At 49.0% G+C, this 142,385-nt stretch overlaps 5 protein-coding genes and 1 pseudogene across 11 annotated transcripts in view; 3 read left to right on the forward strand and 3 right to left on the reverse strand.

Annotated features, from left to right (window-relative positions):
- Nucleotides 1-7,494: 7,494 nt before the first annotated feature.
- On the reverse strand, nt 7,495-53,782 carry TCEA3 (transcription elongation factor A3). Of its 5 annotated transcripts, XM_050792104.1 has the most exons (12): nt 53,562-53,782; nt 47,713-47,775; nt 46,530-46,635; nt 45,874-46,015; nt 38,298-38,360; nt 26,166-26,329; nt 25,914-25,975; nt 21,618-21,767; nt 13,518-13,664; nt 10,530-10,601; nt 7,880-7,916; nt 7,495-7,667 (listed from the first exon to the last, which is right to left on the reverse strand). In XM_050792104.1, the coding sequence occupies exons 1-11, from the start codon at nt 53,628-53,630 to the stop codon at nt 7,908-7,910; spliced, it is 1,047 nt and encodes a 348-aa protein (XP_050648061.1). In that variant the 5' UTR covers nt 53,631-53,782; the 3' UTR covers nt 7,495-7,667; nt 7,880-7,907. The 5 variants fall into 5 exon arrangements, with proteins under 5 accessions (XP_050648061.1, XP_050648052.1, XP_050648087.1 ...); XM_050792095.1 differs by having other exon boundaries at nt 7,495-7,916; XM_050792130.1 differs by lacking the exon at nt 53,562-53,782 and adding an exon at nt 53,391-53,511 and having other exon boundaries at nt 7,495-7,916.
- A 3,861-nt stretch (nt 53,783-57,643) lies between these two features.
- Nucleotides 57,644-112,557, reverse strand: ASAP3 (ArfGAP with SH3 domain, ankyrin repeat and PH domain 3). Of its 3 annotated transcripts, none has more exons than XM_050790626.1 (25): nt 112,300-112,557; nt 83,825-83,897; nt 83,584-83,729; nt 80,428-80,502; nt 79,213-79,262; nt 71,322-71,433; nt 71,008-71,093; nt 70,476-70,551; nt 70,208-70,294; nt 69,923-70,038; nt 68,305-68,374; nt 67,894-67,981; nt 66,563-66,611; nt 66,283-66,473; nt 66,064-66,197; nt 65,713-65,807; nt 64,984-65,161; nt 63,712-63,797; nt 63,433-63,548; nt 62,796-62,863; nt 62,595-62,702; nt 62,247-62,442; nt 60,861-61,083; nt 60,208-60,298; nt 57,644-58,998 (listed from the first exon to the last, which is right to left on the reverse strand). In XM_050790626.1, the coding sequence occupies exons 1-25, from the start codon at nt 112,426-112,428 to the stop codon at nt 58,924-58,926; spliced, it is 2,718 nt and encodes a 905-aa protein (XP_050646583.1). In that variant the 5' UTR covers nt 112,429-112,557; the 3' UTR covers nt 57,644-58,923. The 3 variants fall into 3 exon arrangements, with proteins under 3 accessions (XP_050646583.1, XP_050646591.1, XP_050646597.1); XM_050790634.1 differs by having other exon boundaries at nt 69,923-70,032; nt 112,300-112,538; XM_050790640.1 differs by having other exon boundaries at nt 58,931-58,998; nt 60,141-60,298; nt 112,300-112,538.
- A 5,403-nt stretch (nt 112,558-117,960) lies between these two features.
- Nucleotides 117,961-118,064, forward strand: LOC126944425 (uncharacterized; annotated as a pseudogene).
- A 16,097-nt stretch (nt 118,065-134,161) lies between these two features.
- RPL11 (ribosomal protein L11) overlaps nt 134,162-142,385 on the forward strand; it is a 197,138-nt gene continuing 188,914 nt past the window's right edge. The window contains exon 1 of the mRNA XM_050793190.1: nt 134,162-134,165. The gene's annotated coding sequence lies outside the window, so the exon portion shown is untranslated. The remainder of the gene's footprint in view (nt 134,166-142,385) is intronic.
- Nucleotides 134,190-142,385, reverse strand: part of E2F2 (E2F transcription factor 2) — a 26,414-nt gene continuing 18,218 nt past the window's right edge. The window contains exon 7 of the mRNA XM_050791735.1: nt 134,190-138,230. Within this exon, the coding sequence (XP_050647692.1) occupies nt 137,962-138,230 (269 nt within the window). The 3' untranslated portion in view covers nt 134,190-137,961. The remainder of the gene's footprint in view (nt 138,231-142,385) is intronic.
- LYPLA2 (lysophospholipase 2) overlaps nt 135,913-142,385 on the forward strand; it is a 293,162-nt gene continuing 286,689 nt past the window's right edge. Inside the window, exon 1 of the mRNA XM_050793007.1 lies at nt 135,913-135,916. The gene's annotated coding sequence lies outside the window, so the exon portion shown is untranslated. The remainder of the gene's footprint in view (nt 135,917-142,385) is intronic.

Consider the following 142,385-nt stretch of genomic DNA (forward strand, 5'->3'; position numbering starts at 1 on the left):
AGACTTAAAAGCCTCTAGGTCCCCCTGCCTTCCCCCAAAAAAGGCAGAGGGCAGACAGAGCTTTGAAAATCAAACCAGGCCGGGCGCGGTGGCTCAAGACTGTAATCCCAGCACTTTGGGAGGCCGAGGCGGGTGGATCACAAGGTCAGGAGATCGAGACTATCCTGGCTAACATGGTGAAACCCCGTCTCTACTAAAAATACAAAAAAAAAACTAGCCAGGCGTGGTGGCGGGCGCCTGTAGTCTCAGCTACTTGGGAGGCTGAGGCGGGAGAATGGCGTGAACCTGGGAGGCGGAGCTTGCAGTGAGCCGAGATCACGCCACTGCACTCCAGCCTGGGAGACACAGCAAGACTCCGTCTCAAAAAAAAAAAAAAAAAAAAAAAAAAAATCAAACCAAATAGTTGAGTTTTGATAGCTGGTGGAACCTGCTGAAGACAGGGAATGACACTCAGAGCCAGGTAGGGTAGATGCAGGGAAGATAGTGCTCTGAGTTGGGGGATCAGTAGAAGACCTTTGCACCAGTCCTAGAAAAAAGAAAACCTCCATCTTGACTAACACGGTGAAACCCCGTCTCTACTAAAAAAAAAAAAAAAAAAAAAAAAAAAAAAAAAAAAAAAATTAGCCAAGCGTGATGGCGGGCACCTGTAGTCCCAGCTACTCGGGAGGCTGAGGCAGGAGAATGGTATGAACCCGGGAGGCAGAGCTTGCAGTGAGTGGAGATCGCACCACTGCACTCCAGCCTGGGCGAGAGTGAGACTCCATCTCAAGAAAAAAAAGAAAACCTGAAAGGCTGTGATGACAGTGATGGGAATGGAGATAAGGGTTGGTGAAGGGAGAGACTCTAGAATTGGGAAATAAGTGAAGAGGACAAGGGGAAAGGGTCACAGATGGTTTTAAGGAATGAATTAGCTGATAAATAGGAAAGACAGAAGAGGGGACCAAAGAAAGAAAAGATGCATGGGGTGCAGTGGCTCGGTGGCTCAGTGGCTCAAACCTGTGATCTCAACACTTTGGGAGGCCCAGGTGGGAGGATCGCTTGAGGTCAGGAGTTGGAGACCAGGCTTGGTAACATAGGGAGACCCCCCCGCCGAGTGCCCATCTCTATAGATTTTTTTTTTTTTTTTGAGACAGTGTCTCACTCTGTCACCCAGGCTGGAGTGCAGTGGCACTTCACTGCAACCTCCACCTCCCAGGTTCAAGCGATTCTTGTGCCTCAGCCTTCTGAGTAGCTGGGATTACAGGCATGCGCCACTGTGACTGGGTAATTTTTGTATTTTTAGTAGATGTTTAGTACATGTTGGCAGGCTGGTCTCAAACTCCTGACCTCAGGTGATCTGCCCACCTCGGCCTCCCAAAGTGCTGGGATTACAGGCACGAGCCACCGTGCCTGACAAAAGAAAAAAAAATTAGCCAGATGTGGTAGCATGTGCCTGTAGTCCCAGCTACTCAGGAAGCTGAGGTGGGAGGATCACTTAAGCCTACGAGTTCAAGACTGCAGTGACCTATGATCACACCACTGCACTCTAGCCCAGGCAACAGAGTGAGACCCTGTCTCTCAAAAAACAAACAAACAAAATGGCGGGGTATGGTGGCTCACACCTGTAATCCCAGCACTTTGGGAGGCTGAGGTGGGAGGATCACTCAAGCACAGGAGTTCGAGACCAGCCTGGAAAACACAGCGAGATTTCATCTCTACAAATAAAAAAAAATTAGCCGGGGTGGTGGTGTATACCTGTGGTTCTAGCTACTTGGGAGGCAAAGGTGGGAGGATCACTTGATCCTCAAGGCTTCGGTGAGCTGTGATTGCACCACTGCATTCCAACCTGGGTGACGGGATGAGACCCTATCTCAAAAAAATTATTTTTAAATTAAAAAACAGAGATGTGAGTTCAGTTTCAGATTAACTGGATTATAGTATTGAGAGGGTCAGTGGGGTGCTTGCGAGGAGGTATCCAAAGAGGCATTTGGCAATGTAAGTCTTGAACTAAAGAAAAACCGGGGCTAATGAGAGATTTGGTAGTCTGGATGAAAATACTAAGAAAGACTTCTCATCCTGTACATATTTTAGGTTCCTGGAACCTTTTGAAGACACCCAAATTGGCCATAGGATCTTGAACCATCTTCCATTCTTCCATTTTCAGGTTTTTGTTTGTTTGTTTGTTTGTTTGAGGTGGAGTCTCGCTCTTGTCACCCAGGTTGGAGTGCAGTGGCAATCTCGGCTCACTGCAACCTCTGCCTCCTGGGTTCAAGTGATTCTCCTGCCTCAGCCTCCAGAGTAGCTGGGATTACAGGCATGCGCCACCTTGCCCAGCTATTTTTTTGTTTGTTTTTGTATTTTTAATAGGGATGGGGTTTCACCATGTTGCCCAGGCTGGTGTCGAACTCCTGACCTCAAGTGATCTGCCCACCTGGACTCCTAAAGTGCTGGGATTATAGGCATGAGCCACCGCACCCAGCCTATTTTCAAGTTCTTTTGGCCATAACATTCTGGTGAGCTCTTTCATTCCAAGCATGTTGCCTGTTTCGCCTCACTTGACCTTGTCTTTTTCCTCCCATACGGTAAGCACCTCCCCTCCCTTCGGAGGCCCTCCTGGGTGGCAGAAGTGAACGCTAACTCGCTTGTAGTTCGCACCTTCTTCATCTCTGGTTATGAAGGAGATGGGGTTAAACCACGTGTTCCAGCCAACAGCGTGTGGAAAGACTGTGACAAGGAGGAGCACAGCATGTCGTGAAGAACTGAGAGAAGGCCAGTGTGATTGCAGCACAAAGTGCGGGGGCGGGCGAGGCACAGGCCCGCCCTGCAGGGCCTTGTAGACCTTGCCAAGAGCAGTGGTGGGGGAAGTGGGGGAGGAGGGTTTTAAATGGGAGTGTAGAGTGGGAGACTCTAAGGATCAGTTTTACGATGTGGAAAAGCCAGTTCCGGTCAGTTGTCATGGAGAGCATGAATTGGAGTGGATCCAGAGTGGACACGGGAAGGCCTACAGGGAGGGTTTTGCCGCCTGCTGATGACAGTCTGTAGCCTGTTCATACTCTTTTGTGTCCTTTTGTGAATGTGAATGTATACTGTATAGATGTGTGGACTTGAGCTGACTTGTTCTTTTGCTGTTTAATCTGACTCATCTCCTTTGTAAACAGTAAGGTTATTGAGGGTGAAGATCAGTTTTCTTCTTTTTTTTTTTCTGTGCTCTAAATCCCTATGCGATGACACAGGAAACACAATGTATATTTAGATTGTGACTACTGAAAATCGCCCCAAGGTGCCGCGTTTAAAAAACTCACCCAAGGTTGGCTGGGCGCGGTGGCTCACACCTGTAATCCCAGCACTTTGGGAGGCCGAGGCGGGCGGATCATGAGGTCAGGAGTTCAAGACCAGCCTGACCAACATGGTGAAACCCCATTTCTACTAAAAATACAAAAAAAAAAAAAAAAAAAAATTAGCCAGGTGTGGTGGCAGGCGCCTGTAATCTCAGCTGCCTGGGAGGCTGAGGCAGGAAAATTGCTTGAACCCGGGAGGTGGAGGTTGCAGTGAGCCGATATAGCGCCCCTACACTCCAGCCTGGGCGACAGTGCAAGACTCTGTCTCCAAAAAAAAAAAAAAAAAGCCTCACTCAAGGCCAGGCATGGTGCTTCATGCCTCTAATCCCAGCACTTTGGGAGGCCGAGGCGGGCAGATCCCCTGAGGTCAGGAGTTTGAGACCAGCCTGGCCAACATGGTGAAACCCCATCTCTATTGAAAGTACAAAAATTAGCCGGGTGTGGTGGTTCCAGTACTGGGGTTCCAGTACTTGGGAGGCTGAGGCAGGAGAATCTCTTGAACCCGGGAGATGGAGGTTGCAGTGAGCCGAGATCACGCCAGCCTGGGTGACAGAGCACTCCAGCCCGGGCAACAGAGCAAGACTCTGTCTCGAAACAAAACAAAACAAAACTCACCCAAAAGTAACCTTTATTGGACTCATTAAATTGACAGTGGTTGCTTTTTGTTCTGCTTTTGGTTTCTAGACATTTGGATGGAGGATTAGATAATACAGAGAAAAATCTGGACATCTAAGGCCTTCCTACTCCAAGTGTGGTCTGTGGACCAGCTGCATTGGGTTAGAAATGAAAAATCAGGCCGGGCGCGGTGGCTCAAGCCTGTAATCCCAGCACTTTGGGAGGCCGAGGCGGGCGGATCACAAGGTCAGGAGATCGAGACCACAGTGAAACCCCGTCTCTACTAAAAATACAAAAAATTAGCCGGGCGCGGTGGCGGGCGCCTGTAGTCCCAGCTACTCAGGAGGCTGAGGCAGGAGAATGGCGGGAACCCGGGAGGCGGAGCTTGCAGTGAGCCGAGATCGCGCCTGGGCAACAGTGTGAGACTCCGTCTCAAAAAAAAAAAAAAAAAAGAAATGAAAAATCAGCTGGGTGCGCTGGCTCATGCCTGTAATCCCAGCACTTTGAGAGGCTGAGGCAGGAGGATTGCTTGAGCCCAGGAGTTTGAGACCAGCCTCGACTACATAGGGAGACCCCATCTCTATAAAAAATAAAAAATTAGCCAGGTGTGGTGGTGCACGCCTGTAGCCCCAGATACTCCAGAGGCTGAGGTGGAAGGATCGCCTGACCCTAGGAGGTCAAGTCCACAGTGAGCCATGATGGCGTTACTGCACTCCAGTCTGGAGTCTGGGCAACAGAGTGAAACCCTGTCTTAAAAAAAAAAAAAAAAGAGAGAAAGGAAAGAAAGAAATGAACAATCTCAAGGCCCACCCCAGACCCATTGAATTGGAATCTGCATTTCAGTACAATCCCCAGTGAATTCTCACCTGTATTAAAGTTTAAGAAACATCTGGGTTTCTTTTTTTTTTTTTTTTTTTTTTTTTTGAGACGGAGTCTCGCTCTGTAGCCCAGGCTGGAGTGCAGTGGCCGGATCTCAGCTCACTGCAAGCTCCGCCTCCCGGGTTCACGCCATTCTCCGGCCTCAGCCTCCCGAGTAGCTGGGACTACAGGCGCTGCCACCTCGCCCGGCTATTTTTTGTATTTCTTAGTAGAGACGGGGTTTCACCGTGTTAGCCAGGATGGTCTCGATCTCCTGACCTCGTGATCCGCCCATCTCGGCCTCCCAAAGTGCTGGGATTACAGGCTTGAGCCACCGCGCCCGGCCGAAACATCTGGGTTTCTAAGCAACATCCCCCTGCATGTCTGTGGATAATATAGGTCCCTCAGATGTATGTGGCATTTATCGCATCCCATCTGTTGTGGAAATCTGTGCCTATGGTTTCTTTCCCTGCCAGGTTGTGACTTCCTGGAAGGTAGGGGCTGATCGCTGTGTATAGCTCTGGATCTCTTTTTTTTTTTTTTTTTTGAGACGGAGTCTCGCTCTGTCGCCCAGTGGCGCGATCTCGGCTCACTGCAAGCTCCACCTCCTGGGTTTATGCCATTCTCCTGCCTCAGCCTCCCGAGTAGCTGGGACTACAGGCGCCCGCCACCATGCCCAGCTAGTTTTTTGCTATTTTATTTTAGTAGAGACGGGGTTTCACCGAGTTAGCCAGGATGGTCTCGATCTCCTGACCTCGTGATCCGCCCGTCTCGGCCTCCCAAAGTGCTGGGATTACAGGCTTGAGCCACCGCGCCTGGCCAGCTCTGGATGTCTTATAGCACAATGATAGCAAGCAGAAGACCTGGGTCTCTGTCCTGGCTCTGCCATTTATGAGCTCTTTGTCTTGTATCATCTGTGATTTTCGATCTTTCCAAGGAAGGGATTCATCCCAAATCTAACTTTAAAACTCAGAGACAGACCAGGTGCAGTGGCTCACGTCTGTAATCCCAGCACTTTGGGAGGCCAAGGTGGGTGGATCACCTGAGGTCAGGAGTTCGAGACCAGCCTGGCCAACATGGTAAAACCCCGTCTCTACTAAAAATACAAAAAAAAAAAAAAAAAAAAAAAAAATTAGCGAGGTGTGGTGGCGGGGGCCTGTAATCCCAGCTACTCAGGAGGCTGAGGCAGGAGAATTGCTTGAACCCAGGAGGCAGAGCGTACAGTGAGCCAAGATCGTGCCATTTCACCCCAACCTGGGCAACAAGAAACTCCGTCTCAAACAGAAACAAAAATGTCAAAGATGAAGCCGGGCACAGTGGCTAAATCCCAGAACTTTGGGAGGCCAAAGTGGGTGGATCATTTGAGGTCAGGAATTCAAGACTAGCCTGGCCAACATGGTGAAACCCTGTCTGTAATAAAAATACAAAAACTAACTGGTGGTAATGGTGCGCGCCTGTAATCCCAGCTACTCAGGAGACTGAGGCAGGAGAATCGCTTGAACCTGGGAGGCGGAGGTTGCGGTGAGCCAAGATTGTGCCACTGCACTCCAGTCTGGCGATAGAGAGACCCTATCTCAAAAATAAATAAATAAATAAATAGAAATAAATAAATAAAAGTCAAAGACGGTGGAAGACTCCTGTACCTAGTTTATTTCCCGGCTTCATCTACAGGAGAAGGCACTTATGGATGGAAGGAAGAAGACAGTAACCAATTCTAAAGTAAATGATGTCCAGGGTATATGAGGAACTTGGGTTGTAGTTGCCCCAACAGCTTCCCCAAGGCTTTTCTAGAAGTTTCTAGCTTTACCGAAAGTTCCTGTCAGCATCAAAAGCAAGCCAAGGCCAGGCATGGTGGCTCACACCTGTAATCCCACCACTTTGGGAGGTCGAGGAGGGTGGATCACTTGAGCCCAGGAATTCGAGACTAGCCTGGCCATCAGGGCAAAAACCTGTCTCTACTAAAAATATAAAAAATTAGCCAGGGTTGATGGCTCATGCCTATAGTCCCAGCTACTCAGGAGGCTAAGACAGGAGAATTGCTTGAACCTAGGAGGTGGAAATTGCAGTGAGCCGAGATCACACCACTGCATTCCAGCCTCTAAAAAAGAAAAACAAAAACAAAAAAAGCAAGCCAATAATTATCATGGGAGAAGCATGGCAAAGTCTCTGTGCTCTGCAGATGTCTTGTGAAGCTCAGGTCACAGATGGAGCTGTGAGGAACACATTGCTAGGGCCTGGGTGGGTTCTGAGGCTCAGGACTTTCAAGGGGCCATGGAAGTCAGAGTGCTGCTGTAATCTTCACTCAGAAAGCCCAGCTCAAGAGGATTTGTTCCCTGCCTAGAGGGATATGATCTGGAGTCCTCAAAAGCCCCCACAGCCAGCTGTGAACAGGGAATAGCAAAGAGTTTGGGAAGAGATGAGGAAAGAGTAGGGAAGAAATATTTCTATTAGGCTACTGCAAAAGTAATTGCAAAAACCGCAATTACTTTTGCTGCAACCTAGTACATAGTATGGAAGTAATATCTGCTGAAGCCAAACGGTGTATCAGCTGTTCTGCACGTGTGACTCTGAAGTCGGGGGGCGGGTGAGCTTTGTGTTGATCTGGCATTTTTCAATTCAGAAAAAGGCTGGGAGATCCCAATGGGAGAGAAGGAACTCAAAGCAAAGGTCTGCCAGCCTACCGTCAAAGATACGACACCTCAGGTCTAACGCGCTGCAGTTTTATTTTTTCTTTTTCTTTTATTTTTGTAGAGATGGGGTCTTGCTATGTTGCCCGGGCTGGACTCAAACTTCTGGGGTCAAGTGATTCTCCCACCTCAGTCTCCAGGAGTTTGCATATTACAGCCATGAGCCACTGTGCCTGGTCCTCTGCAGTTTCTACAAGAGGTTCATCAATAAGATTCTCAGCATCATACTCCAATTAGGCTCCCCACTTAACCAATTGTTTCTAATGACCAATTATTAATTTGCAAGAGAATTCTTCCTCCAACTCATACCACCCCACTCAGAGTTCAGTATCTTCCTTCACTTTAATTTTTATTGCTTCTCCAGTTTAGACAGTTCAGCGCTTCCTCTTTGTTCTTCCTCACCTTGTTCATGGCGGTCCTGGCTGTTCCATCAGCAGAACTACAAAACCAGAAAGGCAACAAAATTTGAAAGGTTTCTCAGTATCCTCCAAGGAGGCTGTGGGGGAATATGAAAAAGAAGGTGGTGTCTGGAGCCACACAGACCAGAGTCCAAAGCCCAGCTCTGCCATTATTAGCTGTGTGATCTTGAACATATCACTCACCTGTAAAATGAGCTGATAATGCTGGTGAATGTGAGAATGATATCAGGTAATAAATGAATGGCGATTCGGTGCCAGGAATGTGCTGAGCTCTCAATTTATGATCAAGAACATCACTGGGATGACTACTAACAGGTTAGACTGTTAGTAGCCTAACAGTCTACTACTAACTTGGTTAGACTTTCAGTCTCCCACGTGGTAACAGAGACCATCTGGAAGTGTGTTCAGAAGCCTGTAGTTGTAACCTCTAGTGGATCCTGTCCCTCCAACTAGGAGGAATCAAGGAGGAGGAGCTGGATTTAGAGCATTCAGAATGTCCTTTCTCTAACAGTAACAAAATCACAAGAGCTACATTTATTGAGCATTTACTCTGTGCTAGGCAGTATTAACATGTATTAACTCATTTCCCCCTTACAATCACTCTGTGAGGTAGGCACTAATATCACTCCCAATTTTTTTTTTTTCTGAGACGGAGTTTCACTTGTCACCCAGGTTGGAGTGCAATGGCAAGATCTTGGCTCACCATAACCTCTGCCTCCCGAGTTCAAGCGATTCTCCTGCCTCACTCTCCTGAGTAGCTGGGATTACAGGCATGTGTCACCACACTTGGCTAATTTTGTATTTTTAGTAGAGACAGAGTTTCTCCATGTTGGTTGGGCTGTCTCAAACTCCTGACCTCAGGTGATCCACTGGCCTCCCAAAGTGCTGGGATTACAGGTATGAGCCACTATGCCCGGCCTATCACTCCCATTTTACAGGTAAGGAAGCAGATCAGAGAGGTTAAGCGAGTTGCTCAAACTCCCATAATACTAATAGATGGCATACCCAAAACAGTAAGAATAGTGGTTTTATGTACCAGGTATGTCTGTGCTCAGGGCCTTTTTTTTTTTTTTTTTTTTTTTTTTTGTATGGTTGTATAATTTGTTGACTGCACAAAAGAGCCTGGCCAAAGGGGCAAGCTGAGGCTGAAACTTAGCCCGTGCTCTATTTGCTCTGTACCCTGGCATGAGGCTGTGTCACCTGGAGGAAGGGACACCTTTTCCTAATTTGACAAAGATGCCATATGAGCTCTCAAGGGCCTGTTAATGCTTTACATGTGTTACCTTCTCTAATCCTCAGAACAGCTCTGTGGGCTAGATATGAATACCCTCATTTTATAGATGAGGAAATCCAGGCTTAGTGAGCTCAAGTCACTGAGCTAAGTCACTTTGTAAGGGGTAAAGCTAGGATTCGAGCCTGATGCCAAATCCCATGCTCTAAACCAGTAGGCCACTATACTGACCCCATCCCTAAGTGCTCAATAAGTGAAAAAAGAAAAAATACATAATCATCTGGTTTTTACCTTTAAAAATATGGCAGTTCTAATGAGGCCCCAGTAAGGACTACTGAGGTCCTTAGTAAGAAAAAGAATTGATCAGGAAGTCGGAGCATCAGCTTTCAGTGCTCCAAACTGTGGCTTTATGCTTATTAACTATTTCTGTATTTCAATTTCCCTGTCTGAAAGTAAGAATAACATTATAAAGGAACCATTCTTGTAGTTGTTTGCAAAGTGTTTATGCATACGTAATAATCCTCATGTCAAAATGATCCTCACATCATCAACCCTGGGAGAAAGGCATTATTATTCCTCTTTCGCTCAAGGAGGTGAGTAACACGCTCAGGGTGAGAAGCGCAGAATGGCACCTGAAGCCAGGGATCCTGACTTGTCTTGTACTCCTTGCTAAGTACCTTAGAACTTCTGGAGCACCTGTAGCCTGCCTGGTGGCCCAGACATCACATGGTGCACATACACGTCGGATAGCAGTTGGAAACTGACATTAGTCACGTGACCACACTCTGTTCCTTCAGGAGACTTGGCAGGAAGGAGCACTCTGGGAGGAGTCTTTGCTTGGCTCCCATGCCTGAAAACAACACTTCTGCCTTTGCAGGAGCTGGGGCGGTCTGAGTTACAGACTTGGGTAATGTAAGACTTCCAGAGCTTCCTTAGGAGGGAAGGATGACCTGGTGGCATTTAGGGTCAACTCCTTTCTGACAGGGCTCAGCCTTCCTGTTTCCCATCCCCGGCTGTGGCCAGGTTCAAAGGAAATACCATCTGTGGAAGCACTTTCCAAAGAGGCATGGTCCAAGTGCAGAATGTTTTTCCTCTCCTCTGTGGATCTCAGGAAGCCAATTCCATCTGTGCTCGAATGACAGACTTGCTCATCCTGTGATAAAATGTGGGCTGCTGCCCCCACCCCAGCTTGGTGCCCTTCTAAAATGAAAACATGCCTGTGTGTTCTCTTCCCACCTCCCCAACAGCAATCCGCCACTATCTCTGGCTCTGCAGGCCTACTCTGTGCAGGCTGGCAAGCGCTGCCATGCACAAGGCCCCTTCTGGGATGTGGGTATGCTATGCCTTATGCGGGCAAGGTATGGGGATGACAGGGAAGGGGGAAATATATAAACAAACAGACCTTCCAGCGATTGCCACATTCATTGCATAAGACAAAGGTAGTCATGGGCTCATCAGCACTGCGTGTCTGCACCTGAGAGAGAGAAGAACCACTCATGAAGTCACTTCGCTGTTCTAGGACCTGCCATGGCTCCCACTGTCTTTGGGAGTAGGTCCAAATCCCAGAGGTTGGCACTGATATTCCCACCCCATGTTGGCAATTTCCTTATCACTGACAGCTCCATAATATTAGTATCATGCTTTCCTCTCCTCTGGCAGTCCATCAGCTCACTCCCAGTATCTTACTGGCTTAACCTGGCCTTTTGTACTTTCACTCTTTGTTTTTGTTGTTGTCGTTGTTTGTTTGTTTTTTGTTTTGTTTTGTTTTTGACACTGCAGTCTCGCTCTGTTGCCCAGGCTGGAGTGCCGTGGTGCCATCTCGGCTCACTGCAACCTTTGCCTCCTGGGTTCAAGTGATTCTCCTGCCTCAGCCTCCTGAATAGCTGGGATTACAGGCGCCCACCACCATGCCCAGCTAATTTGGACTTTCACTCTTGTTGATCACTCTTGTTGATCTTTCATAACAGATCTCTCTTCTCTTGCCTCAAGACTTATCTCCTACAGGAAGTATTCCCTGACTCACCCCTGAACACACCCTACTGGACACACTCACTGGAGTGAGCTGCAAGCAGGCTTAGTGGTCTAGTTCATCTTCCTTATTTTACTGGTGGAAGACCTGAGGCCCAGAGAGGAAAAGGGACCTAAATATCTTTGGGACTATTTAATATTATGTTTTCTCATCCTCTTAGCCTCATCATTCAGGTGCAGGAACTGGGTATCCCACAGTAAAGCCCTGGCATTTCCAGATTTAACAGCTCCTGTTCTGGTTTCCTAAGGCCAACCTTGGCTGGCCATGACATGTAGCAAGTCATTACTTTGCTGACAATCAGATATGAATGATGTCAGCTGGGAATCTGTGGTGTGGGACGAGTTATGCCCGCCACCCTCCTTGAGTGAGCCCCAGCAGCCCAGCAGTCTGCCAGGCATACACAGCTTAGCGCAGCCTGGTCACGGGATAGCAGTGACAAGCAGAAAGAAAACTTTGCTAGTGGGCAGTTTACTTCTAGAAAGAAGTGAGGCACAGGAAGTGCATCACTCCACATGGAAAGGTGCTTGGGAGAGAGCAGAAGCTTGCACAAACATCTCCGAATTCCAGACCTGGAATTCTCCAAGGGACTCCTCCAGAATGACAAGGCTGACTGCATTTCTGCCCTGGCCACAGAATGCCGCAGGCAAGGTGCCCTTGATAAATGGTGTGTGCCGAACAGACGGAGAACTCTGAATAGAGTTCTAGAATAACTAGACGCCAGTGAGAATCCAAGGATATTTGTGCTGTAAGGGCGTACCATGTGCAACCCAGAAAGAGGAGGCCATTCTCTGGTTTTAAGAGAAGGGGCCTCGGCTGGGCGCGGTGGCTCAAGCCTGTAATCCCAGCACTTTGGGAGGCCGAGACGGGTGGATCACGAGGTCAGGAGATCGAGACCATCCTGGCTAACCCGGTGAAACCCCGTCTCTACTAAAAAAATACAAAAAACTAGCCGGGCGAGGTGGCGGGCGCCTGTAGTCCCAGCTACTCGGGAGGCTGAGGCAGGAGAATGGCGTAAACCCGGGAGGCGGAGCTTGCAGTGAGCTGAGATCCGGCCACTGCACTCCAGCCTGGGTGACAGAGCGAGACTCCGTCTCAAAAAAAAAAAAAAAAAAAAAAAAAAAAGAAGGGGCCTCCACAGCCTTCCCAAGTTCCCCATGCCAAGACAATTGTCTTCAACTGTAGGAATCAGAGCTAAAGCCCTTAGGCTTTATTGACCAAGTTAGCTGGATTGCAGGCAGAAAGGTCTGGATCTGGTTTATTACTATCTCTGACACTAGCCTGCTCTGCCACCTTGGGCAAGGCTAAAAAGCCCATCTGTGGCTTGTGTGGGCCTCAGTTTCCCTGGGAGTGTAATGAGGGAGCTGGGTTTCACATTGCCAAGTTCCCTTTCAACTGTCTGGGACTCTTCAGCCGCCATGAGTCTGATTCTTCTTCTTGTCACTTCAGGGCAGATGACAACACACTGACCACGCCTCATAGACACATAGTGGGATGATTCTAAACTCAGAACATTGTCCAGAAGCCACAGATGCATCACGTTAGTGTACCAAGGCTCGCCCTTCTCTCTGCAGCCTGAAGATTTTTTAAGGTTTTCTTTGTTTTGTTGAGACAGGGTCTCGTTCTGTCACCCAGGCAGGAGTGCAGTGGTGCAATCACGGCTCACTGCAGCCTCAGTTCACTGGAGCCTCAACCTCCTGGGCTCCAGTGATTCTCATGCCTCATCACCACCCATTCCCCCTCGCATCCAGTAGCTGGGACTACAGGCATGCACCACCAAGCCTGGCTAATTTTTGTATTTTTAGTAAAGATGACGTTTCACCACGTTGCCCAGGCTGCACTCAAACTCCCAGGTTCAAGCTATCTGCCTGCCTCGGCCTCTCAAAAGTGCTGAGATTACAGGTGTAAGCCACTGAGCTGGCCCAGCCTAGAGAGGTTTTTTTGTTGTTGTTTGTTTGTTTTGAGACAGAGTCTCACTCTGTCGCCCAGGCTGGAGTACAGTAGTGCAATCTTGGCTCACTGTAGGCTCCGCCTCCCAGGTTCCAGTGATTCTCCTGCCTCAGCCTCCAGGGTAGCTGGGATTACAGGCATGTGCCACTATGCCTGGCTAATTTTTGTATTTTTAGTAGAGATGGGATTTCACCATGTTGGCCAGGCTGGTCTCGAACTCCTGACCTCAGGTGATCCACTCACCTTGGCCTCCCAAAGTGCTGGGATTACAGACGTAAGCCACTGCACCCGGCCAAGCTTAGAGAGTTTTAACCCTTTCTCCCCTCTGGCTCTTCCCTAAGCTTCTCTCTGATTTTCCATCTGTCTGCCCCTGCGGCCTCCTGCACCTCCAGCCCATCCCCTCACTGTCCATACCTGGTTATAGGTGCAGTTCTTCTTCTTGCATTTGCTGCACTGGAAGAGGTCAGTGGTGGTGCCGCCGGTCTTGGCCATCTGGTGCTCACGGATGGCCTCCTGAGTCATGGCATTCCTCAACTCCCTCAGTTCATCACTGGCCATTTCCTGGAGAAAAAAAGAGCTTGCCCTTCAGGGCTGAGGGGTCACAGGGGCCCTGCCCCACACCCAGTTTCTAGAGAGCCTGAACAGAAGAGGAGCTAACATGCTTTACTGACTGCAAGGAGCTGGAGGGAGGCCTGGATTCCAGGTCCTGCCCCAGCTGGGAGAAAGCTGTCCCCGCAGAGTCCCCTGCCACCCATGACTGGAAGGTCATAAAGCACATTTAGGAGAGCAGCAGGCAAACAGCCTCTGCCCGAGGACGAGCACTCTTGTGTACATTTCTTCAGATCTGGGGCTCATCCTGCCTGCCAGGACCTTGGCCTTGGCCTGAAGCCTCCTGCTTGAGCTGCTTGATCACTGCCACCTGGTCTATGATGTTCCCCTTAGCCTTCCTCTCTGGACTTGACCCAGTGCTCTTTTACGCTGTGATCACTGCCCTGCTGTTCTGCTTCATGGGAACCCTGGCACAACTACCCATGACTTGCTGCTGCTACCCCCGCCCTGAAGCTCCTGGGCTCACACAACTAACTGCTCATCTGTGAGCATGCATCACCCACGCCTTTGCCTTCTCTGTCCATCTCCCTGGCCACTTGTCTCCCCTTAAGCCTCTGCCAGATGAGAGCAGAGAGGGTGACAGTCAAACTGCAGAGAGCTCTAGTTAAGGGTTGGTGGAAGGGGAAGGAGGGTGGCTGACGCGAATGTCAAATGAGGATTTTAAACATTTTTTTTTGAGATGGAGTCTCGCTCTGTCACCAGGCTGGAGTGCAGTGGTGCTATCTCAGCTCACCGCAACCTCCACCTCCCGGGTTCAAGCGATTCTGCCTCAGCCTCCTGAGTAGCTGGGACTACAGGCGCCTGCCACCATGCCCAGCTAATTTTTATATTTTTTGTAGAGATGGAGTTTCATCATGTTGGTCAGGATGGTCTCGATCTCCTGACCTCGTGATCCACCCGCTTCGGCCTCCCAAAGTGCTGGGATTACAGGTGTGAACCACCACCCCTGTCCTAAACATTTTCATTGTTGCTATCTGTCAGGACTCCTTAAACCATGGAGACGAAAGCTGGCATAAAGGTCAAAGCATTTTAGTGTGCTCACCTTTCATGATAACCACTTAGGCTTCTTGATAAAATGCAGATTCCTATGAATCTGAATTGCTAAGGGCAGGCCCAGGAATATGCATTTTTAAAAGTTATTTATTTATTTATTTATTTATTTATTTATTTTTGGGACAGGGTCTTGCTGTCACCTAGGCTGGAGTGCAGTGGTGCGATGACTCACAGCAGCCTCAACCTCCCCAGGCTCAAGTGATTCTCCCACCTCAGTCTCCCAAGTAGCTGGGACTATAGGCATGCACCACCAAACCTGGTTTATTTTTTGGTAGAGATGGGGTTTTACCACATTGCCCAGGCTGGTCTCCTGAGCTCAAGCTATCTGCCTACTCTGTACTCCCGAAGTGCTGGGATTACAGGCGTGAGCCATTGTGGCTGGCCAGAATATGCATTTTCACTAGTGTCCTCAAGTTATTCTGGTACATATTAATTTTTAAATTCCTAGTGTGTTAAATTCAAAGGCTAGGCCCTAACCAATGGCAGGAAAATATAGAAAAACAAGTCAATGAAAGTCATTTACCCATATGAGTAAAAAGTAGCTGACTTTAATTTGGGGGGATTTTCCAGAGCACAAAGCATTTGCCCATTCAAAATTTACTGGATGTGGCCGGGTGCAGTGGCTTACGCCTGTAATCCCAGCACTTTGGGAGGCCGAGACGGGTGGATCACCTGAGGTCAGGAGTTCAGGACCAGCCAGGCCAACATGGTGAAACCCCATCTGTACTAAAAATACAAAAAAATTAGCTGGGCGTGGTGGCGGGCACCTGTAATCCCAGCTACTCCGGAGGCTGAGACAGGACAATTGCTTGAACCTGGGAAGTGTAGGTTGCAGTGAGCTGAGACTGCACCATTGCACTCCAGCCTGGGCAACAAGAGCAAGAGTCCATCTTAAAAAAAAAAAAAAAAAAAAAAAGCCAGGCGTGGTGGTGCATGCCTGTAATCTCAGCTATTCAGGAGGCTGAGGCAGGAGAACTGCTTGAACCTGGGAGGTGGAGAGTGCAGTGAGCCGAGATTGCGTCACTGCACTCCAGCCTGGGCGACAGAGAAAGACTCCATCTCAAAAAACAAAACCAAAATCTACTGGATGCCAATTTATTGAATGCCTTTAACTATATCAGTTAAATCAGTAAATCAGCTTTGGTTGTGGGGATGCCTCGATTTGTAGCGTTTGTCAGCTTCCAGGGGACAAAATGCTATGGTCAATGGGACAAAATTCCTGGCCAATTTCAAGCTGCTAATGTGATATAACTGAACGCAGAGTTGGGAAGAGCTACACATCACCAGCTCCCTTGAGCTGGTAGGAGCTAGCTCAAGCATGCTACTGCCTCTGAGTCCAACAGATTCAAAAAGGAAGATCTGGTTCCTCCTCCCAAGTAGTGCTAATCTGGTAGGGTAGCTAAGCATTTACATAGGATTGCAAGAGAGGGAAGGAAGTACTAAAGCCAAGGTATATAAAGTGCAGGGGAAAGCAGCAGGGTATGGTGGTTAACTGTTTGGGGTCTGGTGGGTCATGAAGAAGCTAGTACTTTAACCAGTCTTGAAAGATAGGAGTTCCCGGGGTGGGTGGTGGCACATTCCAGACAAATAAAACAGCAGGGCCAGGCACAGTGGCTCACACATGTAATCCCAGCACTCTGGGAAGCCGAGGCGGGCAGATCACCTGAGGTCAGGAGTTTGAGACCAACCTGACCAACATGGCGAAACTTCGTCTCTAGTAAAAATAGAAAAATTAGCCAGGCATGATTACATGGTTACATGGTTACAGGTGCATGCCTGTAGTCCCAACTACTTGGGAGGCTGAGGCAGGAGAATCTCTTGAACCTGGGAGGTGGAGGTTGCAGTGAGCTGAGATCATGCCATTGCACTCCAACCTGGGTGACAGCCAGACTCCATCTCAAAAGAAAAACAAAACAAAACAAAACAAACAAACAAACAAACAACAAAACCCAAAAAAACAGCAGACACAAAAGATCAGAGGACAAGAATAGCACGTTTGGGTAAAAGTATTTGGGGTAGGTTCAAGTCGAGTGCGGGAGATGTGGCTGGAGGTCAGATTGTGAAAGGAAGGTCTTGTGTGCCAGCTGAGAAATAGAGAACAGAAAAATCTATCCAGCCACACGCCAATCCATTTACTTCTCTGCCCTGCCTCATTAGAATGAGGCAGCATCAGAGACACGGAGAATAGGTACAATACTGTAGAAAATAAGGTAGAAAATGAGGGCAATGAGAGTCAGAGACCACAATTCGATCCCTATTTGTTGAGCCCTGTGATGTACCAGACACTGTTGTCAGTGCTGGGTGGACTGTGAATGTTGGTTCTCGGGGCACTGACAGGATGGTATGTCCACTCAGCAGTGCTCATGGGTGTCTCGGAACCTACTCCATTCTTTGCTATGTCTGGGTAGGGAAGAAAAGAGAAGAAGGAAGAATGAGGGAGTCAGATGAACAAGGAAAGAGGCATAAAAAGGGAGTCGGGGAAGGGAATGCTGAGAGAGACACCGTCCGCATGGGTCCTGATGGGAGCTTCCCAGCACAGCAGGCAGCCCAAGCCCAAGCTAAGATTTTTCTTTTTTTTTCTTTTCTTTTCTTTTTTTTTGAGACGGAGTCTCACTCTGTCGCCCAGGCTGGGAGTGCAGTGGCAGGATCTCAGCTTACTGCAACCTCTGCCTCCTGGGTTCAAACGATTCTCCTGCCTCAGCCTCCCGAGTAGCTGAGACTACAGGTGTGTGCCACCACACCCGGTTAATTTTTGTATTTTTAGTAGAGACAGGGTTTTGCCATCTTGATCTCCTGAACTCAGGAGTTCTGCCCAACTCGGCCTCCCAAAGTGCTGGGATTACAAGCATGAGCCACCTCACCCGGCCTGTTGAAATCCTAACCCCAAGGTAAGGGTTATTAGGGGGTCTTTGGGAGGTGATTAGCTCTCAAGGGCAGAGCCCTGGTGCAGGGGATTAGTGCCCCTCTAATAGGAGCCTGAGAAAGACCCCTCCACCATGTGAGGTTACAGTGAGAAGATGGCTGTCTATGAGGAAGCAGGCCCTCACTAGACACTGAGTCTGCTGGTGCCCTGATCTTGCACTGTCCAATCTCTAGAGATGTGAGAACTAGGCCAGGCACGATGGCTCACACCTATAATCTCAGCACTTTGGGAGGCTGAGGCGGGTGGATCACCTGAGGTCAGGAGTTCAAGACCAGCCTGGCCAACATGGTGAAACCCCGTCTCTACTAAGAATACAAAAATTAGCCGGCCGTGGTGGCACGCACCTGTAATCCCAGCTATCAGGGAGGTTGAGGCAGGAGAATCGCTTGAACCTGGGAGGCGGAGGCTGCAGTGAGCCCAGATTGTGCCACTACACTCCAACCTGGGCAAAAGAGTGAGACTCCATCTCAAAAAAAAAAACACACAAAAAAACAAGCAAACAAACAAACAACAGAAATGTGAGGAATAAATGCCTGTTGTTTATAAACCACCCAGGCGATGGTATTTCGTTATAGCAGTCTGAACTGACGAAAGACACACTGTAAAGCCAAGTTGCAATTTATAACTCCAGGCATATGCTGCTATCTACCCAAAAAGATCAGATCTTTAAATCAGGCAGAAAGATAACCCTGGTCTACCTGTGCCAAGTTCCCCATCTTATCCTAACGCCAAGGCTCTTCGCTGTTTGTTTTGGGTATTTGAGGAAAACAGTGAACCCTCTCCTCAGAAGAATGTACGTACACACACTACATAACACAGACACACACTTCCACATGCCACACATACACACACCACACATGCCACACATATGCTAATCACACACCACACACATACTTCACATGACACATCATACACACACACTCCACACATCATACACAAAACACACACACTCCACACATCATACACACACTTCACACATCATACACACACACTTCACACATCATACATACACACTCCACACATCATACACAATGCGCCACACATCATGCACACACACTCCACACATCATCACACACACACTTCACACATCATACACACACACTTCACATATCATACACACACACTTCACACACATCATACACAATGCGCCACACATCATGCACACACACTCCACACATCATACACACACACTTCACACATCATACATACACACTCCACACATCATACACAATGCGCCACACATCATGCACACACACTCCACACATCATACACAAAACACACACACTCCACACATCATACACACACATTCCACACATCATACACACCACACACACTCCACACATCATACACACACACACACTCCACACATCATACACACACACTTCACACACATACACACACACTTCACACACATACATCATACATACACACTCCACACATCATACACAATACATGCATACTCCACACATCATACCCACCACACACACTCCACACATCATACACACACACTCCACACATCATACACAAAACACACACACTCCACACATCATACACACACTTCACACATCATACACACACACTTCACATATCATACACACACACTTCACACATCATACACACACACTCCACACATCATACACACACTTTACACATCATACACACCACACACACTTCACACATCATACACACACACTCCACATCTCATACACACACTCCACACATCATACACACACTTCACACATCATACACACACACTCCACATCTCATACACACACTCCACACATCATACACACACTCCACACATCATACACACACACTCCACACATCATACACACACTTCACACATCATACACACCACACACACTCCACACATCATACACACACTCCACATATCATACACACACTCCACATATCATATACACACTCCACATATCATACACACACTCCACACATCATACACACACTTCACACATCATACACACCACACACACTCCACACATCATACACACACTCCACACATCATACACACACTCCACATATCATACACACACTCCACATATCATACACACACTCCACACATCATACACACACACTCCACATATACACACACTCCACACATCATACACACACACTCCACATATCATACACACACTCCACACATCATACACACACTCCACACATCATACACACACTCCACACATCATACACACACACTCCACATATCATACACACACTCCACATATCATACACACACTCCACACATCATACACACACTCCACACATCATACACACACTCCACACATCATACACACACTCCACACATCATACACACACACACCACACATCATACACACACACTCCACATATCATACACACACTCCACATATCATACACACACTCCACACATCATACACACACTTCACACATCATACACACACTTCACACATCATACACACCACACACACTCCACACATCATACACAATACATACATACTCCACACATCATGCACAATGCACACACTCCACACATCATACACACACTCCACACACATACACACACACTTCACACATCATGCACAATGCACACACTCCACACATCATACACACACTCCACACATCATACACACACACTTCACACATCATACACAATACACTCACACATCATACACACCACACACACTCCACACATCATACACAATACACTCACACATCATACACACCACACACACTCCATACATCATACATACCACACACATACTAAACACCAAACACACCTCACACATCATACACACCACACACACACACACTCCACACATACACAGCCCCCACACTCCACACATCATACACACCAGTGGTCCCCAACCTTTTTGGCACCAGGGACTGGTTTCCTGGAAGACAGTTTTTCCATAGACGGGGTGGGGGATGGTTTCAGGATGATTCAAGTACATTACATTTATTGTGCACTTTATTTCTATTATTATTACATTGTGATATAGATAATGAAATAACTATCCAACTCACCATAATGTAGAATCAGTGGGAGCCCTGAGATCCCTTGTTTTCCTGCAACTAGATGGTCCCCACTTGGGGTGCTGGGAGACAGTGACAGATCATCAGGCATTAGATTCTCATGAGGAGCGTGCAACATAGATCCCTCGTATGCACAGTTCACAATAGGGTTCGTGCTCCTATGAGAATCTAATGCCGCCACTGATCTGACAGGAGGCGGAGCTCAGGCAGAAATGCAAGTGATGGGGAGAGGCTGTAAACACAGATGAAGCTTCGCTAGCTTGCCCACTGCTTACCTCCTGTTGTGTGGCCTGGTTCCCAACAGGTACCAGCCGGTGGCCCGGGGGTTGGGGATCTCTAATATATACCATACGCACATGCTCCATACATACATACACATACATACCACACACACTCCACATATACACACAACACACGTACCCCACACATACACACCACACACGCACCCCACATATACCCCTACACACCTCACACATCATATGTACCACACGGACACGCACTCCACACGTACAGCCCCCACGCACTCTGCACAATCTAGCTCTGGGGCCAGACAGCTTGCCTCCTGGCCTCAGCTGTTTCTAGCTGTGTGCATGGGCAAATCCATTTACTCCTCTGAGCCTCAGGATCCTCATCTGTAGAATGGGGATAATACACCTTTCTATCTCAGTTGGTGTGAACAACTTGGCCAATTCGCTGAACATGCTTAGCACAGCACTTAGAACCTATTAGCTGTGTTCAGGATTCTGCTAGTCCAGAGCCCGGTGGGGAGGCTGAGATGAGGCTGGTTGGAAAAGCTCCCTGGCTCATCGCTGCTGAGTCATGAGCCACTGACCCTCTGCACTAGGCAGGGCTGGGGGGACCTGGCTTCCTGCCCCACCATGCAGACGCCCTGCTCTCACCTCTGCTGTCATCTTGGCTATGAGCCCTGCAGAGATGGCCCCACTGAGCACATTCCGCCGCAGGCCGGGGTTCCTGGGGTCCTTGAGGTTGCTAATGCGGCTGCGCACGCGGTTCCGGTACTTCATGTCTGTGCTCTTGAGCTCTTGGTAGATATGTGACACAGTCAAGGGCGGGCCAGCCACTCGTGGAGGGGCACGGAAGGGTGCAGGCCTGGCCCTGATGCCTGAGGAGCTCCAGGACCCTCTCTTCCTATCCCTGGATTTCTACAGGGGTTGGGCCCCTCTTTTGTGACCTCTGACTCCCCAAGTGGGAATCTCTCTTGGGCATTTGTGGTCAGCCAAATATCAGAGACAGAAAACAGTCTCTGGGGTAAGATCAGATCATAGCAAGCACTATAGTGTCAGGGACACCAGGACCCTGGGTTTGTCTGAGCCTCTTGTGTGACCTCAGGTGAGTCACACAACCTCTATACGCCTGAGTTTCCTTATTTATAAAATACAAGGATTCTGTGAACTAAGCCACACGATGCAGTAGTGTGGTGTCTGGGATATATCAAATGCTGAACATACATGGGCTGCTAAGATGATGACAAGGATGCAGAGAACTTCTAGTTGGGAAGGGCCCCTGGAGGTTGTGAGTCCTGCTGTCAGTGGAAAAGATTAAGAGCCACATGTTTAAGGTTCTAAGAAGCCTTATTGCAAAAAAGAAACCACTGAGCTTTGTTTAATCTGGTGTTCCCAATACATTTGATTATAGAGTCCCCTTCCCCTCCTTCCTTTCCGCTACAAGACCTGTTACCATCCCATGGAACCCACGCTGGGAATTGCTGGTCAGAGTTACTTCTCCCATTAATAGATGAGGCAGCTGAGGCTTAGAAAGGGTGCAGGCCCTTGTTCAAGGCCATGGGGCAAATTCCCGGCAGAGACAGGGCTGGAAGCCAGACCCCTCCTGACGGTAACACTCTCTCCACTCACCCGGCAGGAAGTCACCCCTGGCCACCAACCACAGTGAGTTTCTGTCCAAACACTGCATCCTAGGCAGGCTTCCGAGCCTCCCACTCCCTCCACCCTCTGGAGGAGCTCAGGGAACACAGCCTCATTTTCTTGGTCTCCTGAGCCAAGGAAGATCAGGAAGACAAAGCTGTTGCTGGGAATAACCATATACAAGAAAGCGACTGCGGGGAATGTGGAAAAATGAAAACAGATGACTTGCTAGAAGTGGTGGGAGGGGAGGTGGTATTCTTTCTTTATTCTGTTATTGTTTTAATGCTGTCTGTACAATAAAAGTGTGAAAAGCAAAGAATATGCCACAATGCATGTGAAAGCCAAAAAATGTGTTTTAAAATGTGCCACTTGGGATTCCTCGGGTGTACTGATATGTGGAGCCAGCAGGGCTGGCGATATTTCACCAGTCTCTGACTCCGTCTCCATGCCCCAAGGTCACAGGAGGGGACGAGGTGGAGAGCAGACCAGGGGGCACTGGCCCCTCAGAGGAACTTTTGGCTGCATTGTTAGCACAGGGCCACTCCAAAGAGCACAGATCTATTTTAGGACACAGAGCGGTCAAGCCCCCAAATGTACCCTCCCCCTGACCTCCAGCTAGCTAAGAACAAAGAGCTAAAGGGTTTGATGCAGCTTTGATTTCCTCTCCTTTAGAACAGGGACATTCAGGCCGGGTGCGGTGGCTCACACCTGTAATCCCAGCACTTTGTGAGGCTGAGGAGGGCGGATCACCTGAGGTCAGGAGTTCGAGACCAGCCTGGGCAACATGGTGAAACCCCATCTCTACTAAAAATACAACAAAATTAGCCAGGTGTGGTGGTGGGCACCTGTAATCCCAGCTACTTGGGAGGCTGAGGCAGGAGAACCACTTGAACCCAGAAGGCAGAGGTTGCAGTGAGCAGAGATCATGCCACTGCACTCCAGCCTGGGCAACAGAGCAAGACTCCATCTCAAAAAAAAAAAAAAAAAAAAAAAGTGGATGGAGGCCGGGCGCGGTGGCTCAAGCCTGTAATCCCAGCACTTTGGGAGGCCGAGACGGGTGGATCACGAGGTCAGGAGATCGAGACCATCCTGGCTAACACGGTGAAACTCCGTCTCTACTAAAAAATTTTTTTTTTTTTTTTGGTTTTGTTTTGAGACGGAGTCTCACTCTGTGGCCCAGGCTGGAGTGCAGTGGCCGGATCTCAGCTCACTGCAAGCTCTGCCTCCCGGGTTTACGCCATTCTCCTGCCTCAGCCTCCCAAGTAGCTGGGACTACAGGCGCCCGCCAACTCACCCGGCTAGTTTTTTGTATTTTTTAGTAGAGACGGGGTTTCACCGTGTTAGCCAGGATGGTCTCGATCTCCTGACCTCGTGATCCGCCCGTCTCGGCCTCCCAAAGTGCTGGGATTACAGGCTTGAGCCACCGCGCCCGGCCTAAAAAATATTTTTAAAAAAACTAGCTGGGCGAGGTGGCGGGCGCCCGTAGTCCCAGCTACTCGGGAGGCTGAGGCAGGAGAATGGCGTGAACCTGGGAGGCGGAGCTTGCAATGAGCTGAGATCCGGCCACTGCACTCCAGCCTGGGCAACAGAGCGAGACTCCGTCTCAAAAAAAAAAAAAAAAAAAAAAGTGGATGGACGAAAGGCTGGGAGTGGAACTTTGTACTGGACCATCTGCGGTTGTTTCAAACTGGGCTTAAAGGTGGAAAGGATCTGCTTGGAGGGATGACTGTTCAGGACAAAATGAAGATGAAACTTGTGATAGTTCTGATACCTTGGGTTCTGCCTTCCTGAATTAATGGGAAATGATGAAAATGTACTTTTTGAGGTGCTGAATGGCTCCAGACTTGTTGAGGTATTGCTGATTAATCATTAAATGAGAGTAGAGAGAAACCACCAGAAAATGAGTTGGAGGGAATTAGGGTAGGCCACAGGCAGGAGATGGAAACGCAAATTTGTCGTCTGCAGATCGGCCCCTGACCCTCCCCAACAGACCCTGCTGAACTCCGCAGGTAGAGCCCAGGAGCCCTCAAAAGGGTAGCTTGCATCTTGGTGTGACACTTAGACTTCCTGTCCCCTGATTGCCTCCCCGCTCCAACACCATGCAAACCTTTGTCTCTAGTAAAAGAAGCTCCATGTTTTCATTCAATGGGGGCCAAGTGAGGAGGGAATTTTTTTCTCCCAAGCCAAACATCTTTTGGTGCAAGAGATCTATTAATATATCCCAGTGGTGGTCACCTCTCCTGTCTACACAAGGCCCCTTTCAGGTGATAAGCTGGGGAGCAGGGGGCACATCGAAAGGGTTCAGTAGGTGGAATCCAAAGACAAAGTCTCCAGTCCCGCTTTGACACCGAGCAGTTCTGAGCCTCAGACTCCTCTTCCATAAAATGGGAACCATCCCTGCCTCACAGAGAATGCTGTGAGAGCTAACAGAGGTAGGAATTGTCAATTGGCCATTGCAGTGCTTGATATATATTTGGGAGTAAAAAAATGGGGCAGGGGGTGCTGGGCGTGGTGGCTCACGTCAGTAATCCCAGCACTTTGGGAGGCAAAGCAGGGGTGCATCACCTGAGGTCAGGAGTCCGAGACCAGCCTGACCAACATCATGAAACCCATCTCTACTAAAAATACAAAATTAGTCAGGTGTGATGGTGCATGCCTGTAATTCCAGCTACTTGAGAGGCTGAGGCAGGAGAATTGCTTGAACCCAGAAGTTGTAGGTTGCAGGGAGGCGAGATTGCGCCATTGCACTCCAGCCTGGGCAACAAGAGCGAAACTCCGTCTCAACAACAACAAAAAGGGGGAGCTGTTAACATCAGAGCATGGGAGAAGGGAAAAGGCTGGGCATGAGAAATGCTGACTTCTCAGTCTAGTCTGTTCTTGGAGGTAACGACTTGACCAACTGAGGCACGCTATGACACAGCCTAGCTGGCACAGCCGCTGAGCCTCCAGGTTCCAGGGTCATACTTTCTGGGTTCAGATCCCATCTCTGCTACTACTGTTAGCTATATGGGCTTTGGGAAATGATTCGACCTCTCTGAGTCTCGGTGACTTCACCCATGAAACTGGATAAATCAGGGAACCTACCCTGTGGGGTTGTTATCAACACTAAATGAGGTACTGCTCATTTTCAAGTTTTGCTGGCAGGTGTAAAATAATAATTAATGTTAGATAGAATTAAGAGCTCTGGTTCAGGGGCAGAGCAGGGGCTGTTCCTGGAGCCCTTCCTCTCCTTCCTCACTCTCCCAGCTCGCTTGCACCTTGGAGGGGTGCTGCTAGACGGTCCAGACACCCACAGCCCTGGCACAATTCAAGGATATGATCTTCGATTTCTGATGCCATCTTGTCACAGTTGACTCCATAGTCCTTGTAATCATCTAAAAGAGATTCGAGAAATACAGGTATCAGCCAGACACAACATAGGCAGTGAAGCCTGCTTGTGCCAGGAACTACAGTGTTCCTGTACCATCCCCAGGGGTGCTGAGAAAGACTGAATCTCATCTGCCCTTGGCGAGATTGGGAAAAGGAACCCCTTCCCTCCCTCATCCCTAGCCCAGGCTCTCTCACCGTCCGCTTTCAGGGCTGCTGACAGCATCTCCACACACTTGTCCCGGACAGAGTCCCCTGTGAGATAGCAGGGGGCCAGGAGACAGATGGAGGAGGCAAACGTGGGGGTCAAGGGGCTGCTAGGTGTTCTGGGGCTCTCCGCTTTTGATTTGCTGCTGTTTGATCTGAGGATGACAATCAGTAACAGACATTTGACATTAAGAGAGTAAAGCATTTATTGAGCAGCATTCTAGATGTCTTGATGGATGATCTCCTATAATCCTCACAACCCGATGAGATAGGTACTATTTTAGGCATTTGACATGGATCATCTCATTTAATCCTCATGACAACCCCATGAGGTTGATACTATTCTTATCCCCATTTGAGAGACGCATTTTAAAGTGCATGGTAGAGAAAGATGTATCTAAAGGTGCACTTGGCTCAGGTCACACTTCGACGAACCAGTAGAAACAGAATTCAAACCCAGGCAGTTGGCTCTTAACCAGCCACTGTGCTTTCCTCATTGTAGAACAGTGTAACGCCACCAATAATTATATGCAATTGATTATGCACTGTGCTAGCTGCTATCTATGCTCTCCTAAATGTATGAACTGTTTATTCACTCATTCACTAAATATTTATTAGACACCTGTTCTCCAGGTACTTGCCAAGAACAAGGGATAATGCAGATAAGTCAGCAAAGCTCCTTCCCTCAAGGGGCTTACAGTCTAGTGAATAGCGACTATCTACCACCATTTAAAAGGGCTGGCTTTACTGGATGCCAGAACTGTGCCAGGCACTTTACAAGTATTTTCCAATTTAATCTTCATACCCGTCCCAGGAGGTAGATACTCTCATCATCCCCATTTAAAGATGAGGAAATAAACCCAGAGAGGTACACCACTGAGATTTGCCTAAGGCTATACACCACCACGATTTGAACCTACATCTGTCTAATTCCAACACCTATGCTCTTTTTATTAATTTATTTTTTGAGATAGGATCTCTCTCTGTCACCCAGGCTGGAGTGCAGTGGTGCAATCATGGCTCACTATAACCTTGACCTCCTGGGCTCAGACAATCCTCCCACCTCAACCTCCAAGGAGCTGGGATCACAGAAGCATGCCATCATACCTGGCTAATTTTTACATTTTTTTGTGGAGATGGGATCTCACCATGTTGCTCAGGCTGATCTAAAACTCCTGGGCTCAAGCAATCCACCTGCCTTGGCCTTCCAAAGTGCTGGGATTACAGGTGTGAGCCACCACACCCAGTCAACACCTATGCTATAATCTATGATGTACTATCCAAGAATTATCTCATACTGGTTTTAAGTGTATATGTGTGTGTGTGTGTGTGTGTATGCATACACGCACAGACATTTAGAAGGCTAACTATGTGGCTCAAGCTGTCATAACAAAATATCAGACTGGGTGGCTTCGCTAACAGAATTTATTTCTCATGGTTCTGGAGGCTGGGAAGCCCAAGATCAAGTTGCTGGCCAATTTGCTTTCTGGTGAGGGCTCTCTCTTTGCTTGCGAATGGCAGTCTTCTCATTGTGTTTACATGGTGGCTCTTCTCATAGGGACAGTAATCCTATTGGATCAGGGCTCCACCCTTATGACCTGATTTAACCTTAACGAAGGCCCTATCCCCAAATACAATCACAATGGGGTTTGGGATTTCAACATATGAATTTTAGGGGGTCACAAACATTCAGCCCGTAACACCATGTTAATAGCAATTATCTCTCTGAGGTGGAACAAAGAAATAGATTTTCTTTGTTTGCTTATGCCTATTTGCTAAATCTTCTATAAAGAATATATCTACTTTTGTGATGTGAGAAACACTTTTTTTTTTTTTTTTTTTTTTTTTTTTTGAGAGGGAGTCTCGCTCTGTCATCCAGGCTGGAGTGCAGTGACACAATCTTGGCTCACTGTGACCTCCACTTTCTGGATTCGAGCGATTCTCCTGCCTCAGCCTCCCTAGTAGCTGGGATTACAGGTGTGCGCCACCACGCCCAGCTAATTTTTGTATTTTTAGTAGAGATGGGGTTTTGCCATGTTGGCCAGGCTGGTCTTGAACCCCTGACCTCAGGTGATCTACCCGCCTTGGCCTCCCAAAGTGCTGGGATTACAGGCATGAGCTATGGTGCCCAGCCAAAAAATGCATTCGTGCCAGAAATGCATGGAAGTGTGGAAGACCAAGGTTTGCATGGGCAATGTCAAAGGGCTCAGTGTAGCTGGAGCGTGAGGGCGAGGGAGCTTGCGAGAAGGAGAGGGAGTTGGAGAGAAAAGATCTAACCAGACTCTGGGGTTTGTTAAGGATGGTAAAACAAAAGCCACCATTTACCGCAGGTCTGCTCTTTATTCTTCTTGATAACCCTAAAAGTCACAAATTACTGGGCCCATTTTACAGATGATGGAACGGAGCCTTGAAGAAGTGAAGTGTGTCAATCATAGCTCACTGCAATCTCGAACTCCTGGGCTCAAATGATCCTCCCGCCTCAGCCTCCCAAGTAACTAGGACTGACTCCGGGCAGATGCTGCCACATCAGGCCATTTTTTTTTTTTTTTTTCTGTAGAAATGGGGTTCTCAATATGTTGCTCAGGCTGGACTCAAACTCCTGGCCTCAAATGATCCACTCGCCTTGGCCTCCCAATGTGCTGGGATTACAGGCATGAGCCACTGTGCCTGGCATGACTTTGTGATAGTTGCACAACTCCCTCCCTCCAGAGATGTTTTTGCACTATTCTTAGGGTAGGAGCCAGGAAGTTAGGAAGTCTCTGTCTTCATTCCTCTGCTCTTCTCACCTCCTTTTTCAATAACCCATCAGAATCTGCCAGCCAGCCCCTATATCTCTGCTCAGAAAAAAGTGGATTCATCAGAGTTGAAAAAATTAAGGTCCCCTCCTGGAGTGAAATTAAGACCCACTCGAGGGTCTTACCAAACTGAGCCCTTGTGGAAGTGCCCAGAGAGCTGCTGCATTTCCTCACTCCAGGAGGCACCATTCACATTATTAGCTTGATACCTCCTGTAATTGTACAGTGCACAGCCTGGGCAGCTGCACCAGGCAGCCTTGGGACCTGGATCCACAGCTGCTTCTCATGTTCACTTTCAGGCTGTAGACATGCTACTTCCTTTCAGGAAGAAGAGGATTCTGGACTTCTGCCAAAGTCTTTCAGGCCCAGGGAGTTGTGTCTGAGAGTGAGACTGACTGAGTAGCCCAGACTTCTCAGGATCAACAACCTGGAGTTACCAGAGAATCTCATCCAACATCCAGCTGGGCACAGCTCAGTGTGGACTCTGCTGGTGACCTCCCTGTCCCCCACCTCTTGCTGTTTGGCCTGACCTTGGATCCCCTCTTTCACTTCAGACCCCTGGACCTTTGGGATTTTTGCATTCTCTAGAGACTTGAGGTTCCTCAAAGGTGTCTCCGTGCATACCGGTGAGGTGGGCGGGGGATGCAAAGCTCTGTTCTTATAAGGTTTACATTTTGAATTTCTAAAAATTTTGTCCAAAGGGATTCATTTCCTACCTTTTATTTATTTATTTATTTTTAATGCAGTTTTGAAACTTGCTGTCCTAGATTAATCTAGCCTTGATTCTACCCGACCCTGCCTGACAACTGGGTTGCCTGGCAGCATGGTGGAGGGACAGGGAAGCTGAGATCCAAGCAGATTTTTCCTGGAGTCAGACTGCAGCAGGAGGTTTGGGTGAGGAAAGGCTGGACAGGGTGTGAACTAGTGGGGCTGTCGGCAACCCAAAATGGATGTGCCTGCCCCCAAGCCTGGTCCTGGTCACTGGGTTCCCGCCTGAACAGTCACAACAGCCCCCAAACTGGTTTCCCTGTGTCCTCTTCCCCCACTACAACCCATTTGCCAAAGGGCAGCCAGAGGGACTTTTCAAAAATCCACAACTGATCAAGTCACTCCCCTGCTTGTAACCCTCCAACACAGGGTTCTCACCCCCTGGGGCCACAGACCAGTACGGGTCTGTGGCCTGTTAGGAATCGGGTCACACAGCAAGAAGTGGGACTATTGTGAACTGTGCACGTGAGGGATCTAGGTTACACGCTCCTTATAAGAATCTAATGCCTGATGATCAGAGGTGGAACAGTTTCATCTTGAAACCATCCCCCACAAGCCCTGGTCCGTGGAAAAACTGTCTTCTATGAAACCAGTCCCTGGTGCCAAAAAGGTTGGGGATTGGTGGTGTAACAGCTTCCAATTATTTTTAGCATAAAGTAAAACTCCTGGCCAGGTGCAGTGGCTCATGCCTAAAGTTCCAGCACTTTGGGACATCGAGGTGGGAGAATCACTTGTGGTCAGGAGTTCGAGACCAGCCTGGCCAACATGGCCAAACCCTGTCTGTACTAAACATATAAAAATTAGCTGGGCACGGTGGCGCACGCCTGTAATCCCAGTTACTCAAAAGGCTGAGGCACAAGAATCGCTTGAACCCGGGAGGCGGAGGCTGTAGTGAGCCGAGATCACGCCACTGCGCATCAGTCTGAGCGACACAGCGAGACTGTGTCTCCAAAAAAACAAACAAAAAGAAAACAAAAAAAACTCACCACAGCCTCCCAGCCACTGCACTTCCTGCCCCTACCCGCTTTTTGATGTGATCTCATGCCATGCTCTTCTCATGGTTTATGGAAGGCCCCCACAGCACTGCTTCTTTCTGTTCCTTAAACATACCCATCCTCCCAGTGCCCGGCCTTTGCACAGGCTGGTCTTCCTTCCTGGAATGTTCTTCCTCCTCCAGGTCTCAGCTGGCATGAGGGAGACCTTCTGTCACCACCTCAGCCAAGGCTGATAGTCCCCGCACTGTAACTCCCTAACACATCACCTGATTTCTATCTTTTACAGCACTTATCCAAGTGTATGATTAACTTGTTCATGTGTTTATAAACATCGTCTGCCTCCATCTCCAGATTACAGGCTCCAGAGTATTGGGACCCCGTCACAGGTTCACTATTGCATTCCAGCTCCTGTAACAGTGCCCTAGGTGGACACTTGATACATCGTTGCTAAACGGATGGATGAATGAATAAATGGATGAATATATGACGAATTGAGGAACTGACCATAGAGAGACGAAAGGCACATCCAGAGGATCCCCCATGGCTGAAATGTGGAAAGAAGAAGGTCCTCTTTGGAAGGACAGTGGCTCCACTCTCTGGGCCTAGGAGAGGGATCAGGAGTACGAGAGGGATCTCTCTCGGAGCCAGCCTCCGTCAACTCCCAGGACCCAGGTAACGCCATCTCCTGCAGCTGGGATGGTGCCTCGCCGACCTGTGCGCGCCCTTGCACACTCTCAACAGCTACGACTCACCACAGGAAAACCATCAGGGGAGCCTGTAGCATGCTGCTTTGAGGGAGCCCAACGAGTGACAGTAATAATGGTGGCCATTTTTGAAATGACTGCACTGAGTTACTTTACTTATTAAGAACCTAGGCTCTGGAGTTTAACTCCCAGGTTCACAGCCTGATACCAACACTTTGTAGCTATGTGACCTTGGTTGGGTTCCTTAACCCCTAGGTGCCTCAGTTTTTTTCACACGTAAAATAGGTTAAACAACAGTACCCATCTTAAGGGGCAGATGAAAGCAACTAAGTGACAAAGTGTTACGCAGTTTACATAGATAACCAGGTTTCATGTGAGTATTATTACAAAGTATTATGTGTTCATTGAGCACTTACATGGTTTGGGAACAGTGCTGGGTATTTCATTACCTTATTTAATCCTCACAATGACCTTGAGAGGGGTTCATAATTGTCTCCATTTTACAGATCAATAGATTGAAGCTCAGAGAGCTGAAATGAATTATCTGTCCAAGTTACTGTCCCAAGTTACCCATCCAACTAGCAAAGGGTATAGTCAGACCACGAACCTGTCTGTCGCCCTTCCAAATTATTTTCAACACATCAACTGTGTCTCTAAAATGAGCAAGACTAGGCTGTTTGGAGCATTTCTTCCCACCTTCCTGGCAGGGCACACCCAGCCCTGGTCCTGCCTCCCCAGTTAGGAGCTGGCTGGCTGGCTGGAATTCGTGTCTGGGCAGCATTTCAGGCAGCCACACTCATTTTGCTTTCAGTGCACACGCCTGGGAACTGAGCCAAACTGCAGAGAGGGCATCACCGGCCGGGGTGGGATTGGGGATTGGATCTATCAACAGCTTCCTTCTGCTCCCTGGATGTGCCTGCACCGCACTAGCCCTTAAAAAACCCTCCTGCCACAGGTCTGAGTAGAGGCATCCGGAGGCCGGGCTCGCTGCTTCTGTGCGCCACCTCGAGGGCATTTCTGTTACTGCATCAGCGAGCATGCTCTGCAAGTAGCAAATCATTCTGACAGCCAGGTAAAAGGACAACTGATACATCTAGTTCCTGTATCAGTTGTCCTTTTACCTGGCTGTCAGAATGATTTGCTACTTGCAGAGCATGCTCGCTGATGCAGTAACAGAAATGCTATGTTCTCACTCATAGGTGGGAACTGAACAATGAGATCACTCGGACTCAGGAAGGGGAACATCACACACCGGGGCCTATCATGGGGAGGGGGGGGAGGGGGGAGGGATTGCATTGGGAGTTATACCTGATGTAAATGACGAGTTGATGGGTGCAGCACAGCAACATGGCACAAGTATACATATGTAACAAACCTGCACGTTATGCACATGTACCCTACAACTTAAAGTATAATAATAATAAATAAATTAAAAAAAAAAAAAAAAAAAGGACAACTGAGAACAGTTGTCCCCTGTCACCATGGTATCCTTCGTGGTCTTCTTCCTGGTACTCCAGCTACAGTTCTCAGAGCATCATGCTCACTCCCACTTCCACACCTTTGCGTGTGCCATTTCTTTCTGCTTGAAATGACTCTCCTGACTTGCCTCCAAAACTCCTCCTATTAGACTTTCCATTCTCAGCTCAAATACTTTCTCTTCCATGAAGCCTCCTTTGACTTTTATAGTCATATTGAGACATGATTCCTATGCTCCCATGGTGTTTTATACCTACCCCTTTCTAAAAACATGCATTTTGGTGTCTGCCTCTGCACTCATGGTTAGCCCTAAGAAGGGAGAAATGATGAGTTTTAACCTTTGCCTGGCCTTAGAGGTCGAAAACAGGTGGGCTACAAATATGTTTTGTCTCCCTACTGTGTCACAGAAAAATGTGAATATGTTGCTGATACTGATAATTGGGAGTTTTGGTCGGGCATGGTGGCTCACACCTGTAATCCCAGCACTTTGGGTGGTTGAGGCAGGAGGACTGCTTGAGCCCAGGAGTTCGAGACCAGCCTGGGCAACAAAGTGAGACTCTGTTTCTACAAAAAAATATATTTTTTAAGTTAGCCAGGTGTGGTGACATGCACCTGTGGTCCTAGCTACACGGGAGGCTAGGGCAGGAGGATCACTTGAACGGGAGGCTGAGGCTGCAGTGAGCCCTGTTTATACCACTGCATTCCAGCCTGGGCAAGATCCTATCTCAAAAAAGGTGGTTGGGGGGAGTCTCATATGAAAATCTAGGTGTCTGGTTTTTTTTTTTTTAAGTAATTGGAAGACATGGCACACTGGACCTGCATTTCCCCAAAGCAACAATCAGCTGGGGTGGGGTAGTGGCTGTCCCCTTCAGACAGACACGTACTTTCTAGTTTGCCATGATCTCCACTAGTCACCCAGTATATGCGTGTGCCCTTGATCCCTGGAGAATGTTGAATTTGCAAGGAAGTGCTCAATAGATGTGCTTACCAAATCAATGAATGGATGAATGAATGAAAGAGAAAAATGAAATAGAGAAATAAATCGTGCAGGAAACAGTCTGGGTAGGAGATAAATTAATGAGATTTGCAGCTGGGCATGGTGGCTCATGCCTGTAATCCCAGTACTTTGGGGTGGCCGAAGAAGGTGGATCACGAGGTCAAGAGATTGAGACCATACTGGCCAACATGGTGAAACCCTGTCTCTACTAAAAATACAAAAAGTTAGCTGGGCATGGTGGGCCGCATCTGTAGTCCCAGCTACTTGGGTGGCTGAGGCAAGAGAATCACTTGAACCCGGGAAATGGAGGTTGCATTGCATTCCTTCCAAAGAGGACCTTCTTCTTTCCACATTTCAGCCCTGGGGGACCCTCTGGGTGTGCCTTTCATCTCTCTGTGGTCAGTTCCTCAATTCATCATGTATTCATTCATTTATTCATTCATCCACTCCACTGCACTCCAGCCTGGTGACAGAGTGAGACTCCATCTCAAAAAAATAATGATAATGAGACTTGCTTGTGTCCCTTTTGGTTTCCTACCCTCACTAGTGAACCAGCAGGAAATGGCACAGCTTCTGGAAGGACAAACAGATTCTGTCTGACTGATCTTCAGAGAAAGAATGCATTATGGGAGGGAGCTAGGGGATTTCAAGACCATGAAGGCAAAGTCAGGAGGAGTCTGGAGGCTCAAATCCTTACATGAACGTTGAGTGTTTTTATTTTTATTTTTTTATTTTTTTATTTTTTGAGATGGAGTCTTGCTCTGTCGCCCAGGCTGGAGTGCAGTAGCGTGATCTCAGCTCACTGCAAGCTCTGCCTCCCAGGTTCACGCCACTCTCCTGCCTCAACCTTCCGAGTAGCTGGGACTACAGGAGCTCGCCACTACGCCCGGCTAATTTTTTATGTTTTTAGTAGAGACGAGGTTTCACCGTGTTAGCCAGGAATGGCCTCAATCTCCTGACCTCGTGATCTACCCCCCTTGGCCTCCCAAAGTGCTGGGATTACAGGCATGAGTCACCGCGCCCCACCCGAGTGTTTTTATTACAGTATCAAATCCAGAATGTCACAAGTGGCCAGTGTTTCATCTGGGAATAAGATGACCCTTCATTATCCAGGAAAGTCTTCACACGTGGCATCTCTGGTTCCTGCCAGGAAATGTCAGGAGTATCCCTCTCCTTCTCGCCCTACCCCTACTTTGGCCCAAGTCATAGTGACAACCCAAAATGCCTCCACACATTTCTAAATGACCCCTGCTGAGATCCACTGGTCTAGAACCATTTCTAGGAGCCACCATTTCTAGGCCTGACCCACATCAGACATTGCTAATTGACTGCAGAACTTTTTCTACAGCCTCTGATTCCCTCTCCAATCAGCACTCCAGATAGCTTCCACTCATCAGCTGGAGCGGCTGCCATGCTGGATGGAAGTGTGCAATGCAGCCTAGGCCTGTTTAATCTTTTTTTTTTTTTTTTTTTTTTTTGAGACGAAGTGTCACTCTGTCCCCCAGGCTGGAATGCAGTGGCCGGATCTCAGCTCACTGCAAGCTCCGCCTCCTGGGTTTACGCCATTCTCCTGCCTCAGCCTCCCGAGTACCTGGGACTACAGGCGCCCACCACCTCGCCCGGCTAGTTTTTTGTATTTTTTAGTAGGGACAGGGTTTCACCATGTTAGCCAGGATGGTCTCAATCTCCTGACCTCATGATCCGCCCGTCTCGGCCTCCCAAAGTGCTGGGATTACAGGCTTGAGCCACCGCGCCCGGCCCTGTTTAATCTTCATAAAACCTTAAACAACCTAATTTTTGTGTCTCTACTTTTCTTTCCAATGGCAATCTTACTGATACATTAGGCTTAAAATAATTCTGCAACTTCCCACCAGGGTGCCCCAAAACCCAACATGGCCCCATGGACCCTAATCGTTCTCATTGATCTGCTGCTTGGCTACTTCCTGGCCTGGCCTGCTCTCCTTGGCCCTGTTTCTCCTCCTGTGACCTCTGACCACTCTCTTAGACCACACTTCACACCCATTCCTTTACTCACAATCTCTCCTTGGTGCTCTCATCCAGGTTCTTCAGATGTCAGTTACACACTAATGACTACAATTTTTGTTTTGTTTTGAGATGGAGTCTCGTTCCGTCCCCCAGGCTGAGTGCAGTGGCGTGATCTCAGCTCACTGCAACCTCTGCCTCCCAGGTTCAAGTGATTCTCTTGTCTCAGCCTCCTGAGTAGCTGGGATTACAGGCACCTGCCACCACGCCGACTGACTTGTATTTTTAGCAGAGATGGGGTTTCTCCATGTTGGCCAGGCTGGTCTTGAACTCCCAGCTTCAAGCAATCTGCCCACCTCGGCTTCCTAAAGTGCTGGGATTACAGGCATGAGCCACCGCACCTGGCCTTGACTCTGCAATTTATATTTCCAGCTGAGACTTTCTTCCTGAATTGTAGCTTCATATAATCCAACTGCATATTCGACTTCTCCAACTGAATGACTAACACACGCCTCGAATCCAACACATCGAGACCTGAACTCTGAATTTTCCACCCCAAGCCTGATTTGCATAAGCACAGTCTTCCCCATGCCAATTCATGGCAACTCCATCCTTGCAGATGCTCAAGTGAAAAATCTTGGACTCATCCCCGACTCCTCTGTTTCTCTCATTCCCCACATTCAATCTGTCAGGAAGTTCTGTCAGCTTTCCTGTCAAGATATATCCTGAAACCACCCCTTCACCCTACTTCCACCATTACCTCCCTCATCCATGCCACTGTGATATCTTGCCTGAATTACCACAACAGCCTCCTGGCTGGTGTTGCTGCTCCTTCATTCCTGGCACAGCAGCCAGAGCCATCCTGATAAATTTGGTGACATCATTCCCGCCCTCGGTATCCTCCAATAGCTCCAGCTTTACTCATTCCTCCAACTCTCCCCCTTGCTTAAACTGCTCCAGCCCTTGGCCACCTCACTGCTCCTTGACTCTGCCAGGCACACCCCAACCTCAGGGTGCTTGGCTTGGAATGACCCCAATATCTGCTTGGCTAAAACCCTCTTTCAAGCTGTTGCCTAACGGTCACTTCCTCAATGAGGCCTTTTCTGACAACTCCATGAATATCCTTCCCCAATCCTCTTCCCTCTCCACTTCTGTTTTCCATAGGACTTGTCACCTTCTAAACTTTGCCTGTCGCCCCCTATTTAGACTAAAGGCCCCCCATCACTGCAGGAATTTTTGTCTCTTTTGTGAATTTCTGTATCCCTGGCACCTAGAATAGTTCTCGCCACATAGTAGGCCCTCAATAAATATTTGATGACTAAATGACTGGATGATTTTTTGGGTAGACATCCTAGCCAGTTCAGCCCAAATCCAGAGAGCCCACTCCAGGTATAGGCTTTTTTTTTTTTTTTTTTTTTTTTGACAGAGTCTCGCTCTGCAGCCAGGCTGGAGTGCAGTGGCGCGATCTCAGCTCACTGCAAGCTCCACCTCCCAGGTTCACACCATTCTCCTGCCTCAGCCTCCCAAGTAGCTAGGATTACAGGCGCCCACCACCACGCCCGGTAATTTTTTTGTATTTTTTTAGTAGAGGCGTGGTTTCACCGTGTTAGCCAGGATGGTCTCAATCTCCTGACCTCGTGATCCGCCCGCCTCAGCCTCCCAAAGTGCTGGGATTACAGGTGTGAGCCACTGTGCCTGGCCATTGTTTTGTTTTTGTTTTTGAGATGGAGTCTCACTCTGTTGCCCAGGCTGGAGTGCAGTGGCGTGACCTCGACTCACTGCAACATCTGCCTTCTGGGTTCAAGCGATTCTACTGCCTCAGCCTCCCGAGTAGCTGGGATTACAGGTGCCCACCACCATGCCTGGCTAATTTTTGTATTTTTAGTAGAGGCAGGGTTTTGCCATGTTGGCCAGGCTGGTCTCGAACTCCTGACCTCAAGTGATCTGCCTGCCTCGTCCTCCCAAAGTGCTGGGATTACAGGCACGAGCCACTGTGCCCAGCCTAGGTATCGGCTTTCAAGACCTCTGTCCTCACTGGGTTCAATCAGACCTTGAGACTGGTCGTCTGACAATGATGGGGCAACAGCAACCAGTCAGCCGTCCCAGGTAAGGAGCCACACGCCTGATTCAGGGGCCCACTTGCTAAATGGATGGATGAATAAATACATGAATGAATACATGATGAATTGAGCAATTGACCACAGAGAGATGAAAGGCACATCCAGAGGGTCCCCCAGGGCTGAAATGTGGAAAGACTGTGTGGGTCTTAGAATATGGGGGCAACATAACGTAGGACGTTTCTTCCTTCCCCTCTTTCCTCTGCCTTAAGCTTCCTCCATAAAAACAGAGAAGGGGACACAGGCTGAATAGGACATTGGGATGGAGAAGGCTGTGGCTTCCTTTACCTTTCCACTGATGGCCTTTTTGGAGAGGAGGTGGCAGAAGACTTGGAGTCCACAGAGTCTCTCCTGAAAGAAGAGAAATTGGCGATGAGACTGCTTTGTAGGCTAGCATCAGTGCTGACAGGAAGGTGGGGAGAAAGCATCCTGGGAAAAGGCCAGCTGGATTGAGGCTAAGGAAGCCCACCCGGACCACAGCTACGTGGGAGAGGGAGCTCCAGGCGGTGCCGGCTGGTCATGACCTTCACCTACCCTCCATCAAATGAACCAATACAAGGGAAGGAAGTCGATATCTGCCAAGGGCCTAACACATATCGCATGTATGTGACATGTGTTGTGTTGCTCATTATCAACAACTATTCTCAGCAGGCCCTTGTCCTCCTGGCTGTCAGGCAGGCCTTAGCTAACTGGAGTCCACAGAGACTGGATTCCTGGAGTTGTCTATACTCATCTGGAACCACAGAAACAGAGAGATCCGCTTCAGCCTCCCTGGCAGGCACTTTAGGAGGAGGAGAGGAGAAACACATGGGCCTTGGGGATAGAAGAGCTGGGTTAAAATAGCAATCAAAAAAGCAAGAGACAAAATTAGATGCGGACTGTGACTAAAGTCACGCAAGAAAACCAATGCACAGGAGGAAAAGCAGATCTAAAGAAAATATATTCAAATGCTGTTTACAGCTAGGGTGATGGGTTTAAAGGCGAATTTTTCGGCCAGGTGCGGTGGCTCAAGCCTGTAATCCCAGCACTTTGGGAGGCCGAGACGGGTGGATCACGAGGTCAGGAGATGGAGAACATCCTGGCTAACACGGTGAAACCCCGTCTCTACTAAAAAATACAAAAAACTAGCTGGACGAGGTGGCCGGCGCCTGTAGTCCCAGCTACTCGGGAGGCTGAGGCAGGAGAATGGCGTAAACACAGGAGGCGGAGCTTGCAGTGAGCCGAGATCCGGCCACTGCACTCCAGCCTGGGCGACAGAGCGTCTCAAAAAAAAAAAAAAAAGTGAATTTTTCCCCCAATTTTTCCAAAATGCATGCAGCTACATTCTTTTTATGATGTATAATGTAGTTCTTCTTTTTACTGGTTTTAAAAAATTAATCTGTTTGTTAATTGCAAACCCCACTCTCCATCTCACTTACCCTGCCCTCCTTTTAATTCCATAGTACATGTCACCTTCTAGCATACTTGACTAGCATAATTGACTTTTTTTTCTTTGAGACAGAGTCTCACTCTGTTGCCCAGGCTGGAGTGCAGTGGTGCTATCTTAGCGACTCACTGAGACCTCCGCCTCCTGGGTTCAAGTGATTCTCCTGCCTCAGCCTCCCGGGTAGCTGGGATGACAGGCACGTGCCACCACGCCTAGCTAATTTTTATATTCTTAGTAGAGAGGGGGTTTCACCATGTTGGCCAGGCTGGTCTCAAACTCCTGACATCAGGTGATCTGCCCACCTCGGCCTCCCAAAGTGCTGGGATTACAGGCGTGAGCCACCGCGCCCGGCCAATTTACTTATTTATATTTAATTATATTTATTGTCTGACACCCCATGTAAATTCCACAAGAGCAGCATTTGGCAGGTTTTGGTCACTGTGGTGAACACTATCTGTGCTCAGCCCACTTCCCCTTGGGTGGTCACTCTCTCAGTGGCCTCTGGACCCAAGAGCTGCCTCCTGCAAGCTCCCCAGGGCCTCTGTTTGAGGGAGTTCTCTCCCTCAGCTAGGCTGGCTGGAAGTGCTGGTCACTAACTAATGACCCCAGGAGCAGCCCTCCACCAGACACACGGGAGAGGGGAAGAGAGGTCCTCATTCACATGCCCCTGCACTCCCACAACAGGCCCTGGGAGTTCTTCTGTGGGGTTTCTCCTTAGTGCCCCTTGGGGATAGACAATGCAAGCAGGAACCATAAGCTGGAATTCCTACAGTGGGAGAGGGGAGAGAAGACACGAGACTCCACCCTGGAGAACCACTTTCTGACTCTTCCTCATTGCTTTTCTTTTTAGAACAAATCAGAAATGCTCTGCAGTTATTGCAAATGACTGTTATGAAAACTATTCAGGAACATGAAAAAATGCTTAGAATACGATAGCAAGATAAATAAAAAGGTGACATATTCGTTGATACAAGTCTGGGCTAGAGCATCAGGAAAAGTCTAAAGATTAGACTGTAAGAAAATAGAAAACAGCTGGGCGCGGTGGCTTACACCTGTAATCCCAGCACTTTGGGAGGCCAAAGCAGGCAGGTCACTTGAGTCAGGAGTTCGAAACCAGCCTGGTCAATATGGTGAAACCCCCGTCTCTACTAAAAATTCAAAAATTAGCCGGGCATGGTGGCGTGCTCTGTAATCCCAGCTACTCAGAGGCTGAGGCAGAAGAATCACTTGAACCTGGGAGATAGTGGTTCCAGTGAGCTGAGACCATGCCAGCCTAGGTGACAAAGAGAGACTCCGTTTCAAAAATAAAAAATAAAAAAAGAAAGAAAATAGAAACCATGTTTCGAAGACCTGTATTACAGGTACTTCATCAGTTTGTAAGGCATGAGTCCAAAACAGCTAGCAGTTTGCTTCTCGAAATGTCCCTGAATTGTGTGCAGTTACTCGGGCAAGTGGGTTAGGACCCTATCATGAGACAGATGGAAGGAAATACTCCAGCACAATATTTTCTCTAGCAGCAAATGAGATGTGGTGATCAGGGGACAGGGAAGTATGCCAAATGGGTGATGTCTGTCAAGATGACATGGCACAGAATATCAGCATTCTAGCCAGGCCTTGGAGATGTCGCACATCAGTGAAAAAGGAGTCTGGAATTTATTTTTATTTTTATTTATTTATTTTGAGATGGAGTCTCAATCTGTCACCCAGGCTGGAATAGAATGGCACCATCTCAGCTCACTGCAACCACCATCCCCTGGGTTCAAGGGATTCCCATGCCTCAGCCTCCCGAGTAGCTGGGATTACAGGTGCACGCCACCATTTCCAGCTAATTTTTGTATTTTTAGTAGAGATGGGGTTTTGTCATGTTGGCCAGGCTGGTCTCAAACTTCTGACCCCAAGTGATCCGCCCATCTTGGCCTCCCAAAGTGCTGGGATTACAGGCATGAGCCACTGCACCCAGCCAGGGGTCTTGAATTTATGCAGAAGAAAAAGTAGACTATGGTGAATACATGGATAAAAATAATGGGAGGTGACAAGCAACAACAATCATAGTGAGGCAGAAATTTAAAAATAAATATGCATTCATTCACTCTAAGAAAAGTAACAGGCAAGGCAAGGGTTAAAAGCAAAGAACAAATTTTCCTCTGCCTAGCAAGCTCACTTCAAGGACAGTTATAAGATAATGCTGTTTGAGAAGCGAAGGCCAAAGGAATGGGCTCTAGACCCCCCTCCTCTCCAGAGCAAGGTTGAAGGAAAAAAAGAAAGACAGACAAATTCCTTTACTATTACTCCTTTCCCTGGCTTCTTAAGCATGACTATGTTTTACAAATGTCTGTATTTAGCCAGTTCTTTTTTTTCTTTCAATACAGCTACAAGGCCACCAGCTATGCAAGGCCACAAGTTATGCTATGCTGTAGATTATGTGACCTATCATATAATTAACTGCTTTTGCTTTGCTTCTGTAAGACTGCTTATAAAAACCCTGCTCTGTCTTTGTTAAAATGCTCAGCTTTTTAGGGATGAATCCACTGGGCCGGTGCATACCTTAAATAAACAATCCTCCTGTTCTCCTATTGGTCTCTCTGGTCCTCAGTTTCCCACAACAATAGCTGATAGTAGGATATTTCTGAGTGACCAGACAAAGGAGAAGGCACAGAATGGATGACTCTTCTTTGGCCATTGTTTGCTACAGTCTCATTTCCAAATCATGTATAATCTTTCCTAAGGACAAAAATTCAAATACTGTTTTATATTTTAAAAAGCAATTTGCACCCACACTCCCAGCTACTCAGGAGGCTGAGGTTAGAGGATCACTTGAGCCTAGGTGTTGCAGGCTGCAGTGAACTGTGACCATGCCACTGCACTCCAGCCTGGGCAACACAGTGAGACGCTGTCTCAAAAAAAAAAAAAAAAAAAAAAGTCGGGCACAGTGGCTCACGCCTGTAATCCCAGAACTTTGGGAGGCCGAGGCGGGTGGATCACGAGGTCAGGAGATCAAGACCATCCTGGCCAACATGGTGAAACCCCGCCTCTACTAAAAATACAAAAAATTAGCCAGGCGTGGTGGCAAGCACCTGTAGTCCCAGCTACTCGGGAGGCTGAGGCAGGAGAATGGCGTGAATCTGGGAGGCAGAGCTTGCAGTGAGCCAAGATCGCGCCACTGCACTCCAGCCTGGGAGACAGAGCAAGACTCTGTCTGGAAAAAAAAAAAAATTGGCCGGGCACGGCGGCTCACGTCTGTAATCCCAGCACTTTGGGAGGCTGAGGTGGGTGGATTACCTGGGGTCAGGAGTTCAAGACCAGCCCGGTTAAACATGGTGAAACCCTGTCTCTACTAAAAATACAAAAAGGCTGGGCGCAGTGGCTCACGCCTGTAATTCCAGCATTTTGGGAAGCTGAGGCAGGCAGATCACCTGATGTCGGGAGTTCGAGACCAGCCCGAGCAATATGGAGAAACTCTGTCTCTACTAAAAAAAATACAAAAAATAGCCAGGCATGGTGGCACATGCCTGTAATCTCAGTTACTCGGGAGGCAGTAAAGAGGCTGGGCGCAGTGGTTCATGCCTGTAGAAGAATCACTTGAACCTGGTAGGCGGAGGTTGCAGTGAGCTGAGATCACGCCATTGCACTCCAGCCTGGGCAACAAGAGCGAAACTCCACCTCAAAAAAAAAAAAAAAAAAAAAAAAAAAAAATTAGCTGGGCATGGTGGCAGGTACCTGTAATCCCAGCTACTCGGGAGGCTGAGACAGGAGAATCGCTTGAACCCAGGAGGCAGAGGTTGCAGTGAGCCGAGGTTGCACCAGTGCACTCCAGCCTGAGCAAAAAGAGTGAAATTCCGCCTCAAAAAAAAAAAAAAAAAAAAAACACTCTGCCTAAAGGAATAGAAAAATTATGTATGTAGTTAGACCAGGCCTGGGAGAGGAGAGGAAGAAAAATAAAAGCTGCTTAATTTGTCTGATGTGCACAAATATTTCCCATGCTTATTCTAAGTTGCACTAATGTGGTTACAGTGTTTGTATAATGAATTATCATTAAGAAAACTAAAAAGAAAGGAAATTAATTAACTGAGCTGAAATAGGACCCCTGACAACTGGCTTCTCCCAGCAGAATGAGAAGAAACCTCTCCATTTTCTGCTCAGCCTCAGCAACAACTTCATTTCAGAGCTCCATGGCTGTGAAAAGTGACCGGGCATAACAATTTAGTGTCCCTGAAAATGTATAGTGCACTTCAAATTTTATTAACAAAATATAAATATCAATGTGCATATGAATTTTTTTTTTTTTTTTTTTTGAGACGGAGTCTCACTTCTCACCCAGGCCAGAGTGCAGTGGTGTGACCTCTGCTCACTGTAACATCCGCCTCCCAGGCTCAAGTGATCCTCCCACCTTACCCTCCCAAGTAGCTGGGAACACAGGTGCATGCCACCACGCCCAGCTAATTTTTCTTACTTTTAATAGAGATGGGGTTTCGCCGTTGGTCTCTAACTCCTGAGCTCAAGTGATCTACCTGCCTCCACCTCCCTAAGTGCTGGGATTACAAGCGTGAGCCACCTTGCTCGGCCCATATGTATGTTCCTTTTTTTTTTTTTTTAAAGACAGAATCTCGCTCTGTTGTCCAGGCTGGAGTGCAGTGGGGTGATCTTGGCTCACTGCAACCTCAGCCTCCCAAATTCAAGCAATCCTCCTGCCTCAGCCTCCCAAGTAGCTGGGATTACAGGCACCCACCACCATGCTCAGCTAATACTTGTATTTTTAGTAGAGACAGGGTTTCACCATGTTGGCCAGGCTGGTCTCGAACTCCTGACCTCAAGTGATCTGCCTGCCGTGGCCTCCCAAAGTACTGGGATTATAGACGTGAGCCACCACGCCCGACCATCTTTGCTATTATGAATAGTACTGTGATGAACACACAAGTGCATGTGTCTCTTTGGTAGAATAATTTTTAGATGCCAGTTAGGGTTTTTCCAAGTAGGATACACTTGCAAAATAAGCAATGGAAAGGAACGGAACATAGAAAATGTGACAAAACCATCTCACAGGCATTACCTTTTAAAAAGCAGGCTATTAAAGTTGGGGATGACTATAGAAAACAAGTCAAAGAGAGAACAGAAAGAAAAGCCATACACCAGCACATCAAGAGTGGTGATTGTCTTTAGGTGGTGAGAATGTGGGTGATTTTTTTTTTCTACTTTTCTAAATTTTTCTTTTTTTTTTTTTTGACGGAGTTTCACTCTTGTTGCCCAGGCTGGAGTGCAATGGCGCAATCTCGGCTCACTGCAACCTCCAACTTCCGGGTTCAAGTGATTCTCCTGCCTCAGCCTCCTGAGTAGTTGCGATTACAGGCATGTGCCACCATGCCCAGTTAATTTTGTATTTTTAGTAGAGATGGGGTTTCTTCATGTTGGTCAGGCTGGTCTCGAACTCCCGACCTCAGGTGATCCACCCACCTTGGCCTCCCAAAGTGCTGGGATTACAGGGGTGAGATACCGTGCCCGGCCTTCCATCATGTTCTACAACAGATTTTTATCACTCTTATTTGTTTAGTTTTTAAAAGCACTACTATTATTTTTTTGTTTCAAAAGCAGTACAGGATCATTGCGAAAAATCCCAATAATTCAGATTTAAAATTTTTATTGTATAATACAGAAAGTAGAGATCCTTTTAATTTATAATATATGTCTTGGTTTTTGTTTGTTTTTGAGATAGCGTCTTGCTCTGTTGCTCAGGCTGGAGTGTAGTGGCGCAATCTCAACTCACTGCAATCTCCATCTCCCGGGCACAAGTGAGTCTCCCACCTCAGCCTCCAGAGTAGCTAGGATTACAGGTGCGCACCACCACACCTGGCTAATTGTTGTATTTTTTGTAGAGGCGGAGTTTTGCCATGTTGCCCAGGCTTGTCTCAAACTCATGGGCTCAAGTGATCCTCCTGCCTCAGCCTCCCAAAGTGCTGGGATTACAGGTGTGAGCCACCACACCAGGTGCAGTGAATCTCATAAGTGACTATTGCCTTTGCTAGCATCTTGGAAACTTTGTCTTTGGGACTGTTACAAGATTTGGATGTGAGGTATACGCCCACCGTGGTCTTGTTTCCCTGCACCCCGTCTGTTGCCTGGGTGGGCCAGAGAAGAGCTCTAGACTGCTGTGTGGTCTCCTATGGGAACTCTCTGTAGAGGAATGCTGGAGGCCCTCCTGCAGACGCACTCTTTCCTGTCCCTGCATCCTTCTAGGCAAAGCCAGTACTATTTATGGCCTATTTGGGTCTTGCGAGTCTAACGTCTGGTTGAGCCAAAGAAGACCCCCAGAGGGGGCACTGCATGAGATAATACCAATATCTTCCTCCCCAGGATGCGAGGTTTAAATGAGATAATATACACAGAGCTGCTGGCAGAGGACATGACAAGTGTCAGCTCCCTTGTCTCCATCCCAGAAAAGGATACCTGGTTTTGGGGTCTTCTCGTTTTTTCCTTGGTGGAGAAAGGCCTGCTTCTGGCTTCCAGTCTGAACAGTCAAGCCCTTTCTCCTTCTTCTTTGCTTTTTCTCTTTCCTTTCCTTTTTCTCCTTTTGGGGGTCCAGGGGAGTCTGAAAGCAAAAGGGTGGCATTGTCCCTCAGCTAAGCTCTGTCTCAGCAGAACCCAGCATGACTTTAGTGGGCAGGGAGCAAAGGGCAGGGACGAGGACAGCTGCACACACACTCCCAACACACACGCAAACACATTTACACACAAATGCACATACAACAGAACCATGTGTACAAATATGCATTCTCACATGGGGACATAAATACATTGGCAAACACATCTCTGCACATATTCACATAAATGCATGTATGTAGACATGTATTATATAGACAAATGCGTGAGAGCACAAACACATAAGGGTTGCATGTACACAAAACTCACAAGTCTACAAATCTTGTACTTATGTACACAAACATTGGCAGTCCCCCACTAGCTACCTCCCAGATCCAGAGGCCATCTGTCACTGATTAAGTCACTCAACAGACATACACTGAGTGCCGGCTATGAGTCAGGCCCAGTCCTGTCCCAAGTGCTAGAAGAAAAACAGGACTCAAGTCAACCTTGTCCTGTCTCACCTAGCAGCCGCTTCCAGTTTTTGATGAGGACTTTGGCCAAGGACACCACCTCCTTGTCTGAGCAGTGCTTGCGGACCCCATTAACAGCAACTCCAATCCTGGTTGTCTGCAAAGGGACAGGGTTAAGGCATGATCGGGGAATGGATACACAGGAATGGCTGCCCTCATTGGCAGGTCCTGCCCCAGCTCTACCACCACCTCCCCTTCCAACCTGTATCCCCAGAGTCCTAGCCCTGACTCCTGGCTGAGGTCAGAACCCCACTACTATAACTGAGGCCCTGCTCTGCACGAGGTCGAGGGCCCAGGGCTAAGCCTGACATGGAGGATACCTATGGCTTTGGTGAAAGGCTGCACCTAGGGTTGGGAGCGGCACTTGGCTGACTGTCAGGACCCCTCCCATTCCCAGCCCTCTAGTATCTATTTTTTTGAGATGGAGTCTAGCTGTGTTGCCCAGGCTGGAGTGCAGTGGTGCAATCTCAGTTCACTGCACTCAGTTCACTGCACCTCCCAGGTTCAAGTGATTCTCGTGTCTCAGCCTCCCGAGTAGCTGGGGTTATAGGTGTCCATCACCGTGCCCAGCTACTTTTTGTATCTTTAGTATAAACGGGGTTTCACCATGCTGGCCAGGCTGGTCTTGAACTCCTGACCTTAGGTGATCTGCCCTCCTCGGCCTCCCAAAGTGCTGGGATTACAGGCGAGAGCCACCGTGGCCAGCTCCCTCTAGTGTCTTTGAGCTCCAGTTTCAACTGAGACAGCAGCTCCAGCTATGCGACCTTGCATCTGTCTGTGCTCATTTTTCACCGCCAGGAGCTTTTGGTAAATTTGGGGACTTTAAGGGCCACACAGGGATTTTAAATGGGGGACTTTTCCCTCTCCCTGGATCATTGGCCTCCTGGATCCCACAGGCCCAGGGCCTTGGGAATTGGACTATTCAGGAAAAGCAAACCAGTCTTGCTCCAAGGCCCAGAGGTCCCTGACACCTAGAAGGTACCCTCTCTGCCCCCAGGATGCCCCTGTGTCCCCCTCAGTCCCCCCTGGGAGGTCTGCACCTCAGGATTCCCACCCCCCCCGGCCTCCCCTCAGAAATTCCTCCCAGACTCCACCTTCCTCCATTGGGGGTCTTTCCCTAACCCACCAGCTCTCCTCCCAGGCACTGCCCCAAGGCTTCCCGCCCCCACCCCACCTGTAGTAGCTGGATGGACATCTGGCAGCTGTGCAGCTTCTTCAGAAGGTCCAGGGCCCCTTCCTGTGGGAGACCACAAGGTGAGGACTGGGGCCCGGGTCCTGCCCGGGCTTCTCTGACTACTGTGTGGTCTTGGTACACAGAGGAGGAGAATACAGACACGTGGCCGAAGGACAGGCAAGGGGCAGAAGGAAGGAGAGAGACGAGAAACATTCTGTCCTAGACGATGCTCTAACTTCATCCCCCGCCACCTGCTGGGTTCAAACCCTCTGAGCCAGGCTCCTGACCTCCAGCCTTTGGTTCTGCTGTGCCTCTTCCCAGGAATGTCCTCCCCTTTCCCCATCTTTCCTCCAAAATGAATTCCTTCCTGGCTTATTGTTGCTCGTGTGCCTGGAGCGTCCTCCCCTTACCTCCCCACTGTGAACTTCACAGGCTGAGGACCGGGGCCTTTTTAAAAAACAAAACAAAACAGCTTGGCCTGCACAGTGGCTCACACCTATAATTCCAGCACTTTGGCAGGCTGAGGTGGGTGGATCACTTGAGGCCAGGAGTTCAAGACCAGCCTGGCCAACATGGTGAAGCCCCATCTCTACTAAAATACAAAAATTAGCCAGGCGTGGTGGCGCATGCCCGTAACCCCAGTTACTCAGGAGGCTGAGGCAGGAAAATCGCTTGAGCCCGGGAGATGGAGGTTACAGTGAGCCAAGACGGCGCCACTGCACTCCAGCCTGGGTGACAGAGCGAGACTCCAACTCGAACAAAACAAAACAAAACAAAAAAACAGCTTTATTGAGGTATAATTGACATACAATAACTGCATATTTTACAGCGTAAAATTTGATGAGTTTCAACATACCTGTACACCCATGGAATCCTCACCATAATCAAGATAAAAGCACAGCCACCAGCCCCAAAAGCTTCTTCCCGTCCTCTTTCTAATCCATCCCTCCCCATCCCCAATCCTAAACAACCACAATTCTGCCTTCTGTTACTATGGGTGACCCTGTATCTTTAAGGATTTTATATAGAGTATGTAGGGCAAAACCCCTTTTTTATCTGGCTTATTTGGGCATAATTATTTCTGAGACTCATCCATGTTGTCTCGTGGATCAGTAGTTCATTTTTATTGCTGAGTGGTTTTCCACTGTATGTATTGTACCACAGTTTGTTTGTTTGTTTGTTTGTTTGTTTTTGAGACAAGATCTCACCCTGTTGCCCAGGCTGGAGCGCAGTCGCACAATCACTGCAGCTTTGACTTTCCAGGCTCGGGTGATCCTCCCACCTCAGCCTCCCGAATAACTGGGACCACAGGTATGAACCACCACATCTGGCTAATTTTTTGTATTGTTTTGTAGAGATGGGGTTTTGCCATGTCACCCAAGCTGGTCTCAAACTTCTGGTCTCAAGTGACCCTCCTGCCTTGGCCTCCCCAAGTGCTGGGATTACAGGCGTGAGCCACCACGCTCAGTCTACCACAATGTTTTAAATTCATTCACTGGTTGATGGGACTTATGGATAGGTTCCAGTTTGGGGCTGCTAAAAATAAAGCTTCTAGGTACATTCATTTCAAGTCTTTGTGTGGACAGATACTTTGACTTCTCTCAGGTAAAGAGAACCGTTCTAATCTCTGAGACCTTAGGGCTCAGCAGAGGGCCCAGTGCTTCCTGAGTGGATGAACTTGTGCAGGATTAAAGCAGAAAGAAGGCGGGCGGGAGAAAAATAAGGTTTAGGTTTGAAAATCTGTGAGCTGCCAGGCCCTGGACACCCTCTGACCCATTTCAGCCTTCTCCTTTCCCCCTACCCCTTCCTAGAAGCCATACCTGCCTGCTGTCCTGAGATCAGTTCCCTGGGGAGCACCAGCTGACTGTGTCCTGTATGTTCCTATCCTTGGCCCACACTTCATGGTTCCAGCTGCCAATCCCTACCCTGCCAGGACCTGGACCATGTCCTAAGAGCTGCCCTCTGTCAGTCCTTAGCCTCCCTGAGAACTTGGGTTCGCAGTATGTTTTCAGAGGCGTGACCTGCAGATGTGTGTGCATGTGAACTTGGGGGTGCACAACTCCAAGTGTAACATTAATTAAAGGCTTGCTATGTACTGGGTACTCTTCTAAGTATTTTACCTGCATTATCTCATTTAAGTTTCACAATGACCCTATCGGGTGGGTCCTGCGTATTAGTCCCATTTTTACAGAATTATTATCCCATGTTCACCAAGGAGCAATCCAAGAAACAGAGAGGTTAAGTAATTTTCTCAAGGTCACATGCTTTATAAGGAGCCAAGCAGGGATTCAAACTCAGGCCTTTTGGGCTCTAACTACTATACAAATTGTGTTAGCGTAGGCATAGATCTGTCTACACATACACAATCATGGAATATCAACATGGGTAAGTGCAGTGGTGTGCTGGCCAACGTTTAACAACCAGTTCTCAAGGGGGAAAAAAAAAAAAAACAACTGACCTATAGTGTTTGCCAATTTCTGTGGTGTAAACACTCATCCCATGGCCAATTTCAAGCTACCGACATGCTGTCACTGAACTGAAGGAAGTTTTGGGAGGAGATGTACAGTACTATAGATGTACATTCTACAGCATTTCCACCGTACAGATAACAATAGAAGTAAATTACCTCTGACCATACATGACAGTAAAATGTAGTAAAATAATCAGGAAGTGATTATTTTGGAGGATTCATTACCTTTGTTTTTATTTTTTATTTATTTATTTATTTATTTATTTATTTATTTTTTTTTTTTTTTATTTTTTGCGGAGTCTCGCTCTGTCGCCCAGGCTGGAGTGCAGTGGCCGGATCTCGGCTCACTGCAAGCTCCGCCTCCCGGATTTACGCCATTCTCCTGCCTCAGCCTCCTGAGTAGCTGGGACTACAGGCGCCCGCCACCTCGCCCGGCTAGTTTTTTGTATTTTTTAGTAGAGACGGGGTTTCACTGTGTTAGCCAGGATGGTCTCGATCTCCTGACCTCGTGATCCGCCCGTCTCGGCCTCCCAAAGTGCTGGGATTACAGGCTTGAGCCACCGCGCCCGGCCCATTACCTTTGTTTTTAATATAATTTATTTAATTGTAAGCAGATAATGTAATTTTTAAAAACAATTGCTGTGTTTAACCACCAGGTTGCAAAATTCCTGAAAATGCAACAATCAGCGTTAAGCCAGTTCCAGCTCCCCACTGGGTATATGCCTCGTGTGTCACGGTTGTATAACTGGGTCATATTGGAGGAGAACAGCCATGAGCCTGGATTGTAGCTGGGTTCACAAAGCCTTGTGCAAATGTTGCTGGGTGTATCTCTCTGAATACACATATGGGTTCTGCAGCCAGCAGTATCTCTGGTCTAAGTGTGGAGCTGTGAATATGCAGCTCCAGGCACATCTGTGTCTATTTGTCTTTGTGGGATGATGCCTGTGTTATAACATCTGAATGTATAAATGTGGCTGTTTGCTAAGTCTATAGCATTGCATGTCTGGGTGTAGCTGTGCTGCGTGCGCACGTGTGTGGCTGTCTTTGTGTATCATTCTGTAACTCTAATGGTCAATGTGGGTCATATGGATCAGGATGCTTGTCATGTTGGTGTCAGTAGCCGTGTCTCTCATGCAGTTAGGTTCAGTTGCTTGTTTAACTGCTGTGTTGTAGCCGCACATTATAGCTATGTGTGTGTGTGTGTGTGTAGCTGTGACCGTAGGCACTTTGTTGTATGTTTGAAGTTGCTTCTGTTAGTGCATGCTCAGAGGATGTGACAAAGCCCTAAGTGGCTGAGACTTCAGCAATTGGCAGTAAACCCCAGGCCTGAGCTGCAACGTGGAGGATCCGTCTTATTACAGGAAGTATGTCCTCCTCTGCCTAACCACCGCTGGGCGGGTCCACTTTCACTCCCAGAGCAGGCCCCACCTTTCTCGGCCAGACGCCCAGAGCTCCGTGCCCACCCAGATGCTGCCAAGTGTCCAGGCGCAGACGTGGCTGTAAACTGGCTCCACGCTGCAGGGACCCTGCGGCCAGACTTGTATATTTTCTGGGGACAGCTCTGGGCACTTCCACAGGAATCCATCTCCAAAAGACACCATTTCCTTTTCCCACTTCACAGAAGGGGAAACTTGAGGCCCAGAGAGGGAAGGTTGAGTGGCTTTTGCCTAGGGTCATAAAAGGAGTGAGGGGGAGCCCATGGCAGGTTCCTTCATCTTCAGCCAGAGCTCTACCCCAAGCAGGCTGCTTGTCCCTGGGTCTCTAGGCGTCCCCACCCTACCCCTCTTACCCAGAGGCCCAGAATTTCTTTCCTGGCCCAAACTTGGGGGTCAGCAAGGAGCTGGGCTGGGATAACCTGTCTATTTGAACTAGAATTTGGCTCAGAATCCCTGGCTGGGCTCCGCCAACCCCAGCTGAGAAAATGCCCCCCATGACTTGAGGTTCAGTTGCACTGAACCTCCTCCACAACGGAGGAGTCTGGAATAGGGAGCGCGTAGAGGTTGGGAGTGTTGGGTGAGAAGCTCCCAGCACTCTGCAGGTTTGTGCTGTACCTTTTTGTGTTGTACCTGGCTGCCTAGAAGCAGATCTTGTTCGCCAGCTCTTACCAAGCACCGGTCTGAGTCCTACTAAGGGGTTTACATCTCTGTCTTATCTCTCCAATCCTCATCGCTGCAAGCAGAGACAAGAATCCAGTGACATCCCTTCTCTAGAGGCAGATAATCTCATCTCTTTCTTACAGATGGAGAAACTGAGGCTCTGGCCTTTATATAGACATCACCTCATGACTGCCTAGTGTCCATCCTGCCACTCCATGGTTCCAGCGACCCTTCCCTGGGCCTTGGCTACTCTTCCTGGCTCTAAAACTTCCCTTAGGGTCTCTTCCTTTCCCAGGCTCCTAGGTCCTGGCAGTGCAGGTGGCTGCAGCACATGGCTACCGATGGTGGGAGGAAGAGGACCCAGGGACAGGGCGGGGAGGTGGGATGGTCATGCTCACCAAGCTCCCTTTCTTCCCTCCCAGGGCGAGCCCAGGTCCTCCAGGACCCAAGGCCAAATTTGCTCTGGCCAGGCGACCAGTCGGCCGCCAACCCCAGGCAAAGATCACGGGGAAGATCAAACATTAACTTCCAGTTGGATCTGCGCTCTGGCCAGGACCCTTCGGTAGGGCTGTCAGCCCTGCTCCCAACCTCCCGCCGAGCCCGCTCCTCCCTCCGCCCTCGCCCTTGCTGCACAGGCCTCCAGCCCGGCCCCCTTCCCCCGCCCCGCGGGCCCCCGCACCTGTTCGGCCCCCGCCCGTCCGGGCCGCACCCCAAGGCCAAGGAAAGGGAAAGTTGCCAAAAGAACCGCTCCTGACGCCCCAAGCTGTGGGGTCGCACGATCCACGGCCTCTTACTTCTCTCCCGCAGACCCACTCCGGGGTGCAGGGATGCAGCTCAGTACCCCCGTCAGTCCAAGTTTCTCTGCCACTTCTCGGGCCACCAGGATTTGCCCCCAGCCCCGCCCCCGCCATCGCCGCCACTCCCCGGGCTTTGCACACGCCAAGTCCTGGGACTCCCAAAGTCCTTTCCCACGTCCAGCTCTCTTCGCCCGCTTTCCTGGGCCCCGCATTAGCTGCCCAGGGTGAACCCTACACGTCCAAAGGGACGTGCACAAGTCGCGCCTCTGGGACCCGCAAGATCCCCCTGGCGTCCTGGGCCACGCACACACCCACCTCGAGGTGCTCAGCAAGGGTCCCTAAGGGGCCTTGGGCCCTGCACCAGCCGCTCCTCCCTCGGGTCCTGGAGTCCCGTACGCGCCCCGCCAGTACGTCCCCACCCCGGAATCCGGGGCTCGCCCGCGCCTCCCGGGGGCGGGGGCCGTGGCCCAAACTCTGCAGCCTCACCGTGTTCTTCCTGGCCACCATCTTCTCCAGCTTTTTGGCGATCCTCAGCAGCTCCTCTTCCTGGCCCATGTTGGCCCGCGACGCCTGGCGGGGCGAGGGGCGCAGGGGCAGCAGTCGGGCCTCGGGGGCAGGAGGCGCGAAGGCGGAGGGCGCGCAACCCGAGAGGGCCCCAAACACACACGACACACACGCCCGGCGGGGGCGGGGCTCTCCCCACCCCCACCCCCCACCGCCCGCCTTCCAACTGTGCGGGGGAGGGGTGGCGGGCACTAAATATAGACTTCAAGGACTTGCCAGGGCACTGATTGCCCGCGCCGGCCGGTCGGGCTTCAGGGGAGGAACGAGGCTGAGAGGGGGAACCCTCCACCTCCGGCGCTTCCAAGGGCGCCGGGGGACCGAAGGGAGATTTGGGAAGGAGGGTTCTCTGGCAAGTTGGGAGGCTGTGACCTGGCCACAGGCGGCGGTCGCGGGGGCGCCCGAGGGTGTCCCAGGGGCCCCGGGAAGCGTTCTGGGCTCCCGGGTCTCTGCACCGTTGCATCTCAAAACGGGAGGACTCAGTTCCGCGCCTATGCCCAAGTGGAGGCAACTGGGTGCGCTCGAATCCCGTGTGTGTGTGTGTGTGTGTGTGTGTGTGTGTGTGTAGATCACTAAATCCAGCTCTGCTTTAACCTGCACTCACTCCATCCTGCACACGGCCTGTGCATGCCACGTGTATCCAGGCTCCTGTTTGCCTCTGTCTACCTAAAACTTAGTTTGCTGGCTATTTTGTTAGTAAGGCTTTGCATTTTGAACAAGCTCCTAGGTGCTGGGGTTGCTGCTGGTCCCAGAACTACACTCTTGAGTAGTGAGAGCTTGTGGGGGAGATTATTATTATTTATTTTATTTTATTTTATTTTTTTGAGACGGAGTCTCGCTGTGTCTCCCAGGCTGGAGTGCAGTGGCCTGATCTCGGCTCACTGCAAGCTCCGCCTCCCGGGTTCACGCCATTCTCCCGCCTCAGCCTCCCAAGTAGCTGAGACTACAGGCGCCCGCCACCACGCCCGGCTAGTTTTTTGTATTTTTAGTAGAGACGGGGTTTCACCATGTTAGTCAGGATAGTCTCGATCTCCTGACCTCGTGATCCACCCGCCTCGGCCTCCCAAAGTGCTGGGATTACAGCCTTGAGCCACCGCGCCCGGCCGATTATTTTTATTTTTTTGAGACAAGGTCTCCCTCTGTTGCTGAGGCCAGAGTGCAGTGGAGCAATCACGCTCACTGCCTCGACCTCCCCGGCTCAAGTGATCCTTTCTGCCTCAGCCTCCTGAGTAGCAAGGACTACAGGTGGGAGTCATATATCATGCCCAGCTAATTTTTTAAATTTTTTTGTAAAGAGTGAGTCTTGCTATGTTGCCCAGGCTGGTCTGGAACTCCTGGTCTCAAGGGATCCTCCTGCCTCAGCCTCCCAAAGCTGTGATTACAGACAAGATTCATTCTTACGTGCACCAAATTTTGAGAAATACTGATCCAGGTGCAAGGCTGCCAGGTCAGGCCAGTGCCCCCTCAGTGGGGTTGGGTTTAGAAGGGTCATCTTGGTGGAGTGGTGGAAACACAAGTGTGTCTACCTTCCCCAGCCATGCACAGATCTGCCTTCCCATGGAATGATCTCCAGTGATCTCCAAGTATCTCCCACAGATCCAGTTCTCTTGCTAAATGAGTTTAATGGACAGAAAATGATCTTCCTGTGACGGGAGTGGGGCTCAGGAACCTGGAGGTAAGGCATGAAAAGTGGTCCACAGGGTGTGCAGGTTGCGACTGCGGGAGCTGGGGTTGGGGTGTCGAGTGAAATCTCCCCATTTTCCTGACCGAATGCCATTTCAGCTTGGGTCGCAGAGGCAGCTTGGTGTGAACACCTATCTTCTAATTGCTTTGTGACTGGGATCAAGGGAGGACAGAGTGGGTTTTTTCATCCATTCAACAAATACATATTGAGTGTCCAAGCAATGAACAAGACAGACCCGGTCCCAGAAAGCTTGAGACTCAGTCTATGGGCAAGAGAAACCTTAAACACAAACAGACATGGTCAATTAATGTATTTATCATAGCTGGGGTGAAGGGCAGGAAGCAGTGAAGGACCTTAAGGACACATTTGAGGGGACCTGCACTATTTAGGGTGTCATCTTCTCTGAAGAAATGAAGTTTAAACTTTGGGCTGAAGCACACAGCGGCCATGGAGGGGAGGAGGAAGAGTGTTCACGGAAGAAAGGAAGAGGCATTCAACATATATTTATGGAGCACCTAATATGTGCCAGGCATTTCTTGTTCTGGATACCCAGAGAGGAACAAAACAGTCCTCTTCTCTTGGAGTGAGTTCCAAATGTGCAAAGCTTAGGGATGGGAGGGTGCCTGGCCTGCCTGACAGTGTTGGAGGAACTGAAAATTTGGCGTGGCTGCGGCACAGAGGTGAGGAGTGTGGGGGAGAGGCAGTGGGTGGGACCTGAGCATGCAGTGCTGCCAGTCACATTTGGGAGGTTAGACTCTAATGGTTTGGGATTTGGGGAGGCCTTTTGGCCAATCCCAGCCAAACCCTTCTGGGTTGAAGCGATTCAACCTCAGCAGCCTGAGGCTACTTAGGATTGCCTTTAAAAAAAAAAAAGACACACACACACACAAAAAAACGGCAAGGAGTGATGACTCATGCCTGTAATCCTAGCACTTTGGGAGGCCAAGGCAGGAGGACTGCTTGAAGCCAGGAGTTCAAGACTAGTCTGGGCAACAGAGAGAGACCTCGTCTCTACGAATTATTTTTAAAAGCCAGGCATGGTGGCATGCGCCTATAGTCCCAGCTACTCAGAAGGCTGAGGAAGGAGGACTGCTTGATCCCAGGAGTTCAAGGTTACAGTGAGCTCTGATTGTGCCACTGGACTCCAGTGTGGGAGACAGAGCCATTAAAAAAAAACAAAAAAAAAAAAAAAAAAAAAAACACACACACACAAAGAAAAGAAAAAGAAAAAAAAAGAATTTTTCTCAAACTTCTACCCAGTCCCCACCCTAAGCTGTGTGACCTGAGCATGGTGCGCTGCCGGTCACCTAGAACATCCAGGTATGAAGGACCCTAAGAAAACATGGAGTCCAACCTCTTTATTGTATAGATGGGAAGACTGAGGCCTAAAGAGGGTGATGATCCTCTCTGGGTTGGACCCTGTTGATATCATCATATCCCCTCTGCCTACTTATCCACCCTGCAGGTCACTGGAAGATAATTCCTGGACACACCTTGGACAGCTCCCCACATTTCTCTGATTAGGAGCTTTGGGGTGATAGGAAATTGATGCCCTCAGAAAGGACACCCACAACCAGCAAGAAACCAGAGTTGGTGGAAAACATCCAGTTTCTTTACTCTCAATGGGACAATGCAAAGGCATGTTGTAGTCAATACTGTTTCTCACAGGTCTTCAACAAGAGTCAGAGACAGAGACTCGCTCTGTTGCTCAGGCTGGAGTGCAGTAGCGCCATCATGGCTCACTGCAGCCTTGAACTCCTGGGCTCAAGCAATTCTCCCACCCGAATAGCTGGACTATAGGTTCTCACCACCACACCCAGCTCTTTATTGCTCTTTGACTTTCTGTTTCACTTCTCTATTCCCTCATTATGCTTCCTGGGATCATTTCACAGATAAGCTACTTGCTCCCAAATCCTTGTCTCAGGGGCAATCAGCAGAGACAGTGGCAGAGGACCACGGGAGAGCTAGAATTTCAGGTCTCCAGACTCCCAGTCCAGTGTTTTTTCCAGGGTTTCTCAACCTTGGCATTATTAACATTTTGGACTGAATACTGCATTGCTATGGAGGGTTGACCTGTGCACCATAGGATGTTTAGGAGCATCCCTGACCTTCGTCCACTAAATGCCACTAGCACCCTCCAGTTGGGAACAGTCAAAACTGTTTTCTGCTTTATCAGAAGTTCTCTGGCGCAAAACACTGTGGTTGCAAACCACTATTCCACATCAGGCCATCTCCCTTGCCAGGTCCAGAGAAAGAATTTCAAGCCCCAAGATTCCGTTCCCCTCCCTGTTGCTCTTTAGATCACATAAATGAAACCACTGGAAACTGACCCCCCAATCCTTTATTAGAGATGAGTGAAATAACAAATCTGAGATGAATGAAACCAGACACTGGGGGCTCAAAAGACAACCCTGTTCCTGTGGGAACCACAGACTGGTCAGGTCTCCAGGGGAAACAGCGCAGCCTCCACAGCCAGGCAGCAGCGTTGGCCATTGGTGCTCTCTGGTCTCCCCTGCTTGGCTTGGCCCGTTCCTGCCAGGGCGCAGCACCCAGCAACTGACAAGTTGAGGTGTTAGCAGCTGATGATGGCTTAGGTGTATCTGCTTTCTCATTGGGGCTGAGCAATGATAGAATTTCTAGTGCTGCGAAGCAGAACCCTTAAGTCTCTGCCCTCCCATTTCTATTACTCTCCCTTATTTCTTTGCCTCTCCATTCCCTCAGACTAAAAGGCTCCTGAGTTGACCAAGAGAAAGAGAAGAGAAGTGGGCATCCATCAACCCAGACCATTTCTTTCCTTCCTGCTAAATCAAGGACACAGGCAAATGTGGGTGCATTCGACTCTACTACTTGGCTGGGGAATGTAGGAGAGTGCCTAGGGAAGGCTGTGCTGTCCCTCAAAAGGGGTGACATTCAGAATATTTTTATTTAACAGCCAGTATAGCATGCATGTTGACAGCCAGAATGGATGTGGTCTATAGACAACTGCAATGGTCACACAGGTATAAACCCGCTGAGTCCAGAGTCATGCCCTGGAATCTGACCCTGCCTATTCCCAAGCCCAACCCTTAAGACCAGCTTTCCACCAAAGGACCACCCCTGCAGGGCCCCTGTCTTACTCGTGTGGCATCTGAAGTGACTAACACAGGTCCAGACATAGAGCTGGAATTTAGTAAAGGAATACTAGACTAATAAACGGCTGGCTGAGAAGACAGTCCCTACTTGGCAGGGTCCCTGATCTGGAAGTCAGTGATGGAGGGCTCTCCTGCCCTTGTGAAGCCCCCAGACAGATGGGGGAAATAGAGTCTCGATCTGATGAGGGACTGAGAATTCTGCAACTGAAGCCAGCTCAGGAGCACTCAGATCCAGCCACAGGGCTCCCAGGCCCCTGGCGGGTAATGAGATAGAAAAGAACTGCCATCAGCCCTAACAGGGAAAGGCCATGTGTCCTTGGTAGGGACATGGCCCATGGCAGGAGGAAGGCCAGTCACAGAGGTACAAGTGACAGAGAGAGTGAGATCCAAGAGAACAAACGTCTCAGCTCCCCAGTTTTGTGAGCGCTGAACGTTGGGGCCCAGAATGGGACATGAGGGGGCCAGCAAGGAGCTAGTCTTGCAAAAGTTGCACAGAACTTGCTGGGAGACTCCCAGTCCTTGAGCCATCTCCTTCAGTGACGCCAACCTGCAGAAAGAAGGATGAAACTGACACTTTCAAAGCACCTGTAACACACCAGGTGTTCACCTCACTCAGTTTCACATCTGTCCTATTGTGGATAGATTATTCTCACTTTACAAAGAAACTGAGGCTTGATGAAGTGAAGCCACTTGTCCAAAGTCTCCTTACTCTAAAGCTCAAGCTCTTGCTATCATACACACCACAATCACAGGCATCAATTAAATGCCATCTGATGGATACTTGGTTTTCAGGGCAATAGTGGAACCAGGATGTGGACATAGATTTGTGTCTCGTGCCTAACTCTGGTGGATTAAAGATGATGATTCCCCGGACAGAACCAGCTTCTGCCCCTGCCATTCTGACTCCCAACGTAACCAATGCCATTCTGAGGAATTCCCAGAGGAACAAAGGACAGAAGAGGCTTCCTTCCCAACACAACTGGCTCTGATCTGTGCCCACTCCTAGGTTCAATTAATATATGCCATTGTTGGAGACTTGGTGATTCAGCAGGGAGAAGCTGCATTAAGGATGACAGCTCTTGCCCTGTCCCTGTCACATCCCTCTATGCCTGGGATCTGAAAGTCCCTGTGGATTCCAGGAGACTAATGAACAAGGGGAGAGTTAGGCAAACAAGGGCTGGTACACGGCCACCTAATCCTGCCTCTTCTGCAGGGAAGTGATGCCTTCTCTGAGCAACTGGCCTGGCTAACACAACTTCCCTCATCCTCCCCCGGGGAAAAGCCAGAGCTTGGGCCTCATCACCACTGCCATCCGTCAAGGCCTGGGTTCTCCTCAGCTTCACCCAGCCCTGGGCTAGAGCAGGAAAAGAGGAGCACCAGGACAGGGACTGGCCAAACTGCGGCCACCTAGGCACCAGGACAGGGACTGGTCAAACCGCATCTGACTGGGCCACCAGCACAAGAACTGGCCAAACCTTGCCCACCGGACACCAGGACAGGGACTGGTCAAACCGTGGCCGCCTGGGTACCAGGAGAGGGACTGGCCAAATCGTGGCCGCCTGGGCACCAGGAGAGGGACTGGCCAAACAGTGGCCACCTGGGCACTAGGACAGGGACTGTCCAAACTGTGGCTGCCTGGGTCCATTTGTACCCCAATCATGGGGAGGTCTCCCACCCCAATACACTTACTCTTGACTAACTCTGCCTCTCAGGCACCCTGCCACCGCCCCTCGAACCATGGTCCCGGAGTTCCTACCGGCATGTTCCTTCTGGGCAGAGGCTGCCTGGCTGAGGGACCATCTTCCGGGCTCCGCGCCCCCCGCCGATAGGAGCGAGTGCTCTCAGAGCTGGAAGGCAGGGAAAGGCCAATGTGACCCTTGTGTCCAGAGAGCCCCTCAGAGTGGGGAGAAAGGGCTCAGGAACAGAGTCAGTCTGGGGGCTTAGGATGGGTGGGTAGAGTCCACAAGGTCCCCAGACCAGGTCCATCACAGGCCCAAGAAGGCTGGAACTGACCTCCAGAAGACTCTGTGGATATCCCCGGTCTACTTCTCCCCAAACTCCAGACTGAACAGGTTTGCAAGGAAGGGAGAAGACTGGATCCTGGGTTGGAGGTGGGGACAGAGTGAAGAGCCCACTGAGAGCCTCTAGAATAAGCCACACAGAGGGCTAAGCCTCCTTTACTCCAACATCAGCAGGCAGGATCCCTGGCTCCTCCTCAGCTCTCCATGCAGGATTTGGGAGCAAGTGTGTGAAGGGGGAAGGGGTCCCAGGGTCCAACATTTCTGCATAAGTGATGGACCCAGAGATGGAGTGTGACCCAGGCAGGTACTGTTTAGAGGTGTGGAAATCAATGGATGCTTGGAGAAGTCAGGGGATTTGCCCTGGTCGCAGAGCTGAGCCCTCACCAACCTGAACCTGACGGGGAGGTACATCTCCAAAGGGGTGGTCCCGGATGTCAGGCTCGGTCTGGAGGTGCCTGGGGGTTCTCGGAGGCCCTCTTCAGAGTTGGGTGGGGCTTGGCTGGGACCCCCAGGTTCCACGGGGCTCATGAGGCTGGAGGAGGAGGCTGGACTGCCCAGGTTCTCAGGGGTCTCAGGGGCCTCTGAACTCAGGCTGGAGACTTCAGAATGATCTGGAATCAGAAATGACAAAGCTTTTCTTTATCAGTTGCTCTGTGCCCAACCTCAAAGCAGTCTCTGGCCTCTAGGATCTTTTTTCTTTTTCTTTTTTTTCTTTTTTTTTTTTTGAGACAGAGTCTCACTCTGTCACCCAGGCTGGAGTGCAGTGGCACGATCTTGGCTCACTGCAACCTCCGCCTCCTAGGTTCAAGAGATTCTCCTGCCTCAGCCTCCACAGTAGTTGGGATTACAGGTGCATGCCACCATGCCTGGTTAATTTTTGCATTTTTAGTAGAGATGGGGTTTCACCATGTTGGCCAGGCTGGTCTCAAAATCCTTACCTGAGTTGATCCGCCTGTCTCAGCCTCCCAAAGTGCTGGGATTACAGGTGTGAGCCACCGCGTCTGGGCTAGGATCTCTTCTGGTTCTCTGCCAATAGTCCATTCCCCATCTACCTGTCCAGTATTCTTCAACTGATGAAGCCTTTGTTCACGGTGGCCAGGACCATGCTGACTCACTTTTTTGCTTGTGCTCACACCCCATCCCAGTTTGGATTCTCCTGCCCATCCCTCAGGTTCACTCAGATGCTATCCCCACCAGGAAGCCTTCCTAAACCAACCCCCAGTCCCAGCAGGACATGCTCCCTCCCCAACCGCCCTGACCTCCCAGAACAAGTCTGTTCCTTCATTCAACTAATAGTTCTTGAGAACAGCCAGGCTCTGCACTAGGCGCTGGAAAAACAGTATTCAACAAAACACTCGAAGTCCTTGTCCTTTTGGGATTCACATTCTATATCACACTGTGCCTTGTATTATAATGAATTGCATTCCAGTTTTTATCTCCCCTACTAGACTGTGTCTTGGTAGCCCTCAAAGGACTCAGGATGAAGGAGATGCTCAATAAACTCTTTTCTCTCTTGTTAAGTGGAGCATTGAGGAATTTGGAATAAGATGGGCTGATATTTGAATCCTACATCAGAGACTTATTACCTGTGAGATCTTAAGCATGTGACTTAACACCTCTGTTCTTTTATCTGTAAGGGGAAGATGAGAACCCCTATCTGGGAGGTCATCGTAAGGATGCTATGGACTAACATATGCACTCAGCTCAGTGCCCCGGCATATACAGGCCCTCTGTGAATGGCATGGTGAGCATTTATCTGGGCATCCAACTGTACCTCCACTGGCACGTCTTGCACACCCTTGGACCACGGTCCGAGAAGAGTTTTTGACTGGCAAGGGTGGGGGACAGTCCTCACTCTCGCCCTGAGGGGTGGCTGCTCCGAGGCTGGTGACAGTCTCATAGGTCTTGTTGCTGATGTCCAGCCTCCCACTGGCCCAGTGGGCCTGGACCGGGAGCTTCAGCAAGCAGCGCTGCCAGGGCAAAAGAGTGAGGATGAGGGCAGCCTGGTTCCTCTGGTGTAGCCCTGTCCCCCCACCTCACCGCCCCCGCCAACACACACCCAGCCCAATCTGGCTCTTTCCTTCTGCCATCCAGAGGTCTGAGGGACAGGGCTGGGACCCACCTTCTCTTCCTCATCCTCCTCACTGTCAAAGCCAGGCTCTGTGGAAATTACCCAGGAGTAGTCCACATGTAGAGGGAAGGCAAGGGTCCCCGCCTGAGCCTGCTCCAGCTGCCAAACACAAAGGCTTGGCAGTTCAGAGGGTTGGGGGCTCAGCAGGGAGAGAGAAAGGGTCAGGGGCCCCTTGCCTCCCCGAGACCTCACCAGCTCCTCACACTCCTTGTGGTGCTTCTTCCTGGCTATGTCCAGAGCTGTCTCGCCTGCTTCGTTTACTGTGAGGGGGGAAAGTCAGGGGTCATGGTCATGGTAATGGTCATGGTCATGGTCAAAGAAACATTACAGTTTAGAGATGAGGATGGGCCTCTGTAATCAGAATGTCTGGGTTTGAATCCTGGCTCTGCCATGTTCTGGCTATGTGACCACAGGGCAAGTTATATAACCTTTTGGGACAAAATTGTTTATGATGAGTACTTGGAACTACCTGATGAAGTGGTTATGAGGATTCGTTTAATTAACACATGTAAAGCACTTGCCCCATTGCCAGGCATATGTTACACAATAAATATTAGCTATTACAATCATTATCATTCAGATCCAGCTAATATTTATTTGCCTAAGTACTTCCAGAAATATTTTCTTTTCTCTTTAGCAGTCCCGCTAGGTCAGCGGTATTATTCCCATTTTACAGATGAGGAAGCTGAAATTCAAGAGATGAATGACAAACCCCTAAGATCACAGATGTGGTCAGAAGTAAGCCAGGATTAGAGCCCGAGACCATCGGAAGTCCACACAAGGGGCAGTCAGGAATAGGAGTCTGACGGAGGAGGTATTCAAACCCCACCTGTGCCAACCAAAGCTCTCCCCTTCAGCAGCAGCTTGAGGCAGTCGGGCTGGTTGTAGAGTGCTGCGTAGTGCAGAGCCGTGTTCCCGTCAGCAGCCTTGGCATCCAGGTGACCACTGGGGAGAGGAGGGTTCAGGGAGAAAGGAAGGGGAACAGATCAATGAAGGGATCAAAGTCAGGGGAAAAAGTGGGAGGGGAAAGGAGGGAAGACAGTGGGAGAACAGGAAGGAAAGGAGCAGGAGTGTGAGGAGCCAGAGAGAGAGGCAGGGAGGCTCTCACCCATTCTGGATGATGAAATCCACCAGAGGCAGGGAGGCCTGGCTGGCAACTTTGATAGCCAAGTGCAGGGCGAGCTCTTCAGGTGCCTGAAAACACATCCACTCCTGAGTTTCCCCCTAGTGCACCTGCCTCCAACCCAGTATTTCCCTCTTGCACTCTTGCTACCCTCTTATCCTCCCATAGGAAGCTGCCAGAACCCTGGAGAGATGAGACTGCAAGGGCAGAGCCTCATGTTTGGCAGGAAGATGAAGGGCCATTCTCTCAATGTTGCCTTTCATGGCTCTTCCTCCTCTGCCCCCAACAGGTGTTACCCAAACTTCTTTCTCGACTCTGGGCTCCTCTCCCTGATTGTACTTCCCCACCAAGACCTCAGCAACCTCACGTTTTCAATTATCACACACGTATAGGCTGTTCCAAATTCTTACCTCACCTAAGTGCTGCACTGCTCGTTGGATAGCCCACCAAGATATCAGACAGACAGTTCAAAGATACCCGTTTTTAGTTTTTCTGAGATAGGGTCTCGCTTTGTCACCCAAGCTGGAGGGCAGTGGCGCAGTAACAGCTCTCTGTAGCCTCAACCTCCTGGGCTCAAGTCACCCTCCCACCTCAGCCTTCTGAGTAGCTGGGACCACAGATGTGTGCCACCATACCCAGCTAATGTTAGTTGTTGTTGTTGTAGAGATGGGGGTTTCCTTATTTTGCCCAAGCTGATTCTGAACTCCTGGGCTCAAGTGATCCTTTCACTTCGGCTTCCCAAAGTGTTGGGATTACAGTGCGTGAGCCATTGCACCCAGCCAACATCCAATTTTTGATGTCCAATCAGTCAGCAACTCCTGTTGATTTACTTTTTCAAATGTCTCTGATATCCTTTCCCCATGCTTATGTGTTTGTTCTTGGAATAGCCAAAGCAATGTGGTCTTCCTGGCTCTAAACTGAACTGCCCTTACATTTCAGGGCTACTTAGGTGAAAGAAAAAGATATGAACATTTATTGCATACCCATTGTACACTAAGCCCTTTATATACATGACTTAATTCTCACTTCATCACCATGGGTGCTATTATTAACCCCTTTTATAGATGAGGAAATGAGACTCAGAGAAGTAACCTGCACTAGATCACACAGCTGGGAAAAAACAGCAAGGATTCCCACCCAGGTCTGCTTGACTGAAGCTGTGCTCCTTCCCACTTACCACTCTGATGGGTGAGATTTGAGCAGATGTCAGAGTGTGAGGCAGGTGGGTTATAAGTGGCCCTTGGAGGGGGTTCTCACCTGTGCATCAGGCCCTGGCAGCGGCTGTCCAAAGTCTTGCCCATTGGCAAAGGCCTCCAGTACCGACAGGAGGTCCCTGTTGCAAATGGCTGTCCAGAGTCTCCGAGGCTCAGGTGTGCACCGGCGTGCAAACCTGTGCTCCACATACTTGGCCACGATGTAGTCCCTGCGGGTGCCCCTACCAAAGACAACCACAGGATCTCAGAACACGGACCGTGTCTGTCCAGCTGATCCCTGGGGCCCTCCCACAGGAGATACAGCTCTCCTTTTTTCCAGAACCATGTCCTGAAGATGTCCAGATCTGAGGCTCCCCTTCCCCAGCTCCTCAGGCTTTTTTTTTTTTTTTTTTTGAGACAAAGTCTCACTCTATCACCCAGGCTGGAGTGCAGTGGCGCAATCTCGGCTCACTGCAACCTCTGCCTCCAGGGTTCAAGCAATTCTCGTGCCTCAGCCTCCTGACTAGGTGGAACTACAGGCATGCGCCACCACGCCCGGCTAATTTTTGTATTTTGAGTACTGGCGGGGTTTTGCCATGTTAGCCGGGCTGGTCTTGAACGCCTGACCTCAAGTGATCCGCCCGCCTTGGCCTCCCAAAGTGTTAGGATTACAGGCGTGAGTCACTGCGCCCAGCCTCCCCAGACTTCTGATCTAAGACCTTTCTGCGACCCTGGGAGCTGCGGAGGCAGAATCCCGTAGGCAGGACGCCCCTCTCTCTGAGAATCCCCTTACATGTCACTTTCAGGTGAGGGTTTAGGGCCGCCATGTGAGGGTAGCTGGGCCTCCATGACCTCATTGAAGCTCGTGTTTCCCATGTTCAAGGCCAGCTGGAGTCGTGGGAAAATAGGGGTGGGGCAGAGTAAGACCGGGTGGTTAGGCCTGCACGGGGTGGAGCTCCGAGTCCCCAGAGTCCCGCCCCTCGGGCGCCCTCCCGGTTCAGGCCCCGCCCCTGACCACCAGCTACCTGGCTTGTCCCCGCCCACCTTGGCCAGGTCCCACCCACAACCTGCAAGTCTCGCTGCCGGATGAAACTACACCCCTATCTCCGTGTCTGGCCCCTTCCGGGCCCCGCCCCGCCCTCACCAACAACTCCGAGGGGCCCAGCAGGTCCAAGGTGAGTGACTGCATGCGCGAGAAGCGCACGCCCAGTTCGCGGTGGACGCCCGAGCACTGGATGCAGGTGAGCACGCCCAGGTTGGTGCTGAGCCACGTGGGGTCTGCAGAGGAAAGCAGCTGGAGCCTGGAGGTGCAGCCCCTCCCCTCTACTTCCCCCTCCCTCCAGCCCAGGCCCCGAGGCTTGACCTGCAGCCCCGCAGTCGCAGCACTGGCTATTCCCAGGCCTGCTCTTCACCTCCGCGATGAGCAGCTTTGTGAGGTCATGGGGCTCCCCGTCATGCCCGGCGGCCCCCCAGGACCCCAGGCCACCGCTGGGCTCCCCAAGGAAGGCGCTGCTCAGGGCTTCGTCCTTGCTGTTCTGCAGCACTGACACCCACCTGCGGAGATTGAGCGGGGTGGGACGGGGATGTCAGGCGGGAAGAGATAGGGCTACCGCCCCGACCCACAAGGCTGGCCGGGCACTCACGCCTCACACTCGTGCTCGTCCTCTGCCTGGAAGTGGTACGTCCGGTTGTCTGTCGGGAGAGAAGGGGGCTTCTGGCCCACAGAAATGCTGCTGGCCTTCCCGAAGCCCAGGGAGCCCCCGCCAAAAGCCGCTGGGCCACATGGAGATGTGTCCCTGCCAAGTTGGACTCTCAAGCTAGGAGTGGGAAGGGAGCGGAATGACAGTGGCCAACAGCAGGGGCAGTTTCTCAGATGTGGCCTCCGAAGTAGGATCCCAACAAAGCTCTCTCTGCATGAAGCCCTGGTTCCAGGCTCAGATGAGGTCTCCCAGGGCATAGAACCCCAGAGAACCCAGCTCAGAGGCAGGGCATCCTCTGAACCAACTGTCACCATCCCACTGGGCTCCTCCTGGTCTCCTCCGGGGCGACCAGGCTACCTGTCTGGTCTCCCTGCTTCCCATTTCCTCTTTTCTCCAGCCTGTACCAGCTCCCAACTGTTGTGCCCAAGGCTCTGCTCTAACTACACCACTGCCCTACTGCCCTGCTCCAAGATCTCCCATGGCTCCCTATTGCCAGGAAATAAGGTCCAAACTTTTAAGAGAGATTTCCAGGCCTCATCTCTCACTCTGCTACATGAACCCTCCACTCTGGCCAAACTGGGCGGCCCCACTCTCCTGCTTCCATGCCTTTCATCATGCTAATCCTGTCTCCTCAAAAGCCCCCACCCCACAAACTCTTCATTCTACATGTCCTTCAAAGCTAAATTCAAATACTCTCTCCTCCAAGAGCCTTTCCTGGTTCCCCACAGCAGTGCAGGCCTTCCTGCTCCCTAATCTCCTATGGGGCTATATCTGCACCCATCTTCTGGACAGCCCCCTCATCTTACAGTCCTGGGTACCCACCCCACACCCCTGCCAGAGAGCTTCCTGAGGACAAGATTTAGGTCTTTCTCAGCCTGTGTCTGCTCTCACACAAAGCCTGCACCAAAGGCTCCAAAGAACGAAAAGTGGAAAATGTAAAGAAACAATAATTTCATCTCCTTCAGCTCTGGGTATTTGGGGAAAAAAGGTACAATATTTTTTAAAAAAGAAATGATTTAAAAACCCAGATGACCCAAATCCACTCAAATATACTGTATATAAAATAGTCCCATTTATTATGGAAAGTGGGTGCATTTTGACGTTTAATGTGATGTGGGTGTCCTGGACCTAAGGATTCTTATGCCTGCAGTAGCAGCTCTTCAATACCATGTGTGGAACTGGACACAGACCCCTCGCTGAAGTCCCCTGGGAGCTGACAGGTGTCTTAGAGAAGCCCTGGGCAGCTGTAGGGGAGAGGCACAGAGACCACTCACGGGTCACCAGGTCGAAGCACTTTTTCTCCTCGGGGTTTGGCCTCACTTGGCACGTCAGCAGGGTCAGCTTCACTGGGGGCCGGTTTATCTGTGGGAATTTGGGGGTGGAGGATGTATGCATTACCTCTGGCCCTCCATTCTCTTTAGGCCTCCATTTTCCACTCTGTTAAATGGGCATAATCATCCTGTTCCATTTGTGTTTCTCTTCACCCAGCAGCACCTCAAGGATGTGGTGTGTAGACTAAGACTAGATTGGGGCCTTTGGGTCCCATCTGTCCTCCCACAAGGGTCTCCAGCTCCCTGGACCTAGGTTTGCGGGTCAGTCTTGGAGGGAGGGCTTGACATTGTTTGCTCAGAACACCAGAAGAGGGTCCATCGTGCCCTGAGACACCCACCACCTCTAGGCCTCACCGTGCTGTGTGAGATGGTCAGGCAGCCATACTTGACTCCACACTTCCTTTTCTGCCAGACTCTTCGAATTCTAAGGCCCAGAGGGATAGAAGGACAGTGACCCAAGACTCACACCTAATTCCCTGGTGTCAGAGAACAGAGATTTGCCCCCACCTGTATGATCTCTAGCCACATCCCTTTACCTCTTTCTTCTCCTAACCCTACACCTCCCCACAACCCCCGACTCTCTGGGGCTCCCTTCTGATGGAGGAGACACAGTTCCGCTCTTAAGAAGATCCCAGTTTGATAGAGAAACACAGCCTCACTCCCTGGGAATCCTTATTCTAAGGAGATGATGTGACTTTGGCTCTCTGAGAGCTTCTAGTCTGATGGGGGAGACACAGCTTATATCATTAGGGAGCTCCTAGTCTGAGAAACACAGGCTCTTGACAACAACAAACAAATTATGGTTCAACTAAGCAAGATCAATATTAATACCCCAAAAATAAAATTAGCAAGTCCATGATCCAAAACTAAACACTTCTCCTGTAACAGGTAAATATTCATTGGTTTCTTCTTCAAGGTTATTCTTCTCTGATTAAACTGATTGGTAGGTAGAAACATGAATATATCCCACAGGGGCCTTTGCATTTCACAGCAGTTTGTTTTTGTTTTGTTTGTTTGTTTATTTTTGAGACAGGGTCTTGCTCTGTTGCCCAGGCTGGAGTGCAGTGGCATGATCTCGGCTCATTGCAACCTCCACCTCCTGGGTTCAAGCGATTCTCCTGCCTCAGCCTCCCAAGCAGCTGGGACTACAGGCTCATGCCACCATACCCAGCTAATTTTTTGTATTTTTAGTAGAGATGGGGTTTCACTATGTTGGGCAGGCTGGTCTTGAACTCCTGACCTCAAGTGATCCACCTGCCTTGGCCTCCCAAAGTGCTGAGATTACAGGTGTGAGCCACCGTGCCTGGTCCACAGACTGATTTTTTTTTTTTTTTTTTACACTAGGGAGCAAGGCACAGCCAATAGTTTCATTTCTAGGCATATTCAGTATATTGTAGAGGTTAAGAATGAGGTCACAGGCTGGGCACAATGGCTCACGCCAGTAATCCCAACACTTTGGGAGGCTGAGGCAGGCAGATCAAGAGGTCAGCAGATCGAGACCATCCTGGCTAACATGGTGAAACCCTGTCTCTACTAAAAATATAAAAAAATAGCTGGGTGTGGTGGTGGGCGCCTGTAGTCCCAGCTACTCGGGAGGCTGAGGCAGGAGAATCGCTTGAACCTGGGAGGCAGAGGTTGCAGTGAGCCGAGATCGCGCCACTGCACTCCAGCCTGGGTGACAGAGGGAGACTCCGTCTCAAAAAAAAAAAAAAAAAAAAAAAGAATGAGGGCATAGTAAGTGTTCAATAAGTGTTAGCTACTGCTATTCTTCTTTAACTTAAAACAACCAATCACCTTTAGCAGAAGTTCACGTGCCCAGGTGTCCTGGACAACCCAGGATTTGAGGAGTTTGCATTGTAACCCTCCGTGTCTACATAAATGATCAGAACAGTTCCTCTGGGCAGCTTCCCCAACCCTGTCATTTACTTGCAGTGTGACACTGGGCAAATTATGTAAGCTCTGAATCACTTACCCGTCGCTTTTCTTGTATAGAAAGCCCACTTTCTCCGTCCCAAACTGTTTGTTGCCTTGGTGCTGGTGGATGCTGTAGCCACATCCTGAATTCTTCCGGCTCAGGTGTTCCTGTCCCTCGGACATGCAAAGGAGACCTCAGGGCATCTCAGTGGAAAGAGCCCCATTCTGTGGGGGCTCACTCAGGGAGACTTTTCCAGGGGACCCTGTGGATCTTCCTTCTCTCCCTCCCTCCATGGTGGGCTTTGGGGGAAGGCATTCCTTTTGGGATGGTTCAGGGGCTGACCTCTCTGCTCTCAAGCTGCAGTGTCCCTCGGAGGGAGTCCCGGAGCTGGGTCAGCTTCTGTAGCTCCTCCTCCTGGGCTTGATGGAGCTGTGGGACAGAGGAAGGGACCCCATCACCAGCCAACAAATGTGTCAGGTACAGAGCCCAGAACCAGAAGAGCAGAGCAGTAGCCTCACTCTGTGGGCAGGAGCCAGCTCTTCCACACCCACAGACTTTCCTGGAAGGACAGGGGGCTTGATCACGTGCCCAAGGGTGAGACCCAACTTACTGCATGTACTGAGGCCGCCAGCTTCTCGATGAAGGGGAACAGGCTCTGGGCAGCCTTCCAGCCATCTTGGAAAAAGCTAAGAGGTGTCAGAGGCCAAACAAGGGTCCAGATAAAGATGGAAATGAGAGATGAAGCCAGAAGTGTGGGAGAAGCTGCTGTAAGGATCACAGGGCACCTCAGGGCATTGTAGTCTGACGGTCAAGAACAGACACTCCATAGACAAGTCTCTCTTGACTAGATTCAAATCCCACTTACTAGCAGTGTAATCTTGGAAAATGAGCCTCAGTTTTCTCATCTATAAAATGGGGATAATATAGTACCTGCTCCCAGAAGTGTTGGGGGATTGAGTGAATTGATGTTTGTAAAGTACTCGTGCCTGACATTCAGTGAGCACTCAATGAGGAGGAGCTATGAAAGTTCTGCCAACAAGATGCAGGCCTCCAAAGAGACTTGCCAGTCTTCCACACCCTGAGAGGGGCCTTGTTCTGTGACACTGGAAGGGTTAGTGGCAGGGACGTGGGGAGATACCTACTTGTGCTGGGCGTGGAAGAACTTGATGAGGCTCTGAAGGAAGTCGGGACCTTGCTTCATCTGGCTCTCCCCAGCTTTGAGCAGATACTAGGAGGAGGGCAGGGCAAGATGTGTCATGTGAGCTGAAGCAGGATCCTGGGAACGAGAGGCTGCAGTCCCCATCCCAAGCTAATCCTCCTGGCTGCGACTGGGCCTTGGTGACATCCCACAGGGCCATGTGGCCAGGACCTGAGCTGAGCCTGTGACTGGTCCCCTGGAGAGGCAGACAGGAAGACACATCCCATGCCCCCCTCCCTCATCCAGAGCACCCCTTACCTCACACATGTGCAGCTGGAAGATGCGCCGCTCTCTCTGCGTGTCCTGGGCCACCTCCCCAGGGATCCCTCCTATCACCCTAGCCCGATCGCGCTCCTTCTCCAGCTTGGCCCTAGATCCCAAGGAAAGAGAAGCCTGAACAACTCTCACCAGCCCCTACATCCTCTTCTGCCAGGGATGCATGAGCAAAGGGGCCACATGGTGCAGGAGGCCCTCCTGTGCCAGCTGTGTGGTGGGGCTGGGTACAATGAACAAGACAGCTTAGGGAATCCACAGAGTGGTGGGGAAGAAAGACATGAATCAAATCACAGCCACACAGAGAACTATGGGAGAGAAAATGGGGATCCAACTTCGTTGGGGCTGCTTCGTTGATGTCTGAGCTGGGATCTGAAGCCTGAGAAGCTTGGAGGAAGCTACTGCTGGGCAAGAGAGCTGGACCATATGACAGTCCCAAGGCAGGAGCAACAGTGCCAAGATGGAGAGGGTTGGTGCCCACTGAGGTGAAGAGGTGCCAGACCATGCAGGGTCTAATTCACACCATGTTAATATATTCTTGGTCTTTATCCCAAGAGTAATGGGAAGGATTTGAAGGTTTTTATGCAGGGGGATGAAGGGCTCAAACAAGGGCCAAGTGAGATTTGGGGCAAACAGTTCTGATTTTCCTGGAAGGGATTTAACAGCACAGGTGCCTTCAATCTTTTTTATTTCTATTAAATTCAGGGGGTACAAGTGCAGTTTTGTTTCGTGGATATATTGTGCAGTGGTGAAGCCTGGGCTTTTAGAGTACCCATCACCCAAATGGTGTACATGGTACCCAATAGGTAATTTTTCATCCCTCACCTACCCTCCCACCTTTTGAAGTCTCCAATGTCTACTATTCTGCTCTGTCTGTCCACATGTACCCATTGCTTACCCCCCACTTATAAGGGAGAACATGCAGTGTTTGACTTTCTGTTTCTGAGTTATTTCAAAGTGCTTTCATTCTTCTGAGCCCAGGCTGGAGTGCAGTGGCGCGATCTCAGCTCACTGCAACCTCCACCTCCCAGGTTCAAGCGATTCTCGTGCCTCAGCCGCCTGAATAGCTGGGATTACAGGTGCCTACCACCACGCCCACCCATTTTTTTTTTAAATGGAGTCTCACTCTGTTGCCCAGGCTGGAGTGCAGTGGTGCGATCTTGGCTCACTGCAACCTCCGCTTCCCGGGTTCAAGCGATTCTCCTGTCTCAGCCTCCCGAGTAGCTGGGACTACAGGTGGGTGTCACCATGCCTGGCTAGTTGTTTGTATTTTTAGTAGAGATGGGGTTTCACCGTGTTAGCCAGGATGATCTTGATCTCCTGACCTCAGGTGATCCACCCACCTCAGTCTCCCAAAGTGCTGGGATTACAGGCGTGAGCCACTGTGCCTGGCCAATGCCCAGTTAACTTTTGTATTTTTAGTAGAGACGGGGTTTCACCATGTTGGCTAGGCTAGTCTTTGAACTCGGGCCTCAAGTGATCCATCCACCTCAGCCTCCCAAAGTGCTGAAATTACAGGCATGAGCCACCACGCCCCACCGTGCTCTTTTTTTAAGTGGAGACAGAAAGCGCTTCCCATCCTTGTAGCTAAGAGTAACGGGGGCCTTCCCTCTCAGAGCTTGGCTGTTTTCCGTCTTTGGGGATGGGTGGATCTGTGTGTAAATGGTTTCCTGGAAATCCCATGCCCAGCAGACTACCCACTCGCAGCCAGGAGAGTATTTCCACATCTCAGGCTGGGTGCATGTGACTCCGAATCCCATGTAAAGGAGAGGGCTTGCTTAATAGTTCTGCTGTCAAGCGGGGACAGCCCTGAGCAGAGAAGACAAAGACAGAGTGGGATTAATACAAGTTCTGCTGCTACTAGCTGTCTTCCCCTCTCTGAGCCTCTGAGCCTCCTTATCTGGAAAATGGAGATTTTTATCTGTAACCACTGCATCCCAGCCTGGGCAACAGAGTAGACCGTGTCTCAAGAAAAAAAAAAAAGAAGGAATATCTGTACATGCAGTCAGCCCTCCATATCTGTGGGTGTAAAGCCTGAGGATATAGGCGGCTGACTAAGGGGCTTTAGCATCCTCAGATTTTGGTATCTGCGAGGGTCCTGGAACCAATCCCCCATAGATGCTGAGGGATGACTATACTGACATGGAAAGATATCTGCTACAGAGTAAATGGACAAAAAGCAAACCACAATATAGTACAGTGGTTAGAAATGTAGATTCTGGATTTGAATGGCAGCTCCTTCACTTACTTAACCTTTATAAAACTTTCTGAAATGGTTTCCCCATTTGGAAAATGAGAATAATACTGTAGTCCCCCCTTCTCTGTAGTTTTGCTTTCTGTGGTTTCAGTTATTCATGGTCAATCCCTGTCCAAAAATATTAAATGGAAAATTCCAGAAATAAACAATTCGTACTTTTTTTGTCTTTTGGTTTTTTTTGAGATGGAGTTTTGCTTATCACCCAGGCTGGAGTGCCATGGCACAATCTCAGCTCACTGAAACCTCCACCTCCCAAGTTCAAGCAATTCTCCTGCCTCAGCCTCCCAAGTAGCTGGGATTACAGGCACCCACCACCATACCCAGCTAATTTTTGTATTTTTAGTAGAGCCAGGGTTTCGCCATGTGTTTCAGGCTGGTCTCGAACTCCTGACCTCAGGTGATCTGCCTGCCTTGGCCTCCCAAAGTGCTGGAATTACAGGCATGAGCCACCATGCCTGGCCCAATTCGTAAGTTTTAAATTATGCATCATTATGAGTAGCATGTGAAATCCTGCATCCTTCTGCTCCATCCTGCCTGGAACATGAATCATCCTTTTGTCCAGTGTATTTACAGTCTATCCAGCAGTCCCCAACATTTTGGCACCAGGAGCTGGTTTCATGGAAGACAATATTTCCACGGATGGCAGGGTGGGGGAGGGTGGTTTTGGGATAAAACTGTTCCAGCTCAGATCATCAGGCTTAGATTCTCATAAGGAGCATTCAACCTAGATCCCTGGCATGTGAAGCTCACAATAGGGTTTGTGCTCCTATGAAAATCTAATGCCATGCTGATCTGACAAGAGGCAGAGCTCAGGCGGTAATGCTCGCTCGCCTGCCAATGCTCACCTCCTGCTATTCAGTCCAGGTTCCTAACAGGCCTTGGACCAGTACCAGTCCATGGCCCAGGGGTTGAGGACACCTGGTCTATACACTGCCGGAATTACTTTTGCACCAACTTAATATAAGGTTCAGTATCATCTTCAGTTTCAAGCATCCACTGGGGGTCTCGGAACATATCCCCCAAGGATAAGGGGGAACCACTGTAATGACACCTAGTCCTTGGATAATATAATGCATAGGAAACAGTACAGTTCCTGGCCTATGGCAAGCCCTCAATGAATGGTAGGATTATGATGTTTCTAATGATGGCAATGATGCTAGAGTGGTAAATACTGGTGATCCCTTTTATATAATTTTTTTCAGCATATGGTACTTTCTTCTTTCTTTTATTTTTTGAATGCTAGTAGAGATGAAAAGATGGTGCTACTTAACTCGGTGTAGATAAGCTGTGAAGTACACAACTTTGTCAATGTACTTCAGCTTTGACAAAATGTACACAGCTTTGACAAAATGGTTTTGTCAGTTATCAAAGTTCTGTCCCTCAGCCTCAGCTAAGATAATTCATAGAGATTTTCCCTACAAAGTCTGACATAGTCATTCTGAGATGACCTAATAACTGGGGAGTGCTTTTCTTCCCCTATAAAATAACAAGTCCCATTCCTTCCCTATCCTCAAAGGATAGCCAACATTTTTTAAACATTTCAAATGTTAGAAACATTTTTCTTTCTTATGAGTGGAGTTGCAACAGAAGGAATGAAATGAAATAGTGGGTGAAAGTACTTAAATGCTAGTTACTAAGACTGAGATCATTGCAGAAGGAAACTACAGCAACAGTCCAGTGTTATTCATGGGATGGGTACAGGTACTTCTGGTACAGGCAGGAAAGTATTTAAAACAAATCACACACCCACCAACCTTGAAACCTTGAGCCACGCTTAGGTGCCATGTCACCTGTGATGCCTTTTCTGACTACCCTTCCCTCCATTCAAAAAAAAATACTTTTTTTTTGGCCATCTCTGTGCTAATACTATCATTATGGCATTACCACTTTGTATTTTAATTATTTATTGAGCTGCCTCTCTTCTTGCCTTTCAAACCAGGGGGCATCCACTAAGACAGGGATTGTGGGCTGGGACTCCTCACTACTTACCTATAAATTGGGAATAACAATAGCAGCTTTCCCTGCCAGGGAGAATAAATCTGGTAATAGATGCAAAGACCTTACTCCAGTGCCTGGCACAAAGTAAACTCTAAATAAGTAGAAGCTGCTATTATTACTAATTATTATTATTCTTTTTTAGAGACAAGGTCTAGCTCTGTCTCCCAAGCTGGTCTCAAATTTCCTGGCCTCAAGCAATCCTCCTGCCTCAGCCTCCCAAGTAGCTGAGATTACAGGCATTAGCCACCACATGTGGCTTCTAATTATTTATATATGTATTATTTACATTTGTTATATAGGTATTATTATTACTAATTTTTTAAATAGAGGCAAGGTCTCACTATGTTGCCCAGGCTGGTTTCGAACTCCTGAGCCCAAGTGATCCTCCTGTCTTGGCCTCCCAAAGTGCTAGGATTACAGGCTCCTAATTATAATTTTTAGGCCCAGGCACTCTGCTAGGCCCTTCACATGCTAAAATGATGGCCCCATAAGGCAGAATCATTATCCCATTTTATAGAAGAGGAACCTGTGGTGAGATAAGTCACTTGTCCAAGTCAAACAGCTGTTAAGTGGTGGGGCCAGGAGTTGAACCCAGGACTGGCTGGTGCCTGAGCCTTAGGGGCAGCCCTGGCAACCAACACTGTGACTCAGGTTTGTTCCATTCCTCCTTCCCTGCCTCATTCCTGCGAGCTGCTGACAGTCACACTGTTTCTTTTCTGAGAGATAACAGTCTCTCTCAGAACAGGGACCATTTTACAGATGATGAAACTGAGATCCAGAGAGGGAAAATGGCTTGCACAAGATTAAAAGCTGGCCAAGGGAAATGCTATCAGCAGATGTGTGGGTTTCTGCCTCTCAGTCTCTTCCTGTGTTATTCTGGTCCTAGTTCTGGCTCAGAGGTGGTCAATAAATACTTGCTGAACTGAAGTGCTGAGTGCTTTATATGCACTATGCTTATTCATCGCCACATTCATCACCCTGCAAAGTATTACTGTCCCTATTTTATAGATGAGGAAACAGACCTGTACATGGAACCACCTAGATAAACTTGGCCTCTGTACAGGGCCCGGAATGCCTTTCTCAGCAGCCCCACGTGGAGATGGAATCCTCTTCCTATATGAACAGCCAGGGGTGACGCTCCCAGTGGTATTTGACAGATGCTATCAGGGCCCTGGGCCCTTCCAGCTGCTGCTCAGACTTGTTTGGCAAGAATGTGATGGAATTACATAGCAGCTTATGGCTCACGCATATCTGGCTACACCTGGAGCCCGTATGGAAAAGGAATGTACAGTCACCCGTGCCAAGACATTAGCTCAAACTATGTGGCTCCATGGTGGGAGCCAGGAGGTCACGTGGCAGAAATAGCACTAGACTCAGAAGGCCTGGGTTCTAGTCCAGGTCCTGTCTATAATTCACCGAATAACCTCAGCCAAGCCCCCTTTCCCATCAACTAAATGGAGCCTGGCCTGTAAATGAAATCCTACAGGAAGGTTCAATATAGAAACCTAGGGGCCGGGCGCGGTGGCTCACGCCTGTAATCCCAGCTCTCAGGGAGGCAGAGGCGGGAGGATAGCTTGAGCCCAGGAGTTCGAGACCTGCCTGGGTAATATAGCGAGACCCCGTTCTCCACAAAAAGGAAAAAAAAAAAAAGAAACCTAGGAAAAGCAGACCTGCTTCGGGAAGGTCAGCAGAGTAGAGCTTATTATTTCCATTTGGTAGATGATCCCCGAAAGTCTAAGGGCTTAGTAAAGGTAACTCAGGAAGAAGAGGGCCATGTGGCCCCAGAGCAAATCATAAAGACCCATCCCTGGACCTCCAGTGACAGCAGATGGCCGTGCCCCGTCACAGGCAGGGATGGGGCCCCACAGGGATGGCCACACAGTGCCTACACCCTTCATCACAGGATCTATGCCCACAGCTGGGGATGGAGATGCTTGTGTAGGGACAAGATGTGGCCTTCCTTCAGGCCTGGAACAGTGCCATGGCTCTGGGAGCTGAGGGAACAATAAAAAGCTCCAGGATCTACTTCTTGAAATTGATCCTGCAGAAATAATTATGAGTAGGGGCAAACATTTAAATCCAAGGATGCTTCTCCAGTGACAGGAACAGATTAAATACATGATGGCTTATGCATGTTTTGGCACAACTGTTTGATGTTGTGGAAGAATATGTAATGGTGTACGAAGATGGTTACAATATATTTTTGAATGAAAAAAGGAGATTACAAAATAGTACATTGTTATGATCTCATTTTTATAAAAACATTTCTTTGTACATAGAAAAATAAATGGTAAAATGTTGGCCAGGCGCGGTGGCTCAAGCCTGTAATCCCAGCACTTTGGGAGGCCGAGACGGGTGGATCACGAGGTCAGGAGATTGAGACCATCCTGGCTAACACGGTGAAACCCTGTCTCTATTAAAAAATACAAAAAACTAGCCAGGCGAGGTGGCGGGTGTCTGTAGTCCCAGCTACTCGGGAGGCTGAGGCAGGAGAATGGAGGCGGAGCTTGCAGTGAGCTGAGATCCGGCCACTGCACTCCAGCCTGGGCGACAGAGTGAGACTCTGTCTCAAAAAAAAAAAAGAAAAAGAAAAAGAAATGTTAAAATGTTAATACTTTAGGCTTGAAAATTAAGAATTTTCCTCCTATTTTTGGGTAGTTTCTCCCCATCTGACTTTTTTTTTTAATCACGAAAATTGCAATGTTACCCAGACCTTGTAAAAAAAAAAAAATTCAAACAACAGAGAGTATTACCCCCTGCCATGACCCTAATCCTCTGCTAAGGATAATTAAATTTTTTTCTTCTTTTACTTCTCCACATCTTCTGAATTATTCATAATAAGCATAAATTGCTTTGGCAAAATGCAAGAGAAAACAAAATTTTACAAAAAAGCACAAACAATGCTCCACAGTATGGGCCTGGCTGGGCAGAGGGTGAGGGCTGGGATCTGGACAGACTCCTCAGAAGACAGAGCCGAAGGAGTCTCTGCCCAGGAGGAACTGGCCACTGGTTGCCTGAGGCTCCTTCTTTCCCTATGATGTCCCAGTAGCTGGTGAGAGATCTGGAGTATCGTGTGGTGTGCATAGGACACAGGAAGCCTGAGTGTGACATCAACTCCATTTGCTCCTCTAGACATACCACCTGGCATTGAAGAACGAGGAACAAGGGGTATAAACCCCAGTTCTGCCTCTGCCAAGCTGTGGCGCCTTGGGCAAGTGACTTAACCTCTCTGAGTCCTGCTGTGGTAACTGTGATACTAATACCTCTCTCTCACATGACTGGGTGACTGTGAGGATTAAATGGCCAGCACGCAGAGGTGTTCAGTCAGTGCTAGCTCCTCTCCATCCCTGCCCATGTCTGGCACCACTGAGCAGATGGGACTCTGCGAGCAGCATCCTGAGGTCCCTTCATAATTGCTCCTTTGGTGGTCTCGTGGCCCAGTCCCCAGAATCCAGTCAGGTCTGGGTATAAACAATCCCCTGTAAAGGCCTCTACAGAGCCAGATGCCACCCACTTCTGGATGACATGGCTCAGCAGCATTTAGGTTCTTCCCTATCCAGCCCCCTGCTGCAGTGTAAGCACTACTCTCCTGGACAAACCACCCTGGCTGTGGCCACTTACATTTTGGTTTCATAGTCCTTCCATGCCTTCTCCAGCTGCTTTTTGGAATCCTGTGGGTTAAAAAAGGACAATTTGCCCAAAGGGAAGCTGGAGCACTGGAATAAACAGTATGCTCTACTGCCTGTAGGGGGACATGCTAGTGTGCTCCCCTGAGCAGCTCAGAGCCATCTCTAACCAGCCCCTGCCCCCACAGTCCTGCTGCAAACCTGCCCCCACCAAACAGGCTCAGCTGACCCCATTTCTCAGGGCTGAGGCCCTCCTCCCAGCAGACCTTCTCCCCAGAGATGCCAAGAATCAGTCAGGTTTGGTGGGCCCTGGCTTGAGGTATGGAGAGATCTTTGGGCTCTACCCTGAGTCCTCTTGCTCAGAAGAGAGATCAGTCATGACCATGAGGATGGCAGGATGAAGGCCAAACGCCCCCCTGCCTAACTTTATCCCAGTATTTTCTCCTGCCTGGTGCTAGATCATCCTCTTAGAGCAAGGGTACAGGTCAAGGAACATGCGCAGAAAGGTTGAGAAGTCTACCCAAGGCCATACAGCAAGCCAGGGAGACCTGGCTACTCCCCACCTAGCTTGCCTAAGCCTCATCTAGCCAGGCTGCTCACACCCTTCTGAATAACCCTGAGACTCCCAAGGTGAAAAAGCTGCCTGTCTGGTTTGTGTGGTTAGCAGACTGGTGCCAGGCTGGCAGCCTAGGGCAGGGAGGGAACCCTCTTGGGGGAGCATGGCTCCTCCCCTGGGCCGTCTGGGGCAGATTGCCCAGGGAGATTATTCTGTCACCTTCTTTGAGCTCCACTCTGCATCCAGCCAAGGGCTGCCAGGCACAGAGAGAACAGCTCGAGTATGGGATTCAGGATCCCTAGATTCCCACATGGGCTCTCTGCTTCCTAGCTATGTAAACCATCAGCAGGTTACCTAACTCCCTAGGCCTCGAATTTCAACTGCAAAATGGGGATGAGCGTACCCACAAAGCCTACCTCATAGTATGGCTGTAAGATTTACAAGACACGTTTCACACAAGGGGCCTGGCAGACAGCAGGTCAGCCATCCTAGGCTGACCTGAGCCAGGTCCTCCAGATCTCCCCAGGCTCAGCACTCCCGCTAAGACAGCCCCTTCACTTGGCCTCCACCCTCAGTCCAGCCCTGCCCCCCGACAGTCTCCTGCCCACCCCTCTTTCACTCTGTCCCAACACCACTCCCAGCATGGAGACTCACCTGTCGACCGTCCCTCAGCTGTCCCTTCATCAGACTGTCCAGGGGGAAAGAGACAATGTTGTTCAGGTTCTGAATCTGGAAAAAACAGATGCCCATTCCTACCTCAGGTGACCGGCATCCAGCCCCTAGGGATTCGGGGTATGGTGAAGCATCACTTGGCAAAGAGAGCAGCGGGGAAGGGAAGCAGGGGAGAGGAAGAGATGTCATCAAAGAGATGACAGCCAAGTGAGGAGGGCCGTCATGGCAGGAATGCTGAGCCTGGGGAGGACTAGAGGACCCGGCTCTGGGGTCAGCTTAGGATGGCTGACCTGCTGCCCACCAGGCTTCCTGTGTGAAAGGGGGCAGGATGGGAGGCTGAGGTATGTCGGAGTGAGCCCCTCCCCTGATGGCTCCAGCCTCATTGCTGCACTGCTCCAGCAGCATCCCATGGTCAGTCTCTCCCCTGTTCCTCTCCAGAAGCAGCCTCCCTTCTCCTCTCTGACTCTCTCGAGTTGACCAGTAGAGCACATCTGTTGTTCTGGGCTGGCTAACGCTTCAGAGCCTCCCTTACTAATGGTCACAGAACCCCCTTTCCTGTGGGAAACTCCTCCTCTGTGGTCAGATGGGGTAAACGCAGAAGTCAGATCTGAGCAGGGCACCCCAGCCCCAGGATAGAGGGACTGGATAGGGAACAGGCACGCAACCCAAGCCAGCCAATCACAATCCTCTCTGGGATTTTTCTGCCTAAGTCATGGGAGAAAGACCGTCTTTATTCTGGTAAGATGGGCATCCGGGCCTGCTGGGCTATCCTGCCCACTGAGCAGAGACAGATAAACTATCTTAAAAGGAAAGCCAGCTGCACCCCTGGACTCCCCATTACAGGGGCTAATGAATTCCCTTTTTAAAATGTAACCTAGTTTGAGTTGGGTTTCTGTAATTTCACAACCTAAAGAGGCCTAATATTTCAACCAGCTTCCAAGATACAGCTTGGGTCTTGACTTCTCCTCCAGGAAGCCTCTCTTGGCTACTCCTCCTGCCTGATCTCCCCTTTTCTGAACCATGGCAACACTAGGCCTCTGACACCAGCTGCTGGGTCCTTGAGTTTGTACCATGCTGCTGGTATTTCTTGATACTAGTCCACACCTTAGTTCTTCTCTCCCCCACTAGACTGTGGCTCTCTGAGGCAGTCTGACACTTTCCTGCATCACCAACCCCTGGTACAATGCCCACCAGACAGCAGACCCCCAGGAAACACTAGTTTGACTGAAACAGGGAGAGAAGAGGTGAAGACAAAGGAGGACACTAATTCAATTGAACTCATATACTATTTTTTTTTTTTTGAGACAGGGTCTCACTCTGTCGCCCAGGCTGGAGCACAGTGGTGTGATCACACTCACTACAGCCTCAACTTCCCCCAGGCTCAATTGATCTTCCTACTTCAGCCTCCCAGGTAGCTGGGACCACAGGCGTACGTCACCACACCTGGCTAATTTTTTTTTTTTTTTTTTTGAGATGGAGTCTCACTCTGTCACCCAGGCTGGAGTGCAGTGGTGTGATCTCAACTCACTGCCACCTCCACCTCCCAGGTTCAAGTGATTCTCCTGCCTCAGCCTCCTGAGTAGCTGGGATTACAGGTACCTGCTACCATGCCCAGCTAATTTTTGTATTTTTTAGTAGAGACAGTGTTTCACCATGTTGGCCCGGCTGGTCTCCAATGTCTGACCTCAAGTGATCCGCCCACCTCGGCCTCCCAAAGTGCTGGGATTACAGGCATGAGCCACCTCACCCAGCAATTTTCATACTTTTTTGTAGAGACAGGGTCTCACTACATTGCCTAGGCTGGTCTAGAGCTCCTGAGCTCAAGCAGTCCGCACATCTCAGGCTCCCAAAGTGCTGGGATTAAGATGTGAACTGTTGCACCCAGCCTCAAACATTGTTAAAGGCTTTTACATGCAGGACAGTGTACGAGGCACAGCTATGCCAAGAGCTATAACAATGACAGATTTTATTAGGTTGATGCAAAAGTCATTGCTGTTTTGCCATTAATATAATATTAACCAACATTTACTGAGCGCTTACCATAAAGTAGGCACTAACTTGCTTAATTCTCATTACCGCCCTGTGAGGTTGGTAGCATTATTATCCCAGTTTCACAGATGAGAGATCTGAGGCTTGGCAGACTGAGTGACTTGACTTAGTAAGCAGCAGAGTGGGGATTCCAAGATGGAGTCTAAGTCCAAGGTTGGGTGCTTAACCACTGAGCACACTGCCTCTCAAGGGTGATGTGGCCCCTGCCAACCAGGGAGGATGCTGGGTAGGACTGGAGCCACAAAGCTGGTCCAGTGCCATAGCCTGGAGGGAGACAAGAGGCTTTCCTGGGAGGCAGTGCAGCCAGGCTTATGCTTGGACTCTGGAGTCAGACAACCTGGGTTCAGACCAAACTGTGTGACCTCGGGCAAGCTGCTTAACCTGGAGGTCCTAGTTTCCTAGCCTGTAAGGTGGAGACAACAGTCACACAAGCCCCACAGAGCTGTGCACCCTGGATTAAATGAGTGAACATGTGAAGTAGTGAGAACTGTGCCTGCTCATGGGAAGAGCTGCTATCACAGGGTGGCCTTGAGGCGAGGACTTGAAGGACCAGAGAGGAGGCAGTCACCAAGGAGGCCATCAGGAAGCAACCTGAGGCCACTGGGCCATGTGCAGGGGCTGAGAGGCTTGTGGGGCAGGGACAGGTCCTGGGATTTGAGTACGAAGCAGATGTGACTGGGAAAGCAGAGGATAAAGAGGGACTGAGGAGAGGAGGAGACGGTGGCGGCGGCAGCAGTAGCGGTATAAAGGTAGGACCCCCTGAGCCTTTCTCTCCTTTATCCCAAAGCTCCTCCAGGGAACTCTCCCTTGCATGGGGCTCTTCCCTGCTGTAAGACCCTCCTCTGCTCCTGGGTGAAGAGAAGGAGGAGAACAGAGAGAGAAGAGTTAGTTGGGTAAGAAGCCAGAGAGAAAGGAGGATTATCCAAAAGAAGGGTCAGGGCTGAAAAGGGACCTCAGATCATGGATCAGAGGTCAAGGGCAAATCGGGAGAAGGAAGGAAACAGACTCTTTCCCAGTCAGGTTCTTAAGACCATGAGATTTACCCTGAGTCCGGCTGAGGGCTGGGCAAGGAAGAGACAGGGGCCTCACCAGGTTCTTGAAGAGTGCGGCAACCTCGCGGGTGAACACGGCCAAGTTCAGGAAGCCTGTGGACAGCTCATGGCTGTTCTGGGACAGGTGGCTGTTGCCTAAGGACTCCACGGCCTCTCGGTACTGCTCTTCATTCTCCACATGGCCTGTGGAGGTACGGACGGGAGCCTGGAGTTAGCTCCAGGCTAGGGCTGGGAGAGGAGTTTCCTGACGAGCCGGGGCACCCAGCAGGCTCACTTACCAAGGCCGGAGCTGTGGATTGCCCGCACAGCCTTCTTTATTCTCTGCAGGATGGCTTGGTCTCCTTCCAAGATCTAGAAGCAAATGTGGATAGACGTTCAGGGATGCCGAGCTGGAAGAAGGTGCTTCCTTCAGGAACCCTGTCTCTGTGATTCCCAGCCCCCACACCCCCAAACAAATACATTGAGTTTTGCTGTCCTCTGGAACTTCTCTCTAGGGTCTTCCTATTTACCCCACCAAACAAAAAAACACACAGAAACCAGAGACCAGTCACACCACTCCAAGAAGACCATGGACTTTTCTCCCTGAATCCAATGCAACGTAAATGTAGTGAGTCAAAGTCATGTGGCATGACAGGGTGTGCCAGGCCTGGGTTTGAATCTTGCCTCTGGCACTAGCCGGTGTGTCCGTTAGACAAATCTGTTAACTTCTCTTAGCCTTAAGTGCCTTGTCTACAAAATGGGGATGATACTAGGGGACTTGTGGAGTTGCTGAGCAGATGAATGATTTGTAAATATGTACAAAATGTTGAGCAAAAGGCCACAGGGGAGAACACAGACATCTCTATCTTCCCTTAAGATAAAAGCAGGGGACTTGTTCACCAAACCCCAGGCTCAATAAACAGTTATGTCAGGACAAGGAGGAAGAGGCCAGGATGCTATGGGTGAGCAGAGAGGGGCTGGAGGCATTCAGTCACCTGGATCTGGGCAGATGGCAGAGGGTGGAGGGAGCACACTTCAGCCCCACTGAGGAGAACTGCAGAGACAACACCAGATAACCCCAAAGCCCAGAGACTGCAGAACAAACATCAGAATGTGGGAAAGGCCAGAGATGTGATGACAAGAACCAAGTCTCACATGTCCCAGGCAGGCTCAGCCTAGATGGGCAACTTCCCAGACACACTCCCTCTTTCAGTGTGGGGTGGAAGTTGACAACCTCATGAAATCCTTGTGAAATGCACAGTTAACTTGGAAAGCACAGAATGTCAGAGCTGGAAAGGGCCCATAGATGAGAAAACTGAAGCCAAGAGAGAGGAGGCCCTTACCCAGAGTCACATGGTGGGGAAGCCGCAGAGCACAGAACAGTGCTCCATCCATGTACCACAGCCCCACCCTGACCCCAGCCCAGCTGTTCTTTCCAATGACAAAAATAAAATGGGATCAGAGTCTGATTTCCAGAGTTACATGACAAGAGTTAGTAAACACATTCGAAATGGTACCGCCAAAGATGCAAAATGATACCCACAGGAGGACATGCATGGGGCAGACCTCAGAGGCAATGTGGAGTGTTCTCAGAGGCCTGTGGTGCATGGGAAGCCTCTGGAGTAAGGGGGGTCTAGTTTTGAAGCTCAGCTCCACTACTCGGGGGCTATGTGACCTTGAACAAGTTGCCTATTCTTTTTTTTTTTTTTTGCGACAAAGTTTTGCTCTTGTCGCTCAGGCTGGAGTGCAGTGGCACAATCTTGGCTCACTGCAACCTCTGCCTCCCAGGTTCAAGCAATTCTCCTGCCTCAGCCTCCTGAGTAGCTGGGATTACAGGCGCCCGCCTGTAATTTTTTGTATTTTTAGTAGAGACGGGGTTTCATTGTGTTGGCCAGGCTGGTCTCAAACTCCTGACCTCAAGTGATCCACCTGCTTCGGCCTCCCAAAGTGCTGGAATTACAGACATGGGCCACCGTGCCCAGGTACAAGTTGCCTATTCTTTCTGAGCTTCCTGATTAGCCATGTGTAAAATGGGGAAATCAATGCCTACCTCTCAGGGTTGGTATGAGGGCTATATGTATGAGAGGATGCACATACAGGATTTAGCTTGGTGCTAGACATGGAGTATGTCCTCAATGAACAGCACCGGTGATCATTATCATCAGCTGCTGCTGATGCTAGACAGGTCTGCCAAGTTCTGGGTTCTTTTCCTACAGGGGCTAGAAACCTAACATTTTCCTCCTCAGGTGTGAACTTGAGACACTTCCATATTTGAGACCCATGGAGGCCCATCCCAGGGCTGAAGAAAGAAAACAAAAGAATCAGGTAGATTAAGGAGAGGGCAACATATTTGAGTTGGTTAAAACATGAGGCTGGGCATGGTGGCTCATGCCTATAATCCCAGCACTTTGGGAGGCCGAGGCAAGAGGATCACTTGAGACCAGGAGTTCAAGACCAGCCTAGGCAATATAGTGAGACCTTGTCTCTACTGAAAAAGAAAAAATAAACAAATAAATTAGCTGGGTGTGGTGGTGTGCACCTGTAATTCCAGCACCTGGGGAGGCCAAAGCAGGAGGATCACTTGAGCCAAGGACTTCAAGACCAGCCTGGACAACTTGGCAAAACCCCATCTCCGTGTGGTGGCATGTGCCTATAGTCCCAGCTACTTGGGAGGCTGAGGTGGGAGGATCACCTGAGCCTGGGGAGGTCAAAGCTGCAGTGAGCCCTGACTGTGCCACTGCACTCCAGCATGGGTGACAGAGGGAGACCCTGTCTCAAAAAACAACCAAACAACAAAAAACAACCAAAATGTTTCTTACTAAAGGGACAAAGACAAGGAGGGGAGAACATTTCTTTCTAAACTGGTCAACAGAAAAAGAAAAAAAAAAAAGAGGAGAAAACATGGCCACGTCTATGGTTCCCCAAAATCCAGATGGGGAAACAGAAGCATGTGTTTACCAAATCCCTTGATCCCCATCTTGAAACCTGGAAAGCTAAAAGATGAGTAATTTAAAGAGCTATGATTTTGCTCTAACAGACAATTCAGGTTAAATATATGAAGAACTGGGCCAGCACAGTGTGGCTCACGCCTGTAATCCTAGCACTTTGGGAGGCTAAGGTGGTGGATCACCTGAGGTCAGGAGTTCAAGACCAGCTTGGCCAACATGGCGAAACACTGTCTCTACTTAACATACAAAAATTAGCCGGGCATAGTGGTGCACACCTGTAATCCCAGCTACTCGGGAGGCTGAGGAAGGAGAATCTCTTGAACCCCGAGAGGTGGAGGTTGCAGTGAGCTGAGATTGCACCACTGCACTCCAGCCTGCACAATGGGAGTGAGACTTCATCTCAAAAAAAAAAAAAAAAAAGATATGAACAATTTCCAAAGAGATTTCCAAAATCCCTAGAGGGCAGATCCATGTGCCTAGCACACAGAAGGTGCTCAATAAATGTTTACCTAAATGAATGACGGTTTGCAAAGTCCTGGGACATGGACCTGAGAGGAATATGTTCTGCTCTAGATATATTTTGAGGAGTCTTCCCATCCCATGACACCCATTTTCCGAAAACTGCCCTCCTTTCCTCTGGAGGTGGACCCCTGCAACCTTGTTTGTTCTAGCCAGACTCAACAGACACCTGATTCAAGCTAAACCAATCAGATTCTCTCTCCCACCTGATCCAAGCTGGACCAATCAGAGTCTCTCTCCAAGGACTTTGGAATTGGGCTCTGGAAAGCTAGTTAACTGACTGAAATGCTAAAGCTGGGATGTCCTTCCTGCCACATGCAGAGAGAAAAGAATGGAGCAGATGTGTAGAAAGAAGTGAACGAGCCGCATACCGCCTCAGCAAGGCAGAAGAGGAAGAACGGTGCTGGTTTCTGGCAACTTTCCAGATGCTGCCTCTTCAGGGGCAACCTCCACACATCATGTCTTTGGTGAAATTCCATAAAATATCCCTGAACCCACCCAACGAAGTTCCTTTAAGCAAGTTTGAGATTTCCCTTCCCTGTAATGTGCCAGAGATCACTGGGTGGCTCCCAGTGTCCATTCTCTCTTCTTCCTCCACAAGAAACCTGACTTTTCAGATGGCCACTTGGCTACCTAGAATAAAGACTACATTTCCTACCTGGCAGCTAACTGTGGTCATGGGACTAAGTCCTGGCCATGGAATATAATATTTTATTTGTTAACTTCCAAAAGGTATCTTACAAAGAAGGGAGATAATCCCCAAACTCATCAAGTTGTATACACTGACTATGTACAACTTTTACATGTCAATCCTACCTCAATAAAGTGGCTTTAAAAAAATAAAAAATAAAAAAGGAAGGGAGGAACTACACACCTGTTAGAATGGCCAAAATCCAAAACACTGACAACACCAAATACTGCCAAGGAAGGCCGGGCGCGGTGGCTCACACCTGTAATCCCAGCACTTTGGGAGGCTGAGGCGGATGGATCACTTGAGGTCAGGAGTTCAAGACTAGCCTGGCCAAGATGGTGAAACCCCGTCTCTACTAAAAATACAAAAATTAGCCAGGCATGGTGGTACATCCTTGTGGTCCCAGCTACCCGGGAGGCTAAGGCAGGAGAATCACGTGAACCTGGGAGGCAGAGGTTGCAGTGAGCCGAGATAGTGCCACTGCACTCCAGCCTGGCCATCTAAACACATACACACACACGTGCAAAAAAAACAAAACAAACAAACAAAAAAACCCACAAATACTGGGAAAGATGTGGAGCAACAGAAACTCTGTTGGTGAGAATGCAAAATGGTACAGCCACTTTGGAAGACAGTTTGGCAGTTTTTTAACTAATCATTGCCAAATGATTCAGCAATCATACTCCATCATATTTTCTCAATGAGGTGAAAATGTATGCACACCTGCACACGGATGTTTATGTCAGCTTTATTCATAATTACCAAAATCTAGAAACAACCAAGATGTCCTTCGGCAGGTGAATGGATAAAGAAACTGTCATACATCCAGAGAGTGAAACATTATTCAGCACTGAAAAGAAATGAGCTATCAAACCATGAAAAGATGCAGAGGAAAGTTACATGCATATCACTAAGTGAAAGAAGCCAATTTGAAAAGGCTGCTACGGCTGGGTGCGGTGGCTCACGCCTGTAATCCCAGCACTTTGGGAGGCTGAGGTGGGTGGATCCACGAGGTCAGGAGTTCAAGACCAGCCTGGCCAAGATGGTGAAACCCCCATCTCTACTAAAAATACAAAAAATTAGCCATGTGTGGTGGTGGGTGCCTGTCATCCCAGCTACTTGGGAGGCTGATGCAGGAGAATTGCTTGAACCCAGGAGGCGAAGGTTGCAGTGAGCCGAGATCGTACACCCCTGCACTCCAGCCTGAGTGACAGAGTGAGACTCTGTCTCAAATAAAAAAAGAAAAGGCTACTACATGATTTCAACTATATGATATTCTGAAAAAAGCAAAACTCCGGAGACAGTAAAAAGATCAGTGGTAGCCAGGGATTGGGGGAGGGATGAGGAACAGGTAAGCACAGAAGCTTTTTAGGGCAGGGAAATATTTCTGTATGATGCTATAATGGTGGATACATGGACTTATACACTTGTCCAATCCTACAGAATGTACAACACTAAGAGTGAACCCTAATGTAAACTATGAACTTTTGGTGATGATGTGTCAATGTATGGTCATTGATTGAAACAAATATACCACTCTGGTAAGAGCTGCTGACAGACTGGGAGGCTGTGTGTATATGGGAACTCTATGTACTTCCTGCCCAATTTTGCTGTGAACCTAAAACTGCTCTAAAAAATAAAGTCAATTTTTTTTTTAATTAAGAAAAAAAGGGGCTGGGGTGTGGTGGCTCACGGCTGTAATCCCAGCACTTTGGGAGGTTGGGGCTGGAGGATCGCTTGAGCCTAAGAGTTTGAGGCCAGCCTGGGCAACATAGTGAGACTCCGTTTCTGCAAAAAATAAAAAACCGGGCATGGGGGCATGTGCCTGTAGTTCCAGCTACTCAGGAGGCTGAGGTGGGAGGACTGTTTGACCCCAGGAAGTTGAGGCTATAGTGAGTCATGATCGTGCCACTGCACTCCAGCCCGGGCAACAGAGTGAGACCCTGTCTCAAAACACTGCCCCCCAAAAAAAGAAACAAAAGAAAAAAGGTGAATGCAAGGGTACCCTCTGTCACCCCTTTCTTCTGGTTACAATGTGCTTGCAATGTCTAGAGCTCAGGCAGCAATCCTGGACCATGAAGTAGAAACCATTTGTAATGGATGGCGGAGCAACAAGATATCAGCCTTGTCCTGAGTGATTAGAAACTACCCTAGCAGCCTCGGCCTACTTATCTGTAGACTTCTTTAGTATGAAAGAGAAATCTCTTATTTGAGCCACTGTTATACTGGGTATTCTGCCACTTGTAGCTGAAACTAGTTTTAACCAGTACAGGGAGACAAGTCACCCAAATCATTCAGAGACTGTTTTTATTTTTATTTTTATTTTTATTTTTTTGAGAAGGAGTCTCACTGTGTCACCCAGGCTGGAGTGCAGTGGTGCCATCTCTGCTCACTGCAAGCTCCGCCTTCCGGGTTCCGCCATTCTCCTGCCTCAGCCTCCTGAGGTAGCTGGGACTACAGGCGCCCGCCACCATGCCTGGCTAATTTTTTGTATTTTTTAGTAGAGACTGGGCTTCACCATGTTAGCCAGGATGGTCTAGATCTCCTGACCTCGTGATCCGCCCACCTCGGCCTCCCAAAGTGCTGGGATTACAGGTGTGAGCCACCGCGCCCAGCCACAGACTTTTTTTTGATGCCCTTGTCAGACAGACATCTATTAGGAAACAGCTTCCCAGCCAGATACCCTTCCCGTCCCTAATCCTCTTGGCTGCCAAGTTCACGTGGCTGTTTAGTCATTCAACTAGTTATTGAGTGCCCACTACACCTTGTGTAAAAAAGACACAATCTTGGCCGGGCACAGTGGCTCATGCCTGTAATCCCAGTACTTTGGGAGGCCAAGGCTGGCGGATCACAAAGTCAAGAGATTGAGACCATCCTGGCTAACATGGTGAAACCCCATCTCTACTAAAAATACAAAAAATTAGCCGGCGTGGTGGCGGGTGCCTGTAGTCCCAGCTACTCGGGAGGCAGAGGCAGGAGAATAGCTTGAACCCGGGAGGTGGAGGCTGCAGTGAGCCGAGATTGCGCCATTGTACCCCAGCCAGGGGGACAGTGCCAGACTCCGTCTCAAAAAAAAAAAAAAAGACACAATCTCAGCTCTCAAGAACATCATCATTGAAGGGAAGAAAAAGCCATTATAGGCCAGGCGAGTGGCTCACGCCTATAATCCCAGCACTTTGGGAGGCTGAGGCGGGTGGATCACGAGGTCAGGAGATCGAGACCATCCTGACTAACACGGTGAAACCCCGTCTCTACTAAAAGTACAAAAAATTAGCCAGGTGTGGTGGCGGGCACCTATAGTCCCAGCTACTCAGGAGGCTGAGGCAGGAGAATGGCGTGAACCCAGGAGGCAGAGCTTGCAGTGAGCTGAGATCGCACCACTGCACTCCAGCCTGGGCAACACAGCAAGATTCTGCCTCAAAAAAAAAAAAAAAAAAAAAAAAAAAAAAGAAAAAAAGAAAAAGCCATTATAAGCAGACACTTATCATGCAATGTGATGAGCGCTATGATGGAAGGTTCCTGGGAGTCCAGGGAAAACAGAGCCATGTCTGCTTTGAAGGAATGGGGAAGGCTTCCCTTAAGCTGTGATGCTTAACTCTGGCCCCTGGACAGGCAGAAAAGAGACTAAAGAGACTGCACTGTGAGGTAGAGGGGAGGGCACGCTTGGTATAAATGGTAGGACTACCAGGAAGGCTTGCTCTGGGAAGAATGAGCAAGGAAAGGAACATAGTTCCTCCATTCATTCATTCATTTCAACAAGCATTTCTTGGTGACTGTTTCAGCCAGGCATGGTGCCAGATGGTGGGGACACATAAGACACGGCCCCTTCCTTCAAGAGACCCACAGACTTCAGAACACGTAAGTGCCCAAAGGGAGCATGAAAAGGGAAAAGTTCTAATGACTCCTTTCTCAAGAAAATATCTGAAAATCATTCACACTGGGGTATAAATGACTGATAACATCTATCCCGTGGTGTAATGGGGCTCAAAGATTTAAGCTAAAGAAATGCAGGGTTTTTTTTTAATCCACTCATCTGCACACCAATAAAAAAATTTAGTTTTAAGGAGACAATTCTGATAGTAGCCTGGGGAAAGGAAGATATTGTGGGGAAAGGCAGAGAGGTTTCCAGAGTGCTGTGATGAGTCAGTAGCTAAGATTCTAGCCCCAGCCTCTCCAAAATTATCTCCTTGGGTGATATTAGCCCAGTTAGTTTTCTAAACTTCCTCTCTTTAAAATATTTTTTTTTTTTTTTGAGATGGAATCTCGCCCTATCACCCAGGCTGGAGTGCAATGGTGCAATCTCGGCTCACTGCAACCTCCACCTCCCGCCAACACGCCCGGCTAATTTTTTGTATCTTTAATAGAGATGGGGTTTCACCATGTTGGCCAGGCTGGTCTCAAACTCCTGACCTCGTGATCCGCCGGCCTCGGCCTCCCAAAGTGCTGGGATTACAGGTGGAAAAAATCCATTCTCTGCTTAACTCACAGAATTACTGTGAGGCTTAATGAGATCACAAACATGGCAGCATGTGGCAAGGCTTGAGGCATTTGGAAAACATGAGCATGGTTCTTACTGTGGTTTGTTTTCTGCCTCTGTATGAGATCAGCCCTCATTCCCCATGAAACTGGAGAGATTAAGGAAAAGCCGGGTGTGGTGGCTCCCTCCTATCATCCCAGCACTTTGGGAGGCCAAGGTGAGAGGACTGCTTGAGCCCAGGAGTTCAAGACCAGCCTCGGTAACAAAGTGAGACCCCATCTATACCAAAAAAAAAAAAATTTTTTTTTTTTTCGAGACAGAGTCTCTCTCTCTTGCCTAGGTTGGAGTGCAGTGGTGTGATCTCGGCTCACTGCAACCTCCGCTTCCCAGGTTCAAGCGATTCTCCTGCCTCAGCCTCCTAAGCAGTTGGGACTATAGGCGCCCACCACCATGCCTGGCTAATTTTTGTATTTTTAGTAGAGATAGGGTTTCACCATGTTGGCCAGGCTAGTCTCGAACTCCTGACCTCAAGTGATCCTCCTGCCTTGGCCTCCCAAAGTGCTGGGATTACAGGCATGAGCCACTGCACCCGACCATCTACAAAAAATTAAAAAAGAAAAAAATTAGCCAAGTGCTGTGACACACACCTGTAGTCCCAGCTATTTGGGAGGCTAAGGTGGGAGGATGCCTTGAGTCCAGGAATTCGAGGTTGCAGAAAGCTATAATCATGCCACTGCACTCCAGCCTGAGTGACAGAATGAGACACTGTCTTAAAAAAAAAAAAAAAAGAAATCAGCCTCTAGGTTCAGGTGGGCCCATTTAATCCCTATAGTCAGCGATTCTCAAGGTGGGGGCCCTCAACCAGCAGCAGCATCACCCAGGAACTTGTTAGAAAAGCAAATTCTCCAGCTGAATCAGAAAATCTGTGGGTGAGGTCCAGCAATCTGTAGTTTAACAAGCCCTCCAGGTGATTCTAATGCATGCTAAAGTTTGGGCATTTACTGTTCTAATTCTCTTCAGAGATGCAGTACATCATCATTGCTAAAAGTATGGGGCTGTCCCCAAACTACCTGGATTTGAATTCCAGCTCCACTAGGTACCTGAGGTGACCGCTCAGTCCCTCAATTTCCCCATTCACAAAATGAAGATGATAATATTGCCTACCACATAAGGTTGTTGGGGAGATTAAGTAAATTCTATAGGTAAAGTGCTTAGAATACTGTCTACTATTTGATAACTAAAAATGTCATCTACTTCAAAATTAAATTGAATTTGGTTTAGGAATTTCTCAAGTTTCATTGAATTAATTAAACATATCTCCCCACACTCCCAACTCCATGTTGATCCTCATCAGCAAGCTGTGAAGAACCACAGGTAGAGAGGGACCACAGCAGACCTCCACTACCAGGCAGGGAGAGTGCAAGCAGTATGTCCCAAGTGCCTGCTCTGTGCAGCCTCATTACTTGTCACTATCCTGGCCACTCTTTGAGGAAGGCATTGCCATTCCCATTTTAAAGATGAAGCTGTCAGGGGGAGGAACATGTCCAAGTCACATAGTGATGAACAGTGGTAGAGCTGTAACTTTTTTTTTCTTTTTTTCTTTTTTTTTTTTTTGAGACAGAGTCTTACTCTGTCACTCAGGCTAGAGTGCAGACACATGATCTCAGTCACTGCCACCTCTGCCTCCTGGGTTCAAGCAAGCCTCCTGCCTCAGCCTTCTGAGTAGCTGGGATTACAGGCATGTGCCATCATGCCCAGCTAATTTTTGTACTTTTAGTAGAGACAGGGTTTCACCATCTTGGCCAGGCTGATCTCAAACTCCTGACCTCAGGTGTTCCACCTGCCTTGGCCTCCCAAAATGCTGGGATTATAGGTGTGAGCCACCGCACCTGGCCCAGAGTTATAATTTAAACCCAGGACTAGCCAAATCCAGGGCCAATGTTCTTTCCCCATCTCCAAGCTGCCCCACAAAGGTTAGGGGGCACAGCTTCTTTGATCCTACAACTGGATCTGCCTTCAAACCTAAATCCCAATTCCACTACTATACCATATTCCCTCACCATTCCCTCAGTCTTAGGAGAGGGAGAAGGCGGGGCACAGAGGGAGATCTGTCCAAGGAAAACAAGGTTGACAGCAATGGTGAGGCCCCGAATACAAACACTCTAAAGGATATCCTACTGAAAAGAAAACGAATTTGTTCAGGCTGGCCTCAGAGAGGATTCCCAGGACTGAGAGGTGGAAGTTAGGGAGACAGAAACAGATTTCAGCTCAAACAGGGGACATTCCTAAGGAAGAAGAGGCCACCCCTGAAGGGAGTGAGCTCCCTGTCACTTGAAGTATTCAAATACTTTAGGTGCTACAGAGTGATTCAGACACTGGATTTTGGATTAGAATGGACAGCTATTTAGATTTCATTCAAAGCTAAGAGTCAATGGATCCATGCAAGAGCCTGGCAGGCACTGGGCAAAGGTGGCTAAAACACGTCTGAGTGTAAGAGACACGTCTGAGCTTGGAAAGCCCACTGGAGTCCTCTGGGAAGCCTACCCTGGCTGGCCCTAGACAAGGCCTAAATTTCAGCTGCTGGCACTGCCCTTTGTGTCCCCTACCCTGATCCCAACACACACACACACACACACACACACACACACACACACACACCATGCTCTGGCTCCCTGGTTTGTGTTCTCTGCAGGCAAAAGACCACAGATGGCAGCACTAGGCCATGCCCAGCTGCCCTGCCTAGAAGGGCCTTCTGCATGCCCCCCTCCTGGGTCAGGATTCATCAATAGGACCCATTCTTCATTCCCATGGTTTATCAGAGCCAGCTGTGGTTACCAAGGCAACTCAGCCAAGGGGGCAGAGCTGCTAGAGCTAAGGCCTTGAGAGATACAGATTACATTTCACCATTAGACATTCATTCCTTCGGACAATTATAATACAGTGCATAGGCATCACTTCTGTGTCATCCCATGACCATTACAGCCATTATGATTATGATTATTATTATTACTATTATTTTGAGATGAATTGAGATGAAATCTCACTCTGCAGCCCAGGCTGGAGTGTATTGGCATGATCTCAGTTCACTGCAACCTCCACCTCCCAAGTTCAAGCGATTATCCTGCCTCAGCCTCCAGAGTAGCTGGGATTACAGGCATGCATGCACCACTGCACCTGGCTAAGTTTTTGTAGTAGAAATGGGGGTTTCACCATGTTGGCCAGGCTGGTCTTGAACTCTCAACCTCAGGTAATCCATCTGCCTCAGCCTCCAAAGTGGTAGGTCTATAGGTGTGAGCCACCTCACCCGGCCCATTACAGTCATTATTATTATTATTATTGTTATTATTAATATATATTGAGATGGAGTCTCACTCTGTCTGTCACCCAGGCTGGAGTGCAGCAGCACAATCTCAGCTCACTGCAAGCTCCGCCTCCCATGTTCACACCATTCTCCTCTCCTCCCGAGTAGCTGGGACTACAGGCGCCCGCCACCACGCCTGGCTAATTTTTTCATATTTGTAGTAGAGATGGGTGTTTCACCGTGTCAGCCAGGATGGTCTCGATCTCCTGACCTCATGATCTGCCCGGCTCGGCCTCCCAAAGTACTGGGATTACAGGTGTGAGCCACCACGCCCGGCCCATTACAGCTGTTATTAATCGATCACAGTATTTTCTCCACTGACTGTGGGTTTGGTTCATCATTCTGTTAAGATATGACAGTAGCTCCTACCAATTAAACTAGAGTTGGTACAGGAAGTGAAAAACATTTTCTATCTTTGCTTTGGACTATGGTGTTGTTCCTTAAGAGGCAAAGTCACAGAATATTAGAGATTATCTAACATTACCTCCTCATTTTATAGACTGCAAAATAAAGGCTCAGGTGAGTTTCTTGCCCCAGGTTTCACTAGAAATGCAAACAAACTAAGGAACAAATACAAACTAGGCCGGTGTGGGGGCTCACGTCTGTAATCCCAGCACTTTGGGAGACAGAGGCAGGTGGATCACAAGGTCAGGAGTTCAAGACCACCCTGGCCAAGATGGTGAAACTCCGTCTCTATTGAAAATACAAAAAAAAAAATTAGCCGGGTGTGGTGGGAGGCGCCTGTAGTCCCGGCTACTCAGGAGGCTGAGGCAGAGAATTGCTTGAACCCAGGAGGCGGAGGTTGCAGTGAGCCGAGATCACACCACTGCACTCCAGCCTGGGTGACAGAGCGAAACTCCGTTTCAAAAAAAAAAAAAAAAAAAGGAAAAAAAAGGCAAACTAAAACTTGTATCAAGCTTTGCAGTTTGTAAGGGAGTTTGACACCCACCATTTAACACACACAGCATCTTAACAGGGCAGTCATCGTTTTTGTTCCCATCTGGCTGATGAGTCAGTGAGGCACAGAACAGTGAAAATCATTGCCTGAACTCACACAGCCAAAACGTGGACCTGGGAACTAAACTGTTAAGACTCTAATTCCCTTGTTCATTTCCAGGCAATGGACCCAGACCCTGGAGGTCCACGGTGTTACTAGCAGGACCCTCTGAAGCTACACTTATCATGAGCACTACCAACGAGTATAAAAATGTTTCATGGCCGGGCGCGGTGGCTCAAGCCTGTAATCCCAGCACTTTGGGAGGCCGAGACGGGCAGATCACGAGGTCAGGAGATCGAGACCATCCTGGCTAACACGGTGAAACCCCGTCTCTACTAAAAAATACAAAAAACTAGCCAGGCGAGGTGGCAGGCGCCTGTAGTCCCAGCTACTCGGGAGGCTGAGGCAGGAGAATGGCGTAAACCCGGAAGGCGGAGCTTGCAGCGAGCCAAGACTGTGCCAATGCACTCCAGCCTGGGCGACAGAGCGAGACTCCGTCTCAAAAACAAAAAAAAAAAGTTTCACAAATTAGTCTGACCACATTCCAAATATGTGCAACTCTATGATCAATAAGACACAGAACTCTTTAAAAGCATTCCTGAATTCATGGTAGCTTTATGTTCTTTCCCATATTTTTCAATCAATCAATACTAACAGTATAAGTGATATGGGAAGATCAATGAAACTCCAACGCTAAAAAGGAGTTTTCCTGTGAGGTGGCTGAATCCTGGCTCTTTGGTCTTTGACTCCAATGTCCACAAAGATGATTAAATTATATGTACTACATATTAAGCATGATCCTAAAAATACAATGTTTGGTCGGGCGTGGTGGCTCACGCCTGTAATCCCAGCACTTTGGGAGGCCGGGGCAGGCAGATCACGAGGTCAGGAGTTTGAGACTATCCTTGCAAACATGGTGAAACCCCGTATCTACTAAAAATACAAAAATTAGCCGGGTGTGGTGGCAGGCGCCTGTATGGGTGGCAGGAGAATCGCTTGAACCCAGGAAGTGGAGCTTGCAGTGAGCCAAGGTCACACCACTGCACTCCAGCCTGGGAGACACAGTAAGACTCCATTTCAAAAAAAAAAAAATTACAATATCTTAATGAACAAACCAAGTTACACTTAAAGTATTTAATAAAATGATAAATAAAGTACAAAAAAACCCCCAAAAAACCCAGGGCTTCTCACTTCCAGATCCAATTACCAATTTACAGAAAATGCAGGTCAGGTGTGGTGGCTCCTGCCTGTAATCCCAGCACTTTGGGGGGCCTAAGTGGGTGGATTGCTTGAGCCCACGAGTTTGAGACAAGCCTGGGCAACATGGCGAAACCCCGTCTCTACAAAAAATACAAAACAATTTGCCAGGCATGGTGGCGGGAGCCTGTAGTCCCAGCTACTCGGGAGGCTGAGGCAGGAGAATGGTGTGAACCCGGGAAGCGGAGCTTGCAATGAGCTGAGATCAGGCCACAGCACTCCAGCCTGGGCGAGAGAGCGAGACTCCATCTCAAAAAAAAAAAAAAAAAAAAGCGCAGAGAACTCTGCCTCCAGAGCCCTTTCTTGCTATCACACTAAAGCAAACTACGAGCTAAATCCTCTCTCTCTGAGCCCCAGTTATCTCTGTAAGGATTGCTGTGAAAACAAATTGAGATAATGTTTTCTCTAATGGTGGACGCCAGTCATCTTTAGAGGAGCCGCAGAAACACTGTGAAAACAGCCTTCTACTGCATATAGAACAAGGCCATGAGACCAAAAGCCCTGAACTGGAAAGTGCTGAATTTTAGGGTTGTCTCTGCCATTAAGCCCTCTGTGTGCCTCTGAGCAAGTTCCTTCCTCCTTCTATGCCTCAGTTTCCTCATCTGTCCAATTTTGAGCTAACAGACATGAGCTCTAAATCCCCTTCCAGGCCAAAGCGCTGGGACACAGTTGAGGTCAGTCATACCCTACAAGGCTGCTCCAACCTCAGCCGCCAGCAGGAGCGAGCAAAAGACTCCAAATGGTTTTCCTCTGGATCAGCCCCCACTCCCAGCACCTGAGAGTCCAGGCTGGGGCAGAAGGAGGTGCCAGAGGAGGGCAGTGCTCTTCCCAGCTATCCCTCTGCCTCATCCATGCAAAGGTGGCCCTTGGCCCTGCTTGCCACCCCACAGCTGCTGTGGTGGCTACACGGCCAGGCCTGGGAGCCAGGACCCAGAGCCAGCCCCAGCCCTGCCCCTGTCCCACAGTGTGACCTGGCCAGTCTCCTTCCCACCCTGAGCCTCTGACTCCTCTTCTGGAATGAAGGGTTTGGGTGGTGACAAGGAAGGCTCCTGTCTGCTCTGACATTTATTATTTCAGGATCCTTTGGTCTCTTGCTGTTTTCCTTCCTGCACTGCTGGAGCCCGTGACTGGCCGTGCGCCCCTTGGTCAGGCCTCTGCAGACGTCTTCCTAGCCTGGGCACTTGTCCAGCCTCCCCAGCTCAGCCTTACAGGCTGCCCCTTGTGGGGTGGTGGGAAGCAGGGAGGAAGAGGGGTTGCAGGAAGGGAGCCACACCCTCAATATATGCTGAGGCCTCTGCAAACCCCAAGTTTCCTGGCTGGGATTGTCCTCAGGAGATTGCTTGGCGGTGATGAGCTAAGAGAACAAGAACTTTGCTGGACTAACCGCCAAAGGTTTCTACCCGACCCCTGGCCCCAAGCCCTGAATTCCACCCAACCCTGGGGAAGAACCTGGCCTGCCCTCTTGGACAGAGCAACAAACGGTACTTCCCACCTTCTGGGTTCCCTTTTTGGCCAGGATTAATCCCTCCCTGCCCCCCACTTGGACTTGCTATCCATCACTGATCTCTTAAAACCAGCCCTATCGAACTCTTGGCAATTTCCTAAATATGCCAAACTGTTTCCAGTCATCAGACCTTTGCTCATGCTGCTCCCTCTGCCCCATTCTGTCTAGTAAACACTTCATCTTTCCCGACTCAACTTACAGGTCACCCCCCCACCACAACAGAACTGATCCTGCCTGCCTTTATTCCATCCTGTGCCCACTACAGGCTTTCATTAGAGCATCCAGGCCCTTATTTGCCATACATGTCTGATCTCTATGGGGCTGAAAACTCCAGAAAGGCAGGGAATGGCTCATTTACCTTTGTATCTGCAGCACTCAACACAGGCTCAGGATATGGGTGTTAATAAGCATGTGTGGAATGAATGAATGAATGATTAAATGTATGAATACTTATTAGCAAGGCCCAATGGCAATACAGAAAACAGAGCAAGGGTTAAGGACTCCAGCTTTCAAGTCATACTGTCCTAAAGTCCAAATTCTGGTTCCAGTCCTCTTAGCTGTGTGACATGAGGCAAGTGACACAGCTTCTCTGACAGATGTTCCCCATCTGTCAAATCGCATAATAACAGCATCTATCTAATCAGACTGAACTCAGTCAGGCATTTAAGCACATGGCCCAGCATATGACACACAGAAAGGGCTTCACGGTAGCTATTCCTGCCCAGCAGACACCTTCTATGTATCCAAATAACTGGAAGGCCCTGTGTTATGATGTGTTAATATCTGAAAAATGCTTACAACACTGCCCGGTGTATTTATTATTCCTATTTTTATTGCTTTTTAACACAACCCAGACAACATGGATGAACCCTGAAAACATTATGCAACTGAAAGAGATCAGACACAAAAGGCCACATGTAGTAGGATTTCATTCATGTGAACTGTCCAGAATAGGTAAAGCCATAGAGGTGGAAAGTTGCCAGGGGCTGGGTGAAAGGGAGTGGAGAGTAACTACTAATCAATACAGGGTTTCTTTTTGGGGTGATGGAAATGTTCTGGAATTACATAGTGGTGATGACTGCACAATACTGTGACTATACTTAAGGCCACTGAATTGTACATTTTAAAATGGTTGAGTTTTCTGTTATGTGAATTTTATCTGAATGAGAAGAAATCTCCCTAGAAGCAACCTAAGGGATTGTAGGGTGCAGCCAGGACTGAGAACTGCTGGGTGGCCTCTCAGCAAACATTTTGTTTTGTTTTTGTAGAGACAGGGTCTTTCTTTGTTGCCCAGGGTGGTCTCAAACTCCTGGCTTCAAGTGATCCTCCCACCTTGGCCTCCCACAGTGCTGGGATTACAGGTATGAGCCACTGCACTGGCCCCAGCAAATGTTTGACAAAGAAATGAACAGAAGGCAGAGAGCAAAGGGCAGAGCTGAGGGAAGACCCTGCCTTGTCCAAAATCAGGCTCAGCTGTTCATTCCCCAACACCTCCAAGGTATACAAGGTTTCCCTTTTTGCTCTGGTGCCAGGACCGCACAGATAATCTCAACACTCACTCATGGTAATTACCTCATCCCTATTGCAATTACTTTCCTCTTTTCTCTGTATGTTTCCTGATCTCTTTAACTACCCTGTGTGCAGGTGTACTTGTGTTTACAGTAAGAGGGAATTTTTAAAAATTACTAAGTACCTGTTAGGTGCTAGGCATATGCTTGCTAGATTTTTTATGTGTTATTCCATCAAACAAACCCAGTTATGATGACAGTTATCATCATCCCTAATTCACAGATCAGAAAACCAAGATTCAGAAAGGTTAAGTCATTTGGCCAAAGTCACATAGCCAATAGGAATTGAAACCCAAGTCTGTCTGACTTTAGTTACTGGACTCTCGCCACAGACCTCAGCCACATCCCTGTAAGCTACAGGCTGTCAATCAGCTTTTCACTGGCAGAGTCCTCCCACCGAGAAGGGGACCTTGTCTGGATCTCTCCATGCCCTCAGAGCCTGCCTTTGTACACCACAGGCGTTGAGTAAATATGGCTTAATGGATTACCAACCTTCAGTGGGCATGCAATAGCTCACCACAATAGTTTTCACCCCGACTGCCCATCAGTTACCTGGGAACTTCTGAACTGCACACTTGCCCAGGCCTCGCCCTTGGGAGATTCTGATTCAGTGGGTCTGGGTGTAGCCCGCGGCAGCTGGGATTCTTAAAAGCTCTTTCAAGGTCTAAAACCAGTCAAGTGAGAGAACCTTCAGCAGCTGTTCCCAGCTCAGCCTCCCATGCCCTCTAAAGCACCTCCTGTGACGTTGGTGAGGTGGAATCACAGTTTTCCCAGGGCCCTGCCCTAGAGTCACAGAAGCCACTCACTGTGCCCCTGTGGGTCTCACTCCCTCATCTGCCCTGGGCCCAAGTTCTAGGTCCATCAAAGGGACTCTCTAGCAGCATCTTGTCTGCGAATGGTATGATCAAGTCGCCTTCAGGGAAAGCATGTTCCTTCTGCTCTGACCTAAAGTTACAGTTTCTGCCTCCAGATCTGCCTGAGTCATCTGTCTCCTTGCACCTCAGTGACCAGAAACAGCTGAACACTAGGCAAGGAAGTGAGTACAAAAAAAGACAAATTTGGGGAGAGAAGGAGACTTTGAGAGACAGGCTCAAGGCTGACAACTCTGGGAAGACCCTTGGCCCCCTGTGCAGAGGCTGTTGGTAGGGAGGAGGCTGGCTCAGTGGAGTTGGGTCCCCAGTCCATCCTAGAAAACCCTGTTGATCCCAGGGCCCTAGCCACACCCTATGTCTCTGCTTCCCTTCTCCGGAGAACTTCTCATCTGCCCCCTCCTCAAATCAGTCCAGGCTGGTGTGGAGGCGAAAATGGCATTAAATCTGCTCTTTTTTCTTTTTCTTTCTTTCTTTTTTTTTTGAGATGGAGTCTTGTTGTGTCTGCAGTGGCACGATCTCGGCTCACTGCAACATCCATCTCCCGGGTTCAAGCAATTCTCCTGCCTCAGCCTCCTGAGTAGCTGGGATTACAGGTGCCCGCAACCATGCCTGGCTAATTTTTGTATTTTTAATAGAGATGGGGTTTTGCCATGTTGGCCAGGTTGGTCTCGAACTCCTGACCTCAGGTGATCCACCCACCTCAGCCCTCCAAAGTGTTGGGATTACAGGCGTGAGCCATAAATCTGCTCTTAAGGTTCCCAATGACCTCCATGTCGCCAAAACCAGAGGCTGTGTCTCTGTCATTGTCTTATTTTACCTCTGGGCATCTGGACAGCATCTAACAGAGTCGAGCACCCCTTCTCCTCAGAACACTTCTCTCCTGGCTTCTGAGGCACAGCACTGTCTTATTTCCTTCCTTCCCCACTGGCAGCCCGTTCTTGGTCTCCTTTATTAATTCCTCTTCCTATCCCAATCTCTTGATACTGAGGGTCCCCAGAGCTTGGGCCTGGGCCTTCTTCACTCCTCTCTCTAGGTGATCTTGTCCATTCCACAGCTTTATTTATTTTTTATTTTTTTATTTTTTTGAGACACAGTCTTGCCCTTTCATCCCGGCTGGAGTGCAGTGGCGCAATCTTGGCTCACTGCAACCTCCACCTCCCAGGTTCAAGTGATTCTCCTACCTCAGCCTCTGAGTAGCTGGGATTACAGGTGCGTGCCACCACACCCAGCTAATTTTTTGCATTTTTAGTGGACGGGGTTTCGCCATGTTGGCCAGGCTGGTCTCAAACTCCTGACCTCAAGTGATCCCCCTGCCTCAGCCTCCCAAAGTGCTGGGATTACGGGTGTGGGCCACCACGCCCAGCCCCCACAGCTTTAAGTACTAGTTCAAGCAATGGATGCAAATGTGATTCAGGCAGCACCTGCATGGGAATTTCCAGGGTGCTGGTTTAAATGCAGATTCCCAGACAGTCCCACAAGCTGGCAAACCTGCTGTCAAGTACATCCGTCATTGTGTGCCAGTCTGGCAGCTGACCTCCTTCTTATGTCTGGGGACTTCCTCGCTGCACAAGTCTTGGCAGAGTTCACCTCCTATGAAAGCTGAAAACAACAAATTCTTGCTTTTCCAGCCTCCCTGACACCTAAGCTCAACCAATCAGAAGCCCTCATTACAGTTTGAATCAGGAGCACAGTGGAAGATCCATTCCAATGCTGGTGGCAACAGCAGCAATGGTGCCTAGTGTCCAGGGGACAGTGACACAGCAATGGCATTTAGTGTGTGGCAGCAGTGTCCTGCCAAACTGGCTCGGTGGCATGATTTTGGCTGAGATCCTGCCTGCTGCCCAGCCCCAGTTTTCCAACTTCCCAGAAATTCTGTGAGCTACTGAACATTCCCTTTCAGTGCAGCCCTTTTCTGCTTAAATCAGCTCAGGATGGTTTCTCTTGCTTGCCATAAAAAGCCTAAGATACCTCCACTGAATCATACTCTCTGGGAATGATGCCAGGTGATTCTGACACAGATGCAAGTTTGAAACCCACTGTCTCGATGCTGACAGCTCTCAAATGTGTATCTCCAGCCTGCTCCTTTGAATTCCAAACTCACATATTGCCTTCTTGACATCTCCACTTGGATGTCTCAAGACCTATAAAGATATACAGATAGAATTATTGGCCAGGCGCAAGTGGCTCGTGCTTGTAACCCTAACACTTTGGGAGGCCAAGGCAGGAGGATCACTTAAGCCCAAGAGTTTGAGACTAGCGTAAGCAACACAGTGAGACCTCATCTTTACCAAAAGAAAAAACAAATTAGCATGGATGTGGTGGCATGTGCCTATGGAAGCGGGAGGATTGCTTAAGCCCAGGAATTCAAGGCTGTGGTGAGCTATGATTGCACCACTGCATTCCAGCCTAGGCAAAAGAAGGAGACCCTGTCTCTAAAACACAAAAAATTTTTTAAAAAATAGAATTCTTATTTTCTCCCAAACCTGTTCCCCTGCCAGATTTCCCCTTCTCGGTATATGGCACCCTTCCATCAGAAATTTAAGGCTGGGCACGGTGGCTCACACTTGTAATCCCAGCACTTTGAGAGGCTGAGGCGGGCGGATCATTTGAGGTCAGGAGTTTGAGATCAGCCTGGCCAACATGGTGAAACCCCGTCTCTATTAAAAATACAAAAATTAGCTGGATGTGGTGGCGGGCACCTGTAGTCCCAGCTACTTGGGAGGCTGAGGCAGGAAAATCACTTGAACCCCGGAGGTGGAGGTTGCAGTAAGCCAAGATGGTGCCACTGGACTCCAGCCTGGGCAACAGAGTAAGACTCCATCCCAATCAAACAAAAAAAAGAAAAAAGAAAAAGGAAAAAAAGAAATGTGGGACCCAGTCTTGAGCACTGCCCACATGTACTACATCAACAAATCTTGACTGCTTATAAAACACTTCTACAATCTGTGCTCTTCTCTCCTCCTCCACCAACCACAACCCTATCCACACCACCATCATCTCTTCCCTAAATAACTGCATGGCCTCCTTGGGTCCTCTCCTGGCCCTTCCAATCTAGTCTCCACACAACAACTGATACGATCTTTCTAAAATATAAACTGGATTATGTTGCTTGCCTGTATATGAAATAAAACTTAAACTCGCTACCAGGGCCATCAAACTTGAATATGACCTCGCCACCGCCACCCGAACTCAGCCAGTGCCACCCTTCCCTTTGCCCACCTCAGTGCTTTTGCCCCTTGGGCCCCCTTTCAGGGTCACATATATTTCAGCTTCTTTACTGCCTCAGGACCTTTGCCAGACGTCCCCTCCATCTGGAGCACCCCCATACCATTATTCTCTACGAATGCTCCTTTTTAGTTTTTTTTCCTTTCATTTGTTATTCAACCAATATTTTCTGAAAACACACTATGGTTCTATGGTAAATACTAGGGACACAAGAGTGAGATTAGTTTATATCCTCATAGAAGTCAAAATCTATTGACAAATCAGATCTTAATAAAATAATTTTTTGCGGGGGGGACAGAGTCTTGCTCTGCTACCCAGGCTGGAGTGCAATGGTGCGATCATTTGAACTACCTCCCGGGTTCGAGCAATTCTTGTGTCTCAGCCACCTGAGTAGCTGGGATTACAGGCACATGCCACCACACCCGGCTAATTTTTGTACTTTTAGTAGAGACGGGGTTTCACCATGTTGGCCAGGTTGGTCTCGAGCTCCTGACCTCAGGTGATCCACCTGCCTTGGGGAGGCTGAGGCAGCAGAATCACTTGAACCCGGGAGATGGAGGTTGCAGTGAGCCGAGATCGCGCCACCGCACTCCAGCCTGGGTGACAGAGCGAGACTCCGTCTCAAAAAAACAAAAAAAAAGAAGGTAAAACTGATGATCCTTGGTGATGAGGGGCACAAGTGTGGAGGTGAGAGGTCATACCACTCATTGTGAAAAGAATGCTGGAAGGGAGCCTGGAGGAAAGTCAGAAGTGTGGTCAAGTATGCAGTGGCACATGAGGATCTGGGCTACAGGTACAAATGTGTGAGTCACCTGGAGATGAGAGGTAACCAAGGCCACATGTGTGGACGAGATTCCCTGAAGAGATGAGGACCCGGAACAAACCTCAAGGAAGGCCTTGACAAGGAGGATGAGTCTTCGTGCCACTTAGTACAATGAGCAATTTCTGACTTATTTGTTCTTTTTGTTTGTTTTGTTTTGTTTTGGAGACAGGATCTTGCTCTATCGCCCAGGCTAGAGTGCAGTGGCACCATCAGAGTTCACTGCAGCCTCAACCTCCTGTGCTCCAGTGATCCTCTCACCTTGGCCTCCCAAAGTGCTGGCATTACAGCCATAAGCCACTGCACCTGGTTGTGACTTGTTTGCCTACTTCCTGTCAGGCTTTGCCAGAAGACTGTAAGGTCCACAGGGCAGGGACTGTATCTCTTTAACCGAGCAATACATCTGCCCAGTGCCTCACACAGGGCCTGGCATGGAGCAGGCAGGGCCAACCTCATCCATTCCTTGAGCAACATGATTGGGTCCACTTGTCCCCACTGCCCAACAAAAAGTCAGAATGCTTAACTGGCATTCAAGACCCTCCAAGTCTTGCTGCACCCCCTTAGCATTCTAATCTCATCTTTTAAATCTTTTAAACCCCTATACCTGGCTGGGCGCAGTGGCTCATGCCTATAATCCCAGCACTTTGGGAAGCAGAGGCAGGTGGATCACCTGAGGTCAGGAGTTCGAGACTAGCCTGGCCAACATGGCAAAACCCCTCTCTACTGAAAGTACAAAAATTAGCCAGGCATGGTGGCGAGTGCCTGTAATCCCAGTTACTCGGGAGGCTGAGGCAGGAAAATCCTTGAATCCCAGCTTGAACCCGGGAGGTGGAGGTTGCAGTGAGCCCAGATTGTGCCATTGCACTCCAGCCTGGATGACAAGAGTGAAATTCTGTCTTTTTTTTTTTTTTTTGAAATTCTGTCTTAAAAAAAAAAAAAAAAAAAAACTCCAGCCGGGTAGTGGCTCACGCCTGTAATCCCAGCACTTTGGGCGGCCGAGGTGAGCGAATCACAAGGTCAGGAGAACAAGACCATCCTGGCTAACACGGTGAACCCCTGTCTCTACTAAAAATACAAAAAATTATCCGAGCGTGGTGGTGGGCACCTGTAGTCCCAGCTACTCGGGAAGCTGAGGCAGAAGAATGGTGTGAACCCGGGAGACGGAGCTTGCAGTGAGCTGAGATCACACCACCGCACTCCAGCCTGCGTGACAGAGCGAGACTCCGTCTCGAAAAAATAAAAATAAAAATAAAATTAAAAAATAAAAACACTCCTGTACCTGAGTTTTCTAAACGGGTTCTTCTATACCTGAGCGTATGCATAAATGATCTAAACCAGGGAGGCACAGAACAGGATGGGCAAGGCACCTCCCCCTGGAACCTGGACTGTGTGAAACAAAGAGGACTCGCCATAGATACTTCTGAGGGGACTTTCCAGGCTGCGCCCCTCTTCTCTGAGAAGTGCCCCCTCCCACACCGTAGGTCTCAATGCCATGTTTACCCTGCCTGTCACTTTCCCTCCATGACCTCTGGTGATGAAACCAGGGGTGGAGACCCAGCTACTGGAACCAATCCAGAAGCTGGGCCGGGCTGTCAACCTTTGCCAGGAACTTGGAAGTGGGACATGAGACTGGCTCAATCTTGTGTCCGGTTACCTTTAGACACTGGCCCAGTGAGGTCACATGAGCATGGGGGCTGTGCTTTGGGGCCTGTGTGATGATGAATGAGCAAAAGCACTGATCAGATGTGCAGAGAGAAGCAGAGGCAGGAAAGAACAAGAATGATGAAGCAGCTGCCTTAGTTCCTGACAACTTCCCAGCCTCCAGTTCCAGGCCCTGGAGAGGTGTACTTTTACCTCTCGCTCTTCAGTCCCATTAGGCACATCTAATTCTTTAAAGCCAATTTCCCTCAATCTTCTTGCCTGATGATCAAAAAACAAACAAACAAATTTCCCTCCAACAGAAACAAGCTTGACAGGGTTTATGTTTCTTGCAAACAATCTCTAAGATTACACAATTTTAACACTAAAATACATATTACAAAGCAAACTGTAAAATTCACAAGAATATTAAAAATTAAGAAGGAAATCCTTTCTAAAACAAGATTCAAAAAAGCAAAAGTCACAAAGGAAAAGAAAAATGTGACTCCAAAACAATTTAAACTGTGCATTATAAGACCTGATACCAGTTTAGGTAAACATTCCCCCAGCCACTCCCATTCCCCCACCAATAATATATTTTCCATGAGAACATACATTGGGAAGCATGTACATTTCCATAGCAATTACCTCTGGGGAGAATATAGGGATTGAGATAGTTGTTCATAGGCCTTGTCTGTTACGTTTTAAATTTCTTATTAAAAATTATGCCCTGGCCGAGCATGATGGCTCACACCTGTAATCCTAACATTTTCAGAGGCCGAGGTGGACAGATCGCTTGAGCCCAGGAGTTCAAGACCAGCCAGGCAACGTGCTGAAACCCCATTCCTACAAAAAATACAAAAATTAACCAGGCACACCAGGTGTGGTGGCTCACGCCTGTAATCCTAGCACTTTGGGAGGCCAAGGCGGGTAGATCATGAGGTCAGGAGATTGAGACCATCCTGGCTAACACAATGAAACCTCGTCTCTACAATAAAAAAAAAAAATACACAAAAAAAATTAACCGGACATGGTGGCATGTGCCTGTAGTCCCAGCTACTCGGGAGACTGAGGCAGGAGAATCACTTGAACCCAGGAGGCGGAGGTTGCAGTGAGCCAAGATTGCGCCATTGCACTCCAGCCTGGGCTACACAGTGAAACTCCGTCTCAAAAAAAAAAAAAAAAAAAAAATTAACCAGGCGCCTGTAATCCTAGCTACTCAGGAGGCTGAGGTGGGAAAATCACCTGAGCCCGGGAGGCTAAGGCTGTGATAAGTCATGATTGTGCCACTGCACTCCAGCCTGGGTGACAGAGTAAGACCCTGTCTCAAAAAATAAAATAATAATAAATTGTGCTGCTTGTCAAATTAAAATTTTATTTTAAAATTTCAAAAAATATATACAAAACAAGCCTTTGAAGACCTCCTATTTGTGGCAGACTGCTTCATCTGACACCTACTCAGGGGGCGGGTGTGTGTCCACTAGCAGTTTGAGGCACACAATATAGTATGAATTGTTAGCTCTGGTCAAAATGGCTTACTTGGTTCCCAATATGCACTCTTCCCACCAGTCTCTGAAATCACCCCCTTGTCCTCTCCGCTAAATGGGGTTCATCTATCCTTCCACCTAGAAGTATCACCTCCTCCAGGAACTTCTCCCACATTGCACGAGTCCTTACTGCTCTCCCCCTCTCCTGCTCTACTTGCCTCTTATGGCATTCACTGTACCCTTCTCTGGGGACTCAGGACAAACTCCTGGGGTTCTTACTGATCTCCCTGTAACAGGCTTCTGCTTCTCCCTAGTCAGTCAGCACATCAAAGCAGCATCTTTATGTCCTTAGCGTCCTTTATGTCCGTCGAGATGGCACAGAGAGCTGGCCAGAGCCCAGGCAGAGCACAGCAGAGTCAGAGAGACCCACTATGTGACACAGGGCAGCTGCCTTCACTGCCCTAGGCCCGGTTTCACCTGTTGTTGTGAATATCAATGACATCATGGGCATAAAGGGGCCCAAGACAGGAAGAGGCTGGTTGACGTAATGACTATCTTAACATACTCCCTCACAGTTGCCTGCTGTTTCATAATTTAACACAAAAAACTTTAACAACCCAGTAAGGTAAGCAGGGAGTGATTAAGAGATCCATTTTAAGGATAAAATAACGAGGTTCACAGAAGTTACACAGGGAGGACAGACAGATGGACTTTAAAAGGCAAGAGAACAGGACCAGGGGTAAAACACGTGTGTAGAAATGCTAACTTTCCCACTATCCAGCTGCAGGAGCTTGGACAAGTCTCTTGGCCTCTCTGGACTTCAGTTTCTCCATCTTATCTGAGAGACTTTCTAGCTGGTCTCTATCTTGAAAGGGTCCCTCAACCCTGACATTCTAGTTTCCTGTGATCTGCCCAGGGTCCTTCCCAGGAGGACTGTACAAAAGGGCTGCAAGTCCCAGGACAGGGTCTCTAGTTACTCCCAGGAAACCAGCCAGAACTGGAAGACTTGACTTAAGAATCAGTTGCATTTTGATTCGGTCAAGTAGAGCTTCAAGCCTGGGGGTGGGTTAGTCATGCCCAGAACTGGGGGAAAAAATTGCAGCATCAAACTACATGTAAACACAATGTAATCGCAAAATATAAATGCAAATGCAAAACCAAACAGGAAACCTCAGGGAAGTCTAATCCAAAGGTCAGACTCTAACTTTTGGGGCCCTGAAATGCTGAAGAGAAAACCTGTGTTTGGGGGCCACAAGGCTTTTTGTTGGAACCTCTGCATGCACCAAACCAAAAATCTGAAGGCAAAGGAGTATGGGTTTTGTCTTGCCTGAACTGGGGCAAAGCTGAGCCCTGAACAGAGCCTGCTGCGGCCTCTAGACACATTCTAAGGGCCCCTCCCCAACACACAGTGCTTACACTTACACTTACATAAATGGGCATTTCTGTCCATGGATAAGGTTCATATTGGAGCCCCTTCTCCTGCTCTTAAGATTCTAATGAACAACCTGGGCAGAAGGATGAACAATGAAACCCCTAAGAATGCAGACGGCACTGAGCTGAGTCGTGAAATGTAAGGCTATGAAGACAAACCTCAGGAAGCTCTCCAAAGGATGGGCTGGACAGCAGTGTTTCCCTGTGAGCCCCACAGTAAAATATAACCCACATCCACAGGCAGTGGACTCCAAGCTACTGGCTCTGCCCAAGGAAGGAAGCCAAAGCTGACCGGCTGCTTATTTTAATAAAACATGTACTCCTACTATGTGCAAAGTAGTAGGCTAGGCTCCGTGAGACAAATGAGACAAGGCTAGGCTCTGTGAGACAAATGAAGACAAAAGAGACCCAATCACTGTCTAAAGAGATCTGCCAATTAAACTGATAATAATCATTCCATTTATCAAGAAGCACGGGCCAGCGCAGTGGCTCACGCCTATAATCCTAACACTTTGAGCGGCCAAGGCAGATAGATTGCCTGAGCTCAGGAGTTCAAGAACAGCCTGACCAACATGGTGAAACCCTGTCTCTACTAAAAATACAAATATTAGCCGGGTGTGGTGGCGGGCCCCTGTAATTCCAGCCGCTTGGGAGGCTGAGGAATGAAAACTGCTTGAACCCTGGAGGCAGAGATTGCAGTCAGCCGAGATCGCACCACTGCACTCCAGCCTGAGAGACGGAGCGAGACTCTGTCTCTAAAAAGAAAGATGCATGCTTTATATGCATTGTCTCATGTGAGGTACACATTATTACCCCCATTCCACAGATGACAGAACAGGTCACATGCCCACGTTCACCCAAATGGCAAACTGCAGAGCCAGCATCTGAAAAAAGGTCTGCCTTCCCCAAAGTCGATGCTCCTTCCACAATCCTCTATCACCCTTACAAAGTGGTACAGCCAGACTCTGAGATGGAGGGCCAGCCTGCCAAGAGAGAAGAGAAGGAGAGATTTCCCGACACTGGTGCAGGGTGTTATGAACTACTGAGCTTTGTATCTGCCCCACAATGGGTGCCTAGTACACTTAGGGTGAAGGGTGGAAGAGTTGCTGAGGTCCAAAATGCCACCCAAATTCAGGACATCCTTTGGACGCGGAGCTGTAAAAATTCAGGGCATCGGTTGGATGGGGAGCTGTAAAAACACATTATCCTTTGGATGGGGAGCTGTAAAAACACATTATTCTCCGTTGGACCAAGGCCACGGAGTGTCTGTCCTAGAATATTCCTTGCAGAGGAGCTGGGGAAAGTTGCGGCAGGTTCGGAGAAGAGGAATGGAAGGAACTCCGAAGCGCATGGGAATGGGGTGGGGCAGCCTGTAAGGCCGAAAGAAAAGGCCTGGGACGCTTTGCTGGGAAAGACAAAGAGGAGAGGGGAGGGGAGAGGAGACGATAAACTTGCCAACAGCCGGGCCAAGGTGAACCCCGGCTCCTGGCGCCTTCCCATCCGCATTCATTCCACAAACGCGGGCCAAATCTCCGAACCAGCCGCAAGGGGGAGAGGGCCTCCTTGCAGCCCGGGGAAAGAAAGTTCAGGACCGAGGCGGGAAGCCTGCTTCTCAGAAGAGGAGTGACTCGGGGGTCACACTTGTGGGGCTCCGAAGATGAAAACGCAAACTGCGGCTGGAAGGCGCTAGGCAAACACATATGTGATGAGGTGGTCACGCGGGGCACTTGGGGTACGTCCCCCGACCTGTGGAGTCTGTCATCGAAGTGACCTCGAGGCCCCCCAAAACGGTCCCTTGGGCCTCTCCCCGCCTCGACGGTAAGGACGCAGCTGTTGGAGATGCGCTCTGTCCTCCCAGACCTAGGGAGGGGGCAGGTTTCGGGGCGCGGTGAAGGGCCGTCGCAGCTTGGGTCACGCCTGTGGAGGTCAAAGCCAGGCCCGGCGCCGACCCCCGACCCCTCCCGCCTCGGCTCCCTTACCTCCTCCCGCGCCAGCGCCGCCCCCCGGCACCGGGGCATCTTGGCGGCGAAGGCAGCGGCCCCAGCCGGGGAGCTGAGGTCTTCCGCGGTGACGGCCAGGAACTCGGCGACGCTGAACTGCTCAGGCATGGCGGGCGCGGGCGTGGGGCTGCCGGAGCGGGGCGCGGGGGGCACTGCGCTGCTCCGCGCTCAGCCGGCCTCACTGCCTGCCGGGGGCGCCGTCCCGGCCTCCGCACGCCCCGCCCCTCCGCAGGCCCCGCCCCCGCCCCTCCAGCCGCTCTCCGATCCTCAGCTGGGACGGCCCCGCCCCCGGCCCTTCGCCGGCCTCCACGGCCACAGTCCGGGCCCCGGCCCCAGTCCCCGCCCCGCGCCGCCTCAGGCCGCACCCCCGGGCCCTCGCCAGCCCCCTCGGCCCCGCCCCCAGCCCCTCACGGCGTCAGACCCCGCCCCCTGGCTCGATGCCCCGCCCCTGGCCTCAGTCGAAACTCCTCCGCCTTCCCCCATCCCTGCCCCTCCACGGCACAGTCTCCTTTCATCGGCTCTGGGTCTTCCAAATCCTCCTCCCTCGCACCGCCCAGGCTGCCCCATCTCCGCGCCCAGTCTTAGAGCCCCCTGCCTCTTCCTCCCTCCTCTGCTGATCCGTTCCGAGTTCCCCATGACCTCGCCCCTTCGGCCCTATCCAAACCCACCCTCCCCTCTTCTCTCCCCAGCCCCGCCCAATCTCCTTGCCTCGCTCGGCCCGGAATCGCCCCACCCCTCCCTTGCTGCTTACGTCCAGCTCTCAGCCTAAGCTCTGCAAGCATCCAGGGATTCCCTCCTGATAACCCCCGCCGCCCCGGGGATGTGTGGCTCGGGACGTGTGACTTGGGGAAAATTACTTCTCTTCTCGAAACCTCAGTTTCCGTATCTGTACAATGGGAAGCTTGATGCCCGCTTGCTTGTGATGTTGCGAAGAACCGAACACGTGCGTGTACCAGTTCCCTCTTACCAGACCATCGATCACACCCTCGCCTTTACTCTTCCTGCTCCTGCCTTTCGCTCCTTAACCTGGCTCACCATCCTTTGGGGCGGATGACGGATGGGGTTCAGGTTAGAAATCCACTTAGGTTTAGTTTTGAAGCCTAAGGTCCTCTGGGGGAAAGTTATCCAAGTAAAAAACTAGGAAAGCACCGCGGCAAGGAACATTGGTTTTGAAGTCAGAGGAACCTAGATTCCAATCTTGGTTACTTTGGATAAATTACCTGCTTCTCTAAGCCTGAATTTCCCCCTCTTAAAATGGCCTCATGGTATTTTACCCCACAGGGCGGCGATTTAGAGAATCTTTTCTTTTCTCGCACAGAAAAGGAAAGAAAAAAAAAGAAAAAACCCGGAAAGATATGCACTAAAATGTTACTAGCTGAAGACATTATGAGTAATTTGTTTTCTTTTGGTGAATCTGTATATCCTAACTTTTATACAATGACCATATACTACTGTGTAATAGAATTAAAAGTTGACGGGCGCAGTGGCTCACTCCTGTAATCTTAGCACTTTGGGAAGCCAAGGTGAGTGGATCGTTCAGGAGGAGTTCAAGGTCAGCCTGAGCAACATGGCGAAACCTTGTCTCTACAAAATATACAAAAATTAGCCCTGCTGCGTCGTGGCTCTTGCCTGTAGTCCCAGCTACTTGGTGGGCTGAGGCAGGAAAAATGACTTTAACCTGGGAGGTCAAGGAGGCAGTGAGCTGAGATTGTGCCATTGCACTCTAGCCTGGGTGACAAAGTGAGACCCTGTCTGAAAGAAAGAAAGAAAGAAAGAAAGAAAGAAAGAAAGAAAGAAAGAAAGAAAGAAAGAAAGAAAGAAAGAAAGAAAGAAAGAAAGAAAGAATTAAAAGTTGAAAAAAATGTGTACCATCTGATAGAGAAGACAACTATTCCAACAGTTCCTTTCAAGGTCAACTCTTGAAACCAAACAGGCACTTTTCTTGTTATTTATTTTTAGAGACGAGGTCTCAATCTGTCGCCCAGGCTGAAGTACAATGCAATGATCATAGCTCACAGCAGCCTCAAACTCCTGGACTCAGGCACTTTTCTTGCTTGACTTCTAGGAGCACCTGACAATGTTAACCACTCCCTTCTTGAAACCCCCTTGCCCCTGAATCCTAGGAGAACTATTTTACTTGGTGGCCCTCCTTCCTCTGGCTGCTCCAAGAGCCCTTTCTGAGATGCGCTTCCTCCGCAGGAATCCTAAATGCTGGAGTCCTTGGGAGCTCTCTGCTAAATCCTCTGCATGTCTCACCCTGTCAGCCTTCCTGGATTTCCTCATCCAAGCCCAATGGTAATGTTGATGTCTTCTGTACTAGTTTCCTGTTGCTGCTATAACAAATCACCACTAACTTCCTTCAGCCTCCCAAGTAGCTGGGATTACAGGCATGTGCCACCACACTCAGCTAATTTTTGTATTTTTTAGTAGAGACGGGGTTTCGCCATGTTGGTCAGGCTGGTCTCAAACTCCTGACCTCAGGTGATCCCCCCACCTCGGCCTCCCAAAGTGCTGGGATTACAGACATGAGCCACCGCACCTGGCCACATTTTTTCTTTTACATTTCTGGAGGTCACAAGTCTGAAATGACTTTCACTGGGCTAAAACCAAGGTATCAGCGGGGCTGTACTCCCTCTGGATGCTATAAGGGAGCATCTGTTTTCTTGCTTTTCCAGCTTTAAGAGCTGTATTTTTTGCATTCTTTGGCTTACGGCACCTTCCACCTTCAAGGACAGCAGTATCTTCAAGCATCTTACTTGCCTTCTTTCCTGTGGTCAAATTTCTCCCAGCCTCCCCACCCCTCTTCTTTTTCTTTTTTGAGACGGAGTTTCAGTCTTGTTGGTGCCCAGGCTAAAGTGCAATGGTGCGATCTCAACTCACCATAACCTCCGCCTCCCGGGTTCAAGCGATTCTCCTGCCTCAGCCTCCAGAGTAGCTGGGATTACAGGCATGCGCCACTACACCCGGCTAATTTTGTATGTTTAGTAGAGATGGGGTTTCTCAGTGTTGGTCAGGCTGGTCTCGAACTCCTGACCTCAGGAGATCCGCCCGCCTCGGCCTCCCAAAGTTCTGGGATTACAGGCATGAGCCACAGCGCCCGGCCCCCTCTTTTTTTTTTTTTTTTTTTTTGAGACAGGGTCTTGTTCTGTCACTCCAAGCAGTGGAGTAATCACATCTCACTGAAGTCTCAACCTCCTGGGCTTTTGCGATCCTCCCACCTCAGCCTCCCAAGTAGCTGGGACTGCAGGTGAATGACACCACACCCAGCTAATTCAACCTCTCTCTCTCTCTTTTTTTTTAAAGACATGATCTTGCTCTGTCGCCCAGGCTGGAGTGCAGTGGTATGATCTCAGCTCACTGCAACCTCTGCCTCTCAGGTTCAATGGATTTCTGTGCCTCAGCCTCCCGAGTAGCTGGAATTACAGGCACATGCCACCACACCTGGCTAATATTTTATTTTTTATTTTTATTTTTTGTATTTTTAGTAGAGACAGAGTTTCACCATGTTGGCCAGGCTGGTCTCGAACTCCTGACCTCAAGTGGTCTGCCCACCTCGACCTCCCAAAGTGCTCAGCCTCCCTCTTATAAGGACATTTGTGATTATATCTAGGGCCTATCCAAATAATCCAGGATAATCTCCCTATCTCAAAATCCTTAATTTAATCACATCTGCAAAGTTTCTTTTGCTATATAAGTGCCATTTACAGGTTCCATGGATTAGGACCTGGATATCTTTGGGAGCCGTTACTGAGCCAACTACATCTTCCAAGGCTGTATTTCCAGCCTGTACTCTTTAGTTCAAGATCTGTGTATCCAGCTGCCTATGAGACAGTTTCATTTCACCGTCTCACAGACAGACACCTCAAACTCTACAGGTCCAAAACTGAACTCACCATCTCGTACGCCCACCCCTTGCACCAGATTGTTTTCTGTCCCTGTCTTGATGGAAGGCACCACCATGCACCCCCTTGGAGTCATCCTCTCCTCCCTTCTTCTACCAAGCTCCCCTCAAACAAGTCTTGTCACTAGTCTCACCAGTGAGACCACCTTCTCCATCTGCAGGCCAAACCCAGTCCAGACCACCGCCACCTCTCACTTCCTTGCTGGTCTCCCTGCCCCTAATCTTGCATATCTGTTCTGTTGCTCCTCTGCTTAGAACTCTTCAGTGCTCCGCCACTGCTCTCTGAATAAAAGCCAAACTTCTTTTCGTGGATGTCTAGCCCTGCACGGTCTTGTTGCTCCTGCCATTCACAGGCTGATCTCTCACCTCTCTGTCCCCACTATGATTGAGCCCCTGCACTGTTCTCCCCTCTGTCTGTAATGCCCTCCCACCTCCTTTCAGCTGGCCAACTTAGATGTCAATTCCTCCAAGAACCCTTCCTTGACGTCCTTACTCTGGACTCCTATAGGACCCAGTATCCCCCACCACAGCAATTACCACTGTGGACTGTAATCATCTGTTTCCTTATCTGGGGCTCTGGCACACTTATTTATTTATTGAGCATTTACTATGTACTAGTCACAGGGCCAAGGGCTGTACAAGCAATAGCTCACTCAACACCCACTCAATGCTCACAGCAGCCCTATGAGGTAGGTGACGTTACGCTTCCCATCTCAGTGAAATGAAAGCTCAGAGAGATTAATTTGTATAAACTCAGAATGAACAAGTAATAGCACCAGGATTCCATCCCAGGTCTGCATGACTTCAGAGCGTTTTTTGTTTTGTTTTATTGTTATTATTTTGAGACAGGGTCTCACTTTGTCACCCGGGCTGGAGTGCAGTGGCATGATCATGGCTCACTATAGTCTAAACCTCCTGGGCTCAAGGGGTCCTCCTATCTCAGCTGCCCAAGTACCTGGGACCACAGATGCGTGCCACCACACTGGGCTAACTTTTAATTTTTATATGGAGGTCAGGGAACAGGGGTCTCACTTTGGTCTCAAACTCTTGGGCTCAAGTGATCCTCCGTCCCCAGCCTCCCAAAGGTCTAAGCCACTGATCCTGGCCATTCTCTCTCGCTCTCTCTTTTTAAGTAAAATAACTTTTTGTTTTTACTTAAATATTATGTGAACAATTCAATTACAGTGAAATTTTTTCTGAACTTCTAGGTTTGGGGTAATCTTTAAGTGATCTATGGGTGTTTGATATTATGTCATGCCCAAGACTATGTTTATATTGGATCAAAATAGAGGAGAGAAAACTGTAAGGATTGCAAGTGTTTGATGTACCTAATGCATTTAATACTGTACTCTCAATGCCATAATTTTTAAAATAGAACCTCTCAAGATAACTTATCCTCATTTCTGCATACAATCAATAAATATAGAGTCAGGAGCAGCTACTCGAACAGTCCTCTGCTTGTATTGTTACCAGAAAGGGGTCCAAACCCCAAGAGCGGGTTCTTGGATCTCGCACAAAAAAGAATTTGGGGTGAGTCCATAGAGTAAAGTGAAAACAAGTTTATTAGGAAAGTAAAGGAATACAGAATGGCCAACCCCTAGGCAAAGCAGCCCCCAGGGGCTACCGGTTGCCCATTTTTATGGTCATTTCTTGATTATATGCTAAACAAGGGGTGGATTATTCATGAGTTTTCCCGGAAAGCGGTGGGCAGTTCTCAGAACCGGGGGTTCCTTCCCTTTTTAGACCCTTCAGATCGAATAAATCTTTCGCCTTTTACTAAAGATTTCCGTGGAGAAAAACAAATCAGTTGTAAAATTAATTTTTTTTAGACCCTATAGGGTAACTTCCTGACGTTGCCATGGCATTTGTAAACTGTCACGGCACTGGTGGGAGTGTCTCTTAGCATGCTACTGTATTATAATTAGCATATACAGTGAGGATGACCAGAGGGCACTTTTGGAGCAATCTTGGTTTTGGTGGATTTTGGCTGGCTTCTTTACCGCAGCCTGTTTTATCAGCAACTTCTTTGTGACCTGTATCTCATCCTGTGACTTAGAATGCCCAACTTTCTGGGAATGCAGGCCACTAGGTCTCAGCCTTAGCCCCTATTCAAGATGGAGTTGCTCTGGTTTAAACACCTCGGATGGTATTATTAGATTCTCGTGCTTGATTTTGGTTCACTGGCAAACTGCCACGTGCCAAGAGGAGGGTCCAGGACGCTGCTGGGGTGAAGCAGTGGGGAAGGTAAGAAATGAGCTCAGAGAGGTCCTGGGATGCTTGCTCTCTGCAGCAAGTTTTTTTCCAGATAAAATCAAACCTTCAAGGGGTCGGGCACAATGGCTCATGCCTTTGGGAGGCTGAGGCATACAGATCACTTGAGCCCAGGAGTTTCAGACCAACCTGGGCAACATAGTGAGACTTCGCTTCTACAAAAAATTTAAAAATTAGTCAGGTGTGATCTCACGTGTCTGTAGTCCTGCTACGTTCTGCTACTCAGGAGGCTGAGGTGGGAGGATTGCTTGAGTCCGGGAGTGTGAGGCTATAGACAACTTTGATCACGCCACTGGTTAGAGACAGGGTCTCGCCCTGTCACCCAGGCTGGAGCACAGTGGCATGATCATGGCTCTGTAACCTTGACCGATCCTCCCGCCTCAACCTCCAGAGTCATTGCGACTACAGGTGCGTGCCACCATGCCTGGCCTTGCGATATTCTCTTAAACTCCGCCTGATCAGGATTTTGCTCCCACCAGCCACTGAACTGCTCTCATCAAGGCCACCAGTGACCCCCTGCTCGCTGAACCCAGAGGTCAGTGCTCAAAGCCTTTTTTGTATTGTTTTACTGCAGCCCCTCCAGCAGGTGCCTAACGTCTCCCCCATTTCTTCACTTGGCCCCAAGACACCAAACTTCTTTGATTTTCTTCCTCTCTCACTAGTGGCTCCTTCTTGAACTCCTTGGTTGGTTCCTCCTCTTCTTTCTGATTTCTCAGCACTGAGGACCCCTCTCCACTCTCCATGCTCACTCCCTTGGGGATTCCACCCAGTCCCATGGCTTTAAATATTATCTAGATCCTGATGATTCCCAGCTTGTAACTCCAGCCTGGACCCTCTCCCTTGACCTGCAGATTACTATATCCAACTGCTTCCTGACACGTCTGCCTGGAAGTCTGGTAGGCCATCTTGAACTTAACCTATGCAAAGCTGAATTCCTGGCTTCCTTACCCAAAGCACCTACGCACACACACGCACACATGCACGCACATGCACATGCACACACCTCTTCCTCATCTAAACTGGTGGCAACTTCCATTTTCTTCCTTTTTTTTTTTTTTTTTTGAGACAGAGTCTTGCCCAGGCTGGAGTGCAATGGCACAATCTTGGCTCACTGCAACCTCCACCTCCTGGGTTCAAGCGATTCTCCTGCCTCAGCCTCCCACATAACTGGGATTACAGGTATGTGCCACCGTGCCCAGCTAATTTTTGTATTTTTTAGTAGAGACAGGGTTTCACCATGTTGGTCATGCTGGTCTTGAATTTCTGACCTCATGATCCGCCCGCCTCAGCCTCCCAAAGTGCTGGGATTACAGGCGTGAGCCACCACGCCCAGCCCACAACTTCCATTTTCTAGTGTTCAGGATGAACATTCTTGATGGTATTATTAGATTCTTGACTCTCTTTCTCTCACACCCCACATCATGAAATCCATTGGCTCTAGCCCTAAAATATATCCAGAACCCCACTCCTCATCATTCCACTGCTAGTGACCTGGTCCAAGCACCGTGACCTCTTGCCTGGATCACTGCAGGAGGCATCACTGTGCTCTCTGCTTCCACCCTTGCTCCTCTACAGCCTATTCTTCTTCTTCTTTTTTTTTTTTTTTTTTTTTTGAGACAGGGTCTCGCTCTGTTGCCCAAGTTGGAGTACAGTGGCACAATCTTGGCTCACTGCAACCTCCCAGCTTCAAGCAATTCTCATGCCTCATCCTCCCGAGTAGCTGGAATTACAGGCACGTACCACCATGCCCAGCTAATTTTTGTATTTTTAGTAGAGATGGGGCTTCACCATGTTGGCCAGGCTGGTCTTGAACTCCTGACCTCAAGTGATCCGCCCATCTCGGCCTCTCAGAGTGCTGGGATTACAGGTGTGAGCCACCGTGCCTGGCTTATAGCCTATTATCAACTGAGCAGCAAGTGACTCTGATACCAGATTATATCATTGCACTCTGAAAAACCCTCTAATGCCTCTCACTCAGGCCAAAAGCCAAGCCCTTGCATGGCCTGAAGGCCTTACCTAATTTGCCTTCCTCTGACCTCATGCCTTCTCACTCTCCCTCTCCTCCACTGCTCCAGTCACATTGACTTCCTTAGTGTTCCTTAATGTTCACTTGGCACACTTGTGCCCCAGGACCTTTGCACTGGCTACTCCTCCTGCCTGACATGCTCTTCCCACAGATATCCACATGGCCAATGTTCTCACTTCTTTCTGCCAAGTCTTAGCCCAAATGCCACCATCTCGGGGAGGCTTATCCTGACCACCCAATTTAAACTGCAAATGGCCGGGTGTGGTAGCCCACTCCTGTAATCCCAGAACTTTGGGATGCTGAGGCAGGCAAATCACCTGAGCCCAGGAGTTCAAGATCAGCCTGGGCAACGTGGCAAAACTCCATCTCTACAAAAAATTTGATGGGTGTGGTGGCACACGCCTGTAGTCCCAACTACTTGAGAGGCTGAGGCGGGAGGATCACCTGGGCCCAGGGAGGTTGAGGCTGCGATGAACTGTGACCACACCATTGCACTCCAGCCTGGGCAACAGAATGAGACCCTGTCTCAAAAAACAAAAAGACTATGATCATGATTATTATTATTATTATTGAGACAGAGTCTCAAATTGTCACCCAGGCTGGAGTGCAGTGGTGTGATCTTGGTTCACTGCAACCTCCACCTCCCAGGCTGAAGCAATTCTCGTGCCTCAGCCTCCTGAGTCGCTGGGATTACAGGTGTATACCACCATGCTTGGCTAATTTTTTTTTTTGTATTTTTAGTAGATACCAGGTTTCGCCATGTTGGTCAGGCTGGTCTCAAACTTAGCCTCAGATGATCCGCCTGCCTTGGCCTCCCAAAATGCTAGGATTGCAGGCATGAGCCACTGTGACCAGTCAGGACCATGATTATGTTAGGTCTACCTCGATAATCCAATATAATCTCCCCATCTCAGGGTCAGCTGATTCGCAGTCTTATCGCCTGTAATCTTAATTTTCCCTTGCCATGTAATATCACAGATTCACAGGTTTGGGGAATTAGGACATTTGATATCTTTTGGGAGTAGAGCATTATTCTGCCTACCATGATGGGTAAGTAAGAAAACACTGTTGGCTGGGCACGGTGGCTCATGCCTGTAATCCCAGCACTTTGGGAGGCTGAGGCGGGTGGATCATGAGGTCAGGAGTTCAAGACCAGCCTGGCCAAGATGGTGAAGACCCACCTTTATTAAAAATAGGAAAAAATTAGCCGGGTGTGATGGCGGACGCCTGTAATTCCAGCTACTCGGGAGGCTGAGGCAGAGAATTGCTTGAATCCGGGAGGCGGAGGTTGCAGTGAGCCAAGATTGTGCCACTGCAGTCCAGCCTGGGCGACAGAGTGAGACTCTGTCTCAAAAAAAAAGAAAAAAAAAAAAAGAAAGAAAGCACTGTTGTTGGGCAATGACATATAGGGACTTTGAGCTATGAGTACACCTGTGCTCAAAAAGCTACCAGGGATCCCCACTGCCTCCAGGATAAAGGCAAGACCTCTCAGCCTAGCAGGCAAAGCATGTCATGAATTGACCTATATTCCCATTTATGAACAGGTACTTTCTGGCTTCCTTGCTTCCATTCTACCCAAAAGCCCTTTTCTTCCATTTATGATCTTGAAAATCCTTCAATTCATTATGGTCAAGTTCAAATGTTACCTTTTCCATGAAACTTTTCCAGAACCCCCAGAATGATTCTCCCTCCCCTGTTGCTATTATGGAATTTGTCTTGACGGGAGTTGTTTGTGTATGTACCAGTTGGGGGTTGTTCCCATCTAAGCGTGGGCACCTGGACCACAGAGACCGCCTCAGCATAGGTCAGCAGTTCTCACACTTGAGTGTGCATGTGAATCACCTGGAGGATTTATTAAAATGCAGACTCCTGGGGCCAACATCCAGAATTTCAGATTCAGTTGATGTGAGATGGGACCTAGTCATCTGCATGTTTTTTTTTTTTTTTTTTTGAGACAGAGCCTTGCTCTGTCGCCAAGGCTGGAGTGCATTGGTGCGATCTCGGCTCACTGCAACATCCGCCTCCTGAGTTCAAGCGATTCTCCTGCCTCAGCCTCCTGAGTAGCTGGGATTACATGCGTCCGCCACTGTGCCCGGCTAATTTTTGATATTTTTAGTAGAGACAGGGTTTCACCATGTTGGCCAGGCTGGTCTTGAATTCTTGACCTCAGGTGATCCGCCCGCCTCGGCCTCCCAAATTGCTGGGATTACAGGCGTGAGCCACCACGCCCGATGGATCATTTGCATTTCTAACAACTACCCAGGTAATCCTGATGCTGCTGGTCTGGGGAGTACACTTTGAGGACCACAGGCACAGAAGTTGAGATGGTGTCATCAGGCTAGACCTGTCTTCAAATCTCAGCTCTGCCTCTTACTCTGTGATTCTCGATATGTCCCTATCCCTCTCCAAGCTGCTTTCTCATCTAAAAAAGGATTCATCTTCCCCTCCCAACTGGGATGATGTGAGGAGTAACAGGCTTAAGACAATTCCATGTACCTCGCAGGTTCTTAATAAAAGGCATGAAGTTCTCCCTCTAAAATTTTCCTCCGCCTGTGTTTTGCCTTCCTAGTAGGTGCTCAGTAAAAACTCGTGAATTGGTTTTAGGGGAAACTACTGCCTTGGACACTTGGAAAAACGGTGCTGGCAGCTGGGCGCCGTGGCTCATGCCTGTAATCCTAGCACTTTGGGAGGCTGAGGAGAGCAGATCACTTGAGGTCAGGAGTTCAAGACCAGCCTGGTGAAACCTCATCTCTACTAAAATAAATAAATAAATAAAATAATAAAAATACAAAAATTAACTGGGCTTGGTGGCATACACCTGTAGTCCTGTCTACTCAAGAGGCTGAGGTATGAGAATCACTTGAACCCAGGAGGTGGAGGTTGCAGTGAGCCAAAATTGTGCCACCACACTCCAGCCTGGGCAACAGAGCAAGATTCTGTCTCAAAAAAAAGCTGGCAACATGAGAAGAGATGGGTATGTCTGGGTCAAAGGAATGTGAATGACCTTCACACTGGTGAGCATTTTCCTGACAATAACCATCATGTCAGAAGTGACAGCAGATCAACTGTATTGCAAGTTCACGGCCATTTATCCACAAAAGCTTCCCTAGTACCTCCAAGGAACCTGGTGACTGGTGGCCCTGCCAGGGTTACAGAGCTTGAGAGAAGGCGGTGATCCTGAAAGGGCTCAGACCATGAGGAAGATTTGTGTAAAGAGAGAAATAATGAGGCCAGGCATAGTGGCTCATACCTATAATCCCAAAACTTTGGAAGGCTGAAGCAGGAGGATGGCTTGAGCCCAGGAGTTTGAGACCAGCCTGGGCAATGTAGTGAGACCCCATCTCTTAAAAAAAAAATACAAAAATTAGGCTGGGTGTGGTGGTTCACGCCTGTAATCCCAGCACTTTGGGAGACCAAGGCAGGCGGATCACGAGGTCAGGAGATCAAGACCATCCTGGCTAACATGGTGAAACCCCGTCTCTACTAAAAATACAAAAAATTAGCTGGGTGTGGTGGCGGGTGCCTGTAGTCTCAGCTACTCGGGAGGCTGAGGGAGGAGAATCGCTTGAACCCGGGAGGCAGAGGTTGCAGTGAGCCCAGGTCGCACCATTGCATTCCAGCCTAGGCAACAGAGCAAGGCTCCATCTCAAAAAAAAAAAAAAAAAAAAAAAAAAAAAAAGAAGAAGAAGAAGAAAAGAAAGAAATAACAGGATCAGGCTTGTCCCAGGGACCTGAAAGTACAGCCTAGTAGTGGTGGTGGGGTAGGGGATTGCTGGCCTCAGGGGACGCATTGTCTGGGAAGAGGATTCCTTGTGGCTGGGACACTGCCTATAGGCTTCCCCAGGGGCCTGTTTCCTTAGAATACCAAATACACACACATGCATATCATGCTTCCTTTGCTGCTCCAGAAGCCAGGTGTCTTCTCACAGTTTATATTTGAGGGACCATTAGTCAGATTGTTTGTGGGCAAAATACTATGTCTTTGTTTCTCCAGCATCTGGCAGTGTACACACACAGGAAATCTCAAAGGTCAGAATGGAGCCCCCATAATGTCAGTTAGGAGGCTGGACCACATGGAAGTCACAAGCATGGTCCTTGGAGCTTAGATGACCATGTTGCAGTCTGGTTGTATCACCAGGTGAAATGCCTCTCCTGCTCACCCTTACTAGCTGTGTGACCTCACATAAGTAAATTCACCTCTTTGAGCCTCACTGGTTATAATAATGCCTATTCTATAAGGTTTTCGAAAAGATGGCATAGACTAAAACCTGGTCCCTAAAGAGATCTCAATAAAAGTTAGCTTTTCCCAATTGCTGCATTTGGCAGAGTGGCCACCAGAGGGCAGTGGTCTCCATGCTGGGAAAATAACCTGTCTGGGCAGAGGCCTAGAAAGTGCTGACCAGGCAAACACTCTTAGAGTGGTCAGGGATCCCTTTAATTGAGGGACTACACACTCCAGGAAGGGGTATGTGGCCATAACTAGGTCAACACAACCACCAGCCAACGGATACATTGGGCATCCTGCTGGTCACCCTTTGCTGTGGTCATTTGAGGACTGGCACAAGCCTTAGAATCAGTGAATTGAGATGTACTGGAACGCTCTATTCTATGTTTGTTTTGTTTTTTGTTTTTTTTAGACGGAGTCTCACTCTGTCACTCAGGCTGGAGTGCAGTGGCGTGATCTCGGCTCACTGCAATCTCCACCTCCCGGGTTCAGGCGATTCCCTTGCCTCAGCCTCCCAAGTAGCTGGGACTACAGGCACATGCTGCCACACCAGGCTAATTTTTTGTATTTTTGTGGAGACGAGGTTTCACCATGTTGCCCAGGCTGGTGGTGAACTCCTGAGCTCAGGCAATCCGCCCGCCTCAGCTTCCCAAAGTGCTGGGATTATAGGCGTGAGCCGCCACACCCAGCCCTATTCTATATATTTTAACCATGGAGCCACCTGGCCTTTTCCCAAAGAGCTCCTTCTGCCTGCTGTGCAGCCTTCTCCCCTTCTTTCCTTTGGCAAACGTCTCCTTCAGGCCCATCCCCAACCCTCTCTGAGTCCATCCTTCCATAGATGGAGTCCATCCTTCCATAAATGGAGTCTATCCGAGCTCCCAGAGCATTCCGTTCTTCCTTGATGGTGGCACTAATAACAATTTAATAAACGACATATTTATAATACATGAGGTTTGGCTAGAGGTTAAGAGTAGAGCTTCCTGGGGATGCACAGCCTGGGATCCATCACATGCTGTGTGACTTTGTACACATTGCCCTACCTCTCTGAGTCTCAATTTCCTCATTTGTAAAAATGGGGCTAATAACAATACCTACTTTATAGGGTTTTGCTGGAAACCACATAGCCATCGCTTTTAATGGCGAAAACCGCAATTACTTTTGCACCAACCTAATAAATGATTTTTTTGTTTGTGGCTTTTTTTGGTTGTTTGAGATGGGGACTCACTCTGTTGCCCAGGCTGGAGTGCAGTGGCATGATTATGACTCACTGCACCCTAGACCTTCTGGGATCAGGTGATCCTTCCAGCTCAGCCTCGCAAAGGGCTGGGACTACAAGCATGCCACTACCACGTCCGGCTAATTTTTGTATTTTTTATACAGATGGGGTTTCACTATGTTGTCCAGGCTGGTCTCAAACTCATGGGCTTCAGTGATCCACCTGCCTCCCAAAGTGCTGGGATTACTGGCGTGAGCCACCACACTTGGCTGGAAGCTAAATGATGTTATGCACACAAGGCCCTAATTTGTTGAACAAATGAATGAACAAGTGAGTGAATCCATTGGACTGTGAGCTCCTCAGGAATAGGGATTGTTTTGTTTCTTTTTTACATTTTGCAATGTCTGAATCCCAGTGTGGGCATTGCATGTTATCCGGTGCAGTGGTCCTCAAAGTGGTGTCCTCCTGACCAGCATCCTCAACATCACCTTGGAGCTTGTTAGAAATGCCCCCACCCCTTTTTTTTTTCTGAGATGGAGTTTCGCTCTTGTTGCCCAGGCTAGAGTGCAATAATGCAATCTCAGCTCACTGCAACCACCGCCTCCCAGGTTCAAGCAATTCTCCTGCCTCAGCCTCCCAAGTAGCCGAGATTACAGGCATACGCCACCACACCTGGCTAATTTTGTATTTTTAGTAGAGAGAGGGTTTCTCCATGTTGGTCAGGCTGGTCTCGAACTCCCCACCTCAGGTGAGCTGCCTGCTTTAGCCTCCTAAAGTGCTGGGATTACAGGCATGAGCCACCACACCTGGCCCAGAAATGTCCATTTTTAGGTCCCACCCCTGACCTACTGAATCAGAAATTCTAGGGATGGAGCCCAGCAAGCTGTACTCTAACAAGCCCTCTGATTCTGATGAGCACTGAAGTTTGGGATCTACCAGCCAGCACATAGAGGCTCAAAGGTGTTTGTTTAAATACGTGTTCAAATCCATAAACTTTATATGGTTGGAATTAGAATTGGCTGTAAGCTCCATAAAGTCAGGGGGCATGGTTTCCCTAGCACCAGGCAGAGACAGGCACATAGTAGATGCTCAAGAAAGGTTTGTGGGCTGGGCTTAGTGGCTCATGCCTGTAATCCCAACACTTTGGGAGGCAGAGGCAGGCGGATCACTTGAGGTCAGGAGTTCGAGACCAGCCTGTCCAAAATGGCAAAACCCTGTCTCTACTAAAAATACAAAAATTAACCTGGTGTGGTGGTGGGCGCCTGTAGTCCCAGCTACCCAGGAGGCTGAGGCACGAGAATTGCTTGAACCCTGGAAGCGGAAGTTGCAGTGAGGCAAGATTGCGTCACTGCACGCTAGCCTGGGCGACACAGTGAGACTCTGTCTCAAATAAAAAAAAAAAAAAAAAAGGAAAATTCTGTGAAACAAATGAGTGAAGAGCCCTTTTGGTTCTTTTTACGGTTCTCAGTATCTTAGATTTTCCAAAGTTCAGTTTTATTACCTGTTCTCTCTTCCAGGATCTGTGGAAGGATCTACAAGCAAAGTAAGCAGCTTAATATACATAACAAAAAAGTATTGTCACACTGTTGAGCCATTTGAAACTCTCAGTTAAAACCCCCTGAAAGGTTTGCTTTTCTATCCCTGCTGCAACCCAGAGCTTGAGGCACCTCAAGAGTCCTGCTGCAGATGCACCCCTGCCAGGCCTTGGCCATCCAGGGAAAGAGGAAACAATTTCTTAAGGCGGGTAAATATCCTTGACAAGGAGGGAGCAGTAGTTATGACCCAACCTTGGAACAGGGTAGATGCCCAATAAATGTCTGATAAATAAATGACCCTTGTTCGGGACAACGTTGTAGTTAATTGCATAAGTTCTAAACAGACTGGCAGGGGCTTTTTTCTTATTCCTTGTTTTATTGCTTTGTCCAGGATCACTAATACGATGTTGATTTGTAGGAATGATACTGGATGTCCTTCTCTTATTTCTAAAGGTTCACCATTAAGTTTGATATTTGCTGTAGAAAGTAATTCCTGTGTATTCTTATTTAGCTATCAGTTTTCTAAAAATCATGAATAAGCGTTGAATGTTTCAAGTGTTTTTCCTGTATCTGTGGAGATGGTCACATGGGTTTTTCCTTTAATTTGTTAATGTGAAGGGTTGCACTGATTGCTAAATAATACACAGGAACCATCACCATATCACCTTTAGAATATTTTCATCACAGCCCCATAAGACCCTGTGTCCATTAGCAGTCATTCCTCTTCTCCCCTCCCCAACAACCTTAAGTAGCCATGAATCTCTGTACATTTGCCTATTCTGGATATTTTATATAAGTGAGATCACATAGGTCAGGCATGGTGGCTCACACTTATAATCTCAGTATTTTGGGAGGCCAAGCCAGGAGGATCACTTGAACCCAGGAGTTTAAGATCAACCTGGGGAACATAGTGAGACTTTGTCTCTATAAAAAATCAAAAAATTAGCTGTAGGTTGGTTTTTTACTTTCTTGATGATGTCCTTTGCAACAAATAAGTTTTTAATTTTAGGTCGGGTGCGGTGGCTCACGCCTGTAATTCCAGCACTTTGGGAGGCTGAGGCGGGTGGATTATGAGGTCAAGAGATCGAGACCATCCTGGCCAGCATGGTGAAATCCCGTCTCTGCTCAAAATACAAAAATTAGCTGGGCGTAGTGGCGCACGCCTGTAGTTCCAGCTATTTGGGAGGCTGAGGCAGCAGAACCACTTGAACCCCGGAGGTGGAGGTTGCAGAAGCTGAGATCGCGCCACTGCACTCTATCCTGGCGACAGAGAGAGATTCCATCTAAAAAAAAAAAAGCTTTTGATTTTAATAAAGTCCAATTTATCTATTTTCTTCCTTTGGTTGCTTGTGCTTCTGGTGTCATATTTCAGAAATTATTATTCTGAGAGGCGACGCAGGATCATTTGAGGCCAGGAGTTCAAGACCAGCCTGAGCAACACAGGAAGACCCTGTCTCTATAAAAAATATAAAAATTAACTGAGCATGATGGCAGGCAAGTAGTGCCTGTAGTCCCAGCTACACAGGAGGCTGAGGCAGGAGGATTGCTTGAGCCCAGGAGGTCGAGGCTGCTGTGGGCTGTGTTCACACACTGTACTCCAGCCTGGGTGACAGATGAGACCCTGTCTCAAAAAAAAAAAAAAAAAAAAAAAGTAATTGTTGCCTAATATAAGGTCACAAAGATTTATGCCTATGCTTTTTTCTAAAAGTTTTATAGTTTTAGCTTATATATTTAGATCTTTGATGCATTTCTGAGTCAAATTTTGTATATGCTGTGAATTAGGGGATCCAACTTCATTCCCTTTACTTTTTTTTTTTTGAGACAGAGTCTCGCTGTGTCACCCAGGCTGGAGTGCAGTGGCACCATCTCTGCTCACTGCAACCTCTGCCTCCCGGGTTCAAGCAATTCTCCTGCCTCAGCCTCCTGAGTAGCTGGGATTATAGGCATGCACCACCATGCCTGGCTAATTTTTGTATTTTCAGTGGAGACGGGGTTTCACCATGTTTGCCAGGCTGGTCTTGAACTCCTGACCTCAAGTGATCCACCTGCCTCGGCCTCCCAAAGTACTGGGATCCAGCTTCATTCTTTCACGTGTAGATCCAATTGTCCCAGGGTTATTTGTTGAAAAAAATTCTTCTTTCTCCATTGAATTGTCTTGGCACTCTTCTTAAAAATCAGTTGACTATAAATGAGGGCTCATTTCTAGACTCTCAATTCTATTCCATTGATCTATTTGTCTATCCTTATGCTTGTGTTGACTACTGTAGCTTTGTGTAAGTTTTGAAATCGGGAAGTTCTCTAGCTTCATTTTTCTTATCGAGATTATCAGCCAGGCACGGCGGCTCACGCCTGTAATCCCAGCACTTTGGGAGGCCGAGGTGGGCGGATCACAAGATCAGGAGATCGAGACCATCTTGGCTAACACGGTGACACCCCGTCTCTAATATACGTCTAAAAATACAAAAAATTAGCCGAGCATGGTTGCGAGCACCTGTAGTCCCAGCTACTCGGGAGGCTGAGGCAGAAGAATGGCCTGAACCCGGGAGGTGGAGCTTGCAGTGAGCCGAGATCATGCCACTGCACTCCAGCCTGGGCAACAGAGCAAGACTCTGTCTCAAAAAAAAGAAGAAAAGAAAAAGAAAGAGAGATTATCTTGGCTATTCTGAGTCCCTTGAATTTCCATATGAATCTTAGGATCAGCTTGTCAATTTCTGCAAAGCCCGCTGGAATTTTGATGGTGACTACATTGAATCTGGAAGTCAATTTGGGAAATACTGCCATTTTAACAATATTAAGTCTTCCAATCCATGAATATAAAATGTCTTTCCATTTACTAAGGTATTCTTTAATTTCTTTCAATTAAAATACAAAGCATTGGCCGGGCGCGGTGGCTCAAGCCTGTAATCCCAGCACTTTGGGAGGCCAAGACGGGCGGATCACGAGGTCAGGAGATCGAGACCATCCTGGCTGACACGGTGAAACCCCGTCTCTACTAAAAAAAAAATACAAAAACTTAGCCGGGCGAGGTGGCGGGCGCCTGTAGTCCCAGCTACTCGGAAGGCTGAGGCAGGAGAATGGCGTAAACCCGGGAGGCGGAGCTTGCAGTGAGCTGAGATCCGGCCAGTGCACTCCAGCCTGGTCGACAGAGCGAGACTCCGTCTCAAAAAAAAAAAAAAAAAAAAAAATACAAAGCATTATTTAGTACTTTGCAGTTTTCAGAGTATAAGTTTTGCACTTCTTTTGCTAAATCTATCTCTAAGTATTTTATTATTTTTGGTGTTATTGTAAAAGACAGTGTTGTCTTAATTTTATTATTTGGGTTGTTCATTGCCAATGTATAGAAATACTACTGAGTTTTGTATACTGATCTTTTATCCTACAACCTTATTAAACTCATTTATTAGTTGTTTTTTAATGCATTCCTTAGAATTTTCTACATTGTCTGCAAATAGAGATGATTTTGCTTGTTCCTATCAATCTAGTTGCTCCCCATGCTATTTTCTTGCCTAATTGTCTTGGCTAGAACCTCCAGTACAATGTTAAATAGAAATGGAGGGAGTGGTATCCTTGTCTTGTTTCTGATCTTGGGGCCAGGGTTGGGGGAGAAGCATTCAGTATCTCACCATTATGTATGACACTAATTGTGGGTTTTTCATAGATGCTCTTTATCAGGTTGAGAAAGTTATTTTGTATTCCTAGTTTCTTGTTTTCAGTTTCTTGATTTTTTTTTTTTTTAAATCATGAAGGGGTATGAAATTTTTTCAAGTTTTTTCTGCATCTAATAAGATGATCATGTGGTTTTCGTCCTTTATTTTACAGATACGCGTATTACACTAATTGATTTTTGGATGTTAAACCAATCTTGCATTCCTGGGATAAGTCCGATGAAGTGTAATTCTTTTTATTTATATGTTGCTGGATTTGGTTTCCTTGTGTTTTGTTGAAAATTTTTGCATCTCTATTTATAAGAGCCCTCATCCCCATTTATAATTAATCCCATTCCTACCCCAACTCCTCAGGCAATCACAGTCACCAATCTTTCTTTTTCTCTTTTTCTTTCTTTACTTCTTTTTCTTTCTTTCTCTCTTTCTTTCTTTCTTTCTTTCTGTCTCTCTCTCTTTCTTTTTCTTTTGTTCTTTCTTTCATTCGTTCTTTCATTCTTTCTCTCTCTCTCTCTTTCTGAGGCAGGGTCTTACTCTGTCACCCAGGCTGGAGTGCAGCACCATCTTGGCTCATTGCAACCTCTGCTTCCTGGGTTCAAGTGATTCTCCTGCCTCAGCAGCCCAAGTAGCTGGAACCACAGGTATGCACCCCCGTACCCAGCTAGTTTTGTTTTTTGTTGAGACGAGGTCTCACTATGTTGCCCAGGCTGGTCTTGAACTCCTGAGCTCTGGTAATCCACCCGCCTTGGTCTCTCAAAGTGCTGGGATTACACGCGTGAGCCACCGCGCCCAGCCTACTTATTCTTTGTAGATTTTTCTGTTCTTCATGTCTCATGTACATGGAATTATATGTGATCTTTTGTGATTTGCTTCTGTCATTTAGCACCATGTTTTTGAGGATCATATTGTATCATGTATCAGTACTTTGTTCCTCTGTATATTGAATAGTATTCCACTGTATGAATCTAATACATTTTGTCTATCTGTTCACCAGTTGATAGATATTTAGGTATTTCCAGTTTGGGGCTATTATGAATAATGCTGCTAGAAACATTTGTGTCCAAGTTTGTGTCCAAGTCTTGTCTTTGCATAGACATATGTTTTCATTTCTCTTGAAGTAGAAATGAACCTACTTCAAGTAGGAATAATTCTATACCTAGGAGTAAAATTGGGTCTTATGGTAGTTTTATGTTTATCTTTTTGAGGAGCTGCCAAACTGTTTTCCAAAGTGGCTTCAAATTTTACATCCCCAACAATGTATGAGGGTTACTTGGGAACTTCTGAGTGTTTCCGTATCTATAAAGTGACTATAAGAGTAACTCTGATTTCCTGAAGTTGTTGTGAGCATTAAATGAGATTATGGTATATGAAGGCCAGGAAGCCTTCCAAAATGACCAATCCCCCTCCCACCAACTCCTGTAATGTATACCAATCACTACCATTGTTACATTATTTATAATTACATTTTTATGTTTGTGTTTTGTGAGCATCCTGAAAATGGGGACTAGGTCTTATTCATATTTATCTTCTCAGTGCCCAACATGTAATAGATATTCAATAAGCTATAACAATGTCCATGTGCAAAGTACTAATGATTACACGTTATGTCAAGAAAACTACAAAAAAGATTCTTGAACTGGGCCTTGAATAAGAAGTAGGCGCCCACTCAGCTGAAATGGAGCACAGGGCATCCTAGGTGGAAGGAACAGCATGTAGACAGGCCCAGAAGAGGGAAGACATGTCGATTTCAGGAGATGACAAGGAAGCCCAGTGTGGCAATGGTGGTGGGAAAGGGTGGCCAGGGAGGCCACAGGTAAGGTAGAGGAAGCCAGCTGGAAGTTGTAAATAGCCATTCATACCACACAAAAGGGTTACAACTTCATCTTGAGGGCAGAGAGGAGTCATGGATGGGCATTAAGCAGGAGAGTAACATGATTAGAACTACATTTTAGAAAGATCTCTCTGGGGATTGCTTCTTAGCCTTTTGGCTAAGATCAAGTGTAGAAAGATCTCTGTGGGGTAGCAGAAGTCAGCTCAAACTTCACCTGCATTAGAATCACTTGGGAGATTCATGGAGCCTCAGAAATTCTGAGTCCCACCCCATGAGTTTCTTATTCAGCAGGTCTGAGGCAAGGTCTTTTTTTTTTTAGACGGAGTCTCGCTCTGTCACCCAGGCTGGAGTGCCATGGCGCCATCTCGGCTCACTGCAACCTCCGCCCCCTGGGTTCAAGTCATTCTCATGCCTCAGCCTCCCGAGTAGCTGGGATTACAGGTGCCTGCCACCATGCCCAGCTAATTTTTTTTTTTTTTGTATTTTTAGTAGAGACGGGGTTTCACCGTGTTAGCCAGGATGATCTCGATCTCCTGACCTTGTGATCTGCCCGCCTTGGCCTCCCAAAGTGTTGGGATTACAGGTGTGGGCCACTGCACCCAGCCTTTTTTTTGAGACAGTCTCACTATGTAGCCCAGGCTGGAGTGCGGTGGTGTGATCTCACTGCATCCTCTGCCTCCTGGGTTCAAGCGATTCTCCTGCCTCAGCCTCCTCAGTAGCTTGGATTACAGGCACCCACCACCACGCCCGGCTAATTTTTTTTATATTTTTAGTAGAGATGGGGTTTCAGCATGCTGGCCAGGCTGGTCTTGAACTCCTGATCTCAAGTGATCCACCGCACCCAGCCTGAGGTATGGTCTTGAATATGCGTGCCTCACATTTCCAGATGATACTGCTGCTTCTGGTCTGAGGACTACAGTTGGACCCACTGATGTAGAGGGTGGGATGGAGAGTGTGGGCAGCAAGACCATTCAGGAAGCTGTGGAAATAACCCAGATGGGAGGTGACAGAGGCAAGGCTGATCACAGTTTAGATCTGGGTGCTGCGAACTTTTCAATGCCTTAATGGTGAGATTGTAGGCATGGTGATAAGGGGCTGTTTCTTGGAGGAAAATCCACTGGGCAATCATGTGCCCCTGGCACTGGCCAGGACAGCCCCCAACACCCAGCTTGGGGGGGGGCCAGATCCACAAAGACAAGATGCCCAGAGTTGCAGTTTAATGTTTAATGCCCAATTATCTCAATACAAGGAGGCTTACATGGTGCTCATCAAGACAGGACCAGCGAAACCAGGCCGCAGGAACTGACCCGCATGAGTCCCAGCACGGGGACCATGTTCTCTCGGGTCCAGCTCACCCTCGAAAAGTGTCACAGGCAAGGTTCTTCAGCTCACCCAGGAGCCAGCAGGCTGGCCAGGCTTATGGCCATCATGGTCACTGAGGGTCCTCGTGGGAGAGTAGGGTTCTGGGACCTCAGGATACAATGACAAGAACCAGAAAGCTGCTTCCAAACAACCCCAAAAGGTTTTCACTTCACGTGCGCTAAGCCACACAACACCTGGATGCTGGGGCACCCAAACCCTTTCCCTAAAACTCTAAACACTGCAGAATGGAGGCTGAGAACACTAGGGGAGGGAGAACAAAGTCAGAACCATCCTAAAGCCAGTTTTTCAAGCCTGACCACCTCCCTCTTCCTCCCTGCAGGCACACCAGCCGATCCCATTACTGTGGAAAAGGAACACCCTCTGGTCTAACACCTTTAATGGGAAGGGAGTTAGGAGCATGTTCTCGTCTTCAAGAAATCTCTGAATCTCCAACTCTACTGGATGATTTCCTGGAGCCCCGAGCTTCAGACATCTCTGAGGACATGGGTGATTTTGCGGGGGCTGCTGATAGGGCTGGGAAGTTTCCTGGCAGAAATTATTTACCTCAGAAAGAAACTGGTTTCTCTCCTACCCTAGTTTTAAAGTCTACCTGGTCCCTAAAGAAAATACCACTCAGGCTGGGCCTGGTGGCTCATGCCTGTCATCCCAACACTTTGGGAGGCCAAGGCGGTGGATCACTTGAGGTTAGGAGTTCAAGACCAGCCTGACTAACATGGCAAAACCCCGTCTCGACCAAAAATACAAAATTAGCCGGGCGTCGTGGCGCATGCCTATAGTCCCAGCTACTTGGGAGGCTGAGGCAGAAGAATCACTTGAACCTGGGAGGCAGAGGTTGCAATGAGCCGAGATCAGGTCACTGCACTCCAGCCCGGGCAACAGAATGAGAGTCCACCTCAAAAAAAAGAAAAAAGAAAATACCACTCAAAATGCGTCCTGAAAGCGCTCTGTGGAAGTCGGGAGGCTTCAAGTGTCACTGGCAGGAAGCGGGCATGAGATTGCGTTCTGCACTGAATCTGAGGCTTAGCCTGGGAGGCCTAGCCCCGTGGCCAGGCAAGGTGTGAAAGGGACAGTACAGAGGGGGACAGAGACAGCTGCTGAGGACACAGGGCACAAGCCTGAGGGCAGCTCCCCTGTCCAGCCATACGGAGAGGTGTTTAGGGCATGAGCTTACATTCCAGACTTCAGTATTAAACTCATTCCCCATGGGTCCTGCAGGCCTCTTCTTCCTTTTCTCTGATGTAATTCTTGGGAAAAGCTCCAGACAGAGCCCAAGGGATGGGAGTCAAACACCTCTGACTCCAGGGATGGCAGATGGCTAAATGGCAGCCCAGTGGAGACCTCAGAAGAGCAGCCCACTCACCCCAAACGAGATCCCACGCAGGGTCCCTGAGCATGCTGGACTTTAAGATGGGCTTCTGATAAGACCCTTGTATTTGGGGAGGGGAGACCAAAAGTATTTCTATAAAGGGTACAAAATTAGCCTTGCTTATAGAGTGGGGGCAGCTGTGACCTGCTGACCACTCCCGGGAGGGGGCTGACTTGGGGGCCCAGGAATTTGAGCAAATGAGGAGGCACAATTGTCCCCAACTGGGCATTAGATCACATTGGGCCCCACCCTGAAATAATCCCCCGTCTCAAACTTCAGACATCAGTCAGTTAGTTCAGGAGCCATCCAACAAAACCAACATCATATTTTAAACCAGCTTAATGCTACAGACTTTTTTAAAAAGTGCTGTCCAGCCAAGCCTCTGAGAAAACCTAGCTCCCTGAGGGGTGGGTGGCAGGCCTCTCAGACCAACCCCTGCGCCTCTCTCCAGAAGGCACGGCCTTGGTTCAGCCCAGAGCACCCACATCCCAGGGTGAGTGGAGGACAAGAGCAGCTGGGCTGCAGGGATAATGTGGGATGATCAAGCCTCTGGGGGGACAGGCTGAAGCCAAAAGACCCCCTTAGGACCCCAGGCCTGAAGAGGTAACATGAGTTCCTCTCCCCATTAGCTGCGAAGGCCTGGTCTGCCATGAAGACCTCTCTCTGTCACCCCCTCAGTATACCTGGGAAAAAAGGGGTGAACAAGTCACCAAGCCCCAGTCACCTCTGTCCTTGGGGGTCTGAGTGAGCTCTGAGGGGTGGAGCGGTCCTTAAGGAACCATCCCCTTCAATAACATGGTGAAAAACTTCCTCCCAGGGAAGCAGAGAATGATGCCAGCGCCACATCGGGGGGCGGAGGGGATGCTTTGGGCAGTTTTTTGTTTTAATCTGACCCTTCTTTTTTTTTTTTTTTTTTTTTTTTTTGAGACGGAGTCTCGCTGTGTGGCCCAGGCTGGAGTGCAGTGGCCCGATCTCGGCTCACTGCAAGCTCCGCCTCCCGGGTTCGCCATTCTCCCGCCTCAGCCTCCGAGTAGCTGGGACTACAGGCGCCCGCCACCACGCCCGGCTAGTTTTTTGTATTTTTTTAGTAGAGACGGGGTTTCACCATGTTAGCCAGGATGGTCTCGATCTCCTGACCTCGTGATCCACCCGCCTCGGCCTCCCAAAGTGCTGGGATTACAGGCTTGAGCCACCGCGCCCGGCCTAATCTGACCCTTCTTTACAGTGGGGCTGCCTCTGCCTACCAAGTCCTTGGTGCAAAATGGCTCCTGGACCACAGCAAGGCAGAAACTCTGAGGAAAGGTGCCCGCCACAGCCATGACAGCTGCCCCCATGTTCCTGTCTGTTTTCCTTGGGAGCTTGTCTCTGCTGGACCATTTTTACATCTCAAAGGGAGGGAGAGGTAAGGACTTCCTCAGGAAAGGGGTCTCCTGAGCAGGTGGCTCCTGTTTCCACAGGAGCCACAGTGCTACCTGCCTTAGGATGGCTCCCTGGAACCATCTCTGGGACAGAGGTGACCAGGAAGCCAAGACTGGCGGCTCAGCTGGAGATGTGAGGCCAAGAACAGGGGGAGAGGCGAAAGGGCCCACAGCTGCCGTTTACTAGAATTGTGAGGCCTAAGTGCAATTAGCGTTCCGGCCGACTGGACAGCCCCTCAGAGACCCAGCCCCACCACTGTGGGGAAACCAGGGACGTGGCCTGGGTCCCTCCCTTGGAAACCCAGACCTGCCCTGGAACATGGACAGCGATGGGCCCTGATGGGCCTGTCTGCGGAGGCCTCACTAAAAACTAGAACAACCTCCCTGCTAAAACTCAGGGAGCACAAACAAACCACTCAACCTGAAATAAATACAAAGGCATTAAGTGCTTCTTGGTACGTCGAGGGTCCTAATTACCCCTCAAAAGGAGGTAGCAGGGCCTTTCCCTGGACTTGGCCACCTCACCTGCAGCCTTCTCGTGAGAGGTCAGAGGTCAGAAGACTGGATGGGCCTCCCCAGGCCCAGCTTCCATTAGGAAGGTGAGGACCCACACCCTTATCCCCTCCTCACCCGTACCATTCACATCTCCCCACACAGCTTCTGCCGGCTGGGGTGGGAAAGGCGAGGAGACCCCATTCCCTGAGGGCAGCACCTAGTGTCCAATGTCCCTGTGCAGGCAGAGGGCCTGTCAGCCTGTTTGTGAGGAGGTAGAGTCGGGGGCAGGCTGCTGGGGGCAGGCGGGGCCACTCAATTAATCAACAGGTCCCCGAGGTCGTAGGAGTCGAAGAGGTCGCTGATGCCCTCACCCGCCTCCAAGCCCCACAGGTAGTCGTCCTGGTCCAAGGACGGGGAGAAGCTGATCAGAGGGGAGCTGCACGCCAGGGTCGGGGACAGGAACTGGTCCTCAGTCTGCTGCAGGAGTGGGTGCGGCAGCTCCAGCATGCTGTCAGTAGCCTCCAAGGGGACCAGGGATGGAGGCGGTGGGGCCTGCTGGGGGGTTGGCGCTGGCGCTGGCACTGGAGACAAACAGACAAAGGTTACGCCTGGCCCTGGCATCCAAGCCCTCAGCACACGAGGACAGACTTCCGGTTCTCTGGACGACTGCACCCTTCTCCTCTCTCCTCAGCCTGGGTGCAATGCCCTGCTCTCAAAATCCCCCTTCCAGAGTCTACACCCAACCCTACCCCTTTTCATGTACTTTTTATTTTTCTGAGACCGGGTGTCACTCTATCACCCAGGCTAGAGTGCAGTGTTGTGATCTCGGCTCACTGCAACCTCCACCTCCCAGGTTCAAGCGACTCTCCCACCTCAGCCTCCCGAGTAGCTGGACTATAGGCACCCACCACCACACCCAGCTAATCTGTGTATTTTTAGTAGAGACGGGGTTTCACCATGTTGACCAGGCTGGTCTCAAACTCCTGACCTCAAGTGATCCGGCTCCCTTGGCCTCCCAAAGTGTTGGGATTACAGGCCTGAGCCACCGCGCCCGGCCAAAAAGGAAAGAAATTCTGATATATGCTACAACATAGATGAACCCTGAGGACATTAAGCTACGTGAAATAAGCCAATCACAAAAAAACAAATACTGTGTGATTCCACTTATATGAAATACTTAGTCAAAATCGCAGGGACAGAGAGTAGAAGGGTGGTTGTCAGGGGCTGGGGAGACAGGGGAATGGGGAATAGGTACAGAGTTTAGTTTTACAAGGTGGAAGGAGTTATGGACATGAATGGTGGTGATAGTTACACAACATTATGAATGTATTAATTACCACTGAACTGTACATTTAAAAATAGTTACGATGGTAAATTTTTGTTATGTTGACTCTACTCCCCACGACACACAACTATACCTTACCTCGTCACCCTCTCCAATTACTGGCCCATTTTTCTGCTCCTTTGCGCAGTAAACTTTCTCCAGAGTAGCCTGAGCTTGTCTCTACTTCCTTATTACTATTCTCTCTTCAACTCACTCCAGTCTGGGGTCTCTCCCCACCATGTCCCTGAACCAATGACCTCCATGCTGCTAAATTCAATGGTCATTTATCTGGCCTCATCTTATTTGACCTTTCAGTAGCCATTCTCCAGCACTCTAAGCTCATTTCTTTCTCTTCTTTTTTTTTTTTTTTTTTTTTTTTGTTTTTTTGGAAACAGGGTCTTGCCCAGGCTAGAGTGCAGAGTGCAGTAGGGTGAACACGGCTCACTGCAGCCTCAACCTCCTGGGCTTGAGCAATCCTCCCGCTTCAGTCTCCTGAGTAGCTGGGACCACTGGTGCATGCCACCATGCCCATCTAATTTTTAAACTTTTTTGTAGAGATGGGGTCTCACTCTGTTGCCCAGGCTGGTCTCGAACTTCTGGGCTCAAGCAATCCTCCTGCCTCAGCCTCCCAAAGTGCTGGGATTACAGGCATGAGCCACCACACCCAGCCTGCTCATTTCCACTAAGAGGTAAGATGGTGATTTCCCATACAGGGACATGCAATGAGGCACTGGAAATTGCCTGCCACATACATCCTGATGCTCAGAACTCCCCCCATTGGAGTCATTCCTTAAGGCCCAGCCAAGTATTATTTTGAAGATACAACTGCGCTGGGATGCTAGGCTGCCTGTTGAAACTGGAGTTGCACCCGTAGACATGTGATTTCACTTATTTATTTATTTATTTATTTATTTATTTAGAGATGGAGTCTTGCTCTGGGCTTCACGTTTTAGGGCATCCACTTCCTCCCCTCTGCAAGGGGCACGGTAGCTCTACCTACCTCAAAGGGTTGCTCAGAGGACTGCATGGTAAGTGCATATGAAGCACTGGTTTGGCCTGGCGCAGTGGCTCATGCCTATACCAGCACTTTGAGAGGCTGAGGTGGGCAGATCACCTGAGGTCAGGAGTTCGAGATCAGCCTGGCCAACATGGTGAAACCCCATCTCTACTAAAACTACAAAAATTTGCCAGATGTGTTGGCGGGCACCTGTAGTCCCAGCTACTCAGGAGGGACTAAGGCAGGAGAATGGCGTGAACCCAAGAGGCGGAGCTTGCAGTGAGCCTAGATCAAGCCACTGCACTCCAGCCTGGGAGGCAGAGCAAGACTCAGCCTCAAAAAAAAAAAAAAAAAAAATGCTCCCATTTACCAAGACTAATGGGGGAGGTGGTGACACTGCCCTTGAGGCGAGGCGTGGTTTAGCCTCCTTGGACACTCAAACGGCCCTGAGGGAGTCCATGCTGTTACCCCTATTTACAGATGAGAAAACTAGGGCCCAAATAAGTCAATTAAATGTATTTGAATTTAAAAAAAAAAAATCTAAAGTTTGTTTGGCACGCTGCTGATGTTACAGTCAGAGGCCTGGCTTGGGAGCGGGGAGCATGTGGGCTCAGACTCTGGCGCCTCCTCTCACCAGCCATGGAACCCCAGAACTGTTTCCTCATGTGGAAAAACAGGGATGAGTATTAGAAGCAGTAACTGATAAGACACATGTGAAAATGTCTATTATAGATCAGACCTTACTGTCTCCTGCTGTTGATCACGTCCAGAAATAGAATCGCCTTTTGTAATATGTGTCTCTCCACCACCCTCTGAATGGCTCTTTCTGTCTCTAAAACAGCACTAGGCCCAGCTAGTAGATGCTCTTCACATAAGCCTTTTTTTTTTTTTTTTGAGACAGAGTCTCACTCTGTCGGCCAGGCTAGAGTGCAATGATGTAATCTCAGCTCACTGCAACCTCTGCTTCCCTGGTTCAAGTGATTCTTGTGCCTCAGCCTCTTGAGTACCTGGGATTACAGGCATGCACCACCACCTCCGGCTAATTTTTGTATTTGTAGTAGAGATGGGGTTTCATCGTGTTGGCCAGGTTGGTCTGGAACTTCTGGCCTCAAATGATCCACCTCCCTCAGCCTCTCCAAGTGCTGGATTACAGGCGCGCACCACCGCGGCTGGCCACATAAGCTTTTTTTTTTTTTAAAAAAAGCACATTTATGCCATATCATCTCCTATAACCCACTCAGTATTCGTGAGGAAATTTCAAGTGTCCCCATTTGAGAGATATGGGAACTGAGGCTTCGAGGAGTTAAAGTGATTCACTGACAGTCACCAAGTCACTAAGAGGTGAGATACAGGTTTGAACCCAGGTCTCCCAATTTCAAATCCTGTGCCATCAGCTACATTTAGGTTTATTTCAGAATGTCAGAGCCTGGAGAAATGTCAGAGACGATGTTGTTCAAACCCCTTCTATTACAAATGAGGGAAACTGAGGCTGAAGAGAACACTTCCCCTGGTAATGCATAACCAGGGCCAGGACCCAGGTCCCAAGACTGTAGCAGCTTCCTCTCTTACATGGCCTCTGGCACTCAGACCTCAAAACAACACTACTTCAGAACACAGCACAGAACACGCGTGTGGGGGCGTGTGTGTGTGTCTGTGCAGGAGAATCGCTTGAACCTGGGAGGCGGAGGTTGCAGTGAGCCGAGACCAGGAAAACTTCCTCTTCCTCCCTTCAGCAGGGTAACACTGAGGCCATGCGACAAGGGTCGGGGGGACAGCTATGACATGAGAGCTGGCCCCACCACTGATTGTTCTGTAAGCCTCTACTCCTCTCTAGGCCTCAGGATCTTGATTTGTAAACCTCAGGTAAAAACTTCCCATCCGGCCAGGCTGGGTGACTCACGCCTATAATCCCAGCACTTTGGGAGGCTGAGGTAGGTGGATCATCTGAGGTCAGGAGTTTGAGACCAGCCTGGCCAACATGGTGAAACCCTGTCTCTACTAAAAATACAAAAATTAGCCAGGCGTGGTGGCACGTGCCTGTACTCCTAGCTACTCACAAGGCTGAGGCAGGAGAATCGCTTGAACCTGGGAAGCAGAAGTTGCAGTGAGCCGAGATCGTGCCACTGCACTCCAGCCTGGGTGATAGAGTGAGACTCTGTCTCAAAAAAAAAAAACAACTTCACACCCTTGTTTATGCTTTGGGATCTGCCCCCTCCACCCAACGTCTCAGAGGACAACTGAAGCGAAGGTGATTCCAGCTTTGGAGGGCTATGCGCATGCTAACACTTGAGTGAGGAGGCACAGCAGGAGGAGGATGGACCAGAGGGTGGGGCACAGGTCTGGGATGGGAGATAGGCACTGGGGAGGTGCCCCGAGGGACAGATGGCTGGCACAGGGAGAAGCTCTGGTCCCTGA

Source organism: Macaca thibetana, chromosome 1, assembly GCF_024542745.1.
Source record: "Macaca thibetana thibetana isolate TM-01 chromosome 1, ASM2454274v1, whole genome shotgun sequence".
NCBI classification, from domain to species: domain Eukaryota; kingdom Metazoa; phylum Chordata; class Mammalia; order Primates; family Cercopithecidae; genus Macaca; species Macaca thibetana.

What these genes read in the sequence shown, in the direction of transcription:
- ASAP3 (XM_050790626.1), bottom strand. Translation starts at nt 112,428, where the DNA reads ATGCCTGAGCAGTTCAGCGTCGCCGAGTTCCTGGCCGTCACCGCGGAA. An exon ending in CGGCGCTGGCGCGGGAGGAG is followed by an intron (nt 83,898 to 112,299) that starts GTAAGGGAGCCG and finishes ATTTGCTTCTAG; the next exon opens with ATCTTGGAAGGAGACCAAGC. An exon ending in TCCAGCTGCACATGTGTGAG is followed by an intron (nt 71,094 to 71,321) that starts GTAAGGGGTGCT and finishes CCCTCCTCCTAG; the next exon opens with TATCTGCTCAAAGCTGGGGA.
- TCEA3 (XM_050792104.1), bottom strand. Translation starts at nt 53,630, where the DNA reads ATGGGCCAGGAAGAGGAGCTGCTGAGGATCGCCAAAAAGCTGGAGAAG. An exon ending in CGAGAAGACCCCAAAACCAG is followed by an intron (nt 38,361 to 45,873) that starts GTATCCTTTTCT and finishes CTCTTCTTTCAG; the next exon opens with GAGAGACTCTGTGGACTCCA. An exon ending in AGAACTGCACCTATAACCAG is followed by an intron (nt 10,602 to 13,517) that starts GTATGGACAGTG and finishes TCTCTCTCTCAG; the next exon opens with GTGCAGACACGCAGTGCTGA.